Below are 144,179 nucleotides of genomic sequence, written 5' to 3' on the forward strand. Positions count from 1 at the left end.
ATCTACCGATGAATGTGATCGGATGTTCTCTTCCTTTGTCATCTAACTGGGACAAGACAGCTCCAATTCCAGTGTCGCAGGCGTCAGTTTGAACGCTAAAGGGGTTGCTGTAATCGGGCTCACACAAAATGGGTGCCCTACACAGACTTTCTTTCAAGCCATCAAAGGCCCTCTGACAGTCTTCAGTCCAATTAACCATCCTAGGTTGTTTGGGTGAAGTCAGAGCTGTCAGGGGTGCAGCTATGGTTCCATAGTCTGCCATGAAATTGCGATAGTACCCAGTGAGGCCCAAAAAGGCTCTCACCTGGGTTTGAGTAGGGGGAGTCTTCCAGTCATGTACATCCTGGATAGGTTGGATTTGAACCCTCCTACCTCATGACCAAGATATGTGACTTTCCCCTGAGCTATCTGGCACTTGGTGGCCTTGATAGTGAGGTTAGCCCTTTTCAAGGCCTGCAACACCTTATCCAGATGTGTCAAATGCTCTTCCCAGGTGGGAGTCCTTAGGGGACACCCCATGGGAGACCTACTTGTCAGCCAACCTAGCCATCTTAAAGGGATCCAAAATGTTCTGGTCAACAACATACTGATTCATCTCTGGTGAACAGGCTTCAGAAAAATGCACAAAAAACAAAAGGTGAGACAATTCAACAAACGTTTTCACTTTGTAACCATCAATCCACCACATCATGTTCATGTGCGCAGCACCCACCCAGTCAATCCAAGACACATTCTCTCTTTTCTTAAAATTCCTGCACCTTTTAAGGTATTGGGTAGGTGTCTTGCCAAAAATGGCAATTAAAGCAGACTTCATGCACTCATACTGAATCCTTTCTTCCACACCCCGTTTCAGAATACAGTCATATCCAGTCTGATGCACTCTGCTTAACAAACACTTAGCTCAATCTCTCTTATCAACATCATGAATTGCACAAGCTATGTCAAATGCTTCAATCCATTGGAGGATATCAGAACCCTCCACAAACACACCAACCAAATCTTTCATAAACTTGGTGGCTGGGGACCTGACACTCTCAACTGGTTTCGCTGAAGCCTCCACTCTAGCTTTCTCTAGCTGGATTCTCTGTTATTCAGTGTCCTTGTCTTTGAGTTCAAGATCCCTATTCTTGAGTTCCACTTGCTGTGCCAGCTCTTCTTTCTTAGGCTCAGCATCTATTCCCAACTTTCGGTATTCAATAACTCAAGCTCCAAGGAATTGCTGGGGTTTGGAACAGAGGCAGTAGGAATGGTGGCATTCCCAGAATCAGATTCGGTAGCAACCCTCGGGGTAGAGTCCTCATTGGTTGGAATCCCCCCCACCCTTCAAGAGTTTCACAATCAGTCTGGTAGTCCACCTGGGTAGCTATCAGCTCAGCCCTAGACATATCCACAAAGTCTAACTCCCTGGCTTCACAAGCATTCTGGAGAGCCTCTAAGCTTGTAAATTTACCATTTGCAATAGATTCCATTGCTTGTAATGCAGTTATCTTGTACACAACTAAACCTTAATTTACCAAAGTGCAGATATTTTGTAAGTGGCACGGTTATACAATGATTCTTAAAACCATAAGCATCCCACCGCTGCCCCCAGTGTAAAGACTGGAGGGGGTGTCTGTACTTCGGCTCTCTATTTGGTAGAGGAGAGGCACAGAGGACCCCAGCCAAGATTCTCTATTTGGTAGCTATGGTCGAGCAATCAAGGCCTAGCTTCTCAGGGCGTGATGCAGGCTGGTTCTTAAGTACAGTGTAGTCCCCAAGCACCCACAAAGGAATGTCCACACACTGTATTGGTTAAAACACAGTCTTTATATAATTAATATTCAAGGTTATGTACACTATCAAAATAACTCACTTTGTGCTCAGAAAATCAACAATGGTAAATATATACAGTTCTACCGCGGTACCACAACTATTTTCAGATCTCATTAAAGTGCATCAACTATACTGTCAAAATGTCACACATATCAATAAAGAGGAAACCAGCAGTAGAGAGAGGAAGGAAAGCAAGATGATTGAACAATTGGCAGAATGCTGGTCGCTTCCGTTAAACACAGCTCTGTGTAGAGATCCCCCCAACTGGGCAACCTGTAGAATAAAGATACAAGCCCAATCCATATATTGTTCACACTAGACTTCCCAATAGTTCTGCAACCCCAAAGTACCTGGCGTTGTAGCGTTCCTCGGCGGGGAATCGACGGCCCTTCTTGAGTGCCCTCCCTCTAAGGCAGGAGTCACGTGTCATTGAACGTCTGACGGAGAAGTGCCATTGAGCTACGACGGTGAAGTGGCAGCTTCGTTCCAAGCTGTGCTCGTTGACGGGGAAGCATAATTAAGGGGCGTGTGGGGCACCTCGATGTCGATAGTTCTGGACCGCAAAGAGTTTGAAGAACTGTGGCCCAGCAAGGGCGTCAAGTCGTCGGCGTCTGTGGTCTTTGGGTAGCGGGAAACCCACTGGTGGATGGTCCTCGGTGCATTGATGGTCAGGCCTTCTCCAGCAGGATACAGCGGCGACGATGCAGAGGAGGGCGTCCTTGGATTTGAAAGTTCTTAGGCAAACGGGAGCACGGCGGCTCCGGTCGGCGACGGCGGTCGGCGACGGTGGCAGACAACAGTCCAGGCGCTTCTCCTTGGGATTCCACAGCAGTCCCCATCTCGGGTCGGCAGCCTGTCGAAGGTCTGTCTACCAGGGAGCTTTGGCAAAGATCAGCTGGTGCACGATGGTCCCTCGTAGCTCGGGAAGAGGGTGCCTTACCAGGTCCTCTCTGGGTCAGTCTTTGGAGGCACAGCAGGTTTCAGATTGTGAAGGAGAGCAATAGGAATTCTTCTCTTCCAGCTGGGCTTCAAGGTCAAGCTTCAGTTAACCCAGTTACTCGTCGTAGTGGACTTCAGCTTCTGAACAGGATTCCTAGCAGTGAGAGGTCCCCAGATATACTGTTGATCTCCCATTCATTCCGTTGGGTCATACTCAAGCATCCAATCACAGCGAAGCGCATTCATGCAGGCAGGCAGCCAATCAGGCACACAGTGCATTCAGGCCATTCACTTCTCTCCAGACACTCACAACAAGTTATGTGTATTGGGAAAAGTACTCAGCCATTCAACACTCCACACTGCATTCATACCGGTTTCGGGCAGGGCTGTCTCAGTCATTGTGTCAAACACCACATACTAGACGCCCACAACATAGAATGCGTATTCGTCACACACTCCACTCACCCAGGTCCCACCCACAGGCGTACCCACAACATACGGTCGTTGAGAAGGCTCCAGCCAGTCTGGTCAGCACTTCCCCACATTACCATATATGGAACTTCCACCCAACAGCCAGCCAGGGGGAAGGGACAGCGTCAGGGCTTCCCGGGACTTCGGGAAGATCAAGGTAACAGGCGATGGAAGGCAAGAGGCCATGGGGACATTTTTTTGTCTCCATCAGGAATCTCCCGATTCCAATGACAGGACCTGGGCATCCCAATCTGGAGGATGCTCAGGGCACCAGTCAATTCAGCACAGAGCTGCCAGCAGCCCGTACCCTGCTCTGTGGGTCACACACAGGTGCCCAAAAACATACACTAGGTGCACAGGGTTGCATCCCTACCCATGGGTGCCATAAGAGTATCCCATGGGTCTGTTCACCAAAACCAAAGGAGAGAGCTGCACCGCCAGGAGTCCCACATGAGCTCCTGCGCAGAAAACACGACAGAACACACGATAATAAGCAGTAAAGAACAAGGATATGGAGGCCCTGTCCCTCTGATGCATTTCCAGCATCGCACTTATACCTCAAATAAATTTTGTTTCAAAGCACCCACAGGACAACGGGGAGGGAACATGGGATTGCAATACAATTAATATACAAAAAGTACACTAGGGGAAGGGATGGCCGAACCTACTGTGCCTTGTGAGTATTCAGAAAGTGCAAGTGCAGCAAGGAAGAGGGAAGTGGGGTAGGTATTTGTATTTATATTTATTTATTTATAGAGCGCAACCAAGCCCTAAGGGAGCTGGCCACAATTCTTACAAGTTACACAGATAGGGATATACAGGACATTACAATAACGCAAGGTTCATAAGCGTAGGCTATGCAAATGTGTACATATGATCATACTATGAAGACATAACAAGATAAATTGTTAATATTCATTACAGTTAGAGTATTACATTATAGGTCTACAAAGAGTAAGTGTAAGTAGTCAAAGTTTCATGGGTCTACATAGGGTAGGTTTATTTGAATAGGTAGTCCGTATGCTGGACCAATTATTACCTGGTAGGAGGTATTTTGATTGGTTGATTAGGCTGAGCAGCCTGGTTAGTGTCTTGTTCGTGGAACCAGCTCTTTATCTTGGAGCGGAATTGTGAGAAAGAAGGTTCTTCTCTGATGTGAATAGGGAGATTATTCAATTTCTTGGCTGCAAGAACAGGGAAACTGACTCCTCCTGCCCGTTGTTGGTTAAAGCGTGAGATGACTATGCTATGTGCGTGTGCTGCTCTGGTAGGTCGTATAGAGGTGTGGCGTGAGAATGTGTTCCCCAGGTATAATGGCGCTTGGTTATGGAGATGCTTGTGTGTGAGTGTAACACTCACCTGATTCCCGCAGAGGCGCCGGTCTTGACTGGGTGAATGCCGTATCTTCAAAGGTGATGTGTAACACACGGTTGGCTCTTTGGGCTGGACCTCTGTGCACTGTATGTCTGACTCGAAGATTAAGATGTCTGCAGATAGAAAATATGGGATTAATGAACTGGGGTTATTGGGTGCCTCTCTCCTCTTCCCTTTCTCTTCTCCTGTAGAACCCCAAAGGTTAACACCCTCACCTTAGGTAAGTGAACGCCGAGCTCTCCATCTGCCTCGGGGCAGGGTGCCGTAACCAGTTTCTTCACTGGATAAGGGTGCAGGCCTCTTGACCTCAGAGGACTGCTGTCCGTCGTTAACTGCACGAACGGTAAGTTATGGGCACTTCAAATGTCTTAAAAGTCTTTTGTAATGATATCTCTTGTTTTGCAGGGTTCCGGCGATGGCGGATGGCGGGCAGATGAGAGTTGAGGATCGAACCTGCGTGAGGAATAGAAGCACCTGGAAGCACGTAAGTAAGCGCTTGTAGCCTGCTTCACGATGCGCACCAACTGTCCCTTTTATCTTGCAGGTACAAGTTCGGAGCTTTAGAGAAGCTGAAGGGTGCTGGAATACCCACTGGATTCGGCGTGGGAAGGAGTAATGGCACGTGAGTAATAAAGTTGCCCAATGTCTTTAAACGCACCTTCTTTTGTCTTTCAGATGCGGGATGCAGCGCCGAAGGCCTCCGGAGCGTGCGAAGAGCTGGTAAGCTTTTGTCTTTCATATGCCGGAATGCAGTGCAAAGACCTCCGGAGCATGCGAAGAGTAGGTAAGCCTTTGTCTTTCAGATGCCGGAATGCAGCGCGAGGCGTTGGTGACAGCCGATGGACCAGGTAAGAGATGCGCTGCCACTGAAGACCGTAGTGCTAACCTGTTCTTTCTTTGTCTTTACAGGTGCTGCTGAAGACTGGATTCCAGGATGGTAAGCCTTTGTTCCCTAAGGCCCAGGATCAGAAGCAGAAGACACGATGAGCGTTCTGCTGCAGAGAATGCAGAATAACGCAAAGCAAGTTTCATCCATCGGGTGTGGTTTAAATAGCCTCCTGTAGTGCTTAGGTGTCTCCTTCCACAGCCACGCCTAGGTAAGAAAAGAGTTCCTGCTTTCCAGAAGAGTTCCAGTGTTCTGAACCTAGGGAGTGGCTCCTGCCCCACCCAACAGGAAAAGTAGTCCCAAACAGAAGAGGATCAGGGGTTCAACTGGCAGGTAAGTAAGCAGCATGGTCTGCTGCAGGTAAGTCCACCCAAGCATTATGAGCCCGGCGCTTCCAGCGCTGGGACTGGGCATCTTTATGAGCCTGGTGCCACTGGCGCCAGGACAGGGTCCAAAAGGTCCCAATTGGGACTGGCTGGCACTCGGAACCGGGGTTATGGGTCTGCTTCCAAGGGAGTCGGGCAAGTCCTGATCTTTTGGAAGCAGAGATCATGACAGTGAGTGAGAGTGACTTCAAGTCTATCCTTTGTTTAATATTGAGCCATTTTATAGCTTGTCTGGTCGATGTGATGTGGTGTTTTCTAGGGATGTTACAGGCCGCTCTAACAGTGTTATTTTGCATGACTTGCATTTTGTTCATGTTTGCTGGGATGTGCCCAAGTACAGTGCATTACAGTAGTCAAGTTACTCTTGCTACTGTAGTACAATTTGTCGAGGTTAGGTATGGGCGGCAGGCTGTAATGAGCTTACAAGTCAGTGCTGTGGAGGAGACCAGGGCATTAGTTTGTCTTGTGAATGTGAGGGAGGAATCGATGTAGATTCCTAAAGTTTTTACATCTTTTGCTACTTTTTTGATGTTTCCGTCAATGTTGAAGGCTATAAACAACGGCCCTAGTTTATTCAGTTTGGCAGGAGAGCCAAGTAGAAGTAACTTCGTCTTTTCGTCGTTTAGACATAGACCATGTTTGGCCATCCAGATTTGTATAGTGCTGTAGATATCGTTAAGTACTTTACTATCTGCAAAGTGATCACCTTTGATAGGTATGAGTATCTGGGTATCATCCGCGTAATTGGTGCAGATGACACCCAGATGGTCAAGTATATCGAAAAGAGGCTTGGTAAACACATTGTAAAGAGTTGGGGAGACGCAAGATCCTTGTGGTACACCGCAAGTCACAGGGGAGGCTGGTGAGGAGGCAGATGGTGAGAAGACTGTCATGGATCTATTACTCTGGAACGATTCAATCCACGAGTTGGCTTGGTCTGAGAAGTATGCGGCAGAAGACAGGTGTTGACATAGGATTTTATGATTCACCAGGTTGAAAGCCACAGAGAGGTAGAGGAGTAGGAGTAATGCTGGTTTGCCTTTATCTTTTAGGATCTGAATTTCAGATTTGAAATCATTAAGTGCTGTCTCTGTCCCGTGTCTAGGTCTGAAGCCTGATTGTCTTAACCCTAGTAAGTTATTAGCTTCCAAATGTTGTTGAATCTGGAGATATGCTGCTCTAGCCAAGATTTTTCACAAGAAAGGGACTGTAGTGATAGGACTATAATTGGATGGGTTGTTGGGGGTCCAGCGAAGGGGGCTTTGATGAGTGAGGTGATAAACGGGGCAAGTTCGCAGTTGTCTCTTTGATGAGCGAGGCTGGGCAAATGTCACCCTTGCAGTTCGAAGGTTTGAGTGTAAGTATGATTGATTCAACTTCTTTGATGGAGAGAGGTTTGAAGGTAAATTGCTGTATATCCAGAGCCAGGTGAGGCAGGATGTTGCGGTCGATGGCTGTATCTATGAGGCTTTTTTTTGTTTGGATTTTGTCTAGTAGTAGGCTAATTTTGGTCTTGGAGTGCCTTCTGGTGCTGGGGTGTCTGTCCTCGAGGGTGAGACACAGATGAAGGGCATGATATGGTAAGTGCTATGTGGACAGGAGCCGCATTGGGTGGTAAGTGTGAGTCTGCAGTGTGGAGGGTGTCCCGAGGCAAGTGCTGAAGGTATACATAAACAGGAGAGATTAGGTGTGAGAGGTCAGGGGCCCTGAGAATGCATAAGGGTCCAAGACACCAATCACAGCAACTGTGACATTAGCAGAGATGGGAAGAAGGAAGGAGGAGGAAAAGAGGAAAGTCTTGAGTTTCTTTTGGAAACTTAAGAAGGTCCTGCTCAAGACGCAGAGGGAGGGGGAGGCGGTTCCATAAGAGGGATCCAGCGGAGAAAAGTGAACAATCTCCTGCTCCATGTATAGCAAAACAGTTTACACACAGGGAGTTTGTGCCAGAGTAACATAGAGGTCTGGAAGAAAAGTATTTTGTAAGCGAGAGTTGCACATAGCGTGGTCCTGGCCCCAGAGAGCCTTGTGGATGATGCAGACGGATTTGATTTTGATCTGTGCAGCAAACGGGAGCCAGTGGAGATATTTCAGGGCAGGAGAGATGCGGTCCCTGGGTTTAAGGCCAAGGATAAGTCTTGCTGCTCTATTCTAAATTAGCTGAAGGGGTCGCAGAGTGGAAGAAGGTAGATTGAGGAGGAGGCTGTTGCAGTAGGCAAGCATGGAGAGAACCAGTGCTCAGGAAATATTGAGCTTCTGTGGGAAAGTGAGAAAAGGGATAATTCCTTTGAGAAGGAGGAGTTGAAAGTGGGACTTCTTAGAAATTTCCTGAGTGTGAGGGAGGAAGGAGAGAAAGGAGTCAAAGATGACTCCAAGATTTCTGGCTTCAGAAGAATGAGCAGGGGCAGAGCCCAAGGTTGGAGGCCAGAGAGAAGGGAAGAATGAGGGAGCAGGTGTCCCAATAGGAAGGATCTCAGTTTTGTTGACATTGAGGCAAAGATCTTTGGAAGTGCACCAGGCCTGGATGGCAGATAGGCAGTCAGGGATGAAGGAAGGTGTGAGTGAGTCAGCAGGAAGTCTGAAAAAGAGTTGAGTGTTGTCTGCATAACACTGGAAGTTGGGGGAGAAGGGGGAAATGAGGAATGGCAGCTGAGCAAGGTAGATGATGAAGATACAGCGGGAGAGAAGAGATTCCTGGGGAAACCACAGGTGGAGAAGAAAGTAGGAGATGAGAAGGTGCCCAAGATGACTTGTGATGAGCGGTCAGTTCGGAAAGATGTCAGCATTCTATACCACCTCATGGTGCATAAGTATATGGCCCTGGATGGAGATGTGGTCAAAATGTTCCTGAATCTCATCAAATGTTTGGGGAAAATGAGGAACTGTAAAGTAAAATTGAACATCGACCACACCATCAAACCAGTCACACAACACTACAGGGGAATCCCCATTAACATCCAGAAAGTAGAAGGGAACTCTGTCACCTACAGGACCCCAACATCATTGAGCTGGCAAATGGCCCGACACCCTGGGTTTCACCAATAGTCCCCATGCCAAAGAAATCAGCAGAGTTATCCATCCATTTTTGTGCGGACATGCGCATGCCGAACAAAGCTATCCAAAGACAAAAACACCAGGCACTGTGGATCACCTACATGATCCACCTCTTAAACGGTGCCATAATTTTCTCCAAGCTCGATCTTAATAAGGGCTACCACCGACTGGAACTGGCACCCGAATCCCGCTACATCACAACCGTCGTCACCACACATGGGTTTATTTCGCTACAAGAGACTACATTTTGGTATATCGTCGTCGCCGGAAATCTTCCAGGATGAGATACATCCGATCATAAGACACATACCAAATTGCTTAAATTACAGCGACGGCATCCTTGTCTTTGGGAGAACCCTGAGTGAACATGATAACATCCTACATCTGGTTTGTATGGGGCTGGAATCCTGCAAGAGTAACACTAAATAAGGACAAATGCGTACTCCAAAAATGCACACTGATGTGTTTCAGACACATATTTTCGGATCAGCCGATGCGCCCAGAGAAAGTAGCGGCCATAACTGAGACTCCCAGGCCAACCACCATCTCAGATTTTTCCTAGGACTGGCCAGCTACTGTTCCAGATACTTGGAGAACTATGCCACCATCAGTGCGCCACTCTGGGAGCTCACCAGGGAGGGTCAGGAAATCTTCCAGTCGCCGGAGTTTCAGGCCAGCTTTGAGGACATATGTTCAAAAATCGCATCAGCATCTGACATGGCCAACTTCAGTTCCACAAACGACACAGAAGTAACGGTTGATGCCAGTCCTGTGGGACTCGGCGTCATCCTGTCGCAGTCCGACCCAAAGAAAACGCACTTCATACACGTGGTCGCCTATGCCAGTCGCAGTCTAACCGACACAGAGCAGAGATACTCCCAAGCCTAGAGGGAGAGTCTGGCAGTAGTCTGGGCATGCAAATACTTCAATTTCTTCCTGTACAGCAAGGCCTTTACCATCATCACAGACCACCAGGCCCTCCTCACGATCTACGGCAGCCTGAACGCACGGATGCCACCGCGCATCGCACGGTGGGGCCTCCGACTACAAGACTAAAAATTCATGATCCAACCCAGGCCAGGGAAGGACAAAAACCCAGCAGACTATCTGTCGCACCATCCAAGAGTTGTTACACGACAGGACACTCGATAGCAGAAGAATACTTGAATTAAGTTATCCACCAAATGAAACCATTCCCGATCGCCTGAACGATGCTCCAACATTATTCGGAATCCGACCAAGTACTCAATACTGTAGCCCAATGCCTTCGTGCAGGGAGGGTGAGACATGGGAAGAATATGGTCAAACGTTTGGACCAACCCATTCAAAACGACCGACAGAGCCTGTGCCTGCTTCAAGAACAATTTACCATCACAGAAGACATTATTCTGAAAGGCAGCAAGATTTAATGCTCAGATCGCTATGCCAGAAAGTCATTGACGTCGCCCATGAGGGTCACTGGGGAACCACATCAAATATGAAATTACTCCGCCAAAAAGTCTGATTTCACCAACTTGACAGCAGAGTACAAAGCACGCTGCAGAACTGTGTCATATGCAGGGTGGTGGCCCCTCCACCGAAACCTCACCGATTGCAGATGTCATGCCTTCCAGATGGTCTATGGGAGGAACTGACAATTGATTTTTTCGGGGCAATGCGAGATTGCTCATATGTACTCGTATTGATTGATGAGTACTCGAGATTGCCTGAGGTCCAGATTATACCATCCACTGCGGCCACCGTAGTCATCCCAGCTCTAGACCAGATTTCCACGGCCTATGCCATCCCAAGTGTCATCAGGTCGGATAATGGACCACCTTTCACAAGCCGTGACTTTGCCCACTTTGCAGACTACATGGGTTTCAAACATCGCAAAATAATGCCTCTCTGGCCACAGGCCAATGCCATGGCTGAGTGGTTTATGTCCAGCGTAAAGGGCACCCTGCAGATTGCACAAGTCATGGGAAAGACATTCGAGCAAGTCTTATACCAGTTCTTGAGAGAATAAAGACATACTCCACATTGCTCCATGGGCGAATGCCCGGCTGATCTCATGTTTGGACTTCGGATCAGAACAAGGCTTGCACATAACCCCGAAAAGGGAATGGAACCTCACAATGACCACGATATAAGACCATGAGATGCGGCTGCCAAGCGACTATGAAAGAAGCAGCAGATGCTAGGAGAGGTACCAAAGAGTCTGTGTTGCAGATCAGGTCCTAGTGTAGCAAGTGAGACAAACAAAGGAAGACTCCACATTCGCTCCCAAGACCCTCACTGTCGCACCGGAATGGCACCATGATGCAGTGAGTGATGGTGATGGATGGACCATCGCACGAAATATGTCTCATTTTAAGAAGCGAAGGGAAGAGACCCTCCAAGAAAGTGACATGGACGAGGGGACACAGGGAGAATCAAATGAGCCCTATCTGAGGGACAGTGAGGCATCCGAGGAAGAATGGGATGAAATGGAGGACTTAAAGCATCCCACGCAGAGGGCAAGCCCAGAGTGCCAGCCATCGGGGCACGCTGTGAGGGTCAAGATAAAGCCCCTGAGACTGATAGAGGAAATGTAGTGACCCCTCTTCGTGTTCAAGAAGGTGGGAGTGTCATGTTGGTGCAGGAGGTTTGTTAGCCTCATTATGTGGGAGGGGCCAGTCAGGGTGCAGGGTGGAGATAGGAAGGACCTAAGGGGAAGTGTTTAATTGTTAAGAAGAAAGAGTATTGATAAGTCATATTCCGTCCTGCTCTCTAATTGAAGGCCCGACCCATGTAACGGGTGGCAGGCCGGTCGCTCTGTTACAACCGCTTGCCAGGGACTACACTCTGCAGCTCCAAAGAGGGACAACTTCTACCTCCGAACACGACAACAAGGAACAAAGGGATCCGTCTGCCACTTAAACATAGTCTGACAGGATTTCAAGTTTAAAAAAGCATTGCTGCATCCAAATGAAAATCCAACAAGCATATAGTTAAATGCAATCATTTTGCTTTTACTTAGGTTTCGTGCACCGCTCCCGGCAGCATCAGCAGGCCGGCAGACACTGGCAAGAGGGTGAAGGCCCAGCTGGGGCCTCAGCCATTTCATCACCAAGCTTGGCATGTTGCCATGCCAACGACATACACTGCTCCCAAATTCCCCTTTACAGTTTTTTTTACAGTAGCAATGTTTCGGCAATACTCCATGTCTTCATTAGAATATGCAATGTGCGCACCAAGACCAGAGGTCAGCAGTGGCAGTCCCACTTTGTGGTTAGAGAGTGACGGTTCTGGTGGTGAGAAAGAGGTTTTTCAGGTTATCCAAATGATTTAAAATGCACTGAAGAAAGTAATGATCTCGAGGGTCGGCTAACAGATAAAGCTAGGGTATGGGGCACCTGGGCTGTTTTTCAGTGGTACAGTTGCAATACTAGGGAAATGCAGTCAGGGTCGATCAGTTGCAGTTCACATAAGACTCTGACTCTTCTGTATCTCAAGAATGGTATCACCGTAACTTGCTGCCGCTTGACTTGGGCTCTGACCATTGCGGGTAATTAGGGTGTCCTTTCACCTCTGCATGGCTGGTCCATAACAAGCAGCAAGCCTTTCTCTTGAAGAAGGGCATCCTTGAGGCTTCAAACCCTACCTTCTAGGCTGGAATAAGGGGAGGGTGCGTGGTACTTTGGTTCGCTCTCATTGGTGAGAAGTCTGATGCCCTCAGATACTGGGAGAGGTTCGTTGTCAGACCAGTCTTCCTCGAGGTTCTCTTGAGTTTGACTTTGTCTCAGCTTCCAGACAAGCGGACAAGGTAAGGATGCAGGCTCCCATGCTACATAGCAACATTTGGAGCTGAGTCAAAAGTCGGCTTTCAATTACCTGGGCGCATCCTATCAATCTTTGTGTGAAACCCACATCCCTGAGGGGTTTGCGCCTCCATAGGTTGCAATGTTTCTTCCCAGCCCTTCACTCAAGATATGGTTTCCAAGAAGAACCCGTACATCCCATCTCCATGCCATCCATATCTGGTTCTGGCCACTGGCCGGCCATGCCGAAGGCTTGCTGTTGCTCTAGATCTCTTTAACGCATGGGGGCCCTCTAGAGCATACATCAGGATGCAGCAGGATATATCCCACAAAAGTAAAAGAAATGATTGTCTGCCACCAAACGTGTTTAGTGCACCATGTCCTTGAGACACTGTGGGCCTTTGGGTGGGCACCTCACAGAGTGCCGCCCCTGCAAATGCCGTGAGCGAAGGCCCATCAGGAGAAAAGGTTGTCAAAGCAGGAAAAAACTAAATGTTCTGGGCCCCCTCGCTAGACAAACTGTTTTATTACTGCTAATATGGTAGTGGTGGGAAAACTTTGTGCTGCTTCTGTCTGCAGGTGGTTGTGTTTTCATCAGAAGCCCCACATGCTGTTTTTTTGCGTTGATACACATCCTGCACGCGGGGCAGCATTACAGCGTGTGCACTCATCACCCACTGTAAGCACCAGTCCTATCGAGCATTAATCATGTCGCTCATTTTTAAGTTTGCACCGCAAATGGGTTTTAGCGATGTTGTCACTGAGCTTGTTCTATGAGGCATGATTTTTTTCACTATTGCATGGTTATGCATATTTAAGTGTGCTGATACAGATGTTCATTTACCACACTGGGTGGCCATTGTGCCAGAGAGCTATTCTTGCTCTTGCTTCTGCGTTTCGGCTTTGAACGGCACCTGATGGTAAAAGTGCATGCTTGTGTGTGTTTTTGATGTGTTGAAAGGGGAAACGCGTGCACTGTTGACCGGTAAAGCAATACAAGGCAACCCTTGATCGCGCTATACAACTGTCTGGAACACTCTTGGGCACAAGTTGCAAACACATATTCCAGATGTGGGCCTTTGTAAGATAGGTCCTGTCAATCATGTCCGCCTGTGTAGGAGTTTTATAAGTGGGCAATTATCCACGAGTAAAGGAGGTGAAACTAGCAGCCATGGGGCAGTTCTGGCCAGCAACCCCGCTTGCTTCTCTGTCTCTGGCGTCCAAATCCGTTCTCCCCCCCACGCCCACATTTTCCTTGTCAGATATACTGGCAAACGGCAGGAATGCCTTCAATCCCAAAGGTACGGAAACCAGAAACGAAAAAAGAACATCTGCATTTGCAAGCTTGCGAAAAGGCCGCGTCCATAGCTTGGCAAAGTCGAGGAAAGCGCTCCAAGTACGCAGCTGAAAGGAAAACAGAGCGTCAGGGGCGGCAGGCTCGCGGAACATGTCCGTGGCGTTGGAAAGACGGTTGCTGGTCCACAGAGGCACAGACAGGAAAGGATAGAATTACCGAATTCCATTCCTGACGTAAAATTGAAGCATTGTTTGGTCAGTTCGAAAGTTTACATAGCCAACACGCTGGAAGCATGTTTTAGATGTATTTGCCTAGTTTGTCCTTTTAGATAATAATAATCATTGTACATGTTTTCGTTAGAAAAGTATTTTACGTATTTCTAGAATAATCATTTTTACCCATTTCTTTAAACATGGGATGGAGAAAAGCATGGGTTCTGCTTTTACGCATTTGTACAACTTTATAAAACAGGTGTTGGCACCGTCATGAAGACGCATTGAGGTGTATATTTTATGATTATATGAATATATCTTTTATGAATGAATGTTCGCTAACACAGATGAGTTATATTCATCTAAGTATTTATTAAGATACAAGGTCCCCAGGACGGTGCGACCTCAATGGTAACAGTTCATCAGTCGTATGGTTCTGGAGTCCTCTTAATTCCAGAACCTTCCTGCATCATGTACACACGTAGGAACAGATATACATTTTACTACATCTCCCCCTCCACATAATCCTTATATTAAACCGGGGGAAAACGCAAAGGTGGGTTAGAAAATACAGAAAAACTGGAGACAACAGGAAGGACAAAAGGAAGGAAATAACATAGCATGGAACTACTAGAATAAAGTATTTTAAACAGATGCTGATGTGGTGCGCTTATTGATATTCTCTAACACAACATATAAAGGATATAATTATTGGTGGTCACTTCCTGCATAACCACATTGAAATGCAGAACTTCAAATGACGTTCACTAATAAACAAAGTCTTTTTTAAAGTTTTGTATGATCCTTCTGTTATTTTATGACATGCTGCTCTTCCCAGCATTGTCCATGACCTCTTCCACCACATACTCCTCCTCCTGTGGGGGTCCTTCTCTCAATGATACAGTGTCATCACAGGACCACTTCTTGCCATCATCAAGGATCACCGATTTACTTGAACACTTCACTACTCTTTGTGGAAGCCTGTATCTAGACTCCCCTTTCAATATCGTTTTTGGTTCTTTGACCCAAATCCAATCTCCTTCTTTTCTTCACATGTTTATTGTCATTATAATATCTCTTGTAATCATCCTGTCTCCTTTTCACTCTTCTTATAATCTCCTCCATGTTAATCTCGTTACTCCTCCTCAACATAAGCCAAGCAGGTTTGAGTCTATTAGAGGCTGTTCTTCCCCTCATTAATGTAAAAGGTTCTTCTTCTGTGACTGAGTGTGGGGTAACTCTATATATGTTTAGTGCCCCTTGTAAGCGATATTCAATCAACACTACAGCTAAGTCAATGCTTAGTCTGGGATGCTGAGGAAAACCCTTATTGATGTATTGTTATGTCCAGTTCAGTACTCTGGATGACAACCCTTGTATAACATCCCCCTCTTAGAATCCCCCTGACCCCACTGAGCCAAGAAGTAGGTTTGTTTTGCAAATTAAGAGGTTTATTTGAAAATTTAAACAATATATATATATATATATATATATATATATATATATATATATATATATCACACTTCTATAAATAAATTGATAATGGATATTACACTTGTGAATATGAGCAGTAATCAGCAAGAGGTAACTTATGAATAGGAACAGAAGAATAAGGTGGGAAAGAATGCTTTATATGGTTCAAGGAAACGCAATGATGAATGAAATGCAGTACAGAAAATAACTTGATATGGCTTCAACAAAAGACAATGTAATCACTTTTCCTTGACAATTCACTCCCCCCCTATGCAATGTAAGAAATGGAAGGAGAGCACACAGTCTTCAAGAATCCCAACAAAATGCAATACGAAATGAAGTTCCCCCCCAGCAAGCTTAGAGGAAAATAGGTAGAAGTTTGAAACACAGGCCCAAAATGCTTTGAATGTGATGACAATGAAGTGAGAAATGTGCTAAAAATGCTTTTAATTCCCTCTAGAGGTTCAGGGTGGGTGATATCTAGTTTATATTAGTTCATGCTCACTTTAGCAATGCTCTATGTGTAACCAGCAGGTTAAAACGAATTTTAGCAAAGGAAAGCAAGAAGCTGCTGATTTTTACACGTGGCTGAAATTGTGCAAAATGTCAAATCGCGGCAAATTTACTAGCGCGCGTCGAGCGTAATTACAGAGGCACTATAAGGAGTAGGAAGTTGGTTCTAGGTTCGTTGGAAAGCCTAGAATCTTAGCTTTGAGAAAGTTAAATCTCGTTCCTAGCACAAACGGTTCCGGAGATACGGACGATTTTGTGAAAGTAGTTTTTCGGATTTGAAATTTTAAAGCCCAGAATGACAGATGACAGTTTTCAGTTTTAAAGATGACAGAATGACACGATTCTAGGAGGCAGTTCTAATTGGCTAAAATAGTTTGGATTAGATTATTTTAAACTAAGAGATTGGTTTTGGCACAATGAATACTCACACTATATTTTTGAAATAAGCCGTCAAGTTCTGGTCAGGTTGGCCGGAACTTCCGGCGGGTGGTTCTGAAGTCCCGGCTATCTGGGTCAGCTCTGCTCTCTGGGTATGTCAAGCGCCGGTTCTGCTCACAACGGTCTGGTTTGTGGTTCTCTCTGGTTCCGGATACAGCACTGCTTTCTGGATACTGCTACAGGTTCTCGCAAAAGTTCTTGGCAAAAATTCAAACAGCTCGCCCGGCTGTTGAATAGTTTGGTTGGTTTTGAGGCCTGCTGAAGAGGATTCAGCTTGTGGATTCAGGCCCCTCTGCTACAAATTCTGGAGTTAATTTCTGCTACAGGTTCTGGAGATTGATGGATTTGAAGTCTGGATCTCTGGATGTGAAGTCTGAAGTCTCCCGGCAAAGCGTCCCGCAAGAAAGTGGAAAGTGAATGTCCTACCTGGGTTTCAGTGGCCCTTTTTATGTGTTTTGAAAATGGGTGTGTGCCTGGGCCTAGCTAAGCCTGCCCCTCTCACTTATCATTGGCCAAGCTTTCCTCTCTCCCTTGATTGGGGAGAAGAAATGGAGTGTCAGAGTGATGCTGTAGGTTTTATGGTCAGAGGAATCTCCCCTTGTCAAATTGCACACAAATCTATTTCTGATCTAAATACGTATTTATCTATGTACCATTTTTCTCATATTATAGGTCCAGTTAACATATTTTCTGTAGCACCAAACCATCCGATCCCTGTCTTTGTACGATGTCGTGTCCACTGATGACAGAATTCTCCCCTTTTCATCCAGATAACGACCTCTAAACCTTTCCAGATTTTACACAAATGTGCACCAGGGATGTGGGTTACAGATGATAAAGTGTCAGATTTTTAACATGCATACATTTGGAGTAACAACCTTTTCTCTGCTACTAATGATATTATTTATATAATTTTGACCAGTCCACACGATGAGTTATCTATCTTTTTTAAATTATGCCCTGGTCAGAAAGGGGTGTGGCTTCCCACATCACATGGTGGAATAACTGGTTTATCCACTTCCCCCAAGCTCAGGTGGCTCTCACAGGCACTGCCCCTCCCAGTTTCTCCCAAGAGGAAGCCACTTTACGGCCCCCCCAATATAACATTTGCCTGAGCCCAGGACAGTGCTTTGTTCAACCTCCTGCAGGTGCCCCTCCCCTAATCTAATCAGAGAGGTGTCATCTCCTTTTGGTGGGGGCAGCAGGATGCAGCTAGGCCTGGGAAGAGTGTCTGAGCAGGTTTCTCCTGTCGGGGGTAGTTGTCAGGCAGAATTCAGCTAAATGTCACTTTAGTTCCCAGTTTAAATCAAACTTACAATTTTTACATATACATTAAATAATTACTTCCTTCAAGTCATTTCAGAATATAGTTTTACATTGTATCCATCTCTTAGCAAGTCTTTCCTTGGCCTGGTTTGGGTTCCTCTGTTCAGTTTTACACAAAAGTCTGGTGGTTTTAAAACGCTGGCTTTCTGATAGTGGTGAGCACCGGTACTGCATCCATTTTTGACATTAAGAAAATGAATTCCCCACAGTTCTGGGTTGCTTTTGGCAATCAGCATTGCCATTCCCAATGGTTTCAGGCTACTGTGTGTGTAGCCCAATGGTGGTTTTAGGCGGTGCCCTCCTGTGCTCACAACATAGGCGAAAATGGGTGGCAGCCTATTCTTCATGTTTTCCCTATGCACTCTCTGGGGAGTTCTGGCCATCATGATGTTTTCCATGCCAGTACTGCACAGTTTTATGGTAGGGCTTGGATGCATGGGTAAAAACAACCCACATCCTTTTAAAGTTTCTCTCCACGACAAGTTGGTGGCAATTGCCAGTTGAATTATGTTCTTTATTAATCCATTCATTCTTTCGACTAGCCCATTGGCCATTGGATGGTACAAAGCAGTTGTTCTATGTTCAATGGCCCTTTCTCTCATAGAATTCTGTACTTCCAACGCCATGAATTGAACGCCATTATCTGATATTCATTCTTGAGGGTCTCCTTCTTGATTGAAAATCTCTTCCAGAAATGTCAACACTTTTGTAGCAGTAACTGTGCCCTCCGCTACACCCCACTCTGCCCACTTGGATGTATAATCCACTAAAACTATGATATATACTTTTTGGGGTCCCAGTGTTTCATAAGGCTCTGTTGTATCAATCGCTAATTTGGTCCATATAGCTTTGGGAACTTCTACAGGTTGTAAAGGTCTCTTCCCTTTATCACTGACAGCACATGCTGTGCACTCCTTAACTAACTGTTCCATTTGATTCCACATATTTGGCCACCAATATACTTCTCTCACCCTCCTTTTTGTGAGGCTCCTCCCCACATGACCTTCATGAGCAATGTCCATTATTTTCTCTCTCAATGAAACTGGTGGAATGATACGATCTCCTCTGTATACACATGTGTTATCACTAGAAATGTGATCCTTTATCTTATTCCACATCCTAATACTCTGATCAACATCCTTACAGTAACTTCTAATAGCCCTTTTCAAATATCTTTGTTCAGCATCTCCATCTACAGCACTGGTCCATTCTTGCTTCGAAAAACTTGGATTGATGTGTGCTATTACACACTCTGTGGTTTGCTCCTCTGTAGATTCATAGTTGTCCACACTGTTACCAACACAGTCCCAATGTAATCTCGAAAAAACAGTCTGCACAAAATTGGACTTCCCTGGAGTGTATTTCACAATAACATTATATTGCATAATGTCTACAATCTACCTCTTGATCCGTGGAGATGTTAAATGCGTACTTTTGGTATTCAATACATGGATTAATGGCTTGTGGTCAGTTCTCAGTTCAATTGGGACACCCCAAATGAGACTTTTAAAATGTTCTAAAATCCACCTCACTCCCAATGCTTCTCTCTCAATGGTGGAATATTTTTTTCTCTGCACCTCAGCATTCTGGAGGCAAAGGCAATAGGTACCACAGTGCCCCCTTGTATCTGTTCGAGAACACCCCCAATCCAATATTACTAGCACCCACAGAAATGATATTTTTGGCACTGCAATCAAACATCTTGATTGTTGGAGCTGTGTTGATTAGCTTCTTTAGTTGATCAAACTCTTCTCTACATCCTTCGGACCACGTGAATATCGTACCGTTACTCATTAACTCTCTCATATGTCTTGTTTTGTCGGAATAGTGATGTATGAACTTCGAATAATATTCTGTCAGCCCCAGAAAACTCTGAAGTTGATCTTTATTCATGGTTTCAGGAATACCTGATATTGTGTCTACTAGGGCTTTTTTTGGTTTTATTCCTTCTGCATTTATTGAATGGCCCAAGTAAGTTACCTTATTTTTCTTTATCTTGCACTTGTCTATTTTGAGCGTGAGACCTCTCTCTTGGATTACTTGCAAGACTCCCAGCAGTTTTGCATTGTGTTCCTCTTCTGTCATTGCTGAAATAAGTATATCATCCTGGAAATGATGAACTCCTTGGAGACCATTAAACAACTGGTGCATGAGTCTTTGAAATACGGCTGCTGCCGATGCCAGTCCAAAAGGCATCCTCTTATATGTGAATGCCACTAACGGAGTGATGAAAGATGTGAGGTGCCTCGACTGTTCAACTAGTGCCACCTGGTGATAGGCTGATGATAGGTCTATTGTTGTGAAGAACTTTGCCCACCTCATTGTTGTTAGCATCTCACCTATGTTTGGCGACAGATGTCTATCCACCTAAATATTTGCGTTCAAGTCTCTTAAATCCACACACATCCTGATCGACCCATCTGGTTTACGCACAATGACAATTGGTGAAAGCCATTCCGAGCTCTCTATTGGTTAAATAATATCTTGTTCACACAATCTCACCAGTTCCTTCTGTAAAGCTTCTCTTGTGCCAATCGGAATATTTCTCACTTTGTGGACAATTGGCTTGGTACCTCTTTTTAACACAATCCGATGTTTAAATCAGTTTAATGTACCAATGGTCTCATTGAATACCTACGGAAAACTCTTTGCTATATTTTCTTTAATCTCACAACTGTTTCCAGTGATGCCCAGAATGGGAATATTCTCTCCTGGATGTATTCTGATTTGTAAGGACGCTTGTTCCCACCATCCTACAATAGCGAAACCATTCTTTTCCCTTCTCTTTGAAGCTTAAATGTACCCATGTGTATCTAATTATGCTGATAGCCGTCTTTCCATACCCAGTGGCTCTTACATTTGTATCTTGTAGGTCTTCTCTTCTTCCCTTCAGTTCTTTCTCAAATGTTTCTATATCCAACATGGTGTATGGTATGCCAGTGTCAACCATTACTCTTAATGACACACCATTTTCTGTCACGACCCTCGCCCAAAACCCCCTCTGGCAAACCCATTGGCCAGGAGGAGTCAGGACGTGGGCCTCTAGAGCCTGGAACCCTCTTCTAAAGCCCTCCTGGGGCCAGTCCTGGCACCTATTGCGCCAAGCTCATACACCATGAAAAACAATGTGCTTGGGAATTGCTTTATTGTATTGTCAGCCAACATGGAGGCATCCACATAGCTTGGTTCTTAAGAACCAAGCTATGCGGTCTAGTGTTTTGGGTGTGGTAGCCTAGGGACTGCTTTACCTGGACTATTTTGCTGGGGCTATTTAAACCACACTCGAGCAAGACAACACGCTTCGCGTTACTTTGCAGCTTGCAACGTGACGCTCACCATGTCCAGCTGTTCCCCCTGAACCTCAGAGAAGCAGAACCTGCAAGGAGACAAAAGGAACATCATTAGCAGCAGCATCTTACCTGCAGTCTTCATCTTTAGCAACTCGCAGCTCCTGAGAACAGCTTCCTCGTATCTGCACACCTCCGGGACTGAACGAGATGAAAGGGGGAGATAGAAGCAACATTAAAGTAAGCAGTACAGACATTTGCAAAGTACGAACTGCTCAAAAGGCTTACCTGGCTGGTCGCCTCTCAGCTGGCATCACTCCAGACATTCCACTGCGCTGAAGAACACTGCGACCTACAAGGAAGGAAAACACAGGTTAGCAAAGGCAAGACTTCGCAGCGCTGCGTATAGCGCTTACCGCGTCATAGCGCTCTTATGCGCCATCATTTACCAGCGGGGTTCATATCTAAGGTAGAAAAAGAGACATTTTAAAACAAAGAAAGGCATGCAGGATAGCAACAATACTAAAGAACAGCAATAAGACCTACCTGAACAATATCAAACGGGCCGGCGTCAGTGAAGTAACTGGACCGCACACGCCCACGAAAGACAATGCGCCCCTGCAAGAAGGCAGGACGGAGAGCACGCCTAACTCTACCACAAGGTGAGGAGAGGGTCCCAGAAGGGCTGAAATCATGCGGGGTGTGGAGGGAGGCTACTTACCCCGGTCGGTCAGTCTTGAACACAGTCCTCCTGTATTTTCAGGCAGAACCTTTCGCGCAGACTGCATCTGGGCAAAGCTGAGAAATATACCAGTGAGTAACCCGCCTGGATGGCGTCCCTGTGGATACCAGGTGAGCGTAACAGAACGCGAAGCCTACCATAACAAATCCACCTGGGCACCATGGAGAGATCAGAAATGGACCAATTGGCCCAATTACTAGGAGACCTTCGTGCTGAGGTTCATTCTGCCCGACAAGAGACTAATGCCCTCCGAAGAGACCTAATAGTGACCAAAGAACGTACTGAAAAGATTGGCAGGCAATACTTGCAATCACAGGCAGGACAGACGCTTGTTATGCTTGATTTATGCTTGGTTCAAAATGCCGCGGGCACGCAATGCATTCTGGGAGCGCTCGGAGCCATGTTGGATATTTACTTCACTCCGCAGTGAAAGGCTGCACACATTTTGCTGAAATGTTAGATTCGCAGTGCTGAGACAAACATGCTTTTTCAAACTTGGTATGCAGTCAAGGCCATTTATGCTGGGAAAGCTAACATTGTTATGGCTTGCTACTGTTCTCCGTGGAGCGTGTTTTTAGAGCAGGGAGGCCCTGCGTTCCTTGGGGGGGGCTCTCGATTGACCCAGCTGGCAACCGACGGCTGTTCGTCAACTGCACAGGTGCAATTTCCAGAAGGTTCGAGAATTAACTCCCCTTTGAGGAGTGTCTATATATGCGGAAACCCGGAGGGGGTCAGGTGAGACTTCAGCCAGAGAAGGACGCTCCGTCTGGCATTCCTGTGAGCTGTGGTACTCTCGGCCTGGATGTCCCCGGAGTCTTCCAGCTGCTTCTGGACGAGATGAGGACTTCAATTACGCTCACGGTGATGTATTTCCTTTGGACTTCTTTATTTCTTCTGTGAACTATATCCATATTATTTTTATGAGTTATTTCTATGTACTTGTAAGCTTTGAATAAATAGCCGTAAAGAGCTGATTTATCTCCTAAGAGTGCGTGGTTGTGAGTTATTGTGTCTGTCTGTTTAGTGGTTCAAAGTACTTGCTCCATAATTGCATTGATGATTTATGGTTGTTTCGTGCACTTTTCGGGGGAGAGCAGTACATTTTTGGCGTCACGAACAGGATGTACGTGATGAGTTGTTCCGTGCATCCAAGAATCTGTTGAAACGTAAATAAGATTTGGTTGTTGTGTAAGTGAAGTTTTTTTGAGAAGTGAAATTTTTTGTCTCTTTGGTAACTGTTTGAGTGCCTGTGGGAGTGATTGCAGTGTGGAGAAGAAACGATATAGGTTCAACGAGGTTTTGCTTGGTTGTGATAATGAGTAGTTTGTTCAAGAAGAAGAGCGTTACCGCTGGCGGTGACTGTTCTGATGCTGTTATTCCAGGTTGGACTAAGAGTCCGTATGATAAGTTGGCTCAAGCGTGGGCATGTGGTGCCGGTTTAAGTGAAACTTGGGATCAAGGATTGGGAGATGCCGATCCGACTGATGTAATTGCATGCTTGCAACAAGTTCCAGTAGAACGTGGTAAAGAATGTGCGGCATTAGGAAGGCGAGGTTGGCTTCTTTTGCATGCTTATAGGAAAATACATCAAGGCAAATGGATATGAAAAATGAGGTTTTGAGATTAGAGAGAGAGCTAGCTGCAGAAAGGCAGACTGTGTTAATGCAGCAGAATCAAATGAAATTGTTTAAAGATAAGGCCGACACATATCAGGCGGTGGCCGAGAGGGCAGCAGTCAGAATAGCACGATATAAGTATAGGAAAAGACGGGGAGGGGTCAACAAAAGAAAGATGGCAACCGTAATCTCTACCGCTGGTGTAGACTGGGATCCGGACAAATGGGATGGTGATATTTTTGATTCGACCAGTCTAGAAAGTAGTTTTGCAGAAGAGTCTGACCCCAAACCAGAGATGAAAGGTGGCGGGCCAGACCACACCCGCAGAATCCTGGCGGTGGTATGGTGCATTTAAGCACTTTTGAAGATTACACTCAACAGGAGGTTGGGGAAATTATTACCCGTTTGAGGCAAAAATCAGGGGAAGCTTTATTGACATGGATGGTGAGATTACTAGACGGGGTGCTGCAGGGTTATTGGTAGATTCTACTGATTCACCGCGTTTTTTACCCCTGTCAATTGACACCAATGTACAGGAGGTCTTAAGAGCAGGACCGCCCCCTGATGCAAATGGTCGAGATACGCAGGTGTCTTTGTTGCACCTGATAGCCCAAGCATGTAACCCTGAATACCCTATTACCACAGATTGGCCCAGTGAAGAAACAAAGTGGTATATGTTGAGAGAAGCAATTCAAAAAGTCAGAGAGCATGCTATGAAAGAGGCGATTCACATAGACGCGCCTGATCACATGGGAGCTGTGCCGCTCTCAGTCTCAACTCAAAACATGGTGATTAGAACTGCGCCACCTGCATACAAAAGTATCATTATAACTTTGCTCCTAGGCATGACGGGCAAGGCTACGGATGAGGTAGCAGATGACATTCGGCAACTTGCAGATTTGGGAGAGTGGGATAAGAGCGATAACAAGCCACGAGAGAGAGAGAGGCGCAGTGAGAGAAGAACCGAAGGCAGGCAGCAAGATAGCAGAGACTCCCGAGTGTCCTGAAAAGACATGTTTTTGGCTTTGTTAAAAGATGGTGTGCCACACGAAGAAATTGATGGCATTGAAACCAGAGTAATGTATGAATTATACAAAAAACGAGGACTTGCAGCCAAAGGACGGTATAAACAGGTCAAGAAATAAGTAGTCACCACGACACAGGGGGATGCCTCACCTTCTGCTCCCCCTGCAGAAGAACAAGATGAAAGGTCTATGGGGACACCTTCCCCATACCAGCCGACATACGCTGATTTGAGAAAGGTGGTGAGTGTGATGCTAGAGGCGGAGACAAGTCATTCGTAGTTTAACTAGGGCTTCGGCCAAGCTCTGGCAGCGTCTGCCCGCATAAAAGTGGATAGGCGGCCTCATGTTGATGTTAAGATTTTTTGGGGGCCAGGAAACAAACAAGGGGTGCGAGCATTCATAGACACCGAGGCGGAGGCCTCTTTGATTCATGGTAATCCGACACGATTTAAAGGCAAGCAGTTTACGATTACAGGTTTATGGGGAAAGGAGACCCCCGCAGTGCAAACGAGAGTGGAGATGAAAATAGGCAACTTAAAGAAGCAGAAATACCAAGTGTTGATTGTCCCGATACCTGAATATATAATTGGCTTTGACATTTTGGAAGGGCTAACCTTGGGGCTTGGCGGAAAAACGTACCAGTTTGGGGTGAGTGCATTAATTTGTACAACCATTACTGTAGGTAAATTAAAGATGCCCCCAGTGCAAGTGCCAGTGGCGACTAAGCGGGTAGCCATGAAACAATACCGCATTCCTGGGGGGCACAAGGAAATCTCAGACACCATCAAAGAGTACGTGGAGGCGGGTGTATTACGCCCTATTACCACATCATGGAACAATCCGCTCTGGCCCATTAAAAAGCGGGATGGGTCGTGGAGGATGACGGTGGATTACAGAGAGCTGAATAAACACACTCCTCCCTTAGTGCCCACAGTCCCAGATGCTATTACTTTGATTGAAAATGTCCAAAAGTTTGAGGGCACTTGGTATGCAGTGATCGATTTAGCTAATGCATTTTTCTCCGTGCCAATTGCTGACGAGTGTCAAGAACAGTTTGCATTTTCATGGGGTGGACATCAGTACACTTTCACAAGACTACCCATGGGGTACATGCACAGTCCGACTATCTGTCACCAGCTGGTGGCAGAGCACTTAGACAAGATACCATGTAAACCTGACATACAAATCTCTCATTACATTGATGATATTTTGATCCAAGGCAAGGATGAGCATAGTGTGCAAAGTCAGATAGATGTCCTTATAGAAGGATTAAAAAAGGAAGGGTGGGAGATTAATCAGAGTAAAATTCAAGGTCCAGCTGAAACAGTGATATTCTTAGGGATTCAGTGGCATCATGGGCATCGAAAAAAGGTGCCAAAAGCTCGACAGAAAATACTTGAATTCACCACTCCAACAAGCAAAAAGCAAGCTCAGCAGTTTATAGGACTGTTTGGATTTTGGAGACAGCACATTCCCCATTTAGGGCAGATATTGCCCCCCCTCTACAAGGTGACACGAAAGAAATATGAGTTGCAGTGGGGGGAAGAGCAGCAGAGAGCCTTTGAGATGGCGAAAGACACGGTGCAGCAGGTGCTTGATGTACGGCCCTTGAAGGAAGGCAAAGTGGAATTAAATGTGTCTGTGCAAGACAATTATGCTTACTAGAGTGTGTGGCAGAAACAAGACAGGAAACGTGTGCCATTAGGGTTTTGGAGTCCTAAGTTGCCCGATGCTGGTAACTCATATACTCCGTTTGAGAAGCAATTGCTGGCATGTTATTGGGTTCTTGTTGATACCGAGCAGATGACCTTAGGTCATGATGTATTCATGAGACCTGAAATACCAATCATGCAGTGGGTACTGAGCTCTCCTAAAACGCATCGTATAGGACATGCTCAAGAAGCCAGCATAATTAAGTGGAAATGGTATATTCAAGACAAAGCCAAATCAGGAAAGGGTGGAGTGGCAAAATTACATGAGCAAGTAGCCAACGTGCCGCCCTCAGATTATATACCACCGGAGGTGCCTGAAAAACGTGAGTCTCCCGTGAAATGGGGAGTCCCTTACAGTGATTTGGCCGTGGAACAAACAGAGCATGCTTGCTTCACGGATGGTTCAGCTCGATATGTGGGAACTGAGCGGTACTGGAAAGCAGTGTCGTACAATCCCAAAACAAAAAGATGTTGACAATGACAGGGAAAGGGAAGAGCAGTCAGTTCGCAGAACTTTACGCAGTTTACCAAGCATTGAAACAAGAGACCCCTGGTCAATGCCATGTGTACACAGATTCATGGTCAGTGGCGAATGGATTGGCAGCGTGGTTGCCGACTTGGCAAAAGAATGGATGGAAAGATTCATTCAAAAGAGTTGCGGGGAAAGGAACTGTGACAAGATATTGCAGAAATGTTGTTACAAAGTGAAGTCACTGTATATCATGTGGACGCACATTGTGCCACAGATTCATTAGAACGTTGGTTTAATTCTGTTGCAGACGAACACACTAAGATTGCGACAATGGATGAAGAGGCTCGGGAAGACGATATGGAGGGCCCATCAGAAAAGTGGGCTCCTTGGAGAAAAGGCTACTATCAGGTGGGCACAAGCTTGAGGCATCAGTCTTCCATTAGAACTAGTGAAAACAATCATTTTGCAGTGCCCCGTGTGCCAACACCAATTGCATAGACCTATACCTCAGATGTTCGAGGTACATTGAGAAGAGGCAAATTACCAGGTCAAATTTGGCAGATTGATTATATCGGTCCTATGCAAAACAGCAGAGGTTGTCAGTATGCATGCACTATTGTAGATAAATACTCGGGATATTTGATGGTTTTGCCGTGCAAACGTGCAACCCAATTGAATACCATCAGGTTGTTAGATCAGATCATATTACATTATGGAGTGCCTTTGCAGATTCAAAGTGACAATGGGTCACATTTCAAAGGCAAACTAATCCAGGAGTTTTGTCAGGAAAAGAGCATTGAGTGGATATATCACATTCCCTACCATTCAGCTGCAGCAGGGCTAATTGAATGAATTAATGGGTTACTGAAAGAACAGTTGCGCAAATCTGGAGACGGCAGTTTGGCAGGCTGGCGTGACAAGTGCTGAACAATAGGCCTGTCTATGAACATGAAACTCCTTTGATGCGATTAATGACTCCTAATTTACAGGTACAACCCAATTCAGTTAGAGAAACATTGTTATACTGGGAAATTACACCGGATTCTTTAGCTCCCTATCGAGCAACTCCAAGTCAGCAGGGATAGACTTGCATTCTAATGAAGAAATCAGATTAGATCCACAAGGAATTGTTATTGAAACAGGGATTGGAGTACAGATTCCCCCAGAGCATATGGGATGGATTGCCCCTAGATCTGGCCTAGCATTGAAGGGAGTTCAAGTGTTGGGAGGGGTAATTGATGCTGATTACCAAGCAGAGATTAAAGTCATCTTAATGAATAGTGGGGATCAGTTGTTATCAATACACAAGGGTGATCGAGTGGCCCAATTAATAGTTATTCCCATTAAATTGTCCATGATTAAGAAAGGGCAACCTCCTACAGTGTTAACTACCCATGGGGATCGCGGTTTTGGCTCTTCAGACAGTATGGTACCGGGTCAAAAGTGTGGGTAGAAAAGCCAAGTGGCCCACCAGTGCAAGCAGATGTCATTGCATCAGGAAAAGATCAAGTGGTTTTAGTAATGGAGCCTGGTAGAAAGAAATGGCAATATGTACCCGCAGACAAATGTTACCTAAGAGAGTGATGTGCAACACTGATATCTCTTTTCTGGGTTTGCCTTGTAGATCCTGGGTCTGGTTGGTGTGACTGTGGCACTAAATGGACTCCATTTGGACGGGTTAGACGATCTTCTGTCACCAGCAACAAATGTCACATCTGTGTCAGTGATCAAGGGGATACTGATAGTGATGAATAATGTCCCCAAGCAGCCCTATGCCAGTGCCGACAAGCCCGCCAGACCGAAGACATGGATCCGTGCAATGCAACAAACACATCAGGAGCAAGTGAAAACGACCTTGATGCCCGTTGTGCAGGAGCACTTTGTAGGACGGAGGAAACACTCTCCTATAATAAGCCAAGAAGAAAATATGTGATCTAGCACAGCAAGTACTGAATATATCACATTTTTGTCTTACCGATGTGCCCAATGCTGAAGCTTTATTGACTACATGTTTAGTAGCGGTGCCGACGCCTGTTCCAGTTTTAAAGCATATTTTCAGCATCACACATAATGATTCTTTAGTTCAAGACTCAGACATTAGACAATCTTTTTCAGTCTACGAGTACTGTAGGTTCTGCCAAGAAACCGACAAGAAGTGGAGAAATTTGACACGTGTGATTACGTACAACATAACCCAAGGTGATGTGTGCTACATTATGACTTGCAATGCACAAGAAATTGGTAAATGCAGACAAATAGTGTTGACCAATCAATACAATCATACTACGTTCGAGAGGAGACTGTGTTCACGAATGTCACGCAAATGCACCAGTGTAAATAACACTATGTCTTGCAATCATACAGTGATAACTGCTAGTCATTTGAATCATGTGAAACTTCCAACAGGATGGCTCTTTTCATGTGGTAACATTACATATACTTATATTCCAACTAACATTTCTGGAGGTCCATGTGCATTGCCTCGATTAGGACTAATGATGTTTCCTTTACACTCAGCGATAACTCGAGGCAAAGGGTCAACTTTTGAATCTGTAGGGCTATCTCCTGACTGTGATTCACATGTACATTTGCTATCAGAAGCTGAGGTTTTAGCATTAACCCTTTCATTAGTAGGTGTTTGGGGTTTAGCTGCTGGAGGTTACAAATCTTTGATGAAATTAGCATGTTTAGTAGTTAAAAGTCTTAATCATACTTCGCAGGCTTTAGAAGAATTACTCCTTGATAGTCAAGTTATTAGAAAAGCAACTTTACAGAACAGAACTGTTGTTGATTACTTATTGCTAAAACATAATTTAGGGTGTAATGCCTTTGAAGGTATGTGTTGCTTCAATTTGAGTGACCACTCACGATCCATCGAAAGTCATATTCGAGGTTTGAGGGATCTCATTTTTCAAGGGTCTCAAGATCGTAACAAAAACTGGTGGGATTGGTTATTTTCATGGATACCTGATATTGGGGGTCCACTATGTTATATTTTTGCTTGCATTTTTATTATTCTGTCTATTATAATTGCTTGTTGTTGCCTTCAATGTGTTCCCAATTTAGTTTTAACATTTCGTAGGTTTCAGAGACCAGTTCCAGTGCCACCTGGCTACGGAAGATAAATATCCAAAGGGTGGAATTGTTATGCTTGATTTATGCTTGGTTCAAAATGGCGTGGGCGCGCATTGCATTCTGGGAGCGCTCGGAGCCATGTTGGATATTTACTTCACTCTGTGGTGAAAGGCTGCACACATTTTGCTGAAGTGTTAGATTCGCAGTGCTGAGACAAACATGCTTTTTCAAACTTGGTATGCAGTCAAGGCCATTTCTGCTGGGAAAGCTAACGTTGTTATGGCTTGCTACTGTTCTCCGTGGAGCGTGTTTTTAGAGCAGGGAGGCCCTGCGTTCCTTGGGGGGAGCTCTCGATTGACCCAGCTGGCAACCGACGGCTGTTCCTCAACTGCGCAGGTGCAATTTCCAGAAGGTTCGAGAATTAACTCCCCTTTGTGGAGTGTCTATATATGCGGAAACCCGGAGGGGGTCAGGTGAGACTTCAGCCAGAGAAGGACGCTCCGTCTGGCATTCCTGTGAGCTGTGATACTCTCGGCCTGGCTGTCCCCGGAGTCTTCAAGCCACTTCTGGACGAGATGAGGACTTCAATTACGCTCACGGTGATGTATTTCCTTTTGACTTCTTTATTTCTTCTGTGAACTATATCCATATTATTTTTATGACTTATTTCTATGTACTTGTAAGCTTTGAATAAATAGCCGTAAAGAGCAGATTTATCTCCTAAGAGTGCATGGTTGTGAGTTATTGTGTCCGTCTGTTTTGTGGTTCAAAGTACTTGCTCCATAATTACATTGATGATTTATGGTTGTTTTGTGCACTTTTCGGGGGAGAGCAGTACAACGCCTCTACCTGGAAGCAATCCAACGATGCAAAACCCTACCATACCATCCTCTACCTTCACTCCAGTACAGATCACGTTACCTGGAACAGTTCCCCTGGCACCAACAGAAAGGTTCTCGGGCGACCCGCGGAAGTATGCAGTGTCGCCTTCATTTTCTTTGTAGGCCTGGAGCATTTCCAAACGACCATGCTTGGGTAGCTTTTGTCTTATCATACCTGAGTGGTAGTACAGCAAATTGGTTGGTGCCGTTGGTGACCCATGACGATCCTCTATTACAGGACTTTGGGGGGTTCCAGACAGAAATGGAAAAACTTTTTCCTCGCCATACCCAGGAACAAGCAGTAGACAATGAACTCTTATCCCTCTGACAGGGGAATCAGGACTTGTTAATGTACATTGCTACCTTCAACAGACTGGTTGCCGAAGCTAGGTGGCCAGAAAACAAAAGAACCACGTTATTCCATCGAGGCTTACAAGGCGAATTAAAGGACGTCTTAGCCCAGGTGGTTGATCCGCCCAGAGACTGTGCCGAATTCATAAATCTGGTCGTGCAGCTAGACCACCGGTTGCAGGACCGAAAAGCAGACTTGTCTAAGACGGTGTCATGATGCCTACCCCCGGGGACCCAGACCAAGTCCAGCAACCCCGGAAGCAGGCATCAAGTTATACTAAGCAAACCCAACAACCCCTGCTAGGGGCTATTTGGGTACAGTCCTGGCGCCTATGGCGCCAGACTCATATAGAGAGTCAGTCCTGGCGCCATAGGCACCAGGCTCATAGATTAAAACTTACCTGATGCAGACCATGCTGCAAACTCACCTGATGCAGACCATGCTGCAAGATCTACAAGCCAAAGGAGGCTTGGAAGGGACTACTTTACCTAAGGCACTATGTTTTACTCGGGTGGGGCTGGGGAGGAATACTTACCTGGGATTACTTTGGAGGCTATTTAAACCACACCCGAAGAGCAGCACACGATTCGCGTTATTCTGCATCCAGCAGCGTAACGCTCACCGTGCCTGCAAGCCTGCATCCAGTCTTCTGCCACGCCCGCCTCAAGTCCGGAGCTCCTAGAAAAAGGGGAGAGAAGGAGAAAAGGTTAGAACAAGAGCAATACCTTTGATCCTTACCTGAATTCCCGATCCATCGCGCCTTCGAGCTGGAAGAAAGAAGTTATTTTATGCGCGTCGTCTCGCCAGCAGCAGCGCCGCGCTTAACTCACCGGCCTTCGCAGCATCTTCACATTCCACTGCACCCTTCTGCATGCTCCGGCCGCACTCCGGCACCTAAGGGGGAGACAAGAACAGCAAGGTGAGCCAAGGGAATACACAGAGGCAATATTAGTTACCCCCACATAGACTTACCTGATTTTACCACCGGGGGTACTATTCCTCTTCACATATTGTTCTGGAACTCACCAATTCCTTCGAGCCAGTGAAGCAACTGGTTATCAACGCGCCCCTGCGCTCAATGCAGGATGGAGAGCTCATCTTTCAACTCCACGGGTGGTTAATTCCCTTTCTCCATTTGCAGAAGAATATTCCTGCGGGCCAAGCAAACGAAGCTAGGTGGGCCAGTCCAGTCCGTCATCTCGGCACTACGCGTCACATTGGTGGAGGCCGCAGCTGTCCAGTTCGCATCGACGCCCCTGTGGGAGCCAGGTGAGCGTAACAGACGGACCCTCGGACCGTGTATGTTCGACTAAGGGAAAACACATCCTGTGTACCTGAAAATGCTGTAGAACCCATGCAGATTGGAGGGATAGGGCCTCCATTAACAAAACAAGAGCGGGACAAAAGAAGACAACAACAACTTTGTTTGTATTGTGGGAAACCAGGACATTTCCTGAAAGACTGTCCAGTAAAACCCCCAAGAAGAACAGTCGGGGCCACAGAGAAGGATGAAGCTAAGGAATCGGAAAACTACCAAGCTTAACAAACGTAGAGGTCAGTTTGTCGAGTGAGAAGAAAGAGTTGCTGACCTCGCACTTTGCAATACAAGTGATCTTAATCAACCACCAACGGTCGTCAAGAATGCATGCCGTTGAAGCATACATCGACAGCGGAGCAGTTGGAAATTATATTGATCAAGAACTGGCAGCTGAGATGGGGCTTCCTTTGTGTTCTAAGCCAACTATGGACAAGGTAACCACAGTGGATGGGACAGAAATCGCTTCCGGACAAGTAACCCAGTGATGAGCCAGGGTAACCTTGCTGTGCCAGGACGAACATCGGGAGTCTATTTCGTTTGATCTCATCAGGGCACCTCAGTTCAGGCTAATACTAGGGATGCCATGGTTGGTTGCTCACAACCCTTTGATAGACTGGCGGGCACGAAAATTAACCTTCCTCGATGACTGCTCCCCTGCCTGTTATTATCAAGAGGAGAAGCTCGACGTATCCCCATGACTCCCGGAGTGACCGTATCAACCCTGGGAGTAACTAATACCTTGCCGTGTGAATACCATGATTTCCAGGATGTATTCTGAAAGGACCAAGCCAATACATTGCCGCCGCACAGGCCCTATGATTGTCAGATCGACCTTGTTTCTGGTGCTCAAATCCCTTGTGGCAGGATCTATGCACTCACAGAACCAGAAAACCTTTGTTTGAAATCCTATTTAGACCAGTACCTTGCAAACGGATTTAGCTGTCCTTCAAAGTCCCCCGCAGCCAGTCCTTTGTTCTTCGTACCGAAAAAGGAAGGGGACTTGAGAACCTGTCTGCCGCGCATTGAACTAGATTACGTGAAGAACCACTACCCCTTGCCACTTATCCCTGAGATGCTAGACCAAGTTAAATATGCCCAGATTTATACTAAATTGGACCTTCGAGGAGCGTACCACCTGGTTCGAGTCAGAAACGGAGATGAATGGAAAACCGCCTTCCATACGAAGTACGGCTTGAGGGAGTTCATTGATGTGTGCGCCTTAGTGCACATAGACAACATCTTAATATACTCAGCCTCGAAACAAGATCATGTCAGGCACGCTCGTTCAGTCCTCACCAAGCTCCGTCAACATCGCTTGTTTGCAAAGCTTGAAAAATGTTTTTTTCACGTTACCGAAGTAGAGTTTCTTGGTTTTATCCTTACTCTAGGAGTCATCAGAATGGACGTGCACAAGGTAGATGCCATTCTGAAATGGCCTTCACCGACGTCTCTGAAAGGGGTGCAAAGCATGCTGGGCTTTGCGAACTTCTACCGCTGATTCATCCCAGATTTCTCTCAGGTTGTGCACCCAATCACAGTACTGTTAGGAAAAAACAATAAAAAGTTTGCTTGGACCGAAGAAGCAGAAGAAGCCTTTCAAGAACAACAAACAAAGGTTTACCTCCGCTCCAATCCTGCGGCATCCTCGTCCAGACCTCCCTTATGTCGTTGAAACTGATGCGTCCAGTCTCGCAATGGGGGCTGTACTTTCACAGAGAGACCCGGAAACCAGCCAACTACATCCTGTGGCCTTCTGGTCAAAAAAGTTCTCACCTCCAGAAATTAATCATGCCATCACGAACAAGGAACTCCTGGCTAACAAAATCCGCCTTTAAAGCCTGGAGGCACTACCTTCTGGGGGCCAGACACACCATTACAGTCATCACAGACCACCGAAACCTGCAATATCTCAAAACAGCCAAAGCCCAGTCCTCGCGTCAATTACGGTGGGCCCTTTTCTTCGCTGAATATGATTATGTAATCACGTTTCGACCAGGGGTCAGAAACGGAAAGGCGGATGCCTTATCTCGCATGGGCATAGATGAAATGGTATATACAACTCCAGACCCAGTACCTGTTATACTTGAAGACAAACTCTTGGGTATCACGACAGCCTTAACACAAGCAGAACTACGAGAAGAAATTCAACGGACAATGAACCCTGATGTTTTCCTCGCATGGCAAACTCAAGGAGAACAATATACCATCAAGAACCATCTACCCTTTTTTAGGGATCGCCTATATGTACCCAAGAAGGAATTACAACAGCAGATTATTTTAAATGATCATGATTCACTGATCGAAGGGTATTCTGGGATCGCCAAAACCCTAGCTAAGGTAAAAGAGAACTTTTGGTGGCCTACCTGGCGTAAGGACATCATTCAGTATATTCAGTCCTGCAGTGTCTGCGCGCAAAATAAATCACAGAACCAAAAACCATTGGGTCTCCTACAACCATTGGACATTCCTCCAGTTCCATGGCACACTCTTTCCCTTGCCTTCATCACTGATCTACCTCCCAGCCAAAGGTTCAACACCATCCTTGTAGTTGTGGACTTATTCTCGAAGATGGCACATTTTATTCCACTCCAAGGCCTCCCAGACGCAGCCACTTTAGCAAAAGTATTCCTGGAGGGCGTTGTTAAGCTACATGGCTTCCCTTCGGTTCTGGTCTCTGATCGAGGCAGCCAGTTTGTTTCTAACTTCTGGAAGAAATGTTGTGCTATGGCGCAGATCGACGTTCGGCTATCTACCAGTCACCATCCCCAAACGGACGGCCAAACCGAGAGAACCATTGAGACGCTCGAGCAATATTTACGGTGCATGCTGCACCACGAACAAAGGAATTGGAAAGACTTACTATGGATAGCCGAATATGCATATAACAATTCCTTGCATTCAAGCACGGGACAAGCGTCCTTCAGTACCCTTTATGGCAGACATCCACGTACCTCTGAACTAGACCTTCCAGCCAGCTTGGAAATGCCAGCAGTAAAGACTTTACACACAACCATTACTCAGGCTTTCAAGAAGGCGAAGGAACATCTTATTCATGCCAAAGAAAAACAAAAGAGATTCGCTGACCAACACCGGAAAAAGGCCCCTGATTATCAAGTAGGAGACAAAGTTTGGTTAGCCGCTAAATTCGTACCCATCAAGGGAACCCGGACCTTTCATCCCAGATACCTAGGACCCTATACCATTAAGGCAATTATCAGCCCAGTAGCCGTGAAACTGGAGTTACCACCTAATCTACAAATCCACCCGGTATTTCATGTGTCCCTCTTGAAACCAATGCAACCCGGCACACGGATTGGCACACCACCTAAGCCAATACTTGTTGATGGAGAACCAGAATTCGAAGTCAAAGATATCTTGGACTCTAAATACTCTAGGTCCAAACTATATTATCTTGTCGATTGGAAAGGATTTGGACCACAAGATAGATCCTGGGAGCCCAGTGAGAACATCCACGTACCGCATCTAATCAGGAAATTCCATCGGAACTTCCCAACTAAACCTGGACCAGACGGAAGGAACACCGTGAGAGGGGCCTTAGGGGGGAGTGCTGTCACGACCCTCGCCCAAAACCCCCTCTGGCAAACCCATTGGCCACGAGGAGTCGGGACTCGGGCCCCTAGAGACTGGAACCCTCTTCTCAAGCCTTCCTGGGGCCAGTCCTGGCACCTATGGCGCCAGGCTCATACACCATGAAAAACAATGTGCTTGGGAACTGCTTTATTGTATTGTCAGCCAACATGGAGGCATCCACATAGCTTGGTTCCTAAGAACCAAACTATGCGGTCTAGTGTTTTGGGTGTGGTAGCCTATGGACTACTTTACCTGGACTATTTTGTTGGGGCTATTTAAAGCACACCCAATCAAGACAACACGCTTCGCATTACTTTGCAGCTTGCAACGTGACGCTCACCGTGTCCAGCTGTTCCCCCCGAACCTCGGAGAAGCAGAACCTGCAAGGAGACAAAAGGAACATCATTAGCAGCAGCATCTTACCTGCAGTCTTCATCTTTAGCCACTCGCAGCTCCTGAGAACAGCTTCCTCGTATCTGCACACCTCCCGGACAGAACGACCTGAAAGGGGAAGATAGAGGCAACATTAAAGTAAGCAGTACAGACATTTGCAAAGTACAAACTGCTCAAAAGGCTTACCTGGCTGGTCGCCTCTCGGCTGGCACCACTCCGGACATTCCACTTGTGCTGAAGAACACCGCGACCTACAAGGAAAGAAAACACAGGTTAGCAAAGGTAAGACTATGCAGCGCTGCGCATAGCGCTTACTTACTGCGTCATAGTGCTCTTAATGCGCCATCATTTACCAGCGGGGTTCAACCAAGCCAGCTCGCCGCGCTGAAGCTCCGCATATCTAAGGGAGAAAAAGAGACATTTTAAAGCAAAGAAAGGCATGCAGGATAGCAACAATTCTAAAGAACAGGACCGATAGCACGCCTAACTCTACCACATGGTGAGGAGAGGGCCCCAGAGGGGCTGAAATCATACGGGGGGGGTGGAGGGAGGCTACTTACCCCGGTCGGTCAGTCTTGAACACAGTCCTCCTGTATTTTCAGGCAGAACCTTCCTCACAGACTGCATCTGAGCAAAGCTGAGAAGTATACCAGCGAGTAACCCGGCTGGGTGGTGTCCCTGTGGATACCAGGTGAGCGTAACAATTTACTAGCATGGACACCCATGAACCTACATCTCCTTCAACCGTTGCCAGTGTTAGGATCTGTACCTGTTCTTCCATCTCGTTGGCAATGGACAACAAACAGCTTGGGCCACAAATTCCATCCACCGTTTTTATGCTCGTCATATTGTTCTTTGTAAATTGATTCCCATCCTTTAGCATTCTACTCATGAAATGCAAACCAGCTCTCCCTCTTCCCCTGGCATTTCGGCATACTTTTCCAAAATGACCCACGTAACCACATCTATAACACTCTGCAAAGTATGCCGGGCATCTATCTCAATGTTGTTGTGTCTATATCTGCCACATTTGTAGCATCTGCCTTGCATTCTATTTGCTGATTCCTTTTCTCTCCTTGTATTATCGTTAGAATTGTCTTTTGTCATTCTTTTTATCATTGCAATCAAGTTTTCTTCATCTCTGTCAGAAGATCCTTCCTGAATGTATTGAATGCACCTTTCTTCACTACTTTCCATCTTGTTCTTCATTTCCTTCATGCATTTATCTCCTAACTCCAATGATCTGGCTATTTCAATGACCTGCTTCAGGGTTGGGCCTTTCGCTTGCCACAAGCATTGCTGGATTCAGGGGTCTGTAACATACTGCATCATGTACACACATAGGAACAGATATACATTTTACAACAATATCACCCTTAAAATTATTAGACAAAAAAAACCACAGTGTGGCTCTTTTTCATCAGAGTCGTAATGTATGCATGGCATATAAAATTTGCGTAAGACTTTTATGTCATGCATCTACGTCACGGTTCATTTTCCTACATTTAAATGGTAGAGAGGAGGGGCGGAACACAACTTCCCCCCCTTTCCACCGCTTCGCTCCCTTTCCGCCATATACAAATGCTGCAGCATTTGCACAGGCATGTAGTTTCATGCTGGCGCAAATGCTGGGGATCCCTATGGAGCCCGCTGGCAGACTCCATAGGGATCCATCGTAAATGCTGTCTGCCATGTGCACATAGTAGGCAGCATTTATTTAATTTGCATGGCCGAGTGCAAACATGCAGGGCAAAAGGCGGCATACACTTGTTAACACACCTTTTGCCTTGCACATTTGCACTCTGCCATTCAAATGACCAAAATCTGGTGAAAGGGAGCCACCTACATAAAGGTGACGACAAAGAGCAATGGAGGAGGCGCCCCGATAATCTGGGCAGGGTCCTACCGCTCCCTCCCCCCTGGGTAAGGGGGAGGGTTGGTACAAGAGCTCCAAAGTGTGAGGAAAGCCTGCAAAGGGCAACAAAGGATGGGGACGTGACAAGCCCCATATAAGGTGGCAGGTGTCCTGCTGCAGGAGTATGCAGCCGCAAGCAGAAAGACACCCGCCGCACCTAAGGACATGATTTTCGTTTTTGGTCTCAGGAGTTTATGGAAAAGCCAGTGCAGCCGAGCCGATCAGCCCAGCAGAACCGTTTGAGGAGGAGAACGCAGCTGAGCGAATCCGGAAGTTTGGTGCGTCGGGGAGACCTGCGGTGCATGTGCCCATAGGCCGCCGCTTTAGTGAAGGTGGAGTGCAGCAGAGCAGCTTCGGGTCGGGAGCAGCATGGTACAGCGGAGCACCAGAGGCGGAGCAGGTGTCTGGAGCGGCGGCAGAGGAAGCAGGGACCCGGTGAGCAGTTGACGCGGAGCAGCTCCAAGCAAACTGGATCAACGTCAGAGGGAGCTGCAGGTCCATGGAAGCAGAGCGGACAGAGCCACTGCGTCACATGGCAAGGGCCGTCGCAGGCATTGTGAGGTGAGCGGACCAGGCCAGTAGGGTGAAATGCAATACTGCTTGCTGAACCAGCAGTTTTAACAGTCAGACGTTTTGTGGGCTATGTTATAAAGAGCCGGGCCACAAGGGGCGAAAAGTCAGCTTTTTATAAAACATTGGGGGTCATTACGACCCTGGCGTAAAGGGTTTAATGGCGCCGTAAAAGGTGTCGGCGCCGTTAAACCCTTAACGCCTGATTACGAGGTCCCTTTGCGGGACCCGACCTTAACGGCTGGTTTTACCAGCCGTTAAAGTAGGGTGCCGCAAAGGGACCTCGGTGCTAATTACGGTACCGCAATTTGCGGTACCGTACTTAGCGCCTTGCCCAGTCCCATTGAGCCCTATGGGGCGAAAATGGGAATGGGGAAGGGCCATGGTGAAATGGGGAAATACCACCCCACAAACCTTGGAATGGGGCGGTATTTCCCCATTTCACCATGGCGGACTCGTTACAACATCGGAACCAACCATGGTGCTAATAGCGCCATGGTTTAGCGCCGGGGTTGTAATGAGGGCCATTGAATGCCTGTGGCCGGCTCGAACAAGGTTGAGTTCTGCATTAAGTATATAAGGGCGTTGGAACATTGCAGAAAACACCCGGATCTTTGGTGCAGAGGAGTCATTACTGCCCAGTAGCTTTGGAGAGACACTTGTGCCGGATCACTGACCAATCGGCAGCACCTGGGATGAAAAATTGGCCAGTCATGTTTTGGTGGTCATTGCAGGAGTTTTACTCCGCATCATCATGGGGAACTTTTTTAATCAAGCCTGGACACCGCCGAAAGACGCGCCCACATCAAGGTGAGCAGCAGTGAGGAGCCGGATGTGTGTGGAATGTCGAGCGTCAACGGCTATCGGGCGGGCGTGTGCCAGTTGGATGCTGCGGTAATCGGAGGCAGAAGAAGAGGCAATATACCAGTGCCAAAGTGCAAACGAGATGTATTCTTTTGCTTCAATAATTTAAATGAAGAGAGATATTTGGACCTGGTGTTTGGCGCAATCGCATGGTGGTTCGCATTTGAAGGTGAGTCGTTTCTGCGCGGCAGGTGGGCAATAAAACTGGTGAGTGAGTTTGTGTTGGGGGCTGGTGTGAGGCAGCACTACTAGGTGTCTGCCTGGGTGCGGAGCGGATGGCGAGTCAGTACGGGCACGAGTGTTGTTGGCTTCAGACTAGGTCCTCTTGGCATCATTAGGTGATGAGGCAAGGTGTACCAGCGTGCTTGTGCCCGGGACATGAGTGTCAGGGGTCGGTCAATGAGCTAAGCAAGCGATGGTGGCTTGGCAGGCCAGGGACCAGAGTGGTGAAGGAGACAGATGGGCGTTAATTTCACATGCAATGTGCGGTCAAGTTGTTAAATTGGTCACAGAGAGGAGACAGGCTGTTGAGTTAAGGCGTGGCAATGAGTTTGCAGACGCTGATTAAAGATTGCTATGTAATGTTTTGCACAAGTTTTCCAGCGTCGGTAGGGCATTGGTGATTTGTGTTTAGTAATGATCTAGCATCAGGTGCCTTTAAGGCTTGCAGAATCCAGGTGCCGTTTAGGTGGGGTCGGAAATTTGGAGTTAACACAATTTACAAATTTCCAACGCTTGCGCTTCACCCAGTATGTAAGGGGTGGATTGAATTTACTGTGGGGGATTGTTAAGGGGTTTGGGGCTGTGTGGCAACCATGCATGGAAGAGTGAGGTGCGATGGGGTCTTCAGCAGGGGTGTATTCGGGGTATAGAGGGCGGTCTCATTCTGAGATTACAATGGGTCCACAAGGATCTGCATACACTGGGCCCTGATTGTTTTGAAAAATGCGTTTACTAAGCCCTTGGGCAGATTGATTGCAAAGGCGGTTTATGCCATACCAAATGTGATTATTCTCATTCATGCTATAGCAAAACGCCTCACAGAGTGGAATGTTGAACTGGTTTTGGCCGCCGAACCACAGGTTTGGGATGCAGTGTATAATTGATAAAACGGACAGATTGAATGCGATTGCTCGGTTTGCTTGCAATGTGCGGTTGTAGGCGGCATGGGCCTTGGTTTAGACCGTGTGTTTGTTGTTAATTTGGATCTCGGCTATCGGTCAGCGGCAGCAGGGAGAACGGGTACTTCAGGGGTATTATACCTCTTGTGCCGAAGGGGAATTATGTGCTAATTAAGATGGAAATATTAGGCACACCCAGATGGTATGGTTACTTGTGGGGTCATAGTTATGCCCCGGGAGATGTTGTGAGGAATACATGGGGTCACCCTGCTACTCCTCGGGGAGCTTTTCAATTTCAAGGGGCATGACTTGACCACTAGGGAGTTGAAACATGGCTCAGAATTAACGATTTGTTCAGGGTATATGGTTGTACAAATTGCGGCACACTTCGGATAATTTTCAGAAGGAGAACTATGCATGTTTTTAAATGGCGGCAGCACTCCTGTTACTGGTGAGGGCATGGTGCATATAGGTTGTTGTTCGTGGGCGGCTGTGGGGCTTTTTGGGCAAGGCCAATGCAATTTAAAATAAGCACACTATGGATCACCACAGGAAGAGATGTGAAGTATTCACTGGAGCCAGAGTGAGTACTTGTGAAGTAAACAATTTATTGTAATCACAAACCGGCGCCCCGCACTGCGACTGTCTTTTCACTAAACCTTTTCTCCAACTGCTCAGAATACTTAGGTTCTTTTCAACCTAAACATTCCTTCACGTCGCAGTGCGGGGATAACACTCGATAACATTCTAACACAGAATACTACAAGATGGAGATGCCAACTGCTACAATTTATGTAGCAGCTTCAATGGTTTACGCTGTTGTGATGCACGTTGAAAAGGGGGGCCACTTCCTTTAGAGAAAACATGAAGGGGTCAGGGAAATAGTGCAAGGAGAGCAGCCCCCTTGGTTATGCACGTGTTAAGCCCACCACCGATGGCCGTCACGCTGCACGGGGCATTTTGAGCAGGTTGGATGCTGCAACGTACAAGCGTGGCAGTCTTGTTGCATACATTTAAGGGGATGTGGTGTAGTGTAAGGCCCAAGGAAAGCAACCAGGTAGATGTGTTCTTAAGTGGGAGGGGTTGTACTGCAATGTACAATCATTGACAGCTTGGTGGCTGGATGTTAAGGGACTTTGTGTGGATTATGGCCTGGGTGGAGGACAGGGGTACAGGTTTTATGTCGGATACATTGTCCTTAGAACATACAGGCGCGGCTGCTTGGGGTTACGTGGTAATGCAGCCTGGTTTCATGATTTTAGGGGGCTGTTGTGTGAATTAAGGCCCATTTAGAACACCTGGTGGAAGTGTTCTTACGTCGAATATGTTGTCACTAGAACATGCAAACACAGCTGTTTGGTGTACTGGATTTTAAGGGGATTTTGAGGTTTATCGTTCGGCTGTTATACCGCATTTACAATACCCTGAGGAATGGGGTTTACGTCAAGGATGGGACAAGCTCAGCCTTTCATCCCACATGCCATGGGTAATAATGAGCAATGCTCAGAGGCCAGAGTGTTCGTTGCAAATTTATAAAGGCTGGATTAGTACATTTTAAGGGGCTTGCTTCAAGTATCTCACAGGGTGATGCGCCTGCTGTGGATCCCAGATTAGACATGGGAAGATGTTAGGGGGCAGCTGTGCAGCATCGGACCCAGCTAGGGGTCAACTGTGTCTTCACAGGGACAGAAGCGGTCAGTAAGGGATTAAAACAGAGTTTGAGGATATTATTATGGTGTAAGTGCTTCATTGAGCAGGGAAGGTGTTGGGGGTACATTTAGGTGTAGTACGCATGTTCTCACTACAGGTACAGAATTGAAGGAGAGGTGAAGCTCGGAGAACCCTTGGAAAAGTTAACTCTCACAAAGGCCAGAGTTCAATTTAGTGTTGAAGTAACTCAAATTTCTATTGATTGGGCGCTGGGGTCGGTTTAATCGGAACAACATAACGCCAATGTGTAAAGACAAAAGGTTGGGGTAGGATCATTCAATGGGGCTTAGGTTAAGTTGGGAGCAAGAAAATATGGAGGAAAGTATCTCAGCAGGTGGTGTGGGTGATATAGCATCATCGGTACAAGATCAAGTAAGGGGCATTAACAGCACTGCTATTAAACTAAAGTCAAACAGGTTGCGTTTAACAGGGCAGCTGACCCAGGGGATATAAATTAGGGAAGGTATCAGTCTCTAAAAGTAAGGTGTTAGGCAATGGATGGGGTTTATTGAAGACATTTGAAGTGGGCATGTAGAGTAACAGGTCAGCAAGGCCAACTCAGCCTGTCATCCTTTCGGGGTCAAGAAACAAGTAGAAGTGGTGGTGGTGCACCTTTTAGGGGGCAGTATAGGTGTTAGTAAGAAGCTACTGAAGTGCCAGAAATATGGGCGAGGGAGGCCTGAATGAAGCGAGGACAAGCACAGATTGCCTGGGTATTGAATGGCCCTCACCACCTGGGGACCGTCAGCGAAGGTAGGCAGTCTGCTTGGGCTATGGCCGGGGAGCTTCGGCTTACACAAGGAATAGAAGCAAGGAAGGGTATTTAGTTAAAAGGAGAGGGGCCCTGCTCCTCCCGGTCGGGAGCGGTACTCCTCCAGCCCAGTAAAACTCCAGTGAGGGCAGGCAAGCCGCAAGGATTGGGGTGGGGGAGCTTGGGCCTACATGACAGGTAAAATGGAGGTGGGGAGCCTCCTTTATTTGGGGGCTCTAATAAGGAATGGAAAGTTTAGCTTCTCCCATCATAAACGGCACTCCTCCAGCACAAGAGCACCAACAAGGGCGGGCAGACCAAAGATGCTTGTGGTTGACGAGTTAGCCTAGTGGAATATGGAAAGGATGGAGGCAAGGGAGAAGGAAGACAAAGTTGGTTATAATTCTGACAAAGGAATAAAGCTCAACTTCACCTGTCAGGTAACAGTGTCCCCCCATCGTGGTAACTCCTGCAAGGGCAGGCAGAGCAGAGAGGATTTGTTCAGGGAGCTTTGGCCTAATAAGAGGTGCATAAGAACATATCGAGGGTGAAGTAGGACAAACGAGTGGACCTCACAGTTTGGGGGTACACAAGAGCCTGGTTGAGTTCATTCCATGGCAGGAATGGATGGGCGCTGAAAGCTACTACGAAGCCACTGGAAGTAGGAAGTAGGAAAGGGGCGAGCCGCAGTGGGCGGCAAACGACCTTTGGCGTGGCTGTGTTTTGGCGACCAGTGGCAAGAGACAGACTTCAAATGAGCCATGGGAATGCCGGAAGGGTCTTCGCTCTTCTCGGGAACAGCACCTCTTGGGAGCCTAAGCAGCGGAGGCGTCTGGTGGTAGCAACAAGGGCTCAGCTTCCCCTGAATAAACGGCGCTCTCCCAGCCCAGTAACACCTGCATGGGCAGGCGGGGCTCAGACACGAAAGGTTGTGGGCGTTGTGCCTACTGTGGATGTTGTTGGGAAAAGGGGGAAGCAGGTTTGGACACAGAGCAGTCACCTCATCTCCGGATCTATTTTCACAAAATTGTGTGCAGTGTTTGGAATTTATTATGTTTTGAAAACAAATCTGCGGCCTTTTTATGCCAAAAAAAAGACGACATGTCTCATTCTGCACCTTTCTGGGTGAGAGAGGAAAGGGGCAAAGAGGAATGAGCAAGTATGGTATGATGGTACACAGATGGACAAATGCCCAGGTTATAAAGGTGACGACGAAGAGCAATGGAGGAGGCGCCCCGATAATCTGGGCAGGGTCCTCTTCATCCTTCCTCCCTGGGTAAGGGGGAGGGATGGTACAAGTGCGCGAAAGTGCGTGGAAAGCCCGCAAGGGGCAACAAAGGATGGGGGTGTGACAAGCCCCATATAAGGCGGTGGGCGTCCTGCTGCAGCAGCATCCAGCCCCAAGCAGAAAGATGTCCGCTGCACCCAAGTACAGGATTTTCGTTTTCCACCCACGCTGCATAAGGAATAGTGGTACGACAAGGCCTGGCCATTGACGTCATGGGGCGGCAAGGCAGTGTTTTGACGACCAGTGACAAGAGACAGACTCCGAATGAGCCATGGGAAAGTCGGAAGGGTCTTCGCTCTTCTCTGGACCAGTGCCTCTTGGGAGCCTAAGCGGCGGGGGCGTCTGGTGGTAGCAATAAGGGCTCAGCTTCCCCCGAATAAACAGCGCTCTCCCAGCCCAGGAACACCTGCATGGGCAGGCGGGGCTCAGACACGAAGGGTTGGGGGAGCTGTGCCTACTGTGGACATTGTTGAAAAAAGGGGGAAGCAGGTTTTGGACACGGAGCAGTCGATGCACCTTCGGAACTATTTTCACATAATTGTGTGCAGTGTTTGGAATTTATTATGTTGTGAAAATAAATCTGCAGCCTTTTTATGCCAAAAAAAGAAGACATGTCTCCTTCTGCACCTTTCTGGGTGGGAGAGGAAAGGGGCAAAGAGGAATGAGCAAGTATGCTATGATGGTACAGAGAAGGACAAATGCCCAGGTTATGTATGGTTACACATAACCACATAACGACTCCCTGCCGCCAAATTGCTGGGAACTAGAAAATGAGTCCCAGCGGGGGCATTGCAGGCAGCATTTATGTCTTTTGCATGGCAGAGGGCAAAAGTGCAGGGGCAAAGGTGTGGCCCCAAAATACAATCTGCGCACAAGTTAAATAATACAAGGGAGGAATATGAAATCTTCCCTAGCTTCCCCTTGCAAATGTCCTAATGATTAAGCTAAAGATTGGTAAAGTAAAGGTTGTTTAAAATTTTTCTCAGTTTAAAGTAATAATGGACTCAGCCCCCCCAGCTAAAAGAGTAACATCGGATGTCCTATTTGAATTTATGTATTAAAGCAAACCTCGCGGAACAAACGGCAGTCGTTAGGTTTGTAGGAAATACACTTCACCATTACACTATTTAACCTGATGAAAAATCACTAACAACTAAAGGAAGGTGAAATGCGCCATTTTGGATTTGCAAGTCCGACGGAAAACATTTGTACTGGCTCTTGGAGTTTAAAACATGCACACCTTTTAACGTTTTCAGAAACAATATTAGAAGAAAACATCCTGTCTTGGTTTTGTGTGTGTGTTGATTTTATGAAAGGCAAATGCTATTCGTCCTGTGCAATTTGATTGCAAAGCCAATTTAATGAAATATGCATATTTCACCTTGCTATGCTAATGTCTGGCGACGTCACATTCCGTTGCGTGTGTTCATGAGTCCCTCGACTTTAATTTTTAGGACTTGACCTCTGGTAATGGCGTACTTCCGTGTGATATTAAAATGTACTGTTAGGATTCTGAGTTATTGCTTGTTAAAGGGATTTTTTAAGTACATCTGCCACGAGTTGGTTCCCGTCACTTAAGAACTCTAGTACACACGTAGGGGCTGGGAAGATCACCCAAAGGAAAACCGAAATTACCTTAGGAACATATTTGTCTAAGGAGCCCCCCGAAATGGTAACTCATAGTGTGCCCCTCCAGATGTTTTGGACACGTTGCATGATTTTTCACCACTGAATATGCTGTCTAGGTCTGATGCGAGTTGAAGTTCAAAACATCTGGAGAGCTGCAAAAAGAGTAATAGGTACACAAAAAGAGGTGTTCCTACCAGTTTTAGTTCAAAATCTATTTAGTAATTTCTTTTATGCGAATTCAATTCGTCACATATCAGCATCGTGTTCAATACATTTGAAGATTATATGACGTGTAATTTGTCTTTATGAAGCAAGCATTTTTAATAAATTTGAGCATGAGTTTCAATTATCGTGGTGTGTTCATTCTCAACAAGATTATAACATGATTCAACAATGGATTGCATTCCAACAGTATTACAAAAGTGCTAGGGCAAAAGGCAGCGCAAGCTACATTCTAAATACTTAATTCCAAGACTAAACAAAACAGAGTAACACACAATATCTAAAAGAATTGCAGAATTATTTTTATTTTGCAAATGGTCCATGGTCTGATGCGGATTAAAGTTCAAAACAGAGAGCTGCAAAAAGAGTAATCAGCAGCTGTTGGAGGGAGAAAGGGAGACTGTTCCACCAACGTACTGTCAAGACAGACAGACACCCTCAACTATGGTGGTCTTCCAGAACAGAGGAACCAAAAGGGGCCTCTTTAATGCCAAGCACAGTGAGTGAGAGTGAACGAAATTCACACGTTTTACTTGTACAGAAGAAGGTCCCTTGCCATGGTGTGCCATCCATAAGGCCCGAGATGTAATGCTCCTTTGAACCAGCAGCCAATGTAGTGAACGAAGGGCAGTTCTTGCCACCCAAGTAGCAGCAACATACATGGCAGATGCGTTCTGAAGGTAGTACAATATTTTCAGAACGTTGGAAGGGAGCCCCTGCCTAGTTGTTATGAGCTATAACCATTGGCCGCACGTCTAGAATGGTGTATTGAGCGGGAATTATTTGTTTCAATGGTTTATGCAAAGTAATTGCCTCTGTCTGGCAGAGAGTCTAGGATTGCTGTCGATTTGGCCTACATTTTCTATGCCATGAAAGAGTAGGCTGAATCCATTTGGATCCCATGTAAAAAGACTACACCACTGCTCAAAGGATTGAACTGTATTGCAATGTCTTATAGTCAGCTGGATGGTACGCAGTTACTCAGGCAGTGTCTTGAAAGAGGGTAGCTCAATTCTCTCAGTGGCACTTGGCCACAGATGGACATTTGGACAGGGTCTATCGGCATTCCATGGTGCAAAGCCGGATTGAATAATGTTGCTTGAGGTCTGTCAGTCAGTTTGATGCTGCTCTGTTACAACAGTTATGTCCCCAAAGCAGCTGGTTCAACTGGCTTTAACTGCAGTGCAGTGATATGGAGGAGGGCTCAATTAGTCAGGCGCCATACCATTACCTGGGAACACATTGCTTAGACTAATCGTTCAACAGGAGCTCAACAACTCAATGCTGGCTCAAATGTTTTGACTTATGTGAGCAACAGGAGCGGACAAAAGAAGTACTTTTTGCTTGTATTGTAGGTGCTTGAGCTTCTTCTTACAAGAACCTATTCAACTGGACCTCAATGTTTCTCTTATTCCTATGGTTGAAGTATTCTGAGGCACCTCCAGGCACACTGGTCCTCATCACAACCGGCAGGTTGCCGTCGGACTTGCGAATTTACCAGCGTCTGGCTTGCCGGAAACACCGTGGGATTACAGCTGCAGCGTTCCGGGAAGTCGGGCGCAGGTAATTGTAAATCCCGATTCCCACTTGAGTCCCATAGGACTCAATGAGAATGGGGACCACGGAAGCACCGGCACCATTAATAACAGTGCCGGTGCTTCTGTGAAACTCTGTGGGCGGGTGCCGTTCCGTCCGCCAGGTCTGACCCTGGTGGGCGGGACAGCACCCGCCCGCAAAGTCATACTGTGCCAGTCTGGTAACAACTGTGCCGGTAGGCTTACCGGCACAGTTGTTACCGGACCGGCATAGTTAGAATGAGGCCCATTGTCTTCTTGTGGGTATGTCCTGGGTCCTGGTCTTCATCTGCAGTCATTCTCCTTGGTTCTCCCAACAAGGTCCGTTTTTTCCCTGGGATGTTGAGTCTCTTTCTTCTTCATTCTCCTGGCTTCATTCCTATGGAAGAAGTCTTTGAATCCATACACCTCAACAAGAAACAAACGGAGTGGGACATTCCTGCCCTATTTATAAAGAAACCATAGTAGGCGTTTGGTGGTTTCCAAGACTCCTTCTGGGTCATTGAGTGTCCTCCCTCATTTGCAGTAATTCCCAGGAGGTTTTGCTTCTGGTGAAGTTGCTTGGTGGTAGATGCAGAGAATGCTGCAGGAGCAAAATGGTGGACATTATGCTCACTGCCCCTAATCTCCAAATCCATTTAACTTTGGCCATGTTCTGCCTCCAAAAGAGCAAAGGGCCATGGATGTATTTGCTGATCTACTGACCTAGTCTCCCCCTGCTGTACATGCTTGAAGAGTCCTTACCTCAACTCTTAAAAGTGAATACATCAATTGGTTGGACAAATTATTAATTTGGTTCAACTTAAGACAGTTGGTGAGAGGCTAGCCCTTGCACATCTCAAGACCAATGAATGGCAAGTTGAACACATCTATGTATTTAAAATAAATATGGTCATGCTGTTCTTCTGTTCATTCCACAATTAGTGCTTAAGCTATATTTTGCTTTATATGTAAGAGTATTTCTCATCCAGTGTGTATTTTTTGTAAGACAAGTTAGTTGGTACCTAGGATATACCTTAAAAACAAAATTGAGGTGTGCCGGTGTTGTGAGGCGCTGGGTTGGAACTAAATTTGAAAAGACAGTCAATGCGACCCTGCACGAAAGAGGAACCAGCAGTCACCTCAAAAACTGCTAATAGATACAAACACTTGAAAAATGTCACCTCTAAATGATTGCGCAGCCCTATGCGTATGGTAAATATCCTATTCAAATTGAATGTGTAACTGGACAAAAGAATACAGTGAAACAAAGAGTCCAAAGCAATAGATTCTTCAGTCAAAAAAACGCTGTTGAAACAAATTTTATGAGTTGATGCAAAAACAAGACTGCCGACACGTGTTTCGACCCAAAACAACGGGTCCTTTTCAAGGCAAGACTGTGGTGTTGGTATGATTCATATACATTCCAATACAGCAAAATATTATATAATCATGCCATAAGGATAAGAACATTTGAAATATAAACAAAATTAACCAGTAGAGGAAGAAGAGGGGGTCAGAGTTAAAGAAGAGAAATGCAACCAAGAAAGAAAAAGCCCATATGGACATTACATCATGTCAAAGAGCAAAGCAACCATTTCAATGTGAAACATATTCTAAGTAAATAAGGAGTAAATAAAAAACATTTGATTTGTTACCATATGTTGTCGAGCCAAAAATTGCAGTCGAAGTGTCCATATGTGAATGTCCATATAATGAAAACAAAATAATATGTAAAAAGGAGAGAAAACACCATAAGCCTGAATCCTAAATGAATAAACAACTGATACATTTTAACAATGTATTAATCCCATGTACACGCATAGTGCAAAGGTAACAGACTATTGTGCCAAGGATCAAAATGCTCATTCCTCATGCGCCTCATGGTGGTAAAATGTATTATTACATTGTCACCCGTGTGTGATATAAATGTTAAAATGAATTCATGTTTTACCGTATGTTATTCAAACTGAGTTGGAAAACCAAAGCCCTCCTTAGGGGCAGATATATGGGCCAATTCTAAAGTAGTTGATTCTCCTCAAGAATATAAACGGCAAATAACTGAAAAATACATAAACAAAGAAACCCAAGACATGAGTTGTCTTGACAAGAGATCGACATATGACTTAAATGGGTTGTCAAAAATATCCAAATGCGTAAAAATAATGGACAGCGATACCCGAAGCAGTCTCTGTTACTGATATATTGTGGTACATTCCCAGAACATGGAGTTTGTTCAAACGTTGCAACTGCCAAAAAAAGAAAATGCATCAAAACCCAATTCCGCAGGTAGGTCGAATAACATAAATATTTGTAAGAATCAGTCTAACAGTGAGATACTCTGAAAGTACTGTCAAGCCCATACCTGTAAGTTCAGGGGCTGGTTCCCCACTGTGGCCAGAGTCCAAACGCTTCACGAAATCAGTGTTGTGCAGTTCATTCCTTCCATGTGTTTAGAGAAAAGGACCTAAAAATGTGTCACGTGACTCAGTCGTGTGGTTAAATTTAGCACAAGGAATTATGGTAATGGTAGTCCTTGTATTAAGTAAGGCAAGCGCTTGCATCTTGTTTGTGCCCTAGACAATGTCTACATGTGTTAACACAACTATTAAATATTAAATACAAGTCTAATGCATAATAACTGTAATGGCAGTGTGCATGCGAAATAAAAATAAATATTAAAAAAAGAAAATTTAAATTGAAAAAATGGAAAAATCAAAAATCTCTGGAATGTTTAATGACGGCGAGGGACGGATGAGCAATTTGATACTGGCAAAGATTCCTGACGGTCTTGGTTGTTTAAATTTGACTAGATGTAAATACATGAAAACAAACAAGAAATAATGAAAATGCAGTTGCTGCAAGTATAGGAAATATGCACCAGCATTTGTATAAAGCATTACAAAAATACATTTAGTTCTGTGTCCGTGTTGAGACCAAGACTGGTACAACGAAGTTTGGCAATGGTGCGTGCCTCAGGCTGACATAAAAGTAATTGACGGTCCCCGCCTCTTGGGTGGGAATACGCTTGAATGAGCCCGATGAACTTAAGATCTTTTACTGAATCAATTTGATGATTCTGTTGCCAATGCAGGGCAAGTGGCAGCTTCGGATCTTGGCTCTTCAGGTGTGCAAAATGTTCTCGAATGCGGACTCGCAGTTCTCTTATAGTAGAACAAACATATACTTTGCGGCATACGCATAAAATGGCGTACACCACAAATTTCGATTTACAATTGATAAAATCGGAAATGTGAATTGACAAACCATGGTGGCAACTGAATGTATTTTGGATAAGAGCATATTGGCAAAAATTGCATAGACCACATTTGAAAAAACCAACAGGTTTGGGTGGAAGCCAAGTTAAAGGCTGTGCATGAGTAGGCTTTGGTTATAAGAACGAAGGGCAGAGTTTTTTGCGCAATGTTTTGTTATGACTAAAGATGAGTTTGGGTGTAGCCGAGACATAAGGCAAAAGGTCTGGGTCAAGTCTCAACAAACCTTGCTTAATGCATTGACTACTCAAAAAAAATCTGTCATCTCTAACATCCCATTTGGAGAATTCTATCATGCGAGACGTAATTGCAGTACTGACATGGCTTTTCAACATGAGTGTCGCATGATTAGGCGGAGGTTCCATGAACGTGGATACAGTAGTCAATGCATTAAGCAAGGGTTCAACCGTATCAACACATTCACTCAGGATCAGACGTTGGTTACGAATACAGAACTCACCAGACCAAGTCTGGAGTATGTACAGTTCATAATGAAATATTCAGAAGACCATTGCATGCTCTATCGCCTGTTAAGCAAATTTTGGCATTTGTTGAGACTTGACCCAGACCTTTTGCCTTATGTCTCGGCTACACCCAAACTCATCTTCCCTCCCAGTGTCAGCACCTTCAGAGAGCCTACTGCTAAAGGATTCTTGAGGACATATATCTAATTGCATTGGGGCTTTTATACTTATTTCAGGATTTTATTTTTAAGGCACAGAACTGGCATAGCATTTCGCAGGTACAGGCGATTTTCACCCATTCAACTCTGCCAACTGGTCTTAGAAGTTATTCTCAGGGAATCAGGCCCTATTCAGCCATACCCAGCTTTAGGCTTCCACTGGACAGGCCATGGGGAGTCTTCCCCATAATCTCAAGGTATTGGGCCACTTCACCACTCATTCATGCTGGAAGGGTTCCCCGATCTGCAGATGTTCCAGAATCCCAGAGCTCTCTCTCCTTTCTGTGGGTTTGGGATTAAATGGAGTCCATATTTTCCCACTGTGTCATATTACATCATCATTTTTGATTGGTCGAATCGTCCCGTTGGTTCCCCATAAAAGATTAAACTTCCAGGGAAAACACCCCCTTATTTAATAGGTCCATCCTATTTAGACATGTGACAAGGCATGGTTCTGTACAATCTTGAACTCAAATCCATATTTCTCTGATAACCTTTGATAGAAATATATCCCATTATTAGTGTATGGATTTTCAGAGTTGCAAAACTACCCGGGATGCCAGCCCATGCAACATGTCTTTGTAGAATAAAAGATGACAATCTATTAAAAGTATGTAATTTATCCATTAATGATAAATAGTAATATGTCACATTTAGTTGCATATCGTGGCGCAGGCTCTTCCAAGACCAGAAGTGTTTTCACTTTTGCAAAATACCAAGTTGTTGCGAAGATATAAGCAATAAAGTGTTTTAAATTATAGTTCACATTTAAAGCGTCATGGTTTAATTTCTTGTTGATTTTGCACATGCAGGTTTCATTGCAGTTTACTCATTATCTTGTGGCTGGGTTCTATTGCATACCATCCATCAACTGGCAGATGTTATTTTTATGGCGAGCTAAAGTTCAAAGATCCAAAGTTCTTTGAAGCTCATTGCTGAGAAAAGCAGATTCCCTCATAAACTGAAAGGGGACCACAAAATAAGTTTCTCTTAATTTACTAATTGTATTTGTTTGCCATTTTTCTTAAGATAAGCACATGTCTGTGTGGACGCTACCCAGTTGTCACAGGCCCTAATCTGCCAACCAGCTGTCTTCCACAGAAAATGGCCTCCCAAGCTGTGAAAATATGTATTCAGAGATTAGGTCTGCATTACTTTGATTCTTAAAGGCACCATGTATTTGAGTTACAGTTGCAAATGGTAATGGGTTTCTCCCAGTGACAACTGTAATGTAATTGTACACAAAACTATTTACTGCACTCACAATACAGTTTGGTTTTATGTGTGCAATTTCAAAAGCATACACAGTTTGTCTTTATCATTATTTACAAACAACTTCCATGTGAGGTTTATGACAAATCCCAGAATGTCGTCACTGCTTCCCCAGGGGGAGCCCCTTTCTCTGAGGCCAGGGAGGTGAGGCTGCTACCCGATAGTCCCAATAGTGGTGGTACTCAGTGGGTGGATCTTATAGGAGGTGAAACTCCCTATGGAACCAGTGACGACTATTGCAGTATCCATCTAAGAGCTATACCTCTCCTTCACCCGCACTCTCTTCATCCTACCCTCCTATACCATATACTTCTATAGTATGCAAGAAGTAAAAAGGACTAAGACGAGGAAGAGTAGGGATGACTATCATGAAGATACGGATGTAAAAACTGACAACAGACTCACCCGAATGCCAGATGCTCTGGAGAGAGACCAGTGTTGGCCTGAAAGCAGTAGGAGCAGACCCATGCACCGGACATGCTGAGTGAACTGAGAGGCTGCTTGGGAAAAGGATCAGCAGTGCAGCACTGCAGGACCATGCGTCTGGCTGGAAGAAAAACACAGAACAGGGTCAGAAGCTGTGGAGCCTCTGCAGCAAGCTGAGAGGAGCCCCAGAGTGCCGCTGAACGAGACAAGGACCCGTGAAAGCATGTGACCGACCGCAGGGCTGCAGCCAAGACCCTAAAGGCATTTGGGTGGCTGAGCCTATGTGAAGGGTCCCCAGTAGGTAAAGGAAATCCTAAAACCAACAGTGTATGGAAAGTCGGGGAAAGAGGATAACCCTAATGGGACACTAAGAGAAACATTATCAGTATGCTGTAAGGAGAGGAATAGGGTATGGGACCCTTACAAGAAAAGGTCATATCAAGTAACAAGAATATTCAGTCTTCTTCGTGACAGTACTTGGAGGGAAGGCGACCCATGGGTGTCAAATAAGAAGGGAAAAGGTGAAGAGAGCTGTGAGAATAGGAGATAAAAACACAGTACTTCAAAGGAGAGGTAACCAAGTCTCCATGTGAAATCAAGAGACTGTAAAGAGAACTGAGAGTAATACGCATGGAGACAGTACTTGGCAGGCAAGTAAACCAAGTCTGTGTTTGCAACTTAGGGACCTGGAAGAAAAGGGAACCAGGTCTGCCAGCCAGGGTCAAGGACCCACCCGAGTTTGGAGGAACATCCAAACTCCTCTTCTTCGTCGCAGTACCTGGTACAAGGAAACTAGGACTGCCAACCAGGGTCAGGTACCCACCACAGCTTGGAGAATTATCCAGGCCACTCCTTTTCATTGCAGTGCCTGGTAGAAGGAAACCAGGACTGCCGACCAGGGTCAGGAACCCACCACAGCTTGGAGGAGCATTCAGGCCACTCTTCTTCATTGCAGTGCCTGGTAGAAAGAAATCAGGACTGTCAACCAGGGTCAGGGACTTACCACAGCTTGTAGGAGCATCCTGGACACTCTTCTTCATCGCAGTGCTTGGTAGAAGGAAACAATGACTGCCAACCAGGATCAAGGGCCCACCACACGAGGAGTATCCAAGCCACTCTTCTTGGTCACAGTGCCTGTTATGAGGAAACCATATCTGCCAATCAGGTCTGCTGGGACCCCAAAGATATCCAGAGAAAGGCCAATTAAGAAAGGGAGACATTTCCTCACCAATTGCTGAACTTTGTTGTAAGCCTAAGGAAAGCTGGGGAAGGGAGACATCCCCCCCCCCAGCTGTTGATGAACTGTATGGGAGGCCTGAGGAAGGCTGGGGAAGGTAGACATTCCATCCAGCAGTTAATGAATTGTAGGAGAAGCCTGAGGAAGCTTGAGAAAATGTGTAAACCAACAACTACATTTGTGTCCAGGGGAAGCGAGTCATTCCTCTGGACTAAGAAGATCTCCTTTTATTTAGTTTAACATAGAGCATGAGGGAGACAGCTGGGATTCTGACATAAGACTGTGCCTTCTTGTTTTTGTGGACATCATGACTTTGACATTAGTAATATTGGTTGAGGTAGGGGAAGCCCTCTTAGAGCTAGGGCAAGATATGGATTTCTTTGCGTTTTTCACTTTGAATACAAATCTATGCCACCATCAATGACACCACTGTGTCAGTCTTACTTCTGCATCCTTACAGGTCACATTTATCTTGCAAAATGAGTGTATTTGATAAATGTGTTCCTGTGATGGAAGAAAGCAATAATCCAAGTTGAAAATTAATTTCCACATGTTCTGAATGAGATTCACATTACAGGGGTGCAAACAATGTAAATATACAGCTTAATTAAACATATAAGAAAAGGGTTAGACTTCTGATGGGATGGGATCCGTCCGATTTTCTCCATTGTGGTGCACAGTGCTGTGGTTTTAAACATGTGTCTCCATCCATATTCAAAAGATAAAGGTACACTCCAAACGCATCATGTTTAGTTTATTAAACTGCCATTATATCTTTATTAAGTGTCCCTAAAGTTGGTAGTGCATTGCTATTGTGTATGACTGCTCATTGGATATACCAATGGAGTTTTAACATGAGGTTTTCACTATTTGAACAAAAAATCTCACGACTGGCAGGCATGGTTTTGGACCCTATGGTCTTCCTGATGTACAGCATATTTTCGCTGACTAGTACCATCTAGTACCAATAAGATAAGGGGTGCCAATAGATATCTCTATAATGCTTAACCATCTTCCTAGTGCCAATGCGCTCTTAATGGAAGATATGAGAAGTTTCTACACAGTTTACAATGACTACAATTCAGCATCATTGCACTGTGCCCAAGTTTACATGGTTTCAATATTTGAATGTCAGTGATTTAGTTTTTCATCCCATGCGTCAGACGACAGCCCTGGTCTATCCGCTAACACTGGTGTTATCTATAGACTATATGTGGAAAGTGGCTTTGTTTGTCAGAGCAGACATTACTGCAGACCAACTTTTACTTTGTTTGTTCCTACAATTTATTTTAAAGACTCAGAGAAGTGCACAGTGAAATTGCCCCTCTGTCACTAGAACAACAACGAAATTAAGTACAGGAGTTTGAAATGTGAAGAAGTAAGTCAAACCTATAATGTACACCAAAGATGTGCAAAGCACAGAAAAGTATGTTGAGGTGACCGGATCAGAATGATGTTACATGGACATGGAGCAGAGGGTAAATCAATTTTTTCAGAACCTAAGCAAGTCGTTTTAACTGTGAGTGTTTGATGAATGGTGTGACGAATCCCTCGATGTCGTCTCTTCTCCCAGGGGGGAGAACCCTTCTCATGTGGCCAGGGCAGTGCGGGCACAGTCGAATAATCCACTTGGGGGTGCAATGCAGCGGGAGCATCACACAGGGAAGGATATCCCTCATGGGACGAGGGACAATATGGAGAGGAGAATGCGGTAAGTAGGCACCCCTTAACAACTCCCATACCCTTACACCTCCCACGGGGTAATATAGTTCGTACCTCCCCCATATTATGCTGTACATGAATATCACAACACGTACTGAGACAAAGAAGAGCAACAGCTACCCAATTGAACATCGAAGCAAAACTACTGGGACGAAGAAGAAAAAGCGCAGAAGATGAATACCATTAACAGTGCGGTCTAGTCCATATGGACAGTTGAGAACGCTTACTAGTATAAAGATGGGAAAAGTACTTGATACGTTGTCAACCCATCCCTGGGGGAACCGCACTCAAAAGCAGTGCGCAAGGAAATTCGGAAGGCATACGGAGCGAGAAGGAGAGAAGCCGGCCTGAAGCAGAGGCACTTCTTTCCATGCGAGGAAGCAGAAGCTCCCGGTGTGTCTGTCCATGAGAAGACGTTAGCAAGCAAATCTGCATCCCCAAAGCCTCATTTAGCTCTGCCAGTCCATGGAGGAGCGCCAGAGACTGGCGAGCGCAGACCAACCACCACAGCAGACCGCTGGCCTCGCAAGAGACCCACAGCCATCATGGACAAAGAAATAAGGTGGCTATTGAGTAGATGCTGAGACCCAGAGAATTAGTAGCACAAGTTGCCTGAAGGGAAGAGACCCCTAATACAGGGTCAGGGACCATGGTGGACTAGAAGGAAGTCTAAGGATGTGGGAGACAGAAGAAAAGCGAGTCAGGGACTCGCACCCATATGAAGATTGCATTCAAGGCAATCTTCCTCGTGGCAGTATCAGGGAGAGACATTGAAACCAATATCATAGAAACCACTCCTGGAAAAGGCGAGCTGAGCAATAATACTCACACCCATACTCTTCTTGAAAACCCAAGTGTCTGGTAGGAGTCTGGTAGGTTAGTGAACCAGATTGACTGTGAGAATAAAAGAATAAAGGGGAAGGAGCATATACCCCTTTGAACTATGCTGAGAAGCAAAGCTTATGGAAGAAGAGTGGACATTGTCACCCATCAAGAGGAAGGAAACCCTATCTTGGCAATACCAGGAGCTGGCAGCCTGCAGAACCAAGGTTGTCTATCCTTTTGAAGTTGTTTTGGGGCAGGATCAACAAAGCCTCTTGAAGGAGAATGGGTATTGTCACACGCTAAGAGGAAGGAAGCCCTCTCTTGGCTATACCAGGAGCTGACAGCCCAAGGATGTCTATCCTTTTGAAGTTATTTTGGGGAAAGAGAAACAAAGCCTCTTCAAGGAAAGTGGACATTGTTATCCGCCAAGAAGAAGAAGGAAACCCTCTGTTGGCAACAGCAGGAGCCGACAACCTTCAGGACCAAGGCTGTCTATCTTTTTGGAGTTGTTTTACACCTTTTGGGAACTTTTGTTACAGTGGAACTATTGAACTATCAAGAAGAAGAAGAGATGGGGGTTTGACATGACGGTGGACTGATTTGCTTTTGGACATCCTGACTATTAAGATGGATTGCTGAAGTCTGACCTGGTGGCCAGATATTCAGAAGGCCAGCCTAGTTTCTTGGAACACGGTAACCTTCTGGACAAGCCAAACCAATCAAGGTAGCTATGACGGCAGTCAAAGCTAGGTCTCAGGAGGGGTGAGGGTGACTGAAAGACCTCAATGAGCACACAGAGCAAAGGACATATACAAATCACTCCCAGTCACATGTATATATATATTAAAAATACAAATACATTTATTTCAAGGCCTTTGAGTTTCAACACACAAATCAAATCACAATAATATGTTTAAGCCAACACAATCCTATCAAAATACATATATACAAGACCAATCGGGTCTAAAGGGTTAATGCACGAAAATGGGTCCACAACCTAAAAGGGGAAGGAAACGGGCAGTGCAAATAGTCTTTAGTCCCTCTGCATCCAACACACTCCTAACGAAGAGGCAGTCCAATCCCTAAGAAGAGTGGAGCCTATTGCTCAAATGTACTTACACTGCTGGCACACGCAGTAGTTCAAATGGGCAAAACGGAGTCTCTTCAACGGTCTGTAGCTGCTCAGGAAGCTGGGTGAGGTGATGAAGAATAGGTTCCCACTATTCGAGGAGGGCCTCCACTTGAGAGCAGAGTTGATTCCAAGAGTTGGGAATAGTTTGCTAGTTCGCACTAGCAGTGGAGAGGAGATGGGACCTCAGGGGCCACTCGTGGGTAAAAATGGATGAATGCGCTAGGGGCCACTGGTTAGGGTTGCGATTACTCACCGAGCCCCATCACACTCCGGACCAAACTTCGTCAGTCGAGTCCACTACGGTTGCAGGTTCAAATTTGGCAATCACGAGGCTCTGCGGCTTTCAGAGACGAAGCTACAGCGTGTATTCCCCTACGGGACAGTGGTAATTTCTCCCCTCCTGGTGGATGGATTAGGCCAGTTCCGATGTAGCAGGCTTCGGGGCACAGAGGACCACAGCTGCAATGAACTTGCAAAGTTCGTCTCCATGGCTGGGCGACACGGCAACCGTGTAAACTCTGGTTCGGGCGCACTCACTTTACTCCAGACTTCGGAATGCCAAGTATATGAAATTCAGTGTGAGAGTGGTGAATAGAGAGCTTGCAATGTGCCAAGTTTCAAGGGTCTCCTTGAAATGACGGCGGTATCAGAGCCCAACATCTGCGCAAATTGGTCAGTCCACTGGATGGCCCAGGGACACTTCTGAAAAGGCTTACTTGCAGGTTAAGATGAAGATGCCGAGAAGAGTTGTTCCCACTATTCCAATGGGTCGAAGCACCTTCGCAGACCTTCTAGGATGATCAGATGCAGAGGGGTCCAGCTGGACGACAGCAGGCTCAGGCTGCCAAACCTTCCAGCGGGTCACCAGCGGTTCCTCGACTCGGCTTCTTACTTTCAGGATACTTGGATCCTATCCTTCGTTCAGTGAGAACTCCAGAAATTGACATGATATGGGTGTTTGGGGCCTTCTCTTATCCAGAACCTCCTTCCCACCAAAATGAAGATGACCCAATGGGAGATCTGCTCACATACAGGCATACCATACATGGACCAATCATGGACCATGGTGGTCCCAGGCATTCACAGCACTCCAGACTCTCTGGCACCCATGATGTGTATTGGAACCAGATGTTCCAGCCTACATCCTGGGGGCGTGCACACAAGGCATGCAGAAGCCCGCGAAAGCTTGGTGCTTTTCGGGAAGATTCATGCCCAAATAAGAACTGACCTGGGTCGGTTCAACCTGGGGAAGGTGAAGGGGCAAGGTGGCCAAAGGACAGGACAAAGAACCTCGCTGCGTGGCCATTCTGGAACCAGGCCACATAATTGTGCCAAGCGCAGTAATCGCGGTTTACCTGGCAAGAAAGGGTTAAAAACATGCAAAATGATAAGCTGCCACCAGCCCTGTCCAAGGCACTTCTGCACATCTCCTAGAAAATCCTTGGAGAGTAGCTAGGGCCTTTGGAAATGACTAGACCCAAGTGCACTATACTGTAAGGTACATTGTACACTTGTTACATGTTGCAGAGAATTTACAACATGGACAAGGACTAAGGAAAACAAAGTCTCCCAGTACAGATGGTCTTTAAGGGCATGTCAGTTTCTCCATAAAAAGTGAGCGAAAAGCCCTGGGGAGTGCGGCAGAAGGCTGTGCTTCTCTGGTAAAGTCAGACTATGGTGTTCAGACATCAGCAAAAAGTTGGGGGGTTTCACAACTGGAGGGAAAATTACACCTCTCTCCCTGGCTGTTCAACCAATACCTGGCACTCCTTGCCCACCGCATCGCTGCTCTCTGGCCCAACTTTCAGTACTATGAGGATGACACCCAGCTCATTTCCAGGCTACTCTCTGCCTCCTCATCCTCTCCCTCCCTCATCTCTGACTGTCTGCTATCCAGGAGTAGTGTGCCGCCAATGACCTCTGCCTTAATGCCAGTAAGAATGAGATTCTCCTCATCGGCACACCCACTCCCTCCTTCCCTGCAGCTCTCTGCCTGGCCTCTCTTGGCCCTCTTCCTGCTCCAACCTGCAAGGCTAAAAACCTTGGGGTCATCTTCGACTCCACACTCTCCTTCTCTCCTCACATCTCTGACATCTCCAAGAAGTCACATTACCAGCTGCACCTCTTGAGAGGTATTCTCCCTTTTCTCACCTTCCCCCAGAAGCTCACTGTCTCCAGAGCTCTGGTTCTCTCTAGGCTGGACTATTGCAACAGCCTCTTTCTCAATCTGCCTGCTTCTACTCTCCGCCCTCTGCAACTTATCCAGAACAGGACTGCGAGACTTGTGCTTGGCCTCAAGCCCAGGGATCGTATCTTCCCAGGACTGAAATCTCTGCACTGGCTCCCAGTGGCAGGCGAGGATTAAGTTCAAAACCCTCTGAATTGTCCACAAGGCCTTCTGGGCCCTGGGGCCTCTTTACCTTCAACTCTCTCTTCAAAAATATCTTCCTGCTCAAGCTCTTCGTTCATTCGCCTCCAACTCCCTCAGGGTCAGTCGCTTCTCCAAGCAACGAGTTGGTGGTAGATCTCTTTCCTCGGCTGGTGCAGCCCTCTGGAACAGCCTCCCCGCTTCCCTCAAACTTGAGGAGAACCATCTCTGGTTCCGAAAACACCTCAAGACCTTTCTCTTTGCTTCAGCCTTTTCTCGCTCCTCTCCTCTGCTGACCTCCTAGCTGTAACTGGAACTGCACTGGCTGCCTGGACACCATCTGATCTCGGGTCCAGTTCCTCCCACGCCATTGTCTCACACCTGCACTGCCCTCCTGGCAACACCTGCTCTTGGGGACTGTTTCTGTATCCCTACAGTCACCCTCTCAGCCCGTTACACCTGTTGTCCTCACTTATCCATGCACTTGCCACATTCTGGCAGCTACTTACTTATTGGTATCATCTTTGCCATGTACTGCACTTATTGTTATCATCCTTGCCATGTACTGCACTGTGCCTGCTCCCTTCCCACGCACTTGTGCGATCTGAAGGACACCTGGCCTAGTAGGATCGCTGTCCGTCCTCCCTTTGTTCCCCTTCCTTGCCTCGTCACGCCTTGAAACACTTGTGTATAGGCGCGTTATAAATGCCATGTCATATATCATATCATATCATATATCATGAAATGGAAATCTTTTCTAACCCATTAGTACATTTTTGTTGAGGCAGGGAAAACCCCTCTTAGCATTAGGGCTAGTGATGTATTTTCCTAACCCTTCTTAAATTGAATAAAATGCCACCCTAGTGTCGGTCTCTTGCTTCTGAACCCTTACAATAGGTCAACAAGTTATTCAGGAAGAATTCCAGCACTTGCTCTGCCTGAACAGAAATGTGCCAGCCATTGATGGTAAACACACAAATCATGCATATTACAGAGAATCAAGGTTGAGAAAGGAGCAAAGAGGCTTATCAGGAGCTGGGTGGTACACTAAATGATGAAGAGGTAGGATTGGCACTAACTAGTGCAATGATTCTATGTACTGCTTGCACAGTAGCAAATAATGTTGTTGTTTATTGGGGTTGATATGTGGTGTTGTATCAGGACATTTTAGTCATGAGAATGCGGTGTTGTGATCTGCCGTTTGAATACAGTAGCATCACATGGACTATGGGCCTCATTATGAGTTGGATGGTGAACCCGGCAGTAATTCCGCGGTACGGAATAACTGTTACTGCTGTGTTGACCGGTGGAACTACTGCCACATTACAAGTTGACGGGAGCACTCACACACCACAGGCGGTAACGCCATCCTGCAGAATTACCACTGTAAATGAAGTTCGGACGATAAATCCTTCTGGCATTGGCGGAATTACCCTTACTGCCACTCAACTTGCCACTAATTCCACCGGCGGTAAGAAGTCTGGCTGCAGCCATCTTTGAAAATCCAATCTGTCCTGAATCTCCCATTACCTGTTGTTATCCGAAGACCAAAATCCCAGGGAACATGACACAGGCAAAGGGCAAAGGCAAGGGGCCAGACCTGAGGCTGCTGAAGATGAAGTTCAGCGAAGTTGAGCTTCAGGTGCTTGTCAATGAGGTGGTGGCTCATGCTGTAGAGCTCTATGGCACCAGATACGGAGGACCGCTGGGAAGAGGAAGGCTGCCAACTGGGCAGCATCAGGGATGTATGGTTGCGGCAGTGGGTCCCACAAGATAACGAGGACTTCTGCAAGCGTTGGAAAGACCTGAAGGCCAGGGTCTGCAGCCTCATTGCTAAACACAGGTATGAGAGTACATCCACAGAAGGCAGCACAGTCAAGCCCCTTGTCCTGACCCCATGGGAGGAGAAAACTAGCACCATCCTCCACATGGAAGGGATAGAGCTAATTGGAACTGAAGACGTGGGAGCAAGCAGCCAAGGCGATGCTGCTGAGTATGAATGGTCCCTCTACTTTGGGAATGCACTAGCCAAAAGATCATCTCATGCATTTTCCCCCAAGGAAAGATGGACCAATGGACAGGGGAATGACCAACCACATGGCAATCTGTACAAAGGCAGTGCTATCATATGCATGTGCAAGGGAAGGTGGGATACTGTGCAAATAACCATGTGCTGTAGTGGGAATGTTCATGTGAGACCATGCAGCCATGAGAAGGACCAATGTGTGCTGTAGACGTTTAAGTGGCAAAGTCTACCCACTGCACCACCACATATACAAGTCATGTTGCCAGTCCAACAGCCAATGAGGCCATGCATATGCCATGTACAACCTCAACAGACACTACTCCCACCTTGCATGAGCTGTTCTCATTGGCCTGCAACTGTCCCTGCCCATCCAACTAAATGCATGTAGGATGGCCATTCCGCATGTTGCATGAGTGTCTTGCTAGACCGCGTGCAAGTATGCATGATGACTAACAGCATGTCATTGACAGTCCATGCAATAGGTTCACATTCAACTCTGGTTGATGAGGTGGAGCCCACTACTTAGCAGGGAACCTTCACTGGTGGCAGCACTTCAACCTCCACACCTACACAGGCCAGCCATGGCAAAAGCAAGAGGAAGAGCAGGAGCAATGCACCAGGGCCAGAGCCCAGCAGCGCCAAGGCATTCGTGCCAAGTGGTGAGATAGACCGGGTGCCCAAAGGTGTGTCTAGTGGCCGCTCCACCAGCAGTGCACATGGCACAGCTGGCACAGCACCTGATGGACACAGGTATAACAAGAGTTAGATTTATCTAATACTTCAATTTTAACCTTGTTGATAAACAATGAATCTTTTGAGCCTCTTTCATCAAAGACCATGATCTTTGTTTTGGATAAACTGAGCTCCGAGCCATGGTCCACATGCAGGTGCAGCAAACGCTGCAGCTGTAAATGCCACTCCACAGCCAGACCCTCTGTGGTCTACGATGAGCAACAACCAGCCAGTGGCACACATAGCTCAACACCTACACCCACCCTGCTGCTCCTTGTCTACCACTCATCACCTGAGGCAATCAGCCATTCACATTGCCATGGTGATCTGGATACAGGGAGTCAGTAGAACACCTGATGCAGGTGACACTGGGTTCATGTCCTCCGCCTTCTTCAACCATGGCCCTCTCCATAGTTCACAGGGTGTGCCGCAACATTCAATAGATGCCATCTGGAGGAGGCTGGACACCGTGGAGTGCTGTCAAATGAACATTGACAACATGGCGGAGATGCAGGTGCAGCATCAGCAGGCCATGAGGGACTGTGTACAGGGTTCCTCAAGGAAAATAGCCAGATAGTTGGACCAGCAGTGCTGCCAATTATCAATGGTGACTGCTGCAAACACTGCTGTGGACCAGAAGGTGAGGGAGCTCACCAAGGGCATTTCGGCATTTGCCGAATCTATGCTCGCCAGCATGCTCCTAACTGTGCAACACATCCAGGCCCAGGGGTCTGATCCTTCCACCTCTATCACCCCTGGTGAGGCCATTGTCTGGGAGCTCACGGCACCGCTCCTTGTGCAATGTGGCCTAGCCAGCTGGCAAGAGGCCACAAATATGGCATTTAATCTAGACACTATTTCACTGGGCACAAGGGAGATGATATGTTAATGTTAAAGGATATTTGTACCGCGCACTATCACCACCGGAGTGGTCCTCTAGCGCTCTGGCAGCTATGAAAAAGGGAAGAGGGGGTGATTAGTGGGAATAAGCTGGAAAAGTGCAAGAGAGCAGTGATGTACAGTTGGCGGCCTCAGCCCGGTAACTCTGTTGGCTGGGCTTGGGGAGTTTTTCGGTTGGTAATCGTTGTGTGCTGTTGTGTGAGTCTATGTGTGGTTTGTTTTGTTGTTGCAGTGTAGTGAGGTTTGTGCAGATTGTTGTGTTGCAAGCTTGTGATTGTGTTTGGTTAAAGTTTGAGAGTTGTATGCAGAGGGGTGAAATTGTTAGTGGATTGGTTAATTGGCATTGCTGTCTGGAAGCGTTTGTTGTTTCGTTTTTCAGTTTGAATCTGTGATCCTGAAGAGCCAGGTTTTTAGCAATTTTCTGAATTGTAGGTGGTTTTTGGTGTTTTATTTCTTTCGGGATGTTGTTCCAGGATTTTGCGAGATGGGTGGGCATGGGTGTTTGGGATGGGGAAGGTGGGTGGCTATGGGTTTTCGAGATGGGGAGGTGGGTATGGGTTTTGAGGATGGATGTTTTGCACAGTACACAATAAAACACAGTTCACTTGAACAAACGCAAGGAATTATTTTATTTTATGAAGGTGATATCTTCAAAACGTGACTATATACAAAAGTGAGAATGTGAAAAATATCTGTGTCTAGACATAATTGTTAATAAGTTCTTGCCGAACTAGACATCGGTCCCTGCCTTTCTCATGTTTACTGTGTGGCTGCATGTACTGTTCAGGGGGCAGGGGGACATTTCGCCTGAGGCAGATGTTGAGCAGCATGGCACAGGCAACACATATTTGGCCAACTTTCTCTGAATTGTACATCAAGGACCCTAGAATAGTGTAGATATACCAGACATGTCCCTTCAGCAGGCCAAAGGTCTGCTCTGTGCACAGCATGGTCCTGACCTGTGACTCCTTATACGTGGATTGACTGTGATATACGTGGATTGCGCACAGGTGTCATCAGTCATGGGAGCTGGAGGTAACCAGAGTTATCTGCAGGGGCAAGTACAGAGTTCACAGATGTCAGTAACATTGAGGGTGTGGTATGTTAAATGCCACGTTGATGTACACTCCCTTGCAGCAGTAATGGTGCATTGTTTTACAACATGGTTTTACATCCCAGTAATTGGAAGAAGTGTTATGAACCATGCAGGTGCAAATACATTGTCACTTTCAGATACTCTGTGCACACAGCTCACACACACACACACCAGTTGTTAGATACATGGCTTGTGATCGGCTTTGTTACGTGCATGTTGTCTGTGTTGTGCCTGTGCATTGCTATCATGACTGTGCCCTGATGGATGATTGGTTGTTCTTTTGCATGTATGCGGTTGTCTGAGTTCCTTCCGTTATGGCTTTACATACATTATTTGCAGATTACTTGCCATCACTTTCTGCCAGGGCTGCATTGTAATTGTGCAGTGTTGTACTGTGGCTTTGGTTGTGTAGCTATTTTTTCCCTATGCATTGTGGTGCCTGTAGTCCTGTAGATTGTGTATTAGTTACTTGTTGGTGGAATATGCATTACTGGCATTTCTTTAAATTCCTTGATAAATATATATTGCAACAACTTAAAAATGGGTCAACTGGAGATGCTGGAGGCAGCTGAAGAGCTTATGTTTGGCCAGGTGAGCAGATGCTTAAATTCCACTATCATCTTTGGTGATCTAAATTCCAGATGTGTGGATTTGCCAGCCCATAAAACACTCTAAGGCCCTGATAAGAGAAGAAGGGCTAGGGGCAGGGTATGAGGAGAACTCATGGAGGAATGGAGGTTAATGATCCTTAATTGGAACATTGAGTGGGATGAAGTGCCACAAAACACATGGAAGAGGGGTGTCCAAGGTAATATTTGATCATCAGTCTCTTAGTATCAAATGGTTAGTACCTGCACTGAAACAGAACCACAGAGGTCATACCTTTGAGTTAGAGGTGAATATGAGGGGTAATCAAATATGATGGAACGACTCTAGAATGACAGCCTTTAACAGAATCATGGCCACAGGGCAATTTAATCGTGTTTTTGAGGAGCGGTTTGAAAGGAATGGTGTGTGTTTTGTTTGGGAACAGATCTTCAAACATCTCCCGAAAAGGAAGTTGGTTAAAGTGGTGCATAAACATAAATTTGATCGCTCCATTTTATTTAAAAAGAGAGTGCTACGGAAAGCCCTAATAGTGCTTGCTGAAGAAGGTAAGTCCACCAGATTGTGGTTACGTCATTACCCTGCTTCTGGGGGATCCCCGTAACATGCTGGTGGTCATGGCTACCAAGAACTCGCATGACTTTTGTAAATTATTGAAAAATTATGATAAGTTTCAAATGGGGGTCCAAATAAATCCGATGACAGAAACTAGTTGGCGGTCCCACTTCTATAAATCGGAGGGTGCCAATATGCAGACCTGGAATGGAGAATCGATAGCCATGGTAGAATGGGATCTAACTTGGGATTTAGATGACTTATCCTACCTAATATCCAGGAGTAAAAAACTGATGGCCCCGGGGCCAGATGGGCTTGCCATGTTTGTTTTAAAAAATAGCCTGGATACTTGGGTGGCGGTCCTCGGTAGAATGTTTAAAACCGTCCTTAGAGAGAAAGTGTTTACAGTGTCCTGTCAAACAGCTATTGTAGTCCCATTTTTTAAAAAGGGATCCCATTTGAGTACTTGAACTATAGACCAATCTCCCTTCTGGATTGCTCAGTGAAGATCTTCACAGGCCTAGTCTTAAGAGACCTGCCAAAATGGGCAAACGAGAATGGAAACATTGATATCTTCCAAACAGTGTTTTGCCAGGGAGTTGGAACCGAGATGAACTTTTTTTTGTGGAACTTTTGAAAAAGGGGACATTGAAAAATAACAATCCACTCTATGCAGCGTTTATAGATTTTTCTATGGCCTTTGACACTGTGCCGGGAAATATGTTTTGGAGTAAATTAGACAAATGGGGTTGTCTTCCTACCTTACTGGCAATTTATTTTGATTGCGTTACATACGGACACCACTCTGTGTGCCCGTTTGCATAGAGAGGGGTGCCTATCTGCACCAATCTATACGACCAGAGGATTAAAGGAAGGCTGTTTACTGGTCCCTATTCTATTCCTCCTTTTCATTTCTGATTTGGGGATGCTTTTTCCAAAATGAAGGGCCTCATCACGAGTTGGGCGGTAACGCCGGCGCTATTAGCGCCGGTGCTAATAGCCCTAACGCCAAACCGCCGGCGCCGGATCATGGGTTTGGCAGAAGGGTTATTGCCCATTCCCCATTGGGCCCATTCTGAGAAATTCAAGATTAAGGCTTCAGCCACCCAGGGTATTACGGTGAATAAGAAACTTGGGCATTTTTTTCATTATTCCAGTTTGAGAGTTCTATTGCAAAAAGGTAGTGCCGGTTATAACCTATGAGGCAGAGATTTTATTTTTTTCCCTTAAAGGGCAATGCTCTAAGTTCGAAGGTAACTTTTTGGAGGAAAGTGTTGGGATTGCCACCTGCTCTAAGGTATGAATTAGGCCTAGTTTCCTTGGAAGCCTTGGTTAATTGGAAACACATCCTCCGAAAGATTTACCTGGTGAAAGAAGGATTGACATGGAGGTTGCTAAAAAGTGGGCTAGGGTCACGGCCTCATAGAATGGTCGATCCAGTGCCATGAAATATTAACCGGGGCTGATTCCACTGTGGAATACCTTCTAAAGTACCCACTGAGGGTAAAAAAAAAGGTTATGGGAGGTCGACTGGATTGACCCAATAGACCATGTCAGGAAGCATCATTTATTCAGGCACATACTCTTGGATGCCAGGCCTTATAATTCTCTGCCTTATTACTTGATGAAATGACCGGGACACCACTGGCGTTCCCAGTGTTTGCGCCTCAGTGTAAATTTGCTGCCCGCCAATGAAAATGTAGGCGCACGTTGGGGTATAGCTCGTAACTTAGGGTGCTGCAGATTCTGCAGATTGGAGAATTTCACGGAAACTCTTCATCACCTTCTGTTGCACTGCTGTAAATTAGCTATGTCCCGTAAGACCTTTAAGGTAGTTGACCCGGGTTGGGTCAAGCAACGTATCTTTATGGACAAGTTTTTAAATGGTATCTGACCGCTACACGCTTTATGATAGAGGTTTTAGTTCTCAAGAAAGATCATTATGCAGTAAGTTCTGTTTGTAATGTTTCTAATGTGTGCATTTGTTTTTTTTCAGGAGTAGACTTTTACTATGTTTGCTGTGATTTGTTTTCTGTAAAAGCTTTCATGAATTTTAATGTAATTGTTCTATCTGAGATTTTTTGTATTTGTGAAAAGTTCCTTGTGAACTATAACACAATAAATAAAAAAAATAAATAGGATGCCAAAGTATGCAACCATGATCAGAATGTACAGGTGTACTGATGTTCCTGGTAGGGTATAGAGAGATGGCATGCAGTGTGGTCAAGCATCTGATAATGATGTCCGGATACATCTGGAGGAGATGGTGTACTCTAGGTGTTGGATTAGCAAGGCCTTCATGTATACCTAGAGCAGGTCACACAGACTGCAGCAGGAGGTCACTGGGGCCATGCGCCATGTTAACAAGTGGTAACGGGCAGAAACAGTGAGAGACTGGCAAGTTAAGTCCCCACTCTGTCGTAGTAATTACTTGAGCTAATACTGTCAGCGTGTAGTTTGCCAGTCTGTGACTGCACCCACGTGTTGGTAGACATCCTATAGGACCTTGGATTGGTCCTTATCGCCCCACCCACCGACAAAGAGCGTTCTGACTATGTGCACAGGATGTTCACTTTCTGGGTGTAGTATGTGAGCTTGTTGCCCAGGGGCAGTATGCTTCTGTGCATGCTTGGATAATAGAAACATATGGCCGGCCAACAGCCAATGATGGCACTCCCCCTTTTCTATGTGCCAGCAAAAAAACAAATCCATTCTACCACGCCAAAGGACGGCCCCTTCAAGGCCAAAAGCACTCTCTGAAATTTGAATAGAGGCCATGAAGCAGGTACTCTATAGCCCTGGAGTGTGAGTGAATTATCCACCAGCAGTATGCTCAGTATAAATGGCACACCTGTAGCTGAGATTCTCCAAACGAGTGCCACAAACGTTCAAAGGTCAAGGTAGGTGGAGTGCAAGAGTTAAATAAATCAGCTTTTCAAAATAGGAACATATGACACAAGTTACAATGACACTCAATGAAGATAGTTCTTGTCAACTGTGGTATTTGTGCACAAGTAAAATACTTTTTCAGTTTAACAAAAGATATTTTTGTTGAAACATACTTTTTTTGTTCGCAGTCATTTCCATAAAGGGGAAAACATGTTTTGTGTTATAATCCCTCATCAGACCAGATAACACAATAGTAGAGCTCACCTTTGTTGCATGTGCTATTGATGCCTCTGTGCTGAACACTATATATAGACAGCAATGCAGGACGCACTAATGCTGCCCCTCTTATATTTGCTGGGAGCATTTTACTAATTTTCAGGAGTGAAACAGTCAGGCATGCATTTATATGACATGCAGGGCCTAGTCCTAGATATGACTCCCCAAGGAATCTGATTTTAATCCTGACAAGTCCTCAGTTAGAACGAACCCACCGGTTTTACATGGAGCTAGACCTAATGCATTGGTGCACACTGATGATCATACGCCCAGGGGCTAACAACAAAGCCTTCTCACATTTTCTGTGGGCCATGGCTCGGAGCTCAATTTATCCAAAACAAATACCAATGTCTTTGATAAAGGAGGCTCAAATATTCCTGCCTTATCAACAAGGTTAAAATTGAAGTATTAGATTAATATAACTATTTAGGTTTATTGTTTGCTGAGAGTGGTCAATGGCTTCCTCACACATGGATGTGTTGGGCGGGTGTAGTAAGGGATGGTTTAGGGGGTCTTGCCCTGCATTTTTGCAGCAAAAAAGTGGACAAATCAGTAGCAATAAATGGTCAAACGTGTAGGTCGGCAATTGCATGCACCCAACATTCATGGATCCATCTGACTGCATCCACTCATTGTCCGACAAACACCACGTGATGTTACTAGCTCTTTTGTGTGCCAGCAGCTCACTTGACTGCACACCATGTGCTCACTTCTGTATGTGTCAGTGCGCAGGCTGTGGCTAGGTCGTATGGTGTAGATCTCTCTCCTGCGGCCCGAAGGGCCACCAAGCCCTCCTCCACCACCTGGGTAAGTGATGTCGCCCCATTTCTCCCCTCCCCATGTCGCATAATCCTGCAGTGCTCTTCTGGCCTTGTCATACTCAAAGGCACCCTCAAAGGCACTCAAAGGCTATTGGCACCATGGTCCATGCCGGTCCATGCCGGAGTCCGCCATGGAGAAAGGGAGAATTACCACACCATTCCAAGGTTGGCGGGGCGGTAATTCCCCTTTCTCCATGGCCCTTCCCCATTCCCATTTTTGCCCCATAGGGCTCAATGGGAATGGGGAAGGCAGCAATTACGGTACCGCAAATTGCGGTACCGTAATTGCCATATAGGTCCCTTTGCAGGTCCCTACTTTGACGGCTGGTCCAGACCAGCCGTTAAGGTCGGGAGCCGCAAAGGGACCTCCTAGTAAGGCGTTAAGGGGTTAACGGCACCACAGCCTTTTACGGCGCCGTTAACCCCTTAACGCCGGGGTCGTAATGACCCCCAATGACTTGTTTAGTAGAAAGCAAATACTTTTTGTAGCATTTTAAGTTGACAATTGGCACCATTGACCACTAGACTGGCTTGAAGGAAAGCTCTGTGTTAAAAATGATTGTCAAGTTACTTGACATCAGTGATGGGGTAGTGGTATCAGTCTATCAAAATGGAGATTCTTGTGGGCTCCATTTCCCAAAATGGAACATTTCTGAATTTGGTCTACCGTTTAAGCACTGGCAGTCATCCTTCTGCTGTCCTCAACGCTGGATATCTTTCAAAACATGCTGTTACATTTCATGATTTACTCTTGAAAAGCTCATTTTACATTGTTTTGTCACTGAAATGTGTCTTTGTGACTCTTCCTGTCCAACCCTTTCTGCTCCAATCCATCCTGGATTTTCAATCTCTTGCCCTGATAATAATTCCTCTGTGAGAGGCAGTGTGGCTTTCATCCCACGCACCTCCCTGAAGGTCACTCCTATATTTTCCTTTGCTTCCTAAACATGGACGATTAAACTATACATTTCCAGATTCAAGATGGCTGCCGGCACTGAGTAGTTGTGCCGACGGCAGCTCCGGCACCTGTGGCCTGGTTCTGGCAGTCCCACCACCCCCCGTGCGCCGAGGTACAGTTGCAGGAGTTAGGAGGGCACCAGGATAACGGTGCACACCCCCAGTGGCGATTTGAGGGCTCCCGTTGTAGCGTGCAAGAAGAGCAACCCGGGGCGCGGACCTCCGATTCCATCCCCCCGAGGAGCAGTGCGGGGGCTGAGGACCAGTGTGCAGACCTCTGAAGAAGACCCGACACCCGGAGACCGGACTGGAGGAGTGGCGTGGAGGAGGGAGCGGGGGCGTGAGAGCCACCGCGGGGCTTCAGATTTGGAGTGGCACGGCCTTCGTGGGCTTCCCCCCTCCCTCTCCCAGCAGATGGGACACCCCGGGTCAGGCGAGGAGGAGCAGCGGACCCCGGCGCTGCAGTGGAGAAACGCGGAGAGGGGAGGGTGAGCCCTCTCTCCTCTGCTCTGAAGGAGGGGCTTGGAAGATCTACGGCGTTTGGGGAAGCCCGGCGCTGCAAACGCTGAGTAGGTCCGCTTCAGCTGTTGGGACACGCTGAGGCACCAGAGGGCCTTGGGGCCTAGAAGGTACGTGGACTGTAGGAGGGGGGGCTCCCCCAACGGAGAGGCGCGCACGCTGGCGAGGCAGTTAAGCACCCTTTAGGTGGCACCATCGATTCCCCCGGGGGACCCCATTGAGAATTTGGTGTGTATGGGAGGCCCTTGAAGGACAGTAGGCAGAACCACCTGGAGGAGTCCAGAAACCGGAGGATCTGTCTGAAAACCAACGGGGTGAGAGCCCGCTGGATCACCCCGCCGGAGCCCCACTGAACAGCAGCCAATAACATCGGGGCCCCGGGTCGCGCTTGAGACATCAACAGTTTGGTCACCCCGTGGGGACAAGTAGATAAAAGAACAAACTTTCGGCTGACGGGAGCCCTCGAGGTGTTGTCCCTGGCAAACTGGGCACGCCGACTTAACCAAGCGAGTGGGCCCCTGTTCGGGAGAGGGTATGATGAGGGCGGTTGGAGGGGGACATTGGTAGGGGGTGTTTGCTGGTGCCCTCGCAATGAGGAGGGAGGAAGGTCTACCAAGGGGGGATCCCTGGGTGGGCCAGGTGAACAGGGATCATGAGGGGTCTTGCTATTGCGCGCAGCTTTTAAATGGTTAACAATTAACGTGCAGCGGCTGAACTCCCCCCTCAAACGTACAAAGCTGGAGCACTTTGTCAGATCCCATAAACCGGATGTACTAGCATTGCAGGAGACGCATCTATTACGGAGGGACCAGGGCTGCCTGCGACTGAAGGGCTTTACGCAGATATTGTTTGCATCAGGACCAACAAAGAAAGGTGGGGTGGCCCTGGCCTTTGGGAGGGGGATCAAATTTAGACTCCAGGATTGTCTCAGAGACAGACACGGGAGATATATCATGGCGAGGTGTGAGATAATGGGCTCGTGCTACACCATCGTCTCGGTTTACAGGCCTAATGTGGGTCAAGATCAGTTCCTGCTGGATACCCTGGGCACTCTTGAGAACTTTGCGAGGGGGCAAGTGATTATAATGGGGGATTTTAATCTTGCTTGGGATGGGAGGAAGGATCAGTCTCAGTGTGAACGTAGTGGATGAGGCGCGGTGGCCTCATCCCGGTTGAGAGAGAGATGGGAGGATGCCGGGCTACGTGATGTGTGGCGCGCTTTGCGGGGAGATGAGGAGGGGTTTACATTCCTCTCCGACGTCCATCAAATCTAATCCCGTATTGACTATATCTGGGTATCCGCAAGCCTGTTGGGGGTGGTTGAGGCAGTTGAGGTGGGCCCCCTGGGGATAGCCGACCACAAGGTAGTTCAGATGAAAATGCGGCTCGGGAGGCAAAGACCGGGGGTGTGGAGTTGGAAATTCCCGGGGGAAGTCCTAAGGGATTAAGTATTACGGGAGGAGATAGGAGGCAAGATCCAGTACTTCTTCGAGAGGAATAATGACCTGGACATGAGTCAGAGCACTAGGTGGGACGCCTTCAAGGCTACTTTGAGGGGGGAACCTATTGCTGTAAAGGCGGAGAGAAACAGGCAGTTGAGAGGTCTAGAAACTCAGCTGGAGGAGGAGGTCGAGGCCGACAGGGCGAGGGTGTGGGAGACCCCTACTAGGAAGGCGTATAGGGAGTATAGACTGGTGGAAGGTCAATTGGGGATCCTGAGGACCAAAACGGCTGAAGAAGCAATGCTGAGGGTGAGGCAAAAATTCTATATAAAGGCCTGGCACGCCTCCTGAGGGTACAAAGGGACCAGAAGGCTGTAACGGCTATCAGGGATGAGGGGGGTAAGAGACTCACTCGGGCAGAAGAGATAAAGGGTAGACTAGTAGAATTTTTACGAAGCGCTGTACTCTTCTAAAGTCCCCACGTATGCGACTGCAGTCGGAGTTCCTGGGAAAACTGCCTCTCCCGCAACTATCCAGGGAGGAAGGCGAGGAGTTGGGCCGTCCAATCATGGAGGATGAAGTGAGGGCCCCCATAGTGTCACTCCCCCGTAACAAGGCTCCGGGGCCAGATGGCTACCCGGCCTCCTTTTATAAAGTATATTCACATCTATTGGTACCCCATCTAACTAATTTATTTAATACGTTTGGAGCGAAGAGCAGAATTACCCCCTCGATGGAAGAGGCTAAAATTACCCTCAATCATAAAGCAGGGAAGGATCCGGATGAATGTACCTCCTATCGATCGATTGCTCTCATTAATACAGAGGCAAACATTTTCACCAAAATATTGGCGAAGCGCCTTGAACGGCATCTACCCTCGCTGATCCATCACGACCAGTCGGGTTTTGTCCTGGGAAGGCAAACCGCCGATAATATCAGGCGGGTGGCCCACCTGGTGGAGAAGTCCCGAAAGGCGACCACTCTGGCGATCCTTTTGGCACTCGACGCTGAGAAAGCGTTCGATAGGGTGGAGTGGTCGTTCTTATTCCAGGTGATGAAGAGAATGGGATTGGGGGCGGGGTTCATAAACATGGTTACCGCCAATTATAGAAACCCTGTGTCGCGCATCTTGGTGAACGGGGAAATGTCTCAGCCATTTAGATTGACGCGGGGGACGAAACAGGGGTGTCCCCTCTCCCCGTTGCTCTATGCAATTTACCTGAAACCACTTCCTGAGGCGGAAGATATTCGAGGTATACCGTTCGGAGGGGTCCAGCACAAGGTAGCGGCTTTCGCCGATGACATGTTGCTTACGCTAACGTACCCGAAGGATTCGATTAAGGCTTGCTTAGCATTACTGTCTGAATTTGGGGAACTCTCTGGTCTGCAAATCAACTTCCAAAAGTCAGACTTAATGAATGTGTCCCTGGGGAAGCAGGAAGTGAGGGAGAAAAGGGCAATCTCCCTGTTTAAATGGAGTCAAAATGGGTTGTGATATTTGGGGGTCAAGATAACTCCCTCTTTGGCGGGTTGGTATGGGGCAAACTTTGAGCCTATGTTGGTCGCGATCAAAAAGGACTTAAGAAAGTGGGGTGCCTTAAAGATATCCTGGTTGGGGAGGGGGGCGGTTCTCAAAATGGTAGTTCTCCCGTGGGTGCTCTATTTGTTTCAGGCCATCCCTCTGCCGGTTCCAGAAAGATTTTTTAAGACTTTAGACGGGGGCGTCCAAGGAATTTGTTTAGGAGGGTAAGAGACCCCGCCTGTCTAACCGACTACTAATGGCATCAAAGGGGAAGGGGGGGCCTGGCTTTCCCCGATTTTCGCCGCTACTATGAAGCGACACAGCTTCGGGTAATCGGGGAATGGTTTTCGTCAGACTATCTCAAGCACTGGGTTAAAATTGATAGAGCCGTAGCTCGGCCCCATCTGGGGGAAGTGCTTTGGCTCCCAAGTAGGTTGAGGCCGTCCCACTTATACTTATACTTAAGTGAGATTACGAAGGGAGTGGCGGACTGTTGGGATAGGACGGTGCTGAAGCAGGAGATCACGACCTTCTCCTCGCCCTTTACTTCGATCTTCAACAACGGGGACTTCACACCGAGATGGAGAAGGGGGCTTTTGCGAAATGGGAGGATGAGGGCTGTAGAACCCTAAGGGATATGCTTAGTGGCCCAAATGTGATTACGTTTGAGGAATGTAAGAAAAGATTCGGGGTGGGGGGGAAGGAGAGGCTTCGATACCTCCAGATCAGACACTGGGTAATGTCGGCAGAGGTACATAAGGCTGCGACCCGAGAACTAACTCCATTTGAACGGTTTCTCACAATGCATGAGAGGTCCAGAGGGCTGATCTCGGTTTTATATAGGCAGCTAGAGTGTGCTGGCTCGGCAACCGGCTGGGCCTACATGAGGTGGTGGGAACAGCTCCTGGAGTTAAAATGGAGCAGGAGGACTGGGAAAGGTTATGGAAGCAGATTCCAAAGGTGCCAAAGGCGGTCCAATTGCAGGAGGCCTGGTATAAGTATATATTTGTTGGCATTACACTCCAGCCCGTCTACATGCGATGTACCCGGCAACCTCAGGGAAGTGCTGGAGGGGCTGCGGGGAGCTGGGAACAGCTTCTCATATATGGTGGGAATGCCCCATCATCCGGACCTTTTGGGGTGATATTACACGAGCTATGACCCAGGCGTTGGTTGAGGGAGCCGGCCAGGATCCCCGGGAGATGGAGAAGGGGGCTTTTGCGAAATGGGAGGATGAGGGCTGTAGAACCCTAAGGGATATGTTTAGTGGCCCAAATGTGATTACGTTTGAGGAATGTAAGAAAAGATTCGGGGTGGGGGGGAAGGAGAGGCTTCGATACCTCCAGATCAGACACTGGGTAATGTCGGCAGAGGTACATAAGGCTGCGACCCGAGAACTAACTCCATTTGAACGGTTTCTCACAATGCATGAGAGGTCCAGAGGGCTGATCTCGGTTTTATATAGGCAGCTAGAGTGTGCTGGCTCGGTGTACTGGCTAGCCACTTCTGGTGACTCAAGTGGCTATTCCTATCTGCCACAATGTTTGGATTCAGCCAGAGGTGAAGATGAAGCCAGTGTGGCTCTGTAGCTGTCTGATGTCAACATCTGGGAGCTACATAGCCACAAAACACATTTAGACTTATTTCTAATATTGGATTTAATTTTCAGCTAGCAACGATGCACCAAATTGAAATCAAAAACATTTCTATGTATAGGTATTTGCCTGCTGGATCATACTTGGCAAACCTCCCTTTTCTTAATTTCACATACATCCTATTGAATGCTGCTTAGTTGTAACAACACCGAGACGTGATCTTATTTTTAGAATTCTCTCTTTGATTAGGGTTGCCTAATCCTTGGATGGTCCAATCACTCTCTTATTCCATTCAATATCCTGCCCCCTTGCTCCTCGCCTATTCTTCCTCTGCCCTGTGCCTAATACCACATGCTCCTGGAAAAACCCTATCCGTATTGAATTTCGGGAAAGTCTTAATGCCTCCCGCCCAGACCCTCCTGATTTAGGGTCTGCTGCCTTTACAAGGTAGATCGCCACTGCTCTTGGAACTCTCTTTCCTGCCTGCCCTGTCACTTACCCCTACCCATAAACTGGCCACTCTTAAAACCACTACTAAGTAAGCCAGACACAGATAATATGAGAATAATGCTTAAACAGCCTGCGCCACCCAGCTCCCCAGCTACAAAAATGCTCTCTGCTCTTCAATGAGCAAACCTTAGTCATTCTTTATTTAAAGAGACAGTAACACTCTGTACATGTACACAATAGTATTGCTTTCCATGCCCAACTGAATAACAGTGCTACGATGCAGATACGCCTGTGTTCAAGTGAAACGTGTAGCCTACAAACAAAACATGCCTCACGTACAAATGGTCAATGCTGTGTTAAAAGGTCACAGGGTCATGCAATAGAAACCATTTAAAGGGAATTTGCAAGGATGCATCAGTGATTTCATGCACTATCGGCTGGGGTGTTTTTATTTAGTTTGCATGTAATTCCAGAATGCTTTAGGTTTTGTGGCATCCTAGTTGATATAAACAAAAGTGCTTTCATGTATGGCTGATAACCGACAAATGGCCTTTCTGTGTGTTCTGCGAAATCTTTTTAAAGAACGTTAAAGAAAAGGTGTCATGTCTGTTTGAGCAAAAATGCATTAAAAAATACAAACCTACGGAATTCATGTACCCGGTAAATGATTGAGGTTTTCTCCTGGACCTTAAAAGTGAATTTTTGCTAAAGGCTGTCAATGTTATGGTGTCAAGTTCCAAAGAAAGATGTTAAGTGTTTGCCTGCGAAGCGCCTTCTCTATAAAGAACATAAGGAAGCTGCAACCTTACTAGGAATTGTGGGTTTCTGTGCACGAAGAAAGGTGACAAGTGGCCTTCTATCTGTCATTAAACAGGCATTAAAGTACAAGGATTAGTTATCTGATTCCAGACTTTTTAAAATGTAATTATCTGCGTTATAGTTTATAAAAACACTTTTCACAATATACAATTAATACAAAATGCAAAATGCATTCATAATTTGATAATCATAATGCAATACACAGTGAACATAACTAATAATCGTACAAGCTACCTATTATTACAGTCTTAAAACATTCCATTCAAAATATTTAAATCTAAAATGTACCATTGTGACAGTTCTCACGTAAAGGTTCATGGATTATCTTCAAAAATCAAATTAATGCAACTGTCAAAGACATAAGCTCACCATCTACTAGCTGTGCCCACAACAATTCTGAATTGAGCGCAATAATATCATAAACAAATTTCTCAAGTATGAGAATTCTCCAGCTCCCTGTTATCTCACAGAAGTGCTTAAGGTTATCTGGTTTCTTGGGAACTTTCCACAAGCAACAGAACCGTTCCTCTTCTGGCATTCGCCTAATAGGGCCCCACCTGTCTAATATTCACAATAGGTTAAATCGAAAGCGCATATAGATAGCACAGGTTTTATAATCTGGAAATCAATGAATGTATCTAGGAAGTGAAACAAAGGGTTTATTTAAAATACAATATTCCTTGGAAAATTTAAGGACTGTAATTTCGGTGTGCTGGCTGCACCAATACTATCGTTTTAGTTTCTTTAATAATTAAAATCGTGTTCTCCAGTAGTGTCTGTCTCCAAGAGTCAAGTTTAGTCAAAACAGAATCACATTCTGTCACAAAGTCAGATGATACCTATGAAGCAAAATTTAGCAACGTTGAATTCAAATTCACATACAATGACTTCTTTGGAGGATTCAGGATTTTATAAGGAATACATACCTTGTTCCAATCAATGAATGATTGCTAAGATTGTAGACCAAGTTCTGAGTGGATAAGGGGCTAGTAACAGCATTTGAGAGTCCAAGAGCGCTTCTCCACATTGAGCCCTCAAGTTGGGATAATATTGTATTCCTCACCAGACCATATAACAATGCTGCAAATATCTCTCCTTTATTACATTGAATTAATGGAAGCAAGGTAAATGTACATAACATATATATATATATTTATTTTTTTTACGGGGAAATCAAAGTCAAAATCCTACCTCTCGGTCTCCCCTTAGTGTCTTGTCAGACTTGGTCAATACAAAGGGGTTCTTCATTTATTAACCACATAAAGCTCTGTTTGTTTTCTACAATGTCCATTTATTAGTATCACATGGTGAGATACATTTATATGCAGGTCATTAATTTGCAAATAGTTGCAGAGACTGTTGAGGGCACGCTGTAGACCAATCTGTGTTTAGTCGAAAAGAAAGATGTTGTCTGCTAACAACAGGACTGGGATTTTTAAGTGACCCAATTTTGGAGGGAAGGTTGCAGATTTATTAAGTATATGATCTGAATAAGCCAAATACAGTTTAAAATAACTGGGTGCCAAAACACATCATTGTCTAGGACCACAGTTTGTGTGGATCTGAGTACTCAAGATTCAGTTGGAATTAAGTCTTACTTGTACTGTGGTATCTCAGTGTTAAACACTCTATATTTTTAAGAGGCCCAGCGGAATGACCCAAGACCAGAGCGTGTTCCAGAGTTTATTTCGATTAACATAGGCAAATGCTGATGACAAGTCCACACACACCGTGTATAGCAGACACCCATTTGGTATATGTGCCTGTTTCTTCAGCATACTCAAATTAAATCCAACAAATGGTTTGAATTCATTCTGGAATATTGAGGGTCTATTGATCGTAGTAGCTGAGTTACTAAAATCATGTAATAAAATAGATCCTCCTTTGAAAGTCTTGTCTGCAAGCTTGGTGTCTCTCCAACTCTCTCGCTCACCCTTGCCATTATCTACAGACTCCCTGGCCCTGTGTCTGTCTTCCTTTCTGAATGGGTTGGCTTCACCTCCTCTCTTCTGAACTCTACGGAGGCTTCAACATCCACCTTTAATACACTGTTCCTGCCTCCTCACTTTTCCGCAATCTCTGTACCTCTCTCTCTCCCTCACTATTCTCCACTCTGGCACAACCCACTCTGACAGACACACTCTTGATGCCTTCATCCCCGCTGATCACCCTTTCTCCCACCCTCTTATTACCCCTCTCTCCTGGTCTGACCACTCTCTCCTCTCTTGTCATCTGGGACCTCTAAGACTCCCTGACCGAGCCTCCACCAGCACTGCCAGCATCCTTCGCTGTCATTTGACAGATGAAATGAGTGTCACCTGCTGCGTTTGCCCCACCTTCATTCCCCCTCCTTCCCCTTCTCTTGACTCTCTCACTGACTCTTTTCTTGCCAGTCTTCATCTTGCTATCACTAACACTCTTGACATTCTTGCCCCTGTCATGAGGATCCGCCTGAAACCTGCCTCCAAGCATAACAATTGGTACGACTCCAATCTAGCCACCCTGAAAGGCAAGTTCAGAATGGCTGAATGGAAGTGGCAGACCTCAGGCACATCCTCTGACAAATTGGCCTGTCACCTACTACAAAGGCAATACCGACTCTCAATACATTCCATGAAGAGTGCCCACATCCAGGCCTGTATCTCTGGAGCCTCTAACAACACAGCTGAACTCTTCAAGATCTACAAGGAACTAGCCAATTCATCTGCAGTTTCCAACTCACCTCTCATTTTTCATGCCCTCTGTACTGCAAAGGCCACCCATTTCACCTCTAAAACACAGGACATTCTGACCTCTCTCTCTTCTTCCCCATCTACCACTCCTCCCCTTGTACCCCCTGCCTCCCTTGTCCTCTCTTCCAACCCCACCCACTCTCCCCGCCTTCTCACCTATCACAACGGACGAGATCTCTAGAGTAGTCCACTTTATGAAGGTTTCATCCAAACAGGTTTCCCCGTGTTCTCCCAAAACCATTATCCTCCCTCACTCCGGTTCTTGCTGACTTCTGCAACCACTCCTTAGAATCTTGCACTTTCCCTTCTTCTCTCAAGCACTCCTTTGTGCACCCTCTCCTAAAAAAAAGCCTTCAGCGACCCCTCGTGTCTACCACCCTATCTCTAATACTCCCTTTCTTGTAAAACTTCTGGACAAGTTAGTTTTCCCCCAAATTACCCAGCACACTGAGCTTGTTGGTTGTTTACACAACCATCAATCTGGATTCCGAGCCTCCAGAGGCACGGAAACTGCTCTCCTGAACACTGTGCAGAACTGCTTGCAAACCTTTACTCTAACTCTCCTGCTTTTCTCATTCTCCTTGACCTCTCCTCCACCTTTGACATGGTCAACCACTCTATCCTCATAAAGTGGCTCCAAGATACTCTTGTTATCTCACACCAGGCACTGTATTGGTTGACCTCTTCCGCACTGACCGCCCTTCCCAGGTGCTCCGGGGCTCCTTCTCCTCCACCACCATTCTCTCCACATGTGGTGTTCTCAAGGGCTATATCCAATCTCCCTGGCCTTTCAACATCTACCTTGCACCTCCAGCTCACCTGATCTCTGCCTTCTCTCCTCATTTTCAGTGCTATGCAGATGACACACAACTCTTCTTCAAGCTCGCCTCTTCCTCTTCCTCCTCTGTCATCCCTGACTGCCTGTCTGCTATTCAATCTTGGCGCACCTCCATCGATCTCTGTCCTAATACCAGTAATACAGAGATCCTTCCTACCGGGACACCTGCTCCCCTTTCTCCTCCTGCAGTCTGGCTGCCCTCCATGGGCTCACCTCCCTCTCCTTCCACTGAGGCCAGAAACCTTGGAGTCATCTTCGACTCCTCTCTATCCTTTATTCTTCAACTCCTTAGAGGCATTCTCCCTTTCCTCACCTTCCCCCACAAGCTCAATGGCTCTAGAACTCTGGTCCTGCCCAGGCTGGATTACTGTAACAGTCTCTTCCTCAACCTTTGTCTCTATTCACTCCGTCCTCTTCAACTAATCCAGAATAGGGCTGCAAGACTTATCGTTGGCCTGAAGCCCAGGGATTGTATCTCTCCAGCTCTAAAATCTCTCCACGGACTCCCGGTTGTTGTAAGGATCAAATTCAAGACCCTTTGCATCATCCAGAAGGCTGTCTGGGACCATGCTACCTGCTGCTCTCTCTCACTAACTACTCTCCTTCTAGATCCCTTCAATCGCCTGGCACCAACTCTCTGCTCATCAAACGTTTCTCCAAGCAGAGAGCTGGCGGCAGATCCCTCTCCTCAGCTGGCGCCCTCCTATGGAACAGTCTCCCTCTCTCTCTCCATCTTGAACCTGACCTTCTCAAGTTCTGCAAACAACTCAAGACCTTTCTCTTCTCCTCCTTCTTCCCTCTCCCCACCCGTGCTAACCATCCCCTCAGTCGCTGTCACTGCTGGACTGGTTTCTCATTAGTCCAATAGAGTCCTGGCTTTCTGCCCAATCACCCCAGCACTGAGCCCACACCCACCTGTTGATCTGCCTCTGCCCTGTACTTACCTGTTGCTAGGTAGACTTTCCCACAAACTTACCTGTTGCCTCCCCAACAAGCACCTCTGCAACTTCATCCCCTAGGGCACCCTAGTGGCACTTACACCCACCCCCTTCCCCTTTCTCTTCACTGCACTTGCACGCTCTGAATGTCACATGGCCTAGTAGGACAACGTTTACCTATCTATTTATTATTTGCTCTTTTTCATTGTTTATTTTACTCCACTGCTCCCTTGCCTTGCAGCGCTTTGAAATACTGTTTTGCTGTAAAAGCACTTATAAATATACAATAAATAAATAAATAAATAAATAAAATAAACGCAAACATTTATGATACAGAGTCGAATAGAGCAATAACAATATAGTTGTTGGGGTCTGACTTCCCTCTTTTTAAAAACAAAATTAGGACAATACGGCTTTCATGCCATGTCCGCAGAATACTCCCATTAATATGAATATTGGAGAATAATTTCAGAAACATACATGCCCATTTCTCAATATCAGAATTATAAACCAAATCGGGTACTTTTTCTAATTTTCCTCTTAATGATTTCAACTGAAAAGACCTCATTCCACAATGGTAGTGTATCAATGTATGTCAAACATCAATGGGGTTTCATGTGTTGAGAAGAAATTCTTCCCAAAGTCGTCACATCACCTAGATTCCTGGTTTGGATTATCCATAGAACTGTTGGATATATTATCAAGTTCATCAACTATATTCCAAAATGAATTACAAGATCTTGCTTTGGAGAGCATCCATCATCTTCTCACAATCACGTCTATACACTAATATCCTTTTAGCTTTAGCCCAAATTCTATAACTATGTTTCATTTTCTTTCCGGCTGCCACCATTTGTTGTATGGAAATAGTCTTGTTCTTGTATAATTCCCTATGGGCTCTCTTCTGTTTCTTTCTTCAAATAACCAATGTCTTAAACAACAGTATAGGTATTTTTTTTATTTTTTTTATTTGATGTAGCTGAATACATCAACTTTTCAAAATAAATAAAAACAATTATACTTTTCCAATTTCATTTGATATTGAAATAACATAAAATAAAATGATACTAATTCTAACAATGAGGAAAACAGGAATTATAACAGATAAAAGAGCACATAATAAAACTTTGTAAAAACTTGAAATTGAAAAATGTACACATTTCGTTTCTCAATTGCACAAAATAACGTTGAGTATTTGCCAATACAATGTACATTTCAAATTACTTTTGCAAATTGTTTTCACCGGGCAAAATGAATTCCAAAAAATGCATAAGAGCCTTAGTTGCCGAAAATCTTGTACTATTAAATAAAATACTCCATATCTGATTTTCATCCAGTATCTCATGCAGACTCAAAAAATTACTCAAAAATGTTACTCGCATTTCCTTCAAATTAGGACAAGATATTATCAAATGTTGTAGGGTTTCCCTCTCAGTACATGATTCACAAAAACGGCAAATATTTAGGTCAGCAGAAATAATTTTTCGCCTCACCAAAACTTCCCTAGTGATCCATAAATTGAGTCTAAGTCGTAAAAATTGATTTTGTACGTACCCAGAAGGACATTTCAGTAATTAGCCTGCCACTTGACCCAAACGCTTGATTACAAAATAATTGCTATTGAAATCTTTGAATTTTGAGCAGAAATCATAATTTTGTAACCACACCCACTGATGGAATTTAGTCTTAGCACGAACTGGGTTTTCAAGCAGAAGCTGTAATGAAATGTCAGCCTCAACCAAAGTATTCAATACTAAATTCCGCCATTTCAATGGATATATATGATTTGAAGAAGACAAATAGCGTGCTACAGTGCTCAGAATGTTGTTATTTTCCACGCCACACAAGCACTTTCGAAAGAAAGAGCACATTCTCCACTTAACTCTACTGGATAATGAATTAACTCCCAATTCAAATCGTAATATAGGCATAGAAGCGCAATTTGGTAGATGCAGGACCCTTTTCCAAATTCCAAAATCCAGCCTCCAGCTTATTTTGTCATTCGTGTACAACTTTGATTCTGCACCATAAAGAAGAATAGGAATAACTTTCTGCTCATAAAACATTAATAATTAATAAAGTGAATTTCCCATATTTAAAATGAAGTATTCTGGCCTGTGAGATCAGGGTCGAAAGCTTTGACTGTAGAGTGTAGAGTAGTGAAATATTTGTTATCAATAACAGTATTTTGTAAGAAGAGCCCCAGGTATTTATATTCTAGAACTGATTCCATGGATTTGTGTCGAATGTGCCAGTTTCTATTAGTGCATTTGGATTTTCCTTGAGGCCTACAAACCAAAATCTGTAATTTATTCAGATTTACTGTGAGCTGATTTTTTCCAACATATTCCGAAAGAGCGGATAACAAAATCTGAAGTCCCTTGGGAGTTTGAGAAATTAAAACTAAGTCATCAGCGTACAGCAACCAAGGTATACGCTGGCCTCCTAATTCAGGAGCATCAGACTGGATTCCGAGGAAAGAAAGACCCATATCAAAAATTAAAAGATTAAACAATATTGATGCTAAAATGCACCCTTGCTATCCTCCCGGGACACACTTGTCCCGGGAAGATAGCTCAGCGGCAACGTGCGCGCCTTGGAAGCAAGATGACACGAAGCAACACAGGTTCCATCCCCGGGTCCGCGCTTAGAAACCTCTGGGTGTTTAAGCGCATTATAAATACGCAACTAAGAGAAAGAAAAAAAAAACAATTACGCAACTACAAAACAAACAATTCCTGTAACAGCGCCTCAATGCCTGCAGGCTGTGTGAGCGCTTTAAAAAATGTAAAAATGTTAAGACCCACACAAGTGGCAAAGGAGGAGGACAGAAGACCTTCTAAGGTTAATCTATCTCGCATAGAGGTCTCAGTGTGCAACTGTATCACTAGTGCCAGCAAAGAGGGAGGACAAGCGAGCAGTTTTAACTTTTGAAATAAAAGGTCACAGTTTATTGAGTCAAATGCTGACCGGAAATCAATAAATGCAAAGTATAAAGATTGATTCCGGCAAGCATACTGTGACTTAAGCATGTTAATAGTAATGATATTAGGGAGAGTGCCAAGACCACTGACAAATCCAGATTGGAAAGGATCACGCTTAAAGCAATTTTTAGTCCAGGTATTCAATTCTCTCAAAATAAGACAACAAAAGATCTTGCCAGGCACATCGAGCAACGATATGGGCCTGTAACTAGCCGGATTGGCCCGATCACCCTTCTTATAGATAGGGATGAGGATGGATTGTTTCCAGGACAGCGGTATTCTCTGAGATGAATTGATGTTCTCAAAAATAAGGTATAATATGTCTGCCCAAGGTTGTATTACTGATGACAAGTTCAAATTCTAAAATAACAGATGGATCATTCACAGCCACATACCGTGGATCCACCAAAATAGATCAAAGTGTTTCATTAACATTTGTTATGGTTTTTGGCAATCAATTCATTTGTTTCTTTGAATTATTCAGTTCAACAAAACGACCTCCTCTCTCATGGATCGAACAGGAATTAGCAAATTTACTGATGTTATAATACACAATTGGTCACTCAGGTCAGTATTGTATTTACCTCAAGTGAACATAAGCATAGCCACAATGGATGAAGAGCAATATACATCGTCTATCCTGGAAGACAATCTTCCATTATTCTGTGTTGATATCTTGGGAAAGTCTCCTTGAATACGTCTGTTCACTTTTGTCAACTTTTAACATTACATTAATTCAACCCATTTGTTCCTCTTTGAGCAGGAGGTTCCCAAGGCATAAGTTCAATTCTTATCAACTCCCTTTGGATATCATCAGGGCAAAAACAATTTAGATGACCTAAAAGTAAAATAAAATAAAATTCTCTGCAATTATATTACTCATCAAAGAGAGTTCCAAGTGTATCACAAACATCAGCATCCATACAAATGGTGGGGAGGATAGCTCAGCGGCAACATACTCGCCTTGGAAGCAAGACGACACGAAGCAACACAGGTTTGATCCCTGGGTCTGCACTTAGAAATGTCTGGGTATTTAAGCGCATTATAAATACACAACTAAGACAACAACTCCTGTAACAGCGCCTCGATGACCCCGGGCTGTGTGAGCGCTTTAAAAATGCAAAATAAAATATAAAGTAAAATAAAGATAAATAGTAGGGGTTAACAATTGCTAGCAGACAAGACTGGGATTAGGGAGCCTGGGCAAGGGAGGTGGAAGCCCATAGAAGATGACAGACAGGTGCCCAATAGTGTACCTCCCCTTCATCAGTTCTGTGCATTACATTGAACATATGCCTACAATACTATTGAACAACCTACACATTATAACATTGATTAATCGGCATAGTTTATGTTGTTTAAACATAAAAACCCTTGAACTCTCTCAGAGACTCTGCAAATGCTTGAGGCCATCTGTGGCACTTATAACTAAAGATCAAAAATGAAATAATGAGTACAAGGATATCTTGGAAATCTTAAAAATGTCATCCTATTCCTTACATTTGCTTGTCGTCCCAAGGGGAACGAACCCTAACAATTGAAATCATTATTTTGTCAAATGATTAACCACTCTGTATGTGCCCAGTTGTTAAAGGAAGCGTCACATGGGCACTGCATACCTAATCATCCTGGTAATTGACATGAAGAAGTAGCCAGTCTGTCAACAAACGCTGAAGCGAAGAAGTAGTCTCCTACCTCCTGGCGATCTAACAGGTAGGGGCTGGACCAGCTCCCAACGCCATGGGATGGCACTTCCCTAATTAGAGTGACGTCAGGACAGTGCAAGCACTGGCAGGGAAGGCCACACGATGTCCAGTAGAATAGCTTGGTACCACAAAGGTGCTGAGCGCTGGTCTCAGGAGGCAGGGCGCTGGCCACTGGAGGCAAGGCACTGGTCACAGGAGGCAAGTTACCAAACTGAGAGACAAGGCAATAACAAGAGGCTGAGGTCCCCAGTATCAAGAAATGGGGAACAGGGACCCGGGAGGCAGGAAACACAGAGGCAGGGCATCAGGGTAGGGTGGTCTGGAAGGTGGGACCCCAGACAGAAAGAGAACACCAAGAGAACTCAGAACAGGGAACTAGGACCCAAGGACCAACCAGGGGTCCAGGGAAGAACCGAGGGCAGGAACAGGGACCGAGGGACGGACCAAGAGACGAGGCAGGCAAAAGAAGGCAGCACCACAGAGTACCAGGCAGAAACAGGAACACTGAATAACCAAGGAACAGGAAGTGTTCTGGGCGAACCCGCGATCAATTAACAGAGGGCATTAAGACGCAGTGTGCTGTTGAAAGGGGGGCCCTAATAAGGGTTCGGGACCCAAATGAGGCTTGTAACGCAAGCCCGTCTTGTCCCAAGGCCAGGCGGAATGCGTGGAGCCTGGCTGCACCTAGGAAGCCGGTGATCAGGACAGAACACGGCAGTAACAAGCGCCACCAAGGATAGACCCTCCATTTTGGTGCCCGATGACTCTGCCTCCCTACCCAAGTAAGTGGCATAACAACAGCATGTAGTTGGCTCCCCCCACCTCTCTACCATTCACAACAACTAAAGGGTCTTGAGAATATTTTGTTTTTCAGTCCTTAATCCCCATCTTCAAATCTGTTCTCTGCTGGGTTCTGTGTTGGAGAGCTCTGTCACATGCACTTGGATCACCACTGTTGAGGCACATAATTTTCCACATAATAAAGGCTGCCACTGAATGTGTGGAGAAATATGCATTGACTCTGAGAATTATTTTTAATTTTGATGAGTAAGGTATTGATTATTTCATTTCCCTTTCACATGTTGCTTGCTTTACTCCTATGATGTAATGACTGAGAACCCTGGTAATACCCCAAACGGTCTAGCACACTGTTAGAATCCACACGTAGTTACTGGGTTGCTTTGTGATTCCCCACAAGTGCCACATGTCAGTAGTTGGATCATCCTAGTGCACAGATGGTGGTGGATGCTCCACTCAAAGATGGCTGCCACCCAACCAAGAATGAAACTAATTAACAGAAATCCCATGAGAAGTCATCAATTCACGGGTGCCATTTTGGACTGCAATGCTATTTAAGCCACGTCAAGGCAAGCATACGTGCTCAGCGTTCCTGCCCTCAATGTTTTTGCAGCACCTGTGAGCAACGCTGCTTCCATGTGTAACTTACCTGACTCCCCTCCCAATGAGACTCCTGCAGCAACCACCAGTGATCTGTAGAAGAAAGAAAGCACAAGCTAATTATGGCACTTTATGACCACGGCAGTGCACACGGGCCAGATTCTGTTTTGTCACCTTACATTTGCCTGAGCACCACAGGAATCCAAGACACAGAGGAAACCAAAGCCTTCATCACGACCGCCATAACGGTACCCTCCAGACCTGTCAAAAGGAAAAGACAAAACATTAGACTTTGGAATTGGATATTTCCATCCAGCATACTTGATATGCAAACCTTGAGACTGCACAACAAGAGAGACTAAGAGACATAGTAAGCAACAAAAACTCATCACAGTGTTTCACAAGGCTAACGGAAGGCATGGGAAACAAGCCACAGCGAGACTAGGCTGTTGAGCCAGGGAAGTAACTGGTTCAAGGAGCATCTCCAAAGCCATCTGCATGCACCAGTCAACAATCCTCTCCCACCGAGCACGCTAGTGCACCTTCAAGAGTGCCATTTGCGGTCGAGGTTTGAAGTGGTGCCAGTGATCCACGAGGTTCTCCAAGACATCCCCGTCAGACACAACAGGTGAGTGCTACATATTAATTCCTTCCCCACTTGTTTACTGCTATGGTTAGATAGGATATATAATAATTCTGTCTCCCCCATCAACAGTTCACCAGCCTTCCTGACCACTTTCAACACAGCATCTCTCTCCCTATAGTTCATTATTGGTGCACTATTCATATTGGGTTCACACAGAGGGGGCCTAGGACCAAGCCTCCGTTGTGCTCTCTCCACCAGGAATACATTAGATAGTTGGGCTTCAGGTGGCACCCATTTTAAAAACTTCTCCACAAAAGTCCTCATATAGTGTTCTGAGCTTAAATCACCAAACCCCAGATTAGATATACTGTACCTGCATAACCAACTTCCTGAACTTCCACCCTTGCTACAAGCATTTTTAAATCCTCAGTGTGACTATCAGCTTTTTTTTCTAGGTCATATCCCTAACAGTGAAAATTCAAATGTCCATTTCATACATTTTGCCCATGGTTTGATCTAATTTAATTTGTTGTCTGTTCAGTTTTGTGTTAACATAGATGAATTTTCCTGATAATGTTTTTTAAACAATGGATTGCTACTTGCAGTCTGGCAAACTCTGTAGATTGGGCAGCACAGCAGCCTGCAGCCTCTTTCACCCGTTCACTTCCAATGTCATCTCTGTCTCTCTATTTCCCTGGCTACCTCTTCTTGGAAACAACTAACTCTTCCATACTCCACTTTTTGTTTGCTTTGAAAATCCCACAATTTTCAATGTTCTGTGCAACCAATTCTGGTGCGCTCTTCAAAGTATTATTTTAATGGAATGTATGTCATGTCAAGCTGTAGAGCTACTTCAGTTGTTGTCCATTGAATGAGCAAGCATCATGTGACCGCTATATTTTTTATAGATTTCAGCAACTCTTTGAATATAAAAATAAAAAAGTACAGAATTCCTCAATCCTGCATGACAGGAACACCAGAGTCACTTTATTCTAAACAGCTCATGCTCACAAATCAAATGTCATTACTTAGCAGAATAGCCTCATCACGACCCTGGCGGAACGGGTTAAACGGCGCCGTAAAAGGCTGCGGCGCCGTTCAACCCGTTCCGCCACATTACGAGGTCCCCTCGCGGGACACGTTAAGCACGACTGGGAAAACCAGGCGTGCATACCAGGTACCGCGAGGGGAAGAGGGAGCAAACAACGGGCCATCTCGTAATGGCCCGTTGTTTACTACCTCTCCCATTCCCATTTCAGCCCTAGGGGGGCTGAAATGGGAATGGGGATGAACCGTGTCCGTGTCCTCGAGTGAGGAATTACCGGGCCATCCGAACTCGGAATGGTCCGGTAAGTCCTCATTCCGAGGACACGGACACGGATGCGGTTTTGCCGGCAGCGATGCCGCCAATAGCGGCATGGCTACCAGCATACCTCGTAATGAGGCGTGTTTGCAAATTATGTAATTCGGAATATCGATATTGTGGCACAAATGTGACCTGTGATATTAATGCAAGTGAATATTTTCAAGAGGTGGGTTGAACTAAGCATGTGATCATTAATTAAAAGATACGGGAAAGATCTGAGCTAAAATGTACCCACTGTAAACATTTCTCATGCTCTCTGCCAACAGTTTGATATTGAGGGGGGATGTAATAATATGCCCTTAGGGTGATTAGGCAGAGTTTAACCAAAATAATGATCCGCACCTCGCTACCTATGAAATGGAAGTGATGAAATGTCTATAAAAAGGCCAGTCTAACAGGGTATATGATTCAGAATAATCAAAGAGTCGGTAGGAAGTGACATACCAACATTCAGGCCATTTGGATTGCAGCGAAGAAAACAGAGAGAGAGAGAGAGCGCTGGTGTGACATACAGGACACAAGAGATACAGGGGTCCTCATTTCGAGCCTGGCAGTAAGGGGTTAACGGTGCCGGTAATGGTGCCGGCGCTGTTAACCCCTTACCGCCCTATTATGAGCCTGCTCGCGAGATCCGCAAGGGCGCCTGGTAAAACCAGATGCCCTTAGCGGGTCCCGCTGGCAGACCAGGGAGCTAACAATGGGCCCATTATTAACTGGCCCGTTGTTAGCTCCCTCCCCATTCCCATTAAGCCCTATGGGGGCTCGAATGGGAATGGGGATGTACCGGGTCCGGGTTCCTCGAATGAGGAATTACCGGGTCCTCCAAGGTTGGAATGGCCCGGTAAATCCTCATTTGAGGAACCCGGACCTCGTACCCAGTAAGGAGATAACGCGGCATGGTTACCTCCAACCTCATAATGACCCCCAGTGCCTTTAAAAGGAAACTCTGAGTTCATATCTACATGTATCTTTTTACTACATGTAAAAAGTGCTAAAATGTAAAGAAATTAGAAAAAAGTTGTAAATCTTATGCACTACACTGGGTTAATGAAAACACCTTCATAAACGTACTGTAAAGTACAAGTAAAACAAACATTTACTGTTTGATATCACTGCTGTATGAATCCAAATCTGCACTCTGTTCCAGTGTGATCCCTTGTTCTGTATTGTGCAAACCTGTCACTAAAGGTTGTGTTTATTGCTATTCAAGTGTCCTGTTTATTCTTTCTTGAGCCCAGTATTCATGTTTTCATTCATTTTGAGTTGCCTGGAATGTGCATTCTGACTAGAGTTCCTTTCATTCAGCATGTGCTTCCCCATTCCATGACTGTCTGCGCCAGGCATCCCTGAAACACCCGGCGGTTGCATAAGCCATTATTACCAAATCAAAGTGCCACATCCATTATTGCATTATTTTGACTCGGGAGAGAAGATCGGGAGATAGAATTTTTCCCTTTCTTTACATGAAGCTCATGATATCTTGGAAAGAATGAAACATGATAAAACCCAAGGACTATGCAGAATTCATCCAGAGTTGAACAAGGGAGAGACACCAGTGTTACCTAAAACTTTTAACCAGTGATCCAAAGCCTGCAAGTGCAAGGAAGCTGACAGAAATTATGGCTATTTATGGAAAAGGCTGAAATGGAGTACTAACGTTGTATCCTTCTATTTCCCTGATTGATCACATGCCAACATTTTTTTGGCAGTCATTGAGAAAAAGAAAGAGGGTGACAGTAAATAACATATTATCCCCATGGCAATTTGACTTCCAAAAAGGGAACCATGTTCCTGAACAGTTCTTTACTCTTTACCTTCTAAAGGTGAAACTAATGAACATTAGAAAAGAAAATCTCTGTGTAGCGTTAATTGGTTTACGTATAACATTTGATATGCTTTCTAGATCAGGAATATAGGAAGAAATAAGAGAGGAAAGATAAGACGGGACTTAACCATGGACACTGTGACAAATCGGAGGATGTTGTCCCTTCTCCCCGAGGGGGGAGACCTTAACAATGGGGGCAGGGTGGTGTGTCCACAGAACACTAGTTCCCATTGGGGTGGTACATGGGGGAGGATAACCAGCCCCTGTTGGATTTAGGGACGGACCTTCAGCGAGTACGTGGTATTATCCTGCTGCTTTCTAACAAACCCCCTCTCTACCAAAGTCCAACCCTTCTTTCCTATCTTTAGATAGGGCCAACATTCTTTGTTGTACTGTCAGTCACCTAGCATCTGAAATCTGAATAAAATAACAAGGAACACTATTGGTTTTCCAAATAAGGCATATAACAGTACTGTGAAGAAGAAGATGCAGAGGAGAATACAGATCACTCCAGAGAAACTGAGTGAATGGTCTAGTCTTCTGTGTAATGTGATTGGTGGAGTACAACCCAACAGGGAAGTGCGGGAGTTCAAATCCCTGTCAGCTGTAAGAGAGAGGAAGAGCTACCCTCCGAGGAGGAAAGCCGAGAGCTGCTGGTAGCTGGTGAGCCACTGCAAGAATCGCATTGACAAGCCAGGTAAAGAAGGGGGAGATGCCATGCATGGAAGGCAGAGGTACGGCGCAGGTGGTCCAGAGAGAAGAGACGCTCCGAGCAAGTACCCGAGGAAAACCCAGAGCATTCCCCAAACCAGAGAGCTGAAGCGTGGAGCGGAGCCACTCAGAAAAAGGCGCCAAAGGCAGCAAAGCAATGAGTAGCGAAGCCAAGCCCCTGATAGCTACTGTAGCCTCGCAAGAGAGCGTTACTCCATGAAAGACGTGAACCAAGAGAAAAGGTATGTAGGCATACCAAGAAGGGGTGGAGTTCTGGGGAAGCCTGGGGAGAAGAGTGGAAAGTACAGTATTGTACCAGTCTGGGACACGCAACCCCATGCAAAACAGAGAAAGAGAGGGTTTGGTACCTTAAGAGCAATTGAAGAAAGATAAAGAGACCCACAGGCTTGGCAGCAGAGTGAACCAAGCTGTGGTAACCACATATAGTGAGTCTCGGACCTGCATCGATATAAGGAACCAATTCAGAAAGGCACAAGAGGGTCTAGCACCCTGAAGAGTATTGAGACATTTACGAAGGGCATACATACTTGGTAGGAGAGTAAAGCAAGTCATACTACTGCCACATTGCGAGGCTGGGACCCGCACCCATATGAAACCACAAGAGGGTTTGGAGCCCTAATGATAACTGAAACATTTGAAAGGGGCACACGTACTTGGTAGGAGAGTAAACCAAGTCATGGGGCATTATTACGAGGTGGGCGGTAAGGGATACCGGCCACCGGTAAGGAGACCGGTGCCGGTAAACCCTTACCGCCCTATTCCAAGGTCCCTTGGCAGGGACCGTAGGGAACGGGTGGTCTGACCAGACGTCCCTTACGGGTCCCGCTAAGGGACCAGGGCGCTAATAACGGGCTTGCAAGTCGCGAGCCCGTTATTAGCGCCCTCCCCATTCCCATTGGGCCCTATGGGGGCTCAATGGGAATGGGAAATGGTTTGTTCAATGGGGATTTACCGGTCCCGCCAGGGTTGGACTACACTGGTAAGTCCCCATTGAAGAACACCGGACTCGGTCACAGTATGGGAGGCAGCCATGGTGCTAATAGCACCATGGCTACCGCCCATCTCGTAATGACCCCCATGGTGTTGCCATAATGCAAGTCTGGGACTCACACTCACATGAGAACCAAATAGGAGGGTCTGGGACCCTACAGGAAACAGAAATTGTCCACAAGGAACTATACAGTTGCCCATTGAATAAAGGAACATTTGGTGATACAGCTTTGTTAGTCTGGGGCTCACACCCATATGAAAGCCTGAGGATAGCCAGTTAGAAGCCGGTGCAAAGGAGCCAAACCCTGATTACTGGGACACTGATTGTTAAGAAGCTGAACATTTGTTTTTCCTTTGAACACTTAAGACTTTGAAGGGGCAACAACTGTCACTATTAGTTTACTTTGGAGTTTTGGAGTTCTTGAACATTACGCATTAGTTAATGGTGTTAGGGTCAGAAATAGGGTTTTAGTTTAGTTTATTTTAATATACCAAGTAGCCTTTCGGCTTTGTAGATATAACAATTACACACACACATAAAAATACATAGTTCACATTCACATTTCATCATATTAACATATCACCATCATCACTGTGGGGTAATTAGGGTTTTGGGACATGACAATGACAGACTATTTTCATTTGGACATTCTGACAGTTTTCCTTAGATTCCTTGGAGAATAAGACACACCTCTTCGTTTTAGGGACCTTTCTGTAACCCCTTTATTTTTATGAAGAAAGGTTTGTAACCAAAACAATTCCTGAGTTGTGTCCAAGTCTTACTCCTGCACCCTCACAACACACTCGAAAAGAATGCAAATAAAATGATATATTAGACAAGTTTAAATGGGGGAAAAAAGGCAAGTTAAAGCAGAATAAATAGAATCATGAAGAGTAAGACAGCAGAGAATAATAGAGGTGTTATAGATAGAATGAAGGGGATCCCAGGTATTATAGGTCAGTGGCAAAGTGTTCTTCTTAAAAGCAAGCCGACACAGAGCAACACAGGTTCGAATCCTGCTCTGCTCTTAGAAACCTCCTCAGTATTAAGCGCGTTATAAAAAAAACAATCATAATTATAATAAGCAGGAAGTCCAAGTAGTAAAGCAGAACAGAAGTCAAGATGAAAGAAAATTAGCAAAGAGACAAGAAGTTTAGTAGCACTAAATCATAAGAAAGAAAAGACTTTGTGCACATTATATAAATGAAAATGACAGGTTTGAGCAGTATTAGAGATATGAGAAGAAAAGGAAAGAAAAACATTAAATCATGCCAAGATTGCGTGCAAAAAGAGGGAGCCAATAAGGAGGAAAAGAAACAGTTGTTAGAGGTGTGGAAAGAGAAATAAAAAATGCAGGAATTAAATGGACCTAGGTTTTACAGGGATTGAGTTGAAGAGGGTTATCCAAAGGACTAAGTGGCACCTCGCACCACTCCTTTTATTTGCAGATGGTGTTTTGGTGTTTAATAAAACTAAACAAATGCCTATATCAAGCTAATGGGGGAATTTGTGGCCTTTTATGGGGATACAATCTGATGTTGAATAGCAGTAAACATAAAGTATTGGTGATGGGGCAGAAAGAGAAACTTAAACTTAGATTTATAGTCAACAATGACCCCCTCGAGCTGGCCACAACATGTAATTATCTGTGGATTTGCTTTGCGCAAAAAATACCATGGGTTACTCATGTTAGGAAAGCACAGCTGAAAAAGAGGCAAGCTAATGGTTCAGTCATGGGATTTTGAAGGAGATTGGGGACTTTCTCTCTTAAATTCGCTGTCACAGTTTGTTGCGCAAAGCTTGTGACTCGGCCCACACACAGTGCTGAAATATAGGGCCTAGACACAATCGTGCTGAAATACCACCGAAAATTCCTTTTTAAAATGTATTCTCAGAGTCAATAAAGCAGTGGCCAACATAAAAATCCACAGTGAACTTAATAAGGACTGGAGACAACATTTTTCTTACGCACCGTGTATTCCTCCATCAGCGGTGGCATCAACATCCTTACCGGACTATACTCAGACTTGCCCATTCCAAGATGGCGCTGCAGATCGGCCGTTCTGCCCCTTCCAAGATGACAGTTTCCATGGTCCGCCGGTTCACAGACGCCACCACGGATCGGGCGGCTATATCAACACGGCAGTAACGAGGTCCAACGCGCCTTATTGCTGTAAGTACGCACTCCACTTTTGTACCCTGGATTCTTGCTCCTTCATTGATTCCTTCTTGATTCCCTTGCTCTTCCTCATCCTCCTACCTGGCTGCTTCCTCCTTGTTGCCTCCTTACCCATTGTCCTTGCCGCTCACCCTTCATTGGGGAGGACTCCTCTCATTCTGCTTGATTGTGCTGCTGCATTCTTCTGAAAGCTGCAACCTTGTTCTACCTTGAGGAGGATTCTTGCTATTCTGCTTGACTGTGCTGCTGCTGTGACCAGAGATCTCCACACTTGATCTACTTTTGGGAGGTTATCTACAAGGCTTGTCCCTCTCCCGGAGGAGAGGGCTTTCACCATTATTGGCCCTCTTCCTTGGGGTACCCTGTTGATTGTTTTGTTACACTGACAGGGTTGCATTCTCAGAAGGCAGGCGTTACTTCGCCCAAAAAAGGCACTTCAAGACATTGGTAAGCCCTGCCATTGACAAGTTGTTTAAATGATACAAGGCCTGGGTAAAGATTTGGCAGGGGCCGAGCGAACCTCATGCAAAGACATTCTAGAAGAACTGATGCTTATTTGAAAGAGCTATATGTTCCAAAATCTGAGGAATGTCTTGTGCATTGTTGAGAAGGACTTTTGGCTCATCGCTCTTTCCCCACCCAGCTCAAACGAATACAGCTAGGCTACTATGCATTTCTATGTAAATAGGAAGAGCATGAACTCGCCAGTAGCACTTCAGAGGTTTTAATGCAAGTATTTCACCCAAACGCTAGGAAGCAGATAGGAGTCAGTTAGGTTCATGCCACAGTGACTACATATCTGGAGTGTGTGGTTCACAAATGCCTGATGTTGCATGTGGACCTGGTTCCAAACTATACACAGGAGGATTATTGCCTGACTAGGACTGGACCAGATACCGCAGATTAGCGTTGAGGCAAAACTAGACCAGGATTCATTTGTAGCCCATGCAAGGGTCTGTAGGATTGAGTCCCCGTGTACGAACAGTATATTGCTTGCTGATAGTCACATAATATATATCTAATCAGCATATATTTGATGCCCCTGTATTTGAGTGTTGTTTGAATTGTATTCATATATAGCACTGCACCTTCTTCAGTTTCCTATGGTAGTTGTAAATCTATGTTTTGCATTGACTCTTAGGGCCTGATTCACAGGACGTTTTTCAATGGGACTGTGCCATTATAAAACGCTTGTATGAATCAGGCCCTTAGTCATAGAACTGTATGTTCTTTCTTGTGGCTGCTGCTTAAGGTGAAATGATGAACTGTCGTCAAGGAAAGCAAACTGCACCTGTCACTCACAGAGTACTACTGATTGTACAGTGTGAGTTTGGGGGAAGTTGTGTTGATTTTTATTTGGAAGAGATACATGTGTAGGGTATAATGGTCCAAAAAGGGTAAGGCTGTACCTGAGTTACAAGTTTATCATTGGTTGTTCAGTGTTAGAGATGGTTTGCAGAGTTTTAGAAAATTGTAAGGAGGGATGGTTAGGATTGTCTGATTGTCGTCAGGCTGGCTACGGTGGCAGATAAGCAGGGTAGAACCAAGAGGTGTTTCTTTAGTAAGAGAAAGGATTTTGGAAAGGAAGGTATACATTTGGGGTATTTGAGGGGGGAAGGAGCTTTAGGTGAGGGGGAGTTCAGTGGGGTTAAGATTGTTTTATGTGTTACAGTAACACGTTCATAGAGATGTTTTAGTCTATTATGGGTAACTGGCCAGATACGCGTCGTTTGTGAGCATTGACTTTTCTGATTAAAGTTGCCTTTTCTGCTTTAAGTGGTGTCTTTAATTGAGATTGTTGCACTCAAGGGTGTTCTGGGTGGTGGAAGGCAACCAAGTCTAACCCCAGTGTGTTTGGACCAATGGACGGTCAATACACCTGCCTGGCTCTCTGTTGTTTGCCATGTTTTTGTGAAAGGTGAGGGAATTTTCTTTGTTGCTGATGTGATGAGTCAACCAAAACCAGGGGAGTCACTTGAGATGAAAGTTAGAGTTGCAAGTATGAGGCTAGTTGTTCAATGTTAGAGATGGCTCTGGAGAGCCTGGGGACTTTTGGGGTGTGGCATTTAGGTATGTCTGCAGTAATGGAAGCAGTTAGGCAGGGTAAGATGGAGGTTTTCAGTAAGCAAAAGCGTTGTAAGAAGAAAGACTTATAGTTTGGAAATTAAGAGGGCAGAACATGAGCTTGGTTAGAAGATTTGTATATAGTAGTACACACATTGGGATGGTTTAGTCTCTGAAGGCCAACAAGCAAGGTTAGTGTTGTTTGTGAATTTTAACCCTGCAAATTAAAGCAATCTTCTCACTGGTGTCTGTAAATGGTTAAGCTTAGCCAACCACACATGCAGGACTTCCTCTACCAAAGTGAGTATTTTACTGGCCAGCAGGCTCTGACTGGCCTCTGGGGCAATAGGGCAAAGCCCAAACAAAAAAACGAAAAATGCTAGAGTGGGACTGTCTTTTTTGGTCCAAGTGGGACACTTTTCTGGCCCATGTGGGCCAGTTTGACAGGTTGCTTCACCATGCGGCTTGTAGTTTTGACCAGTGTTACTGAGTACATAGGGCCTCATTACAACCCTGGCGCTGACGGAATGAAGGGGGTCGGTACGGGACCGGCCCCCTTCATTCCGTCAGTGCCGATTACGAGGTTCCCTTTGCGGGACCTGGATCAGACGTCTGGTAAAACCAGACGTCTTTTCCGGGTCTCTCGAGAGGAAGATGGAGGTAACAAAGGGACACTTGTAATGTGCCGGTTGTTACCTCCCTCCCCATTCCCAGTGAGCCCTATGGGGGCTCAAATGGGACTGGGGAATGGTTCCTGCAAGGAGGAATTACCGGGTCCTCCTATGTCGGAATGACCCGGTTATTCCTCATTGCAGGAACACGGTAATGGAGCCCGGTTTGGAGGCAGCCATGGAGCTAATGGCTCCATGGCTGCCTCCAAACTCGTAATGAGGCCCATAGTCTTTAAAAGTCACAATTTGAATCACAGTTTATCAAAAACCACCCCTTGGGTACTGTTAGGGAGATCTATCCATTTTATACTTAATCTCCTCTCCTAGTGAGTCCCCCAGCACTGTTTCTGCACTTCTGGACCTTTTTCTTTTTCTCCTGAATGAGGGGATCCCTTTTCCCCTCATTCATTCTTATTTGCTCTGACTTTTGGGAACTCTGTTCTTTTGTTTTACCTTATTGTATGGAGTCTGCTTTCCTCCATATCTCTTAAAGGCATCTTGTGTTACACCTTTGGAGCACACAGCAAGATTAGCACACACCGCCTTATGTGGAGTGCTAAGGGGATACCTAGTATCCCCTTCTCTAATCTCCTGTGACTTTCCAATCTCTGGGACAACCCTACAGTTATGACTGGTGGCAGTGGACATGTTCTACCAACTATCGTGCTATTATTTACCTCAGACTGTATTCACGATCTCGGTTATGCACAATAGGGTCACCTATGCTCTAACATGGCGGCTCCTTTCTTTATTCGCCATTTCTTGTGTGGTTGTCCTTTGTTATCCCGTCTTATACCATTCTGGGAGGGGGAGGTCTGTGTAAGAGTTTCTCTGGACTATTGTATTGACTGGTTTCATTATACTTACCTACCGCTCATATCCTCCTCTTAAGATATTCCTGGCTGCTTTGCCATTCTACCAAATCCTTTTGGTAGTAGGGACTTATACTAAGAGTTGGGGACCTGTATACCAAGGGATAGTACCTTCACAAAAGGAATGAATTTCCATTTGCAACTGTGGGCCACTTTTTCATTGGTGCACGAGACAATTTTATGCCCCAGTCCGACCCTGCTGACCCGTTCAGCACAAATCAAAATTGCCATTGAATTGTATAATGGCAGCTCATCCCTTACTGCATTCGAGCTGTGTATCCAGTGAGGCATGCCAACCGTCCAGACCAGACCTCTTTCCCCCAAATATTTCAATCTACCATTTCCCACACCCTTGGACGCACATATGCGGATGTTCTTCTACTGTTTGTATTTGTGATGTGCGCAATGTCTGCAGATTTCATTTACGCTAGCACAATTCTTTACTTGTGCAAGGACAAGTGACAAAGGCATGTATGTGCACACCAAAACCAAAATGCATTCCTACGTTTTTTTAACTGTTAAATATGTATTACATGTTGATCTTGCATGTGTATCATTGAAGGCACAACGATGGCATTTGAAAGACATGCCTTCGATGTCATCCAACCTTTAACTGCAGAAGCGGGTGGAGCCTACAATTAATTAATTATTTGATTGATCTTTTATAACGCGCTTATGACCCAGGGTTGCTCTGCGCGTAGTCTTGCTTCCAAGACAAACGTGCTGCCCTTGAGTTACACTCCGAGATCTTCGATCCTTCCTTATGGAAATGCAGGATGAACTTACTCGCCCTTAGCACTAGGAACTACCTGCGCATGAGAGCTGTCCTGGACCGTTTTGGAACTTGGGAGATAAATTGATTTTTCTCTTGATAAACTAATGTTGCCCCAGTCACTGGTAATGCACTGATCCCTTTCTCTATGTTCACTATAATAGAAATAAATGTTCATGTATCATGCTGGGCGTTTTGATTTAATGGTAGTCTATGTATTTGTCCTTGAAATAATGAAAGGCTGACTCAGCCCTCCTGAGGATTCAAACTTGCCAAGTTCTGGCTGACCCGGCTGCCCCGAGTCGTGTGGGAGGCGAGCTTTACTCATGAGCCATCCTTACCTGTCAATGCTTCCTGTCTGCTTGTGCTTTCAAATCAGAAAATAATGAAAATCTTCTACAAAACAGATTGACCTTTTAGTTATTGTTCCTTGCTTAATAGCCGCTCCACGGCCTCCACATGCTGGCCCGCCTAGCGTGGCCCTCACCCAGCAACCTAGACGTACACATCGTGTCCTCTTTTCCCATGAAAAGGGGTCTCCAAGGAAGCGTGTTAAATTACCCAACCCATTTGCCACCCCAGTGAGAGCTACTAGAGAACATGAAAATGAAATGCCACTTAACTTCATCAACTGAACAGTTGGTACTGTCTGCAACAGGATGTAACGTCTACAACTGTCTTGGGTTTGTTCTGTAGTCATATGTCAAGGAAACTGTGTTATTTTATTAAGTAGCAAACACCCGTATAGCTTCTGACCTTGCTGCAAAGGTCATCAGAGAAAGGGTTTCAATGGAGCGGCATTTTCCTGGTCTGTCTAGAGGCAGCTTTATCTCTCTGCCAGAACTCTTGCAGGAGTAGGGAGAAAGGCTCTGCTGTCAGTCAGCTGGTCTCTGAGGCAGACCGGTGCATCATCTAGAACATTCTGTTAGAGCGACCTCTATTTTGTAAAAGTTGTCCAACCTTGTAAATTAGGGAGAGTTATCTAAAGTGGTCTTACATAGTTTCTTCTGTTTACATGGTGCTTTTGCCTTGCTTTGTTTCCCACGTTATGCTGTATCACGTGTTTCTGTTAATGTGCTGTTTGGTACATTGATGTTTATTGCCACTTTTATGATGCATTAAATGTATCGTTATTGTTGTTATTGAAAATGATCTTTCATTTGTCTATTGCTCCCACTGTTCGCGTGATTAATGTAACGGTTGCAGACACTGCCTATTATTAATTGGTACATTGTATCTTAACCAAAACAGTATTTTCCGGGGCACCATCTTGGAATGGTTTAGACAGCTATTTAATAGCGTGTCTTGAACCTATTTCTATCCAGAGTGTGTTTTCCTTGTGTGTGTCTCAACTTTGGGCTGAGGTATGCCATGTAACAATACTTTATAGTAAATAAGCACCCAGTCAATGCCAGATGGCGAGTCAGTTTATGAAGAATTAGGGCCTCATGTACACAATGCAAGCTAGTATTCCAAGCTGCTAGCTGGCTCTGCGGCCGGGTGCTCCAATGGACAGCCTTTCTGCAGCTCTCAGGCTTTCCCTTCCTGTTCCAGCACACCACCCACACCAACCCCATTCCTTCTCTTCACATTTGGGAGCCCCATCTCCCACGGTTCCTGTCACCTTTGCTCAAATTTTGCCATGGAAATGGAAGAAGGGTTTCACTTGGACTCCAGCGTTTGGCAGCCTTGTGTTTTGTAACATAGCTTGCTCCCTGGAATCCATATTTTTTTACATTCTTCACATTTTTCATGCCCTTAGCGCCTCAGAGCTTTTCCCCGGGGTGTCAATAGTAATACTGCTTCCCTTCTCGTGCCATTACTATGTGGTAATGTTCTGATTACTTACCGGTAATCTTCACTACTCCTAGTCCTACTCTTCCTCGTCACAGTACTTACCTCATGAGGCACCCGCCTCCGACACAGGACCTTCTTCTATTTCTTCTTATTTCTATAACTCCTCCCCCACACCCACGTCACTTAGTTTCATATTACCAAGCCGTAGCATGGGACCTTCCCCGCAGGGAGGGTGAGGAGGGTCGTCAGTACTGTGACGAGGAAGAGTAGGACTAGGAGTAATGAGGATTACCGGTAAGTAATCAGAACATTACCTCCACGTCCACTCTTCCTCGTCCCAGTACTTACCTCATGAGGTATACCAAAGCAACAAACGGGGAAAAAGGTCCCAATGAGACACAGAGTCAAAACAGTGCAGAAACACACACCTTTAATAACTCCCATATTACATCCCCACAGACAAAACTCCAACCCCGAAGGAACCAACCCCCGAGTGGGAGACATTCAACCTATAGTGGTTGATGAAGGTGCTCTGATCAGCCCAAGTGGCAGCTCTACATATCTCCTGTAGAGAAACCCCCCTAGCATCGGCCCATGAGGCCGCCAAACCTCTGGTGGACCGCCCCTGAACGTGCGCAGGCACAGGCAGGCCCGAAGCCACATAGGCCATGGAGACCACAAGACGGATCCATCGGCTAATGGACACTACAGATGCCTTACGCCCAGCCCCAGCCGGGCCAAAAGTAATCAGAAGACTGTCAGAGCGGCGGAAAGGGGCAGTTCTAGCCAAGTACTCCAACACCGCCCGCCGCACATCAATGCTATGCCAAGCCACTTCCTCTGGCGTTTGCAGATTTTGAAAAAAGGCAGGGAGAACCAGATCCTGAGATGTGTGAAAACGAGAATCAACTTTAGGGAGAAACTTCGGATCACACCTCAGCACCACCGAGTCTGGCAGAACCCTCAGGAAAGGGGGGTGACATAACAGAGCCCCAATCTCCCCAAGCCTACGGGCAGAAGTTATGGCAATCAGAAAAGCAGTCTTCAGCGTCAGATGTTTCATATCAATTTCGGAAATGGGCTCAAAAGGAGGCCCTTGAAGAAACTTTAAGACAAGAGGGAGATCCCAAGGAGGAAGCCCCTTATAAGTACAAGGACGGGAAGAAGAAAAACCCCTGAGCAACTTCCCCACCAACACCTCCCCATCCAAGTGCCCATCAGAGTCCCCCAAAAGGAATTTTATGGAGGCCCACTGAGAGCGAAGCGTGGAAACCGACAGGCCCTTGTCAAACCCATCCCGGAGGAATTGAAGGATAGCGGGGAGGCCAGAACGCAGGGGTGGAATCCCAGACCGCCCACACCAGTCCCGGAAATGAATCCACCACCGGACCAGAAAACCCCTGAGATATCAGCCTAGCCCGTGCAATATCCACACTGCCCATTGTATCTGGCGGACCCCCAACCGTAGCTCCCCCAGAAGGGGACAAGGCCACTTCGGAACCAGCCAAGGCTCCTGGCACCGAAGCTCCAACAGAGAGGGGAACCAACTCCGGCGGGGCCAGTACGGAGCGAACAACAATACAGTCACCCTGGATATTCTGATGCGCTGAACCACCCGAGGCAGAAGAGGAATAGGTGGAAAAGCATAAAGGAGACCCTGAGGCCACTGCACAGAGAGGGCGTCCACCCCCCACGCACCCTCTGTCTGAAAACGAGAGCAGAAGAGGGGAACCTTTGCTGAGGCTGGAGACGCAAACAGGTCCAGAATAGGGGTCCCGAACCTGACACAGAACCTGACACTGCAAAAACCTGGGTCGAGAGGACCAGTTCCACCGAGGAGGGAAACCGGCGGCTGAGTAGATCCGCCCGAACATTGTCCACCCCCCTGATATGTGAAGCCACCAGGGACACCAGATGTGATTCCCCCCAAGCACCTATCTGAGCTGCCAGGGCATTCAAGGAGCGGCCGGAACCCCCTTGGCGGTTGACGTAAGCCAAAGCTGTCGTATTGTCCGTCCGGACCAAAACTGCCCGGCCCATCAGCAACCTCCTGAAGTACACCAGAGCCCGGAGAATGGCACACAACTCTCGCCAATTGGATGTCCGATAGCTCTCTTCCGGATCCCACAACCCCTGAGCAGAGAGGACTCCCAACGTAGCTCCCCAGCCCCTTCCACTGGCGTCGGTAGTAAGTGTGGTCACAGGAGGAATGATCAGGGACACCCCAGCCCGTAGTTTCGGAACCCTCAACCACCACTGCAGGAAGACCCGCAGCGCCAGAGACACCGGAATCAAAGCCTCGAAAGCTTGAGATGAAGGGAGCCAGTGGGAGAGAAGGTAGGACACCAGGGGGCGTAGATGAAGACGGGCCCAGGGAACCAGAAACACGCAAGAAGCCATGTGCCCCTGCAATTTCAGCAATAGACGGGCCGGGACATACTGCCTCCCGAGAACCCTGCCCAGAACAGTCAGCAAGCGACGGACCCTCTCCAGGGACAGGAACACCTTCCCCATCCTGGTGCAAACCTGTGCACCAATGAAAACTAGATCCTGAGAAGCCTCCAGTTGGGACTTCTGCCAGTTCACCAGGAAACCCCAGTCCTGTAATGCCTGGCAGACCAATCGGAGATGAGAAATGACAGTCTGCCGGCAGGACGCTTTGACCAACCAATCGTCCAGGTAGGGAAATATCTGAATGCCCCGCAGATGTAAGTGCGCCACCAGGGGAGCCACCAGCTTGGTGAAAACTCTGGGGGCAGATCGCAGTCCGAACGGGAGCACCCTGAACTGAAAATGTCGGGATCCCACTGCAAAGCGGAAGAACTGCATGTGCCAGGGACGGAGAGTCACATGGTAATAAGCGTCCTGGAGATCCAGAGATGTCATCCAATCCCCCTTTATTAACATCGGAAGAATGTTCCTTAAAGTCTCCATCTTGAAGTGTTCCTTTTGGACGAAGCAGTTCAGGGCTTTGAGGTCCAGAATTAGACGGTACTTCCCCGAAGGTTTGGGGACCAGGAACACCCGTGAGTAGAACCCCTGACCCTGCACAGGGAGAGGAACGGGCATGATGGCCGCCTTCAACACTAATTCGGAGAGCGCGGCGTCCCTGGCCAACCTCTTGAGCCGAGACCTGGGAACCACAGTCCGAACCATGCAATGCTGGATAGGAGGAGACAGGAAATGCACTCGATACCCCCATTGTACTGTGTCCAGAACCCATGAGTCGGAACACCACCTTTCCCATACTGGAAAAAACTGCCGGAGCCGCCCGCCCACCGGCAATTCCAAACCGTCAGGACTTAGGTGCCGGGCCAGGACGTGAAGAGCGTGGAGGACCCCGACCCCCCCCTAGCCCTCCGAAAAGCATGTGATGAGGAGCCAGGAAAAGACCTGCTGGTCACTGGACCAGCCCCAGAGGAAGATTTCTTGGCCGTTGAAGGAGGCTTGCGTCGAAGTTTGTCAGCATGTTTGTCCGCCCTAAAAACTTTGTGCACCTTATCCTCAAGGCAATCACCAAAAAGCCTGGACCCAGTGAAAGGAAGTTTCAGGGCAGCCGCCTTCTGAGACCCATCAGTCTTCCAGTCCCTTAGGTGCAAATGCCTCCGGGCAGATATACCAGCCCCCATGGCCATGGCTGAACCACGCACCCCATCAAAAGCCAGATCGGCCAAAAACTCAACCTGTCTCTGCATGTCTGTAAGCAAAGGGGCACAATCAGAGCCTTCATTGACAGCCTTTTTCAACTCCCTGAAACCATTCAACACTGTTTCACCTGTGTAGGAACCATAGATATTTGCTCGACGGGCCAGATGCGCCCCTGCATGAACCTTCTTAAGGCTGGAATTAACTCGGCGGTCCACTGGATCCCGGACGGCCGCCTCCTCGGCCGACATAGAGGAGCGACCCACCAGGCTGGCGAGGATAACGTCGACCTCAACTGGATCAGACAGCAAAGTCTCGCCATTCAAAGGGTAAAGTTTGGACATGAAACGGGGCATTGCAATCTTCTCCGGGTCATGCAATTCCCGGAGGATTTTTTCCCGGATATCGGAAACCAATGGCAACCCCTTCCTAGGTGTATGCCTATACTGGCGAATAGAAGGGTCGGCCCCCTCCACCGGCACCAGGGGCTCTGAAAAACCCATGCAATCTCCAACTTGAGCCACCACCTCCTCCACTCCCTCTCTGTCCAGATACTTCCCTTCAGCATCAGCCAAAGAGGAACAAGAAGAGGCCGATGACTCAGCGCCAGAAGAAGAGGAGGATGAGGAAGACAGACGCCTGCGCTTGTGTCCATGAGCATGTGTGCGACTCCCTCTACGATGCTTAAGCAGCTTCTTCAAATCCTTTCTGGTCAGGGAAAAACGCTTAGCCTTTTTCTTTCTCTTTCTGTGTAAATCAGGAGAAGAGGAAGACGAAGAAGAAGAAGACAGGACCAGATGCCTGCTCTTTGCAGAATGTTTTCCCATGTTGAGTAAGCCCAAAAACAGTGACCAAGGAAGCCTGCTTCACCAAAGACCCCTGCACACTGAACCAAGGCTCCACATACAAACAATTGCTAAGGTGCCTCTCCCACATTCAAATAGAGGCCAGAAAGAACAACAACCAATAGTAACAACATCAATTAATTCCTATGGCAACATGCCTGCAGCATCAGAGGAGGAGCCCACCCTCCTCCGGAGCACGTGGCTCAAACAAGAAAAAGGAGCCGCCAATCCGTGCACAGCCGCCCATGCAGCATGGCCATGCAACAGGAAAAACATGCCCCCCCTTCTCCTTACCTTAACCCGGGTCCGTTCTCCCAGAACCCGGGCCACGATGCCCTGCGCTGGCCAAAGCCCAGCAGAAACCAGGCAAGGCAGCCTGACTCAACCGGGTCCCAAGCCCCGCAGGGAACCCAGGAGTCTTGCCACACCTGAAGGAGTCGAAGGCCCCGCCACACAGCCCCACCAGGGGGCCAGCATTCGGAGCTCCCCAGCGCCCCGCGCCGGGAAGAAAAAACAAGCCCAACCTGCCAGAGGCAGGAAAAAATTAAAACTAAGTGACGTGGGTGTGGGGAAGGAGTTATAGAAATAAGAAGAAATAGAAGAAGGTCCTGTGTCGGAGGCGGGTGCCTCATGAAGTAAGTACTGTGACGAGGAAGAGTGGACGTGGAGGTAATGTAGCATTTTTGTTGAATTCATCTCTGCATTATGTGATAGGAGAACATTTTAGTGCATTTACTACATAGTACAATTTTTAAATAACTGCTGGCAAGTAGGGGCTGTAGGACCGCTGCAGCGTTCTTGCTGTTGTTAAAGCAGTGTGTGGTATTCACTGACAATGTATTATAATTAACTAGCTTTTCCAAAGCAGAATGAATTGATATCTACCACTGAAAAAGTACCATTGTCCATCTCCTTGGCTCTGTCCCCTCAACCCTTTGTAATCTACTTTGTGTGAAAGTAAACCATGCCTTAAAGGACTAAAGCAGTACTGTCTAATCCAAACAAAGGGCCTTCATGCCTATGCAATTAAGACCTGAATGGGTTTTGGTGCATGTATGATAGGTATTACACAGAGTAACTGAAGCACAAATAAGTCTTTGGAGCAAACAGTGAGCTTGGCATTCTGGCAGACATCTTGGAGCGAAGCACTGAAATGAAACAATGGCAAATTTACATTAACAAGTGGTGGCAAATACAATATGTCTGACTTTGCAAATGTAGATGGAATGCCTTTTTGTCATTTGGGAGCTTTACATAAAATGGTACCCTCTACATTTACAAAGCCACTCACGGGCCCCAATGCAATGGTTGAGAAACAGAATGTGTCATCACTACACACTGTCCACCAATACAAAGCAGGAAGCACAATGCCCCACCACACAAAACTACAACTAAACAGTCCCAAGGATGTTCACCCCACGGAAATCAAAGAACCAGTCAGGACAGAAGGATACAAACGTCTGAATACACACGCTCACCAAGACGGATCCACTAGGACAACACTTCAACGCGACCCCGACTCTGAACCATTCAAAGCCTTAACCGACCAGGGTCACAATAGATCACCTGAGAATAGATATCACCCACCTAGCCCACACCTGAAGATTAGGTTCAGATGCACCCACCAATCCAAATTATACTCAATAGGATACAGTTGGATCAGCGCAACACCACCAAATCGAGTCGGCCCACGAGAAACCAGCAACATCCAAACTCACAGGTATACAACTCTAATGGAATCATAAGTACCTGAACCAGGATACAGACCCCCCTAACCCAACCCTCAATCTTCTTCATACTTAAACCCACACAAAACAACACAACCATCTCTCTTCCAGCAATCCACACGCACTTTACCACACCGCATCAACAATGCATAAACTTCACCCACAGCACTCGAGGCCTTCATCCGATCAGATACTAGCACCAAAGCCCAGCAATCGGTGTATACCAAGCTGAAGCTGCCAACAGCACACCACTTCTCCCACTCTCCTTCTCCCCTCCTCCCGACTAATCCTACACCCACCCTTCCTGTTTACAGATCCGCCAGAGAGTTGGTGACGGTGCGCTATACAAGTACCGCTAACATAACATAACATAACATATTGTTAGCTTTGGAGTTCCTTAAACAGATCCTACCATGTCACGGCGTCACTATATGGGTGTTAATCTTTATTTAGTAACAACAGTGCTGCCAAATGACATTTTTTGATTACAATATGCAAGATTTTCCATCTCTGGTACCTGTTTTCTGTCCCTCAGGGCCCATTCTCTTTTCAGATACAAAAGATGTTAATTAATGAACAGCATGCATTACAATATAAACAAAGCCACCAATGGCATATCAAAAGGGAAAATAAAGAGGTGCAACCTCTTGAGTCCTGCAAATAACACCCAAGATCACCAGTTGCCCACCTCCTGAATCAGCCTTTGTCTGATCGTTGGAGGAATCTGGATTTTAAATCCACATTCACCATTTCGCACATTCATCCCAACTTCTCGCCTATGGGTGCTCAGTGACCTGCATAGCCCCTTAGACAGACCACCTATCATGTGATCCTTCACCTGCCTGCAAACCATAATCCACACTCCTCTACCAAAGTTGAGAACATTCCCTGGAGACAGAATAGTAAGGAGTAGCCGTCCCACTAACAGATCAAACTCATGCAATTTATCCTGTGACGCAGCGCAATCACCTCTGCTCTTCAACATATACTTGCCACCACTCACAACCTCATCAAAACACAGCCTCATCTGTTACAACTATGCAGAGGACACATAAGTCATTTCTAAAATGACAACCAGCAAAGACACAGATACTGACCTCACCATCCGCCTTGCTCAAGTGAAGTCCTAGATTACAAAAGAAAAAACCTGAACCCAAAGCTAAACCTAGATCTAAAACCAGAGCACAGATTGTACAGGCAGCAATCCCAAGACCTACAGAGATGGGTACCTGCTCAGAAACTACAATAGTGTTCAATATTCTCAGGATTTTGATTAACAAGGATCTAACCCTGGAGCTACAAAGCAATGAAATAGGGAAGAAATCTTTGTACTGCACAATCAGGTGAATCATGCTCATCTTCCCACATAGAACCTTTACCGTCATATCCCAGTATTGTCACAAATTGCCTATGTCAGCAGCATATATACATCAGTATGTCTGTTCACTTTACTGATTAAAAACATGGCTGCCAGACTATTACTCAGGCTCAACAAGAGGGAACACATCACACCAACCCTAAGATCACATACTGGCTACCAGTCAAGGGAAAAATTCATTTTAAAGCAACCTGCATTGCTCCCACCATGCTGTTTAGAGCAGAGATGAGAATTCATCCTAGATCATCCCATATCAACCAAGAAGTATGAGGTTACACAACAACGTGTTCCTAAAAACCTGTGATGCATGAGACGGAGACATCATAGATCAGCCTTCTCTGATATCATGATCAAACCTAGAACTCAAGTGAATATGCACAATCCAGGATCACCGTAAGGTCTGGCAAATGCTAAAGACCTGGCCTTTCAACTCACTTTAACCAACCTGAAAACACCCTTAATTTCAAGCTGGACTACACACCAAATCACCTCCATTTATTGCAGCAAATCAACTGAAGCTGGAAATAGCTGTAAACCATCAAGTGACTTAACTGGACCATGTATTCCACTCCTGGCACTAGGACACACATAGGTCTCCATCCCAAGGCATGACACTCACTTAAACCATAAGCACTCCACACTGAACCACTTCCCTCCACCAGACTGCATCACTTGCTGACAAATATACTGGGGTGCCCTCTTTTCCAGTATCATATGCTTTAAAGTGAACATAGCGCCTAGTGCTGGGTGCTTCTGAAAAACAGTGCAGGCAAGGCCCTACAGTAGTTGAATCCATTGAAACTCTTCTCCTTTATGCACCAGTGAACTGCATGCATGGTTTGCTCACAGAAAGCCCCACTGTAATTTGTGTAATACACTCATGCTATTTACATTGTGATCTTGCCGTTGCTGATGTTGAGTCTTATGTATTGCCCCACCAGATCCTGGCCCCAAGTGGCTTGTCGCCGACTGCAATTACTGTGAGTTCTACCCAAAAACCAACTCACCCATGCCTACCCATTACACATAGCTTCAGGTAACAGTCCTTATATTTTTTATTTTTTATTTTGGTTTGATTGATTGATTGATATTTTATTTCTATCGCGCTCGTACACAAGTGTTTGGCTGAAAGATCAACCTTTCAAAATTTACAAAATTACAACAGCGAGTTACTGTACAAAAACCAATAAAATATCATCTTTACACAGTGTTAATCAAGAAAATTAAATACTCAAAGCATAAACCTAATCATAAAACACAAAACATAAAAAGAAAAGGAAAAAGCTGAAACCATCACAATTTCCAACATGAGGACGAAAGACCTCTACATTTTGCCACAATTGTATTACACATCAGCCATATGATTCAGAGTGCCACCAATGTGCGATTCAGATTAGTTAAAATGGAATTACAGCATTAACAAATTGAACCAATGCAATCTGTATGGAAGTCTTTGTGTTGGTTAGGAGATATGCCCAGATTTCATCACTAGAACGAAATAATAAGGAATAACAACACTTATTAAACAGTTGGTTCCAGATTACACTCAAGGCAGGACAGTCAACTACCAAGTGGCATAATGATTCAATTTGGCAAGAATCTTTACACTATCGACAGTATGTTTCATCTTTAGGAATAAGTCTCCTGTTGCCTAGAATCTGCCTTGTCGCACATAAATTAATCCGAATATGCAACATGTGGGATCTAACATAGTTGGACAGACATTTCACTAAATAGGGTTCCATAGTGCGTAGTCTTTTATGCGAAAACATTATGGTTCCACTATCCGCATAGACCGAACATTGATTGCATGTGTGGATCCAGTCAACTCGGTGCAATTTCAATTTAGCTTTGGTTGGATTCAGTAAAAGAAGTTCAAGGGAAATGTCAGCATTGGTTAATGCCTCTAACACATAATCAGTCAATTTTAGGAAAATTCAAAACTGGATGTAAGCAGATGTTTTGCAAGGATACCCAAAACGTTCCGAGAGGTGGCGCCTATGAGGCGTTTTCTGTACAGAGAGCAAAGTTTCCACACCACTTGGCTGTGCTTAGAAATGGTGCCCTTATTTAGGACCAATCCCTGCACTCTGTGCTCTGCCAAGGATGCAGGCCCTCGCTGGGAGTTTAAGGGAGGCATCCTCAGAAGGGCACCACCACAAAGAAGTCACCTAAAGGGCACCCATACTGAGACAACGCCATGGCCACACTAGATGGATGCTCAGTTGCCCACTGGAACCTCCACTGACCTCCCACTACCTTCAAACACACTATATGCATACAACGAAGGCACTAAAAGGCAGCAACTGAATACCCCTCTAGCAGGCCTGAAACATCTGAAGGCTTTCGCCAGCCAACTTACAGAGCACAGATTTGGCCAATACATCCTGGCATCAGTTGCAAGCGCAGGTCCCATTTTGGAATCAAATGCCTCTGTACTCTTGTCATAAAACACCCAGAAACAGATATGCACACAGTAGCCTGGTACTATCAAACTGCACACATCAACACAACAGCAAATCTACAAGGCATGTTGCCTCTCTTCTGATTAACCGAACCCACCACCCCTTCTTTCAGATCTAACAGGGCACCAAGAGACCAAGAAAATGTCAGCAGAGCCATTAACAGATCATGGCATAACATAACATGGCATAGACATTAAGAAAACATTACATAACATTTACAGTGACATAGCACAATAACATGAAATAACATGACATTTGCAAAAACATTGTGGGGGAGCCGTCAGTTTGCTTCTGTTTTCTCCCGAGAACCTGTATATATCTCTTATCCCGACTCGGACCGGCCTCTAGGGTAATACCAAAAACACAGAATGCTTGTGTGGCCCTGTTTATTTTGGTCAAGGTGGGCCACTTTTCTGGCCAATTTGGGCCAGTTTGATGAGTTAATTCACTCTGCGGCTAGTAGTTTTGACCAGTGCTGCTGTATATAAATTCTTTAAAATGCACAATTTGCACCACACTTTATAATTATTTTAAACTCGCCCTTGGTTACTATTCAAACAGTTCCACAAAAGGAATTAGTTGCCATTTGCAACTGAGGTCCACTTATTGGTGCCCGAGACAATTGTATGGTCCAGTCCGACCCTGCCCTTATCCCCACCCATCCCATAGAATGGTTCATGAGATGGTAAATTGGTGGCTGGGAATTGCTGTTTTTTTTATAGCGGCATATGCAAAATGGTGACTGCCAGGGGTAAGTAGCAGGCGACATTGACACACTTTGCAATGCAAAGTGCAAAATGAACGCGTAAAGGCAACTCGGCTTGCTTGTTACTCCTGTTTGCACTTAGTTCAAATGACAAAACTGCACAAAGGGGGCCAGTTTAAACTTAAGTGTTCCCTCTGTGCAAATTAATGAGTTCCTCGAAAATGTGTGTTCAGAAAGAAGGACGCAGCAGACAGGAACCAGAGTTCAGAGCAGCAGCTCAAGCTTTTGGAAGGGATGTAGAGAGAGTGTGGTCAGTAGAGAAATGGCGAGTGTCTTGGACAAAGGGGTGTCTGTTTCTAAAACCCCACATTGCTAACACGTGGTGGGGAAAGCGGCAGTAATCACTGGCACTTGTCCTGGCACTTTGACCGATCCTGGGTTTTTTGTGGATTTGGACAGGCAGCTTGGTCAGAAGGAGCGCGCTCACATGTCCGCCAGCTTTACCGATCTCCCTCGCAAATCCATTGGCATTACTGCTAGCATGCCATTTTCATGCTGGCTGCAAAGCAATGGGTTCCTATGGAATCCACCTGAATTTACCATGTGGTAAAAGCAGGCGGATTGCACAGGAACCCACTGTATTTACCTCCTGCAATCCTGAGTTCCATGGGTCATTTACACTTTCTGCAAAATGGAGTGAAAACGCAAACATGCCTGTCGTTTCCTCTTTACACTTCCATTAATTTAAGGGCAGACTTTCACAATCACCTCCATTGCAGTTTACAATGTTTTTTTTTAAAACATGGACGTTATGTTTATTTGCAAATATGTTAAATATATAATGCAATATTTACAAAAAACAACTGCACAGCGTACGGACCCAATTTCATGTTCCCACCCAGCCTGATCTTCAGATCCAGGTTTGTATAATCCACTCTCAGCTGTGCCAGCATACCACACTCTTCTATGTTCAGGATCTCATGATTGATATTCACCTGTCATAATATGAAAGGTGAATTCTTAAACAGGATGGTGGTCAAGGACGATGGTAAATGCATTTCAGTATGAGCAGGGGTGGGACATTTAAATATCTAATTGGGGATGTTCTAGTGTGATTCCATGTGAAAGTGCGTGTGTTCCTTCTCACTAAACAAGCCCTCCACTGAGTCCATACATTTTGAAAATTGACAACGTGCTTCAATTTGCCAAGTTCCACGATGTGTAAAAAGTGGAGGTAAAAGCGTTACACCGAGGTTACTCCCACTTCTTCCATTCCACCAGAATTTCAAAGGTTTAGCATGCGGAGTTGGAGAGCTTTTCCAATGCGAATCTCAAATCCGCACGGTTTTCCATTATCGTGATTTTTTCATGCTATCAGAAAATCAATGGACTCTTATGGAATCCGCCTATTTTTTTAAATGTTTTTTTTACATCTGGTAGAAGCAGGCGCATTGCATAAGAATTCACTGTAAATGCCTCCTGCAATCGTTAATTGCAGAGGGCATTTACACTTTTACCAACATGTCTAACAGAAATGTGTTATGATAATAATCTCGCCTGTTTTAGCACTGGAGAGCTCATTGTCTACGTCTGCAGAATGGTATCCGAGGCATAAAAACAATGCTTACAACGTTTACCCTTTGTTTTATATCTCACATACCACTTTGCGGCATTTGTGTCGTTTTTGCTGGTGGAGCAAGGGCACAGAATGGGATTTCTGTTTACACCTGTACCCTATGATCGACCACCAAAAACTGAATGCATTTATGCAAGTATATTTTGATGCTGATAAATATGCATTTGATTCCTATGGAATCTGTGTACTTTTTTCAGCTCTTAAAAATAGGCAGATTCCATAGGAATCAATTTTAAATTCCATCTGCCATGTTTAAATCGCAGGTGGAATTTACAATATTTGCACTTAGAAATTCAAAATCAATACGTAAATGCAATTTCACCTGCTTTTATACCGTTGTTTGCACTTTGCAGTGTAAATGATGAAAATTGCATGGAGGGGACCTTTTTGCATGATGTAATTGCAAATGTAACAGGTCCCCTCTGTGTATTTTACGCATCTTTTTATCACAACCGCCGATTTGCTTGCCCCAGGGTCACACGATGTACATTGAAATAATGAAGCTGGAACTACAAACTTTCTTAAAGATGCCAAGTCAATAAAATTAAGCCACTTCGTCACATCTTCCTCCTCCCTCATATGTCAGCAACCACTGATATGTAATTTGCCTACCCTAGCTATCTAAACTAATTTTAAATGGCGTCACCGCGCAGTTGCAGGTGCAATCAAAAACCATTTGACTGATCATGTTTGCTCATATGGTTTCCCAATCTTTTCGTCTTTCCATGGCACTGGATTAGAACCTCTAACAATGAGGGAAGAACTAAGATTGCAGACAATTTCGTCCTGTGCAGGCTGGAATGGAGGGAGGATAGCTCAGTGGCAACGCGCCCCGCTGAGCAACACTGGTTCGAATCCCGGATCCGTGCTTAAAATCGACCTCGGTATTAAAAGCATTATAAATACCTGTACTTGCATGATCCGAATGTACAAGGCCTAGTAGGATAGTTCCCCCTGCCGCCACCCCCTTTCCTTGTTGTGCCTTGAGACACCCACGTGTATAGGCGCATTACAAATGAACAATAAAATAAAAATAATGCCTGAATCTCTCTGCAACCGACAAGGTGGAACACAACAAGCTTGTGTCAAAGGCCTCTAAGCCGGAACTTAACTGATTCCTTTATTCCTGTGTAAAAACACATGCGATTGGGAAACCAACTCTCCTTTGCAAGGCCATTGTGATCCAGTACTGCACATGGATCACTGCTATCCCACTTGTACTTTACCATTTGTGTTGTACCTCTCATGGAGAGGCTTCAAGATCATGAACACACAGACCCTGGAGCACAAAGTGGTGACTAGATATTATTTGGAGGTAACACCGGTTATACTTAAAGTGAAGTGCAATGTAACCTCAGAGTTACTCATGCTCCATGAAAAAATAAATAATACATATTTTTAATCAGGCCTTCCAGGCAAATGAAAGGAAAGTCACTAGTCTGTCTTTGAAGTCGGTCGGAACGTGATGAGGTCCGCAACTCTGCTGATTCCTAAACGCAGGAAAACAGAGAGGTGAAATAATTAATTGCTGGTATTTCTTGAATGACTATGTCCTTGAAAAATGATCAGATATCTAGTGGTTAAAATTAGGTGGACTTGCTTATTTTTGCATTGTGTAAATTTAATCACATGAAAAGAAAAATAGGCTGATTCACAAATGGTAATCCTATGAAGAAAATAGCTGATTGTCTATGATTACTGTGGCGTGACATTTTAGATTAGCCTCTGACATCATCGTGACTCACATTTGCACTGTTCACTTTTGCCAATCAATGGAAATTCTATGGGAAACAGACCTCCTGTGTACTTTTCACGTATTCCTTTTTACAAGTCTTTCATATTGGCTGAGGGGTCCAGCCAATGTAGATGAGAACTTTTTGATGAGGAAGAAGTGAATTTTCTTTTATTTGAACGGTGCTAAGACTGAAAAGGAGCAACAGATTTAGTCAGAATCTTCCCTTTAGATAGGTGGCACATCGCCACATCCTAGGGCTAACATTGATCCAAATAGTAAAAAGATGAAAGATGATTAAGAATGATCAGGATGATAAATGATTTTAATGATTAAAATGATTCTTTTTAAAGCATGTGTTAAAACGGAGAATTCAGGTATGAGAAAGAATTGTATTAGTCAATTTGTCCCCTTTGGGTTTCGTTAGCCCATTTGGGGCCATTTTCTGTGCAGCACTTTTATTGTGAATAGTTGCTCTATAGAAATAATTGTCAGCGTAATGGAATACTTGTATGGGACCTCTGAGTGTCCAGTGCTTGTAGCACCTGTTCTAGTAGTGTAACATATATATTGAGGGCAAGATCGTACTTTGCTGAGCTATCTCACAGATGTTACAGGCAGTAGTAAAACACCTATTTATGATCCTCACAAGACCATCAGCTACTTCTACCTGACTGACTTTTGATTATGTCACACAGTGGTATCGTTTCTGTTTGTATCATCTGTTCGATAGATCTATGTGGTAAAATCACAACGGTAGTTTCAAAGCATAAAATTTAAAAAAATATATTTATTAACTCAAATGTCAGGATGGTTGAAAGCCTAACTTACCCTATGCTAAGGTGGGATTTGCCAACCGGAACAAATCTAAGGAAAGTCTACATCAAAGAGTACAACATAATAGTCCATCTGTGTCCAAAACCTATCCTTGCCCTCCCAACTAGAACCTATAAATGTGTAGGGATATCAATGTCAAAAGAAACAGTGTGTAATGCAAAGTTCTGAGCTTCTTCCAGCTCACAGCTTTCTTTCAGATCCCCTTCCCCAAGTATATGAATGTTCTCCACAAGCATATGCAAATTCCATTAATAAAAAGTGTCAAAGTTTTACCTTCTCCAATAGTTCAAAACCAATCCTTGGGGGTCCCTTCCTCAAGCTTTAAGTTGCACAATCCAAACACAAAGGGTCTCAGGACTTTGTTCCCAAGAGAACAAGTGCAATACTTCAAGACTCAGGATTCCCTTTCCCAAGACTTCACTTGCTTCAGTCTTTATAAAAGTGTTGCAGTGGTTTTGTTGGGCTTGTTTCATGGTGTCCTTTATTTTTCACCATTCAGGGCTCTCCGGTCTAGGCGCAGTTATCAGACTGCATGGTCCACCCACCACAGGTCGTGCAATCAGGATCCCTGGGTTCCTTAGCCCATACGCAGATTTCTTGGCTCTGCTCATGTGCACCAAGTGACCTTCACTTGACTCCTTTTCGGTTTGAATTGTAAACTTGTTTGATATTCAATAGGTTTGTTTGTCTCAATGTTAAGTTTTAACATCGATCGGCATTCAAAATATATTGGTTTTCTTTCAAATTTAAAGTTTCATGTAGTTTGGTATTCAATATGCACTTAATTGTTAAAGTTCTCAGATTGTTACTCTCTAGAAGTCCATTAGCAACTTCCTGATGCTGGAGCATCCCTCTGATACTCGAAAGCCTTCTTGGATTTGTCAGATGATTCCCGTGGCTTCCTTTCAGCTCCACCAGCTGGGAGACCCACCGTTGCGAATTTCACTCGCTCACTGTATAGTTTCTCCTTCACGCTGGCATCTTTGATACTGGTTTTTACACGCGGACCATGTCCTCAGGGTTCTGTGCGCTCTAGCAGCTCCTACTGCTTGTACTGAGCTTTGGAAGCCTCCAGGTCAGGGAAATTACAAAGCCCATTCACCTCGGGTCCCACAAGTCCCCTGGGTCTTTTGCCGGTGTCTTGATTCTTCTCCCTAGAAGCACCACAGCTGCCTCCTCACATGGGTCTCCTGCTGCTCCTCCGCTCTCAGGTCTCCCTGTTGCTCTCTCTCCTTCTCCTTCTCTTCCTCTTTATACACCGGCAGCCCCTTGACTGACCATGATTGGTTCTGTACATGCATCTTCTTCATCCCAGTACCAAAGTGGTGAAGCTACGTAATTTTCAGCACTCTCAGTTGCCTCTTCTTCTTGTCAGTACTCTTAGGTGTTCTATGTAGCAAAATGGGGGAAACTGGTTTGTAATAACCCATAAAAGTTGGGGGAGGGTTAGGTTGACTGTAACAAGAGAGATGGGGATAGCATGTCTTGCCCAAGAGTACCCCACTCCTCTAGGAACCTCCACCAAGGTGATCCTCCCTCGCTTCTCCACCCCCAGGGTCAGGATCCAAGGGCAATGGCCTTTGCCTGGCCACCTGCACAGAGGTTCAAAGGGGAGTAGGGCTGAGTATACCCTCAGGTTTCCCACACATTGTAAAGGAATCAAAATCGCACTATTCAAAGAAACATTTTAGCCTTTATGTTGTCAAGATTTGACAAATAATTGTTCTAATAATCATCTTTATAAAGAAATATATCTTTTCTGATGAGTTCAATGATCTCTAACAATTTTTCTATCCATGAAGATATGAAGTCCTTATCTGTATCAATCCCATAGCACACGGGCAATGTTTGATACTGTTTGTGAATTTTGTTCTATTCGCAACATAGACAATGGGCCCATGGTCACCATGAGTCATGGGGGCTTCATTCTAGGAAAAATGCCTAATGCAAAGTATATTTCTATACAGTTGCACTGATTTCAAAGGCATTTTTGCAAGTGAACAAATGTAATCACTATCATAAAAATGTCTTTAAAACAATATATGTGACAGGTTTATGGTCATGACCCTGTCAAAAGGGAGAACTGATGCCTCATAAACTGGGGTACACGGCCTACCAGGGCATTGTCAGATCCTGTTCTACCCCAGAGGTGAAAAAGTATAGCCTTCCAGTGGAAGAGAATGGTGCAGTTGATAAAAATAAAGTCATTGCCCATCGAGGGAAGGGGATATGGTTTATAATGTACCTACAAATAATAGGTTTAATGTTCTTGAGGCAAATTACATTGGAGTCGATTAGACACCTTCCCCTTTAATAGAGATCGCAACTACAGACAAGGGCCCATACGTCCATGTGGGGTGTGAAAGAAAGCAGGCGGGCCAAAAGCTAAGCTGCAGAGTGATGAAAGAGAGAATCGACCACCCTTACAAGTGTGCAAAGGGGAATGTGGTACCTCAATACTACTGGTCTTGAAGTTTCTATCATGTATGATCAAGGACCAACAGAGAGATGTAAAAGCCACTAAGGAGAAACTGGCAGGTAGGCAGGATTTACTGCAGGTTAATACAATCCCCCGGAATACCTGGGGCAAAAACGATCCTGCTCATTAACTCAGCTAGCAGCAGCAATTAGCATCAAGGGACCTGGGGTGGAGCTAGATGAAACAAGGATGAAAGTGATACCCTGGCCATGTAAGGAGATAGGGCAGCAGCACATCTAACATCCAATAAATTGCATGTTAGTGCATATAAAAGGAGGTCGGGACTCTCCAGCAAATTATTGCCACATCGCATTTCTATACACATCAAGTAAAATATTTGCAAGAGCAATGTTGGGGAGGCTAAAGACATGGATGGTTAATAATGCTATCTTAAGTCACCAGCAAGCAGGATTTTGAGAGAAAACAAGCATGGTCTACCAATGCTTCAGATTGTACATGCTAATATGTAAGTATGTTAAGAGAAATGAATCTATATGTTCTATTTATAGACGTACACACAGCTTCCGAATGTGCACCTCATTCAATCTATGGAGTAGCCTGCAAGAGCAGGCCGTTCCCAATGACTTGCTGTCCACCATAGTGCTATTTTACACCAACAATGAGGTGCCAGTCAGGGGGGCATTGCCAGAGAATTTACAGCCCCCTTCAAAGTAAACAAAAAAAAGCAGTACGGCATGGATGCGTACTAGCACCAACCCTGTTTTTACTGTATATTAATAATATGATTACCAAGCTCCTTTCAGCTCCAACTGATGCTCCTGTGCTAGATGGGGAAATGCGTCCTCTTCGCCTCTTCGCTGATGTTGACGTATTGATATGCCTTAGACCAGCCCGCCTTAGGGAGCAAATTCAATTGTTCAAAGAAGTATGTTGTGCAAAAGGCCAAGAGATAAATTATGGGAAAACACAATCGATGGTACTCTCGGCCAAGAAGAAGAGGGGCACTTGTAGCCGAGTGTTGGAGAATCCCAAAATAGAAGAAGTGAACATGTTTGATTACTTGGGTATAAGTTTCTTTAGTACGGGTAAATGGGAATGTCATAGAGAGAAGGCTGGCAGTTGTCTCTCAAGATATGCAGGGACAATACCCAGCTATACTCAGAGGTCAAAGTGGGCGGGAACTGAAGGGTACGATGTTCCCTTACTTTAAAGGGCAACCCCTCATAGGTGCATTACTTTATGCGACCCAGAATACTGTTCCGGGGTGGCAATTTTTATTAAAATACTTTTTTCCTTTTAATTTCTTCCTTATTGGGGACACGAACCAGAGCACTACTGATATGAAGCCATTGCAACACTTCACTGCGCTGTTCCTCGGGCTCTGGAAAAGGATTATTTATTTCAATAGACTGCTTGGGATACAAAACCCATTACCAAGCAGCCAAAACGCCGAGCTTGATTGCAATCTGCTATGAATGGCTGTAGGATCCGACTTGTTAGAAGGCAACGGGAAGGGTGTGTCTGTGGTTGGTCATGTTCTTTAAGAGGTGCGCACGAAGGGTGGTGAAGGGGAATCTGCATGAGGGTGCATTCTGAGTGGAACAATGACACACTAATGGAGATCATTTAAATCCATTTTGTTTCATTGTGTTTTCTTCAGTCTTATGAGAACTGTTGTAAAACACAATGGGCCTCATTAGGACCCTGGCGGATTTCGCGGTGCTAAATGCACCGCGAAGCACGGCGGAAAGCCGTCGATAGCGCCATGGGGGTTGGCGGATTTACCGCCCCATTCCGACCTTGGCGGAGCGGTAAATCCCCAATCCCCATTCTGCCCTTCCCCATTCCCATTCTTGCCCCATAGGGTATAATGGGAGTGGGGAAGGAGTTAATTACGCCACCGTAAAATACGGTGGCGTAATTAACAACGAGGTCCCGTAGCGCCATGGTTTTCTCCGCCTGGTAAAACCAGGCGGAAAACGGCGCCATGGCGCTAAGGGAACTCGTAGTACGGCGGACGGGTCCGCCGCGATTAGCGCTGGCGGAAACCCACTCCGCCAGGGTCCTAATGAGGCCCAATGTTGCAGGGTGTATTGGAGGAAAGGAAGGACCTGGTTATGGGGTTTGAATGGGGCAAGGGAGTCTGGGGGAGTGGGCATAAAAGTGGGCGGGCAGAGGGAACATAGTTCCACTACTTTTTTTTTACACTTCCACCACTGGCTATACTTTGAAAAAAGGCAATGAAGTCTTGAGCCCAGCAGTAAAATCCTATGAAATGCAAACAAGGGAAGTGATCCAATATGGGGCAAAAGTGTGGGGGTATCAACAACTGTAAAACCGTGTGTATCATTGAAAATGTTTTTCCCAAGAAAATGTTGGGTTTGCCAAAAAATACCATAAGGAACTCGGATGCCAATTTGTAGACCAAATAGTGGCAATTAGACCTACTGGCTCAAGCTATGGTCAGTACCAGAACTGGAGGATAATACAGGGAGGCACATGTTGAGCCAGGAAGGGGGTCTGGCATTGCTTTGGGTCTCGCATGTTAAAAGCCTCCTAAGCTCTCTGTGATGCCTGAAGTCCACACAAAATCGAACATCATTGACAAATACTAGGAGCTGTGCAAGAGAGAATCTCCCTCTCAACACTCTTCCAGAAGTATTTGGTAACCAATAGTAATATGGGGGGTTAGATTTACCTAGACAAGATGAGCTTGAGATCAATGCGCAGCTTGTATACCAAATTGTGATTTGGGATTTTGATGCTGGTGGAAACCATGCAATAATGGGATAACAGCCTTACTGATAAATGTCCATATTGAGTGGAATCCATAAATGTCCATAAATAGAGTGGAATCCGAAGTACATTTTATGCTAATTTGTCCCCTATTTCCAGACTATAGGAAAAGGTACCTAAATTATTGCTTACGAGAGTCTGGACTAAGGTCAACTGAAGAAGTGATAACATTTTGCAAAAATGCAACAATTGAACCCGATATATTTACAGCCACTAATTATGTGCACAGAGCTTGGATTAGAAGATTATCAGTAATGAGGTTAGATCTGTGAACAAACTCTCTCCTGTATGTATTACATTTATGTAACATGAGTCATTGGATTTTCAGATTAATTTTAAGACTATTTATTGTTCACCAGCATTTTAAATTTTAAATGGTTTTAAAAACATAAGGACTAAGAAAGATAATGCAATTGATTTTCGGCCCAAATTGACATCCTTTTTGACACTGGTTGATTAAGGAAAATGGGTAAAATGAACTATGAGTAAGAAAAAGTTCCAAAATCATTATAAGATGGTTTTAAATATTGATTATATGTATACATTTATGGGTCCATACCCGAAATAAAGTTTGATTGATTGACACAGAAGGAGTAGACATGGCACTGAGGGAGAAAGGTAAGAGGGGAGTGAGATGAGGGGAACCAGAAGTGAGGATGGAGAGAGAGCTGAGATGAGTCGAGGAGTGGAGCTAGATGGAGAGTTGAAGTGAGTTGTGGGGTGGAGCAAGAGGGAGACTAGTGAGATCTTTAGGGGGTAAAGGTAGAGAGCAGTGCTTAATTTGTAAATAAATAATTGCCAGGACTCAACATTTTGTTTTTGTTGGCAACCAGTGCTTTGTAGAGTCCTACCCGCAAGATGTCAGGAAGGTGTTGAAGAATTTTTAGCTTGGAAACTTGTTGGTGTTTCACAAAAGGAGAACCATTTCTATCATAGTAAAGGCAGTGACAACTGGTGATATTAAGATGGTAGTGTAAATCGCATGAGCGAGTGGAGTGAGTGAGCAACACTCAATTCTTCCACAAGGAGGCGTTTCCGATCAATGAAAAAGTATACAAATATGTGCATAATGGTTAATTTTATAATATCATTTTCAAAACAATTTGCGAAGTGGTTAGAGGTTTTAGAAAGGAACATAAAACAGATGCAGAACGAGCAATATAAATGCAACCTCCTTTGTAGTGAACCGGTTAGCACAGAAAGAGCCCCTTACACATACAACAGGCGTGGTATTTATTTATTTTTTGCATTTTCAAAGCGCCCACACAGCCCGCGGGCATTGAGGCATTGTTACAGGAATTGTTTGTTTTTCAGTTGCGTAATGTTTTTTTTGTCTTAAATGCGCTTAAATACCCAGAGGTTTCTAAGCGCGGATCCGGGGATCGAACCTCTGTTGCTTTGTGTCTTCTTGCTTCCACGGCGAAAACGTTGCCGCTGAGCTATCCTCCGGGACAGGAATGGGAATGGAATGGGATGGTATGGGAATCAGAGGAAGCTTCCTTCACAAACAACGGATAAAGTTGCAGGTGGAGCAGGTCAATCTTCATAGAACAGGCACCACATGGGCCTCAGCAATCCAGGTCCCGCACACACGTAGAACTCATCCAGCAGCAGTTCAGGCCTTTGAATGAGTTTCTCACACAGAAAAGGCCAGCTTGACCTCTGGTCTTCTTCTTTGATAACTAATGAGATTAGCCTAAATCCCACCTGTCACGTGTGTGACTAAGGTGGTGGAGGCTGTGGCAATGGACTTCAGAAGCAATAGTGGGCCTGGCTGTCCAAACCACAATTGAAGAAGTTTTGAGCATTTGTTTGAGGTATGTCGTAGTGGCCTAAATGGGTTTCGATAGAGCATCTGTGTACCTTTCTCTCTCATGCACAGAGCAGGCACATTATGGGCAGCAGCAATGCACATTGTAATGACAAAACAACTAGCCACATCATGTGCAACAGTAGCATAAGTAGAAGAACAATAGCATTTTAGTTTTTCACACACACACAAACAGAATGGATCAACACGAACTTCCCTTACAGAGCATGTCACGATAGGCCTCAGTAGAAGGGCATTTCCTAAAAAAGATCAGGTACAGAATGGGCTACACCAGTTCATGTTATTTCCAAATAGAGTATGTCAACATGGACAGCAGAAGTGAATGTTTCCCTCACAAACAAGTAACCATGGACTTCTGTAGTGCAAGCTTATCTTGCACAGAACAAATCAATATCAGCCTCAGCAGTGACATCTTCCCTCAAACAGGACAGGGCATTGTGGGCTGCACTGGAGAAAGGTAACCATCCTTCAACAAAGAGCCCGAAAGTAGCAGTGCAACCTTTCATCATAAAAAATAAGTACTGCATAGGGCTCATCAGTGCACGCTTCCATCAGATAGAAGGGTTGAGTATGGGCTTCAGCAGTACAAGCTTCCCTCACATACAATAGTCTTTGCATTGGCCTTAGCAGTTCAAACTCCACTCACAAAGAACCGTCATAGGAATGGCCTCAGTAGTGCAAGCTCCCATGATGTAAAACAGCATGTATGCCCCAAGTGTAAGCTCCCTGCAAGTAAAACAGGTTTAGTATGAGCCCCTGTAACAATCAACATCATATACTAATAAATTAACATCATTATGCTCATGGAATACAAGAGGCCATCAACATCTCTTCTAACTGACTAGTTCAGACCTAGCCAAGTTTCAGATCATTTGTTTGCAGGAAACTTGGCTGGTCCAGCCCCCTGTGTGTGAGGACTTTCTGTCCTTCACAAATCCTGCAATACAGAATAACAAAGGTCGACCATCCTCTGGTCTTTTAACACTGATTAAGATCGACTTAAATTTTGAAATTGTTGAATCAAAAAAACTAAACCACTGGGCACAAATGACCATCTTACAACAGCACCCCCAAGTAGTAGAACAACAGAACGAAACGAGTACCTCAAATGTAATAAAACACTTGGGGATTCTACATTTATATTGGAACCCGGCAACAATTAATGATGAGACATTTATAGACACTTCTTTACAGCAATCGACTTAGCAATTGAACAATTCCCCCAGATTGATTTTATAATCTGTGCAGACTTAAGAGGCCAGACATGAAATTGCTGACCTGTCACCAAGAGCATCAAAATGGACAAAAGAAATTGAAGATCGAAATTTCTTCCTCAATTTTTCTGTCAGTGACAATACTGTCTCCGCATTACCAACATGGTCATGGGGAAGCTCCATCGCTACGAAAGGCTTACACCTATATCTCACAGGGGATAAAGGCCAAACCTCATGACACTGGAAACAAATACTCTGCAAATAACGATCATCATATGCTGTCCATAATATGGTCGATGCAAGCGTTATCTAACCCCAAACTCCATCTTTCTTTGTTGGAAACTAATAGCAGATTAAACAGACTTTGTTTGACTCACTCACAAATAGGAATCCTTCCAAATACATTTGAGAAGTCCAGTCAGAAAGGAGTTGCAAAATTGAATTATGAATGGCTCCTGAGGCCATTCCAGTTAACCCAAACCCATAATCAGAAAGAAAGAATTCAACATCCACGTGCATTCAATCCAGACATAAAGAAAAAAAATATAGAACTACGTATACAGGCTGATCAAAATGGAGAAGCAAAATTATTCAAATTGGATAAAATCAATGAGACTTTTTGCTAAACAGCTGAAATGATGCTGGAGGCACTCAAGAGTAGAAATTCTAGAGATCTCTGGAAATTGCTTTACTGACAAGCGTACTCTCAAAGCAAAATTATCCCTGACGTGCCAGAATCCAAATGGATAATTCATTTCACCGAATTATATAAAGAAATAACTACCTTGAGGGGGAGGCATCACATTGTACAAACACAGAAATGGTCAGTGGATTTTGATATTGAAGATATTTCGAATCTTATTAAAAATTTGAATATATCCTGGGCTCCTGGGCCAGATAGTTTGTGCAACGCAATAATCAAACGTAATCCCAAAGAATGGACAATGTTATGTGCCCAGATCTTTAGACTGCTAGCAGAAACAAATCAAATACCTAAGACATGGCAATTAGCGATCCTTATTCCAATCTATTAGCAGGGCGACAGAAAGAATTCAGGCAACTATCGGCCCATCCCCCTGCTGGATCCACTAGGAAACACCTTTGTATAATTTCTGCAGAAAAAATTAACAACATGGGCTACAAATAATAATCATCAACCGCTAGGACAAACAGGATGTATTAAAAATGTCGCAACAAATCTTAATCTGTTTTTGCTCAATTTGCTTAAACAAGAATCCATAAGAACTAAAACACGGATTTTTGCCGCATTTGTTGACCTTCAACTTGCATTTGATCTAGTCAACAGACAGATTCTGTGGGAGAAATTGACTTGGTGGAAATGCCTGAAAGACATAGTTGAACCCATTAAGCAACTGTATTCTAACACAAGCATAACATTTCGTATGACTGTGGACGGAGTGGTGACTTCGTCTATCAAAACATGTAATGGCCTGAAACAAGGGTGCTCCTTAGCGGCCATCTTCTTCAATTTATATACTTCAGACTAAGAGAAATCCATCAACTAATCCACCTAAAATTAACGCAGACCTACCTTTACTCATGATGTATGCTGCCGATATTGTCATTTTTGACAAAACACCAAGAGGCCTTCAGATAAGCCTTAACCACCTGGAATCCTATATGAAATTGAATGAATTGAAAATTAATACATCAAAAACGAATATAATGTCTTTAACAAAGATTCCCCCGATGAGATCAAAATCACTAAACTGGTTCCTACAAAAAGAAAAATTGTTGCAGGTATCTAAAATAAAATATTTGGGTATCTGGATTAATCAATCAATATTTGATAAAGATTGGGAGGTCCATCTGAAATCCAAGGCCCTCTCGCTTGCCAGAGAAGATGCATTTATTCATCGTAAATATGGGAAATTCTCCTTGAAACCCATAATAGCCTTTTTCAGTCAGGCAATGGAAGTGAGACCCTCATTAACCTCGATCCTGGTGTTTGGCAGCAGTTGGAAGCAATTTTTTGGCATAAAGTACTTTTGTTACCACCGTCATACCCGATGCAGCGAATCCGGTACGAAATCACTACTCAATCTCTAGATTCGATAATGACATGGAAAAAATTGGACTTCTACTAGAAAATTCTAAGTGAAACTCAGTCACTGGCATTTGATATTTTGCACCACAAAGAAACATTGTATAATGACAAAATCCTAAAAGATTGGAAAAACGCCATAGATGATACACTCCCAATGGTAGCGATTCCTATTGAAATGCTGATCCAGCATCCACAGCATGCAAAAAAATTAATACTCTTAAATGGCTGAATCACCACGTTACATCTGAAAGCACAAATAAATCAAATGGATCTTAAATGTGAATTTGATGTAAGAGCGATAAATCAACTACAAACATATCTTGTACTTTTTCCGGACCAACGGATCCATGATAGTTTTTTTAGACTATGCTTGAATCTACTCCCCACACGGGAATTATTAACAAAAAACAACCAAATTCCTAAAACGCTTGAGTTTTGTAGATTTTGTAACCAAACTAGAGTCACTATTCCATATTATAATGGAATGTTCAGCATTATCTGTGAAGCGTAATTTGTTTAGAGAAATGTTTCTGAAAGACAATACACAGATGGAGGCGAAAGAACTCTGGACACAAATCTTGTTGGGAAAAAACAAGAAAATGGTTTATACCATTGTTCAATTTTGGGAAAACAATATAGGAAATGGTTTCTAAAATTGATTATGAATGACTACTAATTCCATTTGATGTGATATATTAACATTGTAGGAGTAAATGAAAAGTTTAAAAAAATTAAATAATATCATTTTAATTATAAAATAAAATAGTCACAATATGGGCCTAGGTAATGCCTGCTCCCGCAAATAAAGCAACAACAGCATGAGCCTCTGCGGTGCTCCCTGCATGTATCTAGGTCCCCACATCATTATGTTCTGCTACCATATTGCCACATATAACAGTCACAATATGGGCCTTGGTAGCACCAGCTACCCTCACCTAGAATAGCCACACCATGGGCCTCTGCAGTGCTCCCTTCATGCATCAGGTGCCCTGCAAGCTTCCCCTCGCACAGTGGTCAAATTGGGCAGGAGCGGTTGCGAGCAGTGCTCCTCTACTTTTTTTAATTACGTTTGACTGTTTCTATACTTTTATTTTAAAAAGAAACCATTCAGGAATGGTTTTGTTGTAAAATAAAAGTGTAGGAAGCAGCTGAGACTTGCACTTCAGTGCATTACACTGAACATTTCCTTAAACAGCAGGAGTATTTGTTTGGTGGTTTGTATTGTGCATGGGAGGGGGCACAGCGATTGAGTTTGTGTAGAGCTGGGCAGGCTTGTAGGGAACATCATTGCACTATTTCTTTTCATACACTCCGACCACTGCCCAAACATTATGTTGTGCTCCGAGACTACCACGTATAATAGTCACGATATGGGCCTTAGTGATGCCTGCCCCTTCTCCTAGAATAGCCACAGCATGGACCTCTGAAGTGCTCCCTTCATGCATTTAGGTCCTCTGCAAACTTCACCACATCTCTATGTTCTGCTACCAGATTACCAAATGTAACAGTCACAATACGGGCCTTGGTAATGCCTGCTCCCCTCACCTAGAATAACCACAGCATGGGCCTCTGCAGTGCTCCCTTCGTGCATCCAGGTCCTCTGCAACCTTCCACAGATTATGGTGTGCTCGAAAACCTAAGCATATAGTAGTCACAAGATTGGCCCTAGTAGTGCCTTCGCTGTCAGATGAAATGGTCACACAGCATGGACCGCTGCAGTGATCCCTTCATTCATTAGGGTCCTTTGCAAACTCTCTCAGCATTGTTATAATGTGCAACTTGTCCTACCAGATTGCTAAATTATGCCATTGAGCTATCCAGTCGAGGATTCACATTTAAACACGAGTTGCAGATTCTTATTCTATTTACAGCAATAGAGCACAAGTGAAAAATGTAAACAAAAAAGCTATTCTAACAATACATATGCAAATCACTTTATCTGGGTTTGAACAAATTTTCTTAAAGAAAATATCGGCCATTAATGGCCATATGTAAAGCAAGGGAATTTAATTTCGGTAACCATTTTAATGTATGGAACTCTGCAAAAATCATGGTAAAAAGAATACTTGTGGCATTTATTTGTAGGTACACATTTGCAAATTCTTTAATAAATATATTATTAGGTAATAATTTCTGGCATCATTACACATATTTTGCCTTTTAAATCATTGTTCACGGCTCTGCTGAAGGCAGTGTCAGAAACCAGAAGGTGTCTCACCCACTAGTCCCCGGCGATCTGTCATCCAGGAGGCTGGGACCCGGCCATCGCTTTTGGACAGAGTTCCTGGGGTGGACCAGTGCAGAATGATCACCTGGATGAAGTCTCTTCGGGGAGTGGGAGTGGGACACCGGAGGGTGAGAAGCGGTATCCCCTTTCCTCTAACACCTTTTCCCCATCCACCCGGTAGGACCTTAGGAACCTACCCCCCTCCAAACCCCCTTCACGACACAAACACTTTCTCCCGGACAGCTCACTGTGAGAGAAAACAGAATAACACTCAAGCCGTATGTCTGACATGATCCAACACAAGGGTCAGGCAGAGTCAGGCAATTACTGATAATTACACACACCTGACTTCCATCACACTTCCCCACAATGATAAAAGGCAGAGCACGAAAGCAAATCCTGAGCAAAGCAAAACACATGAGGAAGCAGCAGTTCCAAGATGGCAGTTTACTTTGAGGAGAAAGACGGCAACACCAGAGAGGGTTGCAAGGAGGGAATTACCCTTGACCTTTTCGGAGAAAGAATGCTACTTTCACGAGCCCTTGAGAATAAGAAACATAAAACCGGGAATTAAAGCTGAAGAAAGGTGCAGTGTGTGTCTTAGGTACCCGGGCCCCTCCTGCATCTATAGACAAGGCGGGGAGGAGCAATTGCTGCTGTGGTACTGTCCTTGGCTCCTACAACAAAGCAGCACCAGTAAAGTCAGCACAGCCGGTGAGTCTGGGAGACTGATAGCAGACCGGTCTGTGTTAGAACCAAGGTTGCAAGCGGAAACATTGTATGAAGAAATCTGCAAAGAACAAAGAGTGAGGAGTATGTGATGAGCAACACAAATATACTTGAATATCCAAGGAGTGACTGAACATTTGAAACCAAGACAGATACCATATACTGTTATGGTGGATCATTTTAGATGGTCACTGTGGCATCGATGGCGGCGGATTGCTTCTCTATCAGTTTCTACTCCCAAGATGGCGTCTTTTGTTCCACATGCAATTGCAGTCTCACAGATACTTCCTGGTCAATTGGCTCCACCCCTAAGTTCTCAGTCGCTTCTTCTACTGGCCTCCCGAGACTCCCTCCGCTTTGCTTCTGCTAATATTCAACGCTCGTAAATTCGCTAAACTTTTCTATGCTATCCCTTCTCCTTCTGATCCCACTCTGTTTCCTGCGAATATTTCTTCGTTATATTTAGAACGCGGAACCCGTGTCAGCCCCAATATTGCAACGGCCACATCAGTCTGCTTAGCCGGGAGTGTGCGTTCTCGTACGCCGAAGTACCCACGCTGAGCATTCTCTCCCTTCAGGGTAGGTCCCGTCCGGGCACCACAACCATAAACACTTGTCCGATTCTAACCCTGCAAATAATCATCTCCTGCTCTTTCTATTAAACAGCCCTCCCTCGCTACTTACCTTCTACTCCCTCATCCGATCGCAGATCACTTCAACACTGATTCCCTGTAGATCAGGTAACCTTTGAGATATAAGGGTAGATTGTTTGTTGAATATGTTTTCTAAATGATTTACCACCATCCTCTTTAATTCAGTATCGGAGAGAGAGAGGGCAACCAGCACGAATATCTTCCAGTGAAGACCTTCCTATACCGACAGAAAGCACAAAGACCTTCCGCAGCAAGAATGTCCCAGGTTTTTTTCCCCAGAGGGTTTCCCGGGGTTCTCTGCATCATCCGCCCTGTAATCTGGGTCGGGGGAAGTAGAGATACTCAGGGGATTTTCCTTATCTCCAAAGTTCACTCAGGATCCAGGTTGGTGAAAAATCCATTGTAAACCTCGTTTCATTACTGTGAATTGTTTGATACTAATACAGAAAGCTAACAGTAAGCAACACCAGCAAAAAAAATTAAAATAATACAGTACACAGACGAGGTGACGTGCATCTTTACTTATCATGGATCAGATGCAGCAGATGATGGCTGCAATCCAGTCCCTCACGGCGGAGGTGCAGAATCTTAAACAGGAGAATGCCGCTTTACGGCAAATGATCCTCTCACCTCAAAGTTCAGAAATACCCACAGGTCCTCTGCCTGGAGGTAGATTTGACAGCAATCCCCATAAACTAAAGGACTTCTTGGACGCATGCACAGTCCAGTTTTCCTTCAAAGCCACATTTTTTCCCACAGAAAGGGACAAAGTGGGACACATCATATCACAACTAACCGGGCCTGCTTTGGCCTGAGCTACACCTTTGGTAATGTCCAACAACCCTATACTTGATTTGTTCCCAGGGTTTTGCAATAGTCTGAAAGCTATGTTTGGCAGAAAGGAGATTACAGTCGCTTCCCAAGAAAGGTTGATAGATTATAAACAGGGTACTCAGGATATCCTTACATACATTACTAATTTCAAACAACTAGCCAATGACATTTCTTGGGCTGATGATGCCTTCATCAAACTGTTTCGAAGAGGTCTAAATGAAGAACTCAAAGACGAGGTTTCATAGGTACCTCGCCCTCCCAACCTTTCGGAAATTATAGCTCTGGTTATGCAGCTAGATTATAGATTACAAGAACAAGCCAGAGAAAAGAGGAAGCATAGATACGGCCGAACCCCCTTAGAATCCCTTCCTATTATGGACAAACCAGCTTCCACCAGTCAATCACAAGCCATGGAGGAACCCATGAAACTAGGTGGTGCTTGGGGGGCCTTTGACACCCGAGGAAAGAACAAGTCGGAGGTCGCAAGGTCTGTGTATGTATGGCAGTGATAAAGATAATTTGCTTCGAGATTGTCCCGTTGCACCTCCCTGAAGGTCGGGAAACGCCACAACCCGTCCGTGAAGGCAACCACGGTACAGAGTCGGTCTGTTAATTTCCCAGCAACCAGGATTACTACTTCTACATTTAGGGGAACCGATGTGGTCATGATGGTAGTCATGGTATCATTGGTTTTGGAAGACAAACACATAGCCCAAGTGCCTGCATTAATAGATAGCCGGAGCTGCAGGATGTTTCATGGATGATCACTGGGCCAGACAACAAGGGATACCAAGGATGGCAGCCCATTAACTTCAGGCCCCATTCGAGAGCATTCACATGCCATATGCATGGTCATGGCTTCCCACCGAGAAGAGATGGAACTACATTTGATAAAGACTACACATTATCCAGTTATTCTGGGACGTAACTGGCTGAAGGTTCATAATCCCTATGTGAATTGGTCTGCAGGGTCCTTTCTCCTGGGTTCAGAACATTGTCTGACACATTGCCTATCAGGGGCTGCAGTTGGATTCCATACCCTGTCCTCCCCTAATATTGAAGCGCCAAAATCTGTTATGCTAAACCATGTTCAGGAAATACCGGAGCCGTATTTAAAATATCAAGAACTATTTTCAGTCACAGAATTTTCAGAACTACCTCCTTATAGGAGGGACGACTGTGCAATAGAATTGATCCCAGATCAGCCCCTGCCATTTGGCCGAATGTATATCTGATCAGTTAAAGAGAAAGAAGTACTCCTAGAGTATCTCCAAACCAATGTACAGAATGGTTTGATTGCAGAATCCACATCTCCTGCTGCAGCCTCATTATTCTTCGTCCCGAAGAAAAATACATCAGAGCTACGCCCTTGCATAGATTATCGGGCTTAAATAAGATTACCATCCCGGGTAAATATCCCATGCCATTGATACTGGACATTCTGGAAGCTGTAAAGAATTGCACCATTTTCACGAAACTTGACCTACGGGGTGCTTACTACCTCATTCGGATATGGTCAGGGGATGAATGGAAAACAGATTTCCGCACCCCTTTTGGGCATTATGAATATTGAGTCATGCTTTTCGGTTTATCCAATGCCCCGGCCGTATTCCAACGATTCCTGAATCACATATTTGCAGATATTCTCCTGCATTTTGACATTGTGTACGTGGATGATATTTTATTCTTTTCATCCTCAGTAATCGATCACGTTCAACATGTACAAGAAGTCTTGGATCGACTACAAAAGGAACCATCTACGTTGTAAACTCGAAAAATTTTAATTTCACCAAACTCAAGTGGCTTATTTGGGTTATATTCTCTCTCCGTTATGGATCTCCATGGACCCGGCAAAAGTACAAGCAATTTCCGATTGGCCGGCACCAAAAACAGTGAACGAAATTCAGTGGTTTTTGGGCTTTACTAACTTCTATAGATGATTTATACCCAATTTTTCCGATATCATCCATCCTTTCATGCATCTTTGAAAGAAAGGCATCCATTTTCAATGGAACCCGGAAGCTCAAGAAGCTTTTGAGAACCTGAAAACCGTATTCTCTACGGCTCCTATTCTAGTGACTCCTGATCAACAAAAACAGTTTATTGTAGAGTCTGATGCATCCCAATTATCACTTGGACCCGTCCTAATACAGTCCAATCATCAAGGCATAGAATGTCCAGTCGCTTATTTGTCAAAAACGTTATCTCCTGCAGAAGTGAACTACACTGTATTGGAAAAGGAATTGTTAGCCATTAAAAAAGCATTTGAAGAATGGAGACATCTATTGTTGGGGGCTGAATACCCCATCAAAGTCCGAACTGACCACCATAACCTTAGGGCCCTACAGTATGCCCAGACCTGTAATAGAAGACAAGCATGGTGGGCTCATTTTTTTCCCCATTCTGGATTGAATTTGAGTTCATCCCAGGAAGAAATAACCTTCGAGCGGATGCACTGTCCAGAAAGGAATTGAGTCGTACGTTCCGTTTTCATTCAGAACCTATATTCGAAGGGATTGTGTCCTCCGACGTATTCCTTTTCTTTGATATACGTTTCCAGCTTGATGGCCTCGGAAATGTTTTCTCTGTAGAGGACGCTGCTCGTCGACGTCCGCCGAGTCGATGTCCCTTGACGGCCACCGTATCGGCGCCGACGTCACCATGCCCATAAATAGGCACGCGCTGCGTCCGTTGCTCAGTTCCGTTTTTCCGCGCTTCGTGGGGCCTCGGAACGTTGTTGCTCAGTTCAGTCACGTTTATCTAAATGAATTTCGACGAATATTCCTTATCGTTCTCGATGGCTTCTTCATCAGAACCGACGATGCCGCAATCCGGCTTCAAGAAATATCAAGACTGCGGTAAAAAAATGTCAATAACAGATCCACACAGGGTCTGTTTATGGTGCTTGGGATCCGAGCATCATTGTTCGGAGCCTGAGGACTGCATGTCCATGACGGCGAAAGCCCTGAAGGAGCGAAAGGGGAAGCTCGAGAGAGGTAAGTCAGCCAAAACCTCCTCGAAGGTTTCGTCGGCCGAGTCGAGGCATTCGTCTCCTCGCCGTCGAAAACACTCCCATTCTAGATCTCGAAGCAGCTCCCACCATTCGTCGAGATCTAGACACTCAAAAAGACGTCGAAGGTCCCATTCCTTGTCGTCTTCGGTGTCCCCAGAAAGAGTTTCCTGTCCCACCAAACTCAGTTCTCAAACTGAGTGGGAGGAATTCAGAAAGAAAATGTTAAGCGTCTTCTAGAACACGGCCTCAACCCCCTCGAAGACAGCTGAGGGTGATACCCCGGGTGAAAAATCAAAAAAAATCAAGACGCCTCGAGTCGCAGCACCCGGTGAAACATTCCACCAGAGAGCGCCATGAGCCATCTGGTAAGAAGGCACCGTCTTCGACGCCGTCGTCGAGGGTTCCTTCGACGCCGTCGTCAAAGATTCCCTCGACGCACGGGTCGGCGCCATCAACGCCGTTGTCGAAGGGTTCCTCGACGCACCGGTCGATCGACTCGACGCCATCGTCGACGCTGACGCCGATGAAAGAGAGGACCAAGGCTCCACAGCCAACAGTGTTTTCAAGGGCCTCCGGCACGACGCCGAGACCGTCGTCGATGCCCTCGAGTAGGATCCCGATCCTCTCGAATTCCTCAAGGCCCCTTCCAGTTTTTTCAACGCCATTTTCGGCGCCTTCGAGGCCGGTTACATCGGCGTCGACAACTTCGACATTTCTCATCCAATAACGACGAGTTTGGCTCCTTCAGCCGTAGAGATGTGCTTTACTCCATTTCAGAGATCAGAATACCCTGGTCTTTCTTCAATTTATGAAGAAAGAGAAGACTCTGACCAAGAAACTTTTGGTTTACAGAGATCCTCACTGCCTGCTGCAGAGGATTTCACCTCTGAAGAAAGGAGGCTGAAGGAACTACAGGACTCACTTCATGAGGCCAGTGGACTTGACACTTCCCCAGAAGTGGAATTTGTAAAGCCAGACCCAGGGGAACATGCCGAAACACCATATAGAACCCTGATGGCAAGAATAATTGAATTTATGGGTTGGTCTGCGCCTTCACCTGTTTTCCAACAGGATGATCTAACGGATATATTGGACAAAGGCCCACAGGAGGACCCGGTGGTCCCCTTCCATGCAGCCCTACAAAGAAAAATTGCATCCAATTGGGAGACTCCCGAAGTCATCCCAGCAGTCAATAAAAGACTGTCGACAAAGTATAGGGTAGCGGCTGCTGACCCTGAATACCTGTCAAAACACCCGACCCCAGAGAGCCTAGTGGTTCAAGCGGCAACTTCATCCAGCAGTAGGACTGCTTCCCCTACTGTCCCACAGGACAGGGATGACAAGAGGTACGACTCTATGGCAAAGAAAGTCTTCTGTGCCTGTAGTATGGCGTTGAAGTCCATCAACGCCACCTGCACGCTCGCCAGGTTCAGACACACATTATGAGAGTGTGCTTAATCAGCCGCTGACTGCATACCCGATGGAGAGGAAGCCTTCCTTAACATCATCACAATCCGCAGGCATGCGTGGTTGCGAAAGTCTGGCTTTGCTCCAGATGTACAGGCCAGACTTTTGAATATGCCCTTTGACGGTTCTTCGTTATTCGGAAAAAAGGCTGATGACAGTCTGGAAAAGTTACAGACTTCTAAAGCAGCAGCAAAATCCTTAGGAGCTGGTATCCGCCAAACTCCTTTTCGCCCCTCAGGAACCTCTGGGAGAGGAAAGTCCTTTCGCTATTATTCCGCATTCGGAAAAGGCAGAGGACAGTTGGCGCAAAGAGGCCAAAGAAGATCCACCCGAGGTGGACGGGTCAAAGGTACTGAGACCGCAGCAGCAGCAGGTGCCTCTTTACCTCGGCATCTGCATCAGCCGCCCCAAACCACTCTGAGGCCTTTGCACACAAGACACCTGTAGGGGGCAGGTTAACTCGCCATCTGACGGAATGGCAGGCTATAACGTCAGATGCTTGGGCATTGGAGACAGTTGCCAAAGGTTACTGCCTACCCTTTCTACACATCCCTCAGAGTCATCCAGCTCCCGAAAAGTTCCAGATCCGCTCCTCTTGCAGGAAATTTTGGACCTGCTAGAGAAAGGTGCCATAGAACTGGTACCTGTCGCGGACAGGAACAAGGGCTGGTACTCCCCCTAATTTCTCATACCAAAGAAGGACGGAGGACTGAGACCCATCCTGGACTTAAGAGAATTGAACAAGTTCCTCAGGAAGGACAAGTTCAAGATGGTAACTCTCAGATCCTTCAGGTCCTCCAGCTCCAGGACTGGCTGGTATCTCTGGACCTTCAGGATGCTTATTTCCATGTGCCAATCCATCTCAAGTACAGGAAATACCTGAGGTTCGCAATTGGCAACTCTCATTATCAATTTCGAGTTCTGCCATTTGGGCTGACCTCCGCCCCGAGGGTCTTCACCAAACTGATGTCAGTAGTGGTGGCGAGTCTAAGGAGGGAAGGGATCCACGTCTATCCCTACCTGGACGATTGGCTGATCAGGGCCGTATCTTCGGAACAGGCCCGGACCCAGCTAGATTATGTCTGCCTCTTCCTTCACAGACTGGGCTTCTCCCTCAATTTAAAGAAGTCACAGATGATACCATCTCAGAGACTCCAGTTCATTGGAGCGGTCCTGGACACTTCCCTGGGAAAAGCCTCGCCACCAGAGGTGAGGGCTCAAGATATTCTGCAGATGGTCACCAAGATTCAAAATGCCCAACGTCTCCCAGCCTTCGACTTTTTGAGGTTGCTAGGCCTCATGGCATCCTGCATCTTCCTTGTGCCAGAGGCTCGCCTGAGAATGAGATCTCTTCAGTGGGCACTGAGAAGTCAGTGGTCACAATTCTCAGGGAGAATGTCAGACCTCCTCCGGATTCCAGACAAGGTAGCCCACGACCTTCAGTGGTGGGTCTATTCAGAGAACATCTTGAAAGGAAAACTGTTTTGGCAACCATGGCCGGAGATAACAGTAGTCACAGACGCCTCGCTCACAGGGTGGGGAGCCCATGCCATCGACTTGACCATCAGCGGTCGTTGGTCTCCATCGGAGTCCAGACTACATATCAACCTTTTAGAGCTGAGAGCGATCAGACTAGCGCTGAAAGCTTTCCTGCCATCAGTACAGGGGAGAAATTTCCTGATAATGATGTACAACACGGTGGCCATGCACTACCTCAACAAAAGAGGAGGCGTAGGATCACTACCACTGTGCATAGAGGCAATGCAGCTCTGGTTTTGGGCAATTCGGGAAGGAATCTCTCTATCGGCAGTCCATCTAGCCGGAGAGAAGAATTTGACAGCGGACGCTCTGAGCAGGCAGAGCACAGTCTCCCACGAATGGGAGCTAGCTCAGGAAGTCCTTCAAGAGATCTTCGCCCTTTGGGGAACTCGTCTGGTGGATCTGTTCGCCACAAGCACCAACAGGAAGTGTGATCTGTTCTGTTCAAGGGAATTTCCCCCGAGAGGAGCTCTGGGAGACACGTTCGTAGTGGACTGGGAGTTTCCACTCCTCTACGCGTTTCCACCAGTCCCTGTTATTCCTCAAATGATCAGGAGGTTGAGAAGATTCTGGAAAACCATGATCCTAATTGCCCTGGACTGGGCCAGGAGAACGTGGTACCCGGACCTTCTCGATATGTCCATCTGTCCTCCAATCCGTCTTCCACTCAAAGAGAATCTTCTCTCGCAGAAGGGAGGTCAGGTTCTCCATCCAGACATCAGAACCCTCAACCTTCACGCTCGGCTTCTGAAAGGTTGAGGTACAAGGATTGGGATCTCCCTGATGATGTCATGGAGGTGTTGCTTTCGGCCAGAAGACCAGCAACAAAGTCTTTATACCGCTGCCGTTGGAACAAGTTTTGCAGCTGGTGTAGGGAAGAGAATATCGACCCTTTTTCATGTGATACACCAACGGTGCTATCGTTTCTACTCTACTTGGCAAACTCAGGCCTTCAAGTTGGCACTGTAAAAGGCTATCTCGCAGCGCTTTCTATCTTCAAGCGCACTGCGGAGGAACCATCATATTTCAAAATTCCTCTAGTGGTACAATTTCTCAAGGGTCTGACTAATGTTTACCCTCCAAAACCATTCCAGGTTCCATTATGGGACTTAAATTTAGTCTTAAACTAAGATTTCTCACACTTAAAACTTTCCTACTTGTAGCACTAACATCGGCTAGGAGGGTGAGTGAGCTACAAGCTCTCTCCTGTAAACCCCCACATACAATCTTCCACAAGGACAAGGTTGTCCTCCAGGTGAAGCCTAATTTTCTCCCAAAGGTGGTTTCTGAATTCCATATTACTCAGGAAATTACCTTGCCTTCATTCTACCCTCCTCCCCATCCGGGGAAAGAGGAGGAAAGGCTACACAGGCTGGACCCTAGGCGAGCTCTCAGCTTTTACATCAGCAGAATGGCTAGAATCAGGCAAGCAGACCAGCTGTTTGTAGGATACTCAGGTCACAAGTTGGGACTACCCATAACAAAACAAACCATCTCCAGGTGGATTATCTTGGCCATCCTGGAATGTTATAGACTAGCAGGGAAAGAGCCACCCCAAAACCTCAGGGCTCACTCAACCAGGGGTATTGCAGCTTCTTCGGCTCTCCAGAGAGGGGTACCGGTCCGGGACATATGTGCGGCTGCCACATGGTCATCCGCACATACATTCAGAAAATTTTACAATCTGGATTCCTCCACTGCTCAAGAGACCAGATTTGGCAAAGCCGTATTACACTCGGTCCATCCCTAAAGGGATATATATAACACTATCACTCCCTCCTCCAATTACATACCACTGCTATGGGAGTCTATCAAAGATAAGGAATACGTCGGAGGACACAATCCCTTCGAAGAACAAGTTACTTTCTTACCTGGTAACGTTCTTTCGATGGGATGTTCCTCCGACATATTCCTTATCGCCCCTCCCATCCATCCCCACAGTGATAATTTCCCTTGTGGTTGCAGCTTTCGCTCCTTCAAGGTTACTGACCAATTCAGGCATGTCTTTCTTATACTACAAAACAGAACTGAGCAACGGACGCAGCGCGTGTCTATTTATGGGCATGGTGATGTCGGCGCCGATACGGTGGCCATCGAGGGACATCGACTCGGCGGACGTCGACGCGCAGCGCCCTCTACAGAGAAAACATTTCCGAGGCCAGCAAGCTGGAAACGTATATCAAAGATAAGGAATACGTCGGAGGAACATCCCATCGAAAGAACGTTACCAGGTAAGAAAGTAACTTGTTCTTTTCCAACATACAGGCAATCAATCATATTCAGACTTTCCTCCAAAAGATATCTGCTAAAACGATTCCCTTTGAGCTCCAGCATCCACAATTTCGGTTGGAACATTCTTTGGTCCTAGAACAAGGATGTTTACTTCATAAGAATGCAGTATTTTTACCTTGTCTTGAGCTTCAGAAGAATGCCCTACAGTGGTGCCATGACTCCCCTACTGCAGGCCATCGTGGTGTGGCCAACACGATTGAATTACTGAGTAGATACTTCTGGTGGCCTACTTTGATGTCGGACACGGCAGAATATGTCAAATCCTGTTCAATCTGCCAACAGTCAAAAATCTCTAGAAGACTTCCTTTGGGCGATTTGGTAAAAATGCCTCTTCCGGATCGACCTTGGCAAATTATCACCAAGGATTTTATAGTGTACCTACCCTTGTCCAGTCATTGTACGACCATAATGGTTACTATCGACACACTCACTAAGCTGGCAAAATTTGTTCCCTTGCCTAAAGTCCCCTCCGCAGCTCAGATGACCCGAGTATTCATCAACCATGTCTTTTCTAAACATGGGCTTCCTGATACCATCATTTCTGACCGTGGACCTCACTATATCTCACAATATTGGAAACATCTATGTTCCATCCTCAACATACAACGAGCGCTTAGTTCTGGAATTCATCCACAGACCAACGGTCAAACAGAGAGACTAAATCAAACCTTAGGTTATCTTCATTGCTATATATCCGCTGCACAGGATAATTGGGTGGATCTTCTTCCCCTAGTGGAATACGCTTATAACAATGCTCATCATTCTTCCTTGAAAGCCAGCCCATTTTATGTGATTTACGGTTTTCATCCAACCAGTTTTCCCACTTGTCCAGCTCCTGCTTCGCCTCTTCCGAACCTGGATAATCTGCTCCATACCATTCGTTAAGGACACATTACTGCACGGCAATGTTTGGAACTAGCTCAGGAACGTGCCAAACATCAGGCAGATCGGAACAGAACACCTTCTCCTCCGCTTCATCCTGGTGATAAGGTCTTGCTATCATCACATTTTCTTCCCTGTCATCTGGTTCCATCCAAACTGTCACCAAAATATTTCAGACCTTTTGAGGTTTGGCACGGAGGGGTGAGGTGGCCTTTTTGTTAAGGCTACCAACCTCATGGTCCCGGATCCATCTGGTCTTTCATGTTTCCCAATTGAAGCCTTTGGTACCTGATAATTTTGGACATGGTTCAGCCTGCAGTCCTCCCCCAGTGTCCACTGATGATGGCCTGGAATTTGAAGTGGCAGGGATCTGCGATTCCCGATATCATCGGGGAAGACTGCAATACCTGATGGATTGGAAGGGGTATTCTCTGGCCGATCGGTCCTGGAAGCCTGTCGGGGCAGTTCATGCTCCCAGGTTGGTTTGTCACTTTCATCTATTTCATACTGGCAAGCCAGGTGGTACCACCCTTCGGAGGGGGCATACTGTTATGAGAGATCATTTTAGATGGTCCCTTTGGTATAGATGGTGGCGGATTGCTTCTCTATCAGTTTCTACTCCCAAAATGGCATCTTTTGTTCCACGTGCAATTCCAGTCTCACAGATACTTCCTGGTCAATTGGCTCTGCCCCTAAGTTCCCCCTAAGTTCCCCAGTGTCCACTGATGATGGCCTGGAATTTGAAGTGGCAGGGATCTGCGATTCCCGATATCATCGGGGAAGACTGCAATACCTGATGGATTGGAAGGGGTATTCTCTGGCCGATCGGTCCTGGAAGCCTGTCGGGGCAGTTCATGCTCCCAGGTTGGTTTGTCACTTTCATCTATTTCATACTGGCAAGCCAGGTGGTACCACCCTTCGGAGGGGGCATACTGTTATGAGAGATCATTTTAGATGGTCCCTTTGGTATATATGGTGGCGGATTGCTTCTCTATCAGTTTCTACTCCCAAAATGGCATCTTTTGTTCCACGTGCAATTCCAGTCTCACAGATACTTCCTGGTCAATTGGGTCTGCCCCTAAGTTCCCAGTCGCTTCTTCTACTGGCCTCCGGAGACTCCTTCCGCGTAGCTTCTGCTAATATTCAACGCTCGTAAATTTACTAAACATTTCTATGCTATCCCTTCTCCTTCTGATCCCACTCTGTTTCATGCTAATATTTCTTCATTATATTTAGAATGCGGAGCCCGATATTGCAACGCCCACATCAGTCCGCTTAGCCAGGAGTGTGCGTTCTCGTACACCAAAGTACCCACGCAGAGCATTCTCTCCCTTCAGGGTAGGTCCTGTCCAGGCACCATAAACACTTGTCCGATTCTAACCCTGCAAATAATCATCTCCCGCTCTTTCTATTACAAAGCCCTCCCTTGCTACTTACCTTCTACTCCCTCATCCGATCGCAGATCACTTCAACACTGATTCCCTGTAGATCAGGTAACCTTTGAGATATAATGGTAGATTGTTTGTTGAATATGTTTGCTAAATGACTTACCACCATACTCTTTAATTCAGTATCGGAGAGAGAGGGCAACCAGCACGAATATCTTCCAGTGAAGTCCTTCCTATACCTACAGAAAGCGCGAATACCTTCAACAGCAAGAACATCCCAGGTTTTTATCCCCAGAGGTGTTCCCAGGGTTCTCTGCATCATCCGCCCTGTGATCTGGGTCGGGGGAATTAGAGATACACAGTGGATTTTCCTTATCTCAAAGTTCACTCAGGATCCAGGTTAGTGAAAAATCCATTGTTAACCTTGTTTCGTTACTGTGAACTGTTTGATACTAATACAGAAAGCTAACATATACAGAGTAGTCCGTCACCACCTGGATACTCATTCGAAGGTCTGTGTTAGATATCCAACTGAGAGTGAAAAATTGTGAACTGTGAAATCGAACTGGTCCTGCAACGGGTCAAGCTAAACCCTGTGCACATTCGAAAGTCTTCGATAGCTAATACGACCTTCAATTGGTCCAAGCCTGGCTGTGGGAGACTAATTGTGCAAAAAGAGATCTACACCTGGCTGAGGGGGATCCAAACTCAAAGATTGTGATAGAAAGAGGATCTGAGCCTAGCTGAGGAGGATCCAGGGTGAAGAGTGACTCACCTGACTTGAGTATCTGAAAAGGAACTTTTCGTTTGTTTTGGTACATCAGGCCCTGTGAAGCAACATACTTTGATCATAAGAGACTTGGGCACAGAAGGCCATGATGTTGGTTATGGAACTGTGTACTTGTGCCGAAGAAGCCCCAACACCCTGAACATCCTCCCTTATCATTTTGTGAACACTTCCTTCTTTTGCATGAACAATACCCCACACTATTTGTATTTAGTGGTAAGGATTGGCAGTAGTTTTTTTTAGTATAGGCCATTTTATTTTTACGAGACTCCACTTGGACTGTGTTATTATTATTTGATGGTTGTAGCCGGCTCCCATCTGTATATTTAGGATTAGATAGGCATTCATCACACCCTTGTTAACGTTCAATAAACACCCTTGAACTGTGGTCACTTGTGTCTGTCTT

This window comes from Ambystoma mexicanum, chromosome 8 (assembly GCF_040938575.1).
Source record: "Ambystoma mexicanum isolate Mex_15411 chromosome 8, UKY_AmexF1_1, whole genome shotgun sequence".
In the NCBI taxonomy this organism is placed as follows: Eukaryota; Metazoa; Chordata; class Amphibia; order Caudata; family Ambystomatidae; genus Ambystoma; species Ambystoma mexicanum.